The 138,410-nt window shown below is 45.7% G+C and overlaps 9 protein-coding genes across 22 annotated transcripts in view; 4 read left to right on the top strand and 5 right to left on the bottom strand.

Annotated features, from left to right (window-relative positions):
• MAP3K3 (mitogen-activated protein kinase kinase kinase 3) overlaps positions 1–13,158 on the top strand; it is a 64,568-nt gene extending 51,410 nt beyond the window's left edge. For all 3 annotated transcript variants that reach the window (XM_035026309.1, XM_035026310.1, XM_035026311.1), the window contains 10 exons: positions 191–324; positions 3,554–3,627; positions 5,500–5,567; positions 5,779–5,871; positions 6,476–6,667; positions 7,223–7,371; positions 8,020–8,151; positions 8,580–8,709; positions 9,052–9,229; positions 10,341–13,158. In XM_035026309.1, coding sequence (XP_034882200.1) covers positions 191–324; positions 3,554–3,627; positions 5,500–5,567; positions 5,779–5,871; positions 6,476–6,667; positions 7,223–7,371; positions 8,020–8,151; positions 8,580–8,709; positions 9,052–9,229; positions 10,341–10,569 — 1,379 coding nt within the window. In that variant the 3' untranslated portion in view covers positions 10,570–13,158. The remainder of the gene's footprint in view (positions 1–190; positions 325–3,553; positions 3,628–5,499; positions 5,568–5,778; positions 5,872–6,475; positions 6,668–7,222; positions 7,372–8,019; positions 8,152–8,579; positions 8,710–9,051; positions 9,230–10,340) is intronic.
• A 1,525-nt stretch (positions 13,159–14,683) lies between these two features.
• LIMD2 (LIM domain containing 2) lies at positions 14,684–17,087 on the bottom strand. Of its 2 annotated transcripts, none has more exons than XM_035026313.1 (5): positions 16,987–17,087; positions 16,121–16,262; positions 15,881–15,925; positions 15,661–15,800; positions 14,684–15,585 (listed from the first exon to the last, which is right to left on the bottom strand). In XM_035026313.1, the coding sequence occupies exons 2-5, from the start codon at positions 16,160–16,162 to the stop codon at positions 15,426–15,428; spliced, it is 387 nt and encodes a 128-aa protein (XP_034882204.1). In that variant the 5' UTR covers positions 16,163–16,262; positions 16,987–17,087; the 3' UTR covers positions 14,684–15,425. The 2 variants fall into 2 exon arrangements, with proteins under 2 accessions (XP_034882204.1, XP_034882203.1); XM_035026312.1 differs by having other exon boundaries at positions 16,121–16,215.
• Positions 17,088–19,659: 2,572 nt separating this feature from the next.
• Positions 19,660–45,764, bottom strand: STRADA (STE20 related adaptor alpha). Of its 6 annotated transcripts, none has more exons than XM_035026304.1 (14): positions 45,652–45,764; positions 42,543–42,764; positions 37,532–37,611; positions 35,777–35,834; positions 33,454–33,482; positions 28,198–28,300; positions 27,662–27,783; positions 26,173–26,281; positions 25,931–26,054; positions 24,165–24,336; positions 23,531–23,635; positions 21,345–21,586; positions 20,997–21,039; positions 19,660–20,737 (listed from the first exon to the last, which is right to left on the bottom strand). In XM_035026304.1, the coding sequence occupies exons 3-14, from the start codon at positions 37,565–37,567 to the stop codon at positions 20,585–20,587; spliced, it is 1,296 nt and encodes a 431-aa protein (XP_034882195.1). In that variant the 5' UTR covers positions 37,568–37,611; positions 42,543–42,764; positions 45,652–45,764; the 3' UTR covers positions 19,660–20,584. The 6 variants fall into 6 exon arrangements, with proteins under 6 accessions (XP_034882195.1, XP_034882197.1, XP_034882196.1 ...); XM_035026306.1 differs by having other exon boundaries at positions 37,556–37,611; XM_035026305.1 differs by lacking the exon at positions 42,543–42,764 and having other exon boundaries at positions 37,556–37,611.
• A 133-nt stretch (positions 45,765–45,897) lies between these two features.
• Positions 45,898–102,428, top strand: DDX42 (DEAD-box helicase 42). Of its 2 annotated transcripts, XM_035026293.1 has the most exons (19): positions 45,898–47,156; positions 54,649–54,736; positions 76,364–76,600; positions 78,357–78,507; positions 82,988–83,049; positions 84,425–84,461; positions 85,305–85,454; positions 88,842–88,946; positions 90,803–90,922; positions 91,775–91,951; positions 92,541–92,669; positions 93,288–93,387; positions 93,978–94,025; positions 94,543–94,640; positions 95,476–95,752; positions 96,984–97,210; positions 98,914–99,024; positions 100,118–100,219; positions 100,860–101,549. In XM_035026293.1, exons 3-19 carry the CDS (start codon positions 76,380–76,382, stop codon positions 101,547–101,549), a joined length of 2,805 nt encoding a protein of 934 aa, XP_034882184.1. In that variant the 5' UTR covers positions 45,898–47,156; positions 54,649–54,736; positions 76,364–76,379. The 2 variants fall into 2 exon arrangements, with proteins under 2 accessions (XP_034882184.1, XP_034882183.1); XM_035026292.1 differs by lacking the exons at positions 45,898–47,156; positions 54,649–54,736 and adding an exon at positions 67,635–67,811 and having other exon boundaries at positions 100,860–102,428.
• Positions 49,518–67,057, bottom strand: CCDC47 (coiled-coil domain containing 47). Its single transcript, XM_035026299.1, has 13 exons — positions 66,863–67,057; positions 60,805–61,073; positions 60,282–60,389; positions 59,630–59,804; positions 57,964–58,085; positions 57,667–57,732; positions 54,918–55,019; positions 54,604–54,714; positions 53,777–53,862; positions 52,408–52,466; positions 51,952–52,061; positions 51,347–51,514; positions 49,518–50,138 (listed from the first exon to the last, which is right to left on the bottom strand). Exons 2-13 carry the CDS (start codon positions 61,066–61,068, stop codon positions 50,058–50,060), a joined length of 1,452 nt encoding a protein of 483 aa, XP_034882190.1. The 5' UTR covers positions 61,069–61,073; positions 66,863–67,057; the 3' UTR covers positions 49,518–50,057.
• On the bottom strand, positions 97,166–110,116 carry FTSJ3 (FtsJ RNA 2'-O-methyltransferase 3). Of its 4 annotated transcripts, none has more exons than XM_035026297.1 (21): positions 109,844–110,116; positions 109,568–109,673; positions 109,228–109,274; positions 109,021–109,100; positions 108,485–108,584; positions 108,199–108,393; positions 108,004–108,119; positions 107,785–107,889; positions 107,603–107,703; positions 107,296–107,376; positions 107,060–107,206; positions 106,782–106,917; positions 104,726–104,910; positions 104,471–104,588; positions 104,132–104,391; positions 103,820–103,902; positions 103,636–103,735; positions 103,374–103,557; positions 103,183–103,277; positions 102,860–103,097; positions 97,166–97,252 (listed from the first exon to the last, which is right to left on the bottom strand). In XM_035026297.1, exons 1-20 carry the CDS (start codon positions 109,908–109,910, stop codon positions 102,905–102,907), a joined length of 2,499 nt encoding a protein of 832 aa, XP_034882188.1. In that variant the 5' UTR covers positions 109,911–110,116; the 3' UTR covers positions 97,166–97,252; positions 102,860–102,904. The 4 variants fall into 4 exon arrangements, with proteins under 4 accessions (XP_034882188.1, XP_034882187.1, XP_034882185.1 ...); XM_035026296.1 differs by lacking the exon at positions 97,166–97,252 and adding an exon at positions 102,108–102,193; XM_035026294.1 differs by lacking the exon at positions 97,166–97,252 and having other exon boundaries at positions 102,249–103,097; positions 109,844–109,933; positions 110,016–110,060.
• Positions 110,117–110,361: 245 nt separating this feature from the next.
• On the top strand, positions 110,362–114,903 carry PSMC5 (proteasome 26S subunit, ATPase 5). Of its 2 annotated transcripts, none has more exons than XM_035026300.1 (12): positions 110,362–110,472; positions 111,261–111,332; positions 112,371–112,440; positions 112,758–112,855; positions 113,027–113,083; positions 113,160–113,390; positions 113,711–113,837; positions 113,939–114,129; positions 114,220–114,318; positions 114,404–114,514; positions 114,607–114,693; positions 114,794–114,903. In XM_035026300.1, exons 1-12 carry the CDS (start codon positions 110,449–110,451, stop codon positions 114,845–114,847), a joined length of 1,221 nt encoding a protein of 406 aa, XP_034882191.1. In that variant the 5' UTR covers positions 110,362–110,448; the 3' UTR covers positions 114,848–114,903. The 2 variants fall into 2 exon arrangements, with proteins under 2 accessions (XP_034882191.1, XP_034882192.1); XM_035026301.1 differs by lacking the exon at positions 110,362–110,472 and adding an exon at positions 110,741–110,873.
• A 51-nt stretch (positions 114,904–114,954) lies between these two features.
• SMARCD2 (SWI/SNF related, matrix associated, actin dependent regulator of chromatin, subfamily d, member 2) lies at positions 114,955–124,722 on the bottom strand. Its single transcript, XM_035026298.1, has 13 exons — positions 124,233–124,722; positions 119,785–119,969; positions 119,545–119,587; positions 119,280–119,402; positions 118,141–118,296; positions 117,602–117,697; positions 117,359–117,460; positions 117,073–117,234; positions 116,804–116,901; positions 116,485–116,620; positions 116,182–116,304; positions 115,959–116,060; positions 114,955–115,877 (listed from the first exon to the last, which is right to left on the bottom strand). Exons 1-13 carry the CDS (start codon positions 124,446–124,448, stop codon positions 115,824–115,826), a joined length of 1,596 nt encoding a protein of 531 aa, XP_034882189.1. The 5' UTR covers positions 124,449–124,722; the 3' UTR covers positions 114,955–115,823.
• An 11,078-nt stretch (positions 124,723–135,800) lies between these two features.
• The window catches only part of LOC118024459 (intercellular adhesion molecule 5), an 11,221-nt gene continuing 8,611 nt past the window's right edge, over positions 135,801–138,410 (top strand). The window contains exon 1 of the mRNA XM_035026406.1: positions 135,801–135,897. The gene's annotated coding sequence lies outside the window, so the exon portion shown is untranslated. The remainder of the gene's footprint in view (positions 135,898–138,410) is intronic.

The following is a 138,410-nucleotide window of genomic DNA, read 5'->3' as shown; positions in this document are numbered from 1 at the left end:
GGTAGAATGGATCTTGAGTCTAACCCATTGTATCTGCCACATAGGGTGAAGGAAACAAAGGGAGTTCTGCTGAGTTCCTACCTGGTACCAGCCTCTGCAGCAGATGTTTGGTCTGACCTGGTCCCCTGTCTGCTGCTCTCAGCCACACATTCTGGGCTCTGTTGTAAAAGGTCTTGTTTCTGTGTTCTAGGCTCCCAGAACCCTGGCCGAAGCTCACCTCCCCCTGGCTACGTGCCTGAGCGGCAGCAACGCATTGCCCGGCAGGGGTCCTACACCAGCATCAACAGCGAGGGGGAGTTCATCCCAGAGACCAGTGAGCAGTGTGTGAGTACAGGCTTGGGGTGTGCCTCGGAGTGTGTCAGACCAAGGTTATAATGGGGCTTCTCAGGGGGCGTGGTGCAGAGCTGAAGGATTTGAACCCCATCCACTAGCTTCTTGTAAGCCAGGCCTGCCCCAATATGGATTATTCCTTTTTAGGGGCCAAATATTAATTCCTGCCATGAACAGTGTGTAAACTACCCAGGCTCCTTGGTGTTGGATGAGCATTTGACACATTTTTCCTCTGCTGTGCTCCTCTCACGGGTCTCCCTGCAGAACACCACTCTGCTATTTGAATGCTTCCCTACAGCCTCCTGTGGTATCAGCGGAATTTAACATATGACCAATCCTGAACTGACAGATTTTGTTTTTCATCAGCCATATTTTAGTTTTGCTGTTTCTTGATGAAAGGTAGGGGGTGTACCATATCCAAATTACACTGTAGAAATGGTTACTTTGTGTGAGCTATATTAGTTATCTGTTGCTACACAACAAATTACCACAAACTTAGCCGTTTAAAAACAGCATACATTTATTATTTTACAATTTCCCTGGGTAAGGAACCTAGGCATGATTTAACAGGGCCCTCCATTCGGGGTTACACAAGGCTACAGTCGAGTGTCAGCCAGGCTGCATTCCTTTCTGGAACTTGGGGTTCCCCTCTGAGTTTATGTGGTTGTTGGCAGTGATTATAGCACTGTGGTCCCTGTTTTCTTGCTGTCTGTTGGCCAGGGGCCACTCTGAGCTCCTAGAAGCCACATGGCTTTCAGCTTCTTGCCACATGGCTCTCTCACAACATGGCAGCTTCTTCAAGGCCAGAGGAGAATCTCTTGCTTCAGTCTGTAAAGATGGAGTCGTAAAATGTAGCATCATCATGGGGATGAATGTGCCACCTTCTTTGCCGTAGTCTGTTGACTAGAAACAAGTTACAAGTTCTACCCATACTTTAGGGGAGGGGTTTATACAAAACTGTGACTCATTGTGGGGGCCACCTTAGAGTATGCCCACCACAATGGCTCACCCATTTTAATAGGTAACTTTTTTAACTAGTGACTCACTTGATGAGAATGGCATTTTGGCTTAGTGAACTCAGCAAGAGTGAGATCTCTGGCTTCATTCTGAAGTCTTTTCAGTGAGCTTGCTTTGATTACATAAGAGAAAGATCCGCTCTTAGAAATTTTTAGGATTTGGTCTGGGAAGGGGAAGTTTCTTAAGAGCAAAGCATCCATTAGAAGGGCCAGTACCACCACATGAGGGATTTTACAGAAAACTGATCCTTGTAACTTTTCTTTCTCCTAAAACTGATTCTTAAAACTTTTCTTTCCTGGTGATAGCTAATCTGTATAAAGCATTATCCAAACTACATAGACTGTGAGAAGGCCTCTACACTGCTTCTCATTTCTGTAACTCCTGCTTTCCAGATAAATTTATGTTTAGAACAATGACCTGGGGTGATTTTAGTTAAGGATTCCCTTCTTGGGTATTTTACTGACCATCCTTTCTGTTTCCTCTAACCAGAGCACTTCTGGCCATCAGCTGTGTTAGAGGTGACTTGGATGTAAAATCTCAGAGATCGCAAATGAGTTCATTGCCTTTGGTCTCTGTCCTTCCCCATGGCCTTATGTCCTGGTCCTTTTACATCTTTGCTTTACCTGCCTACCCCTGGAAGGTATGGGAGTACTGGATTCCTAGTGAGGACAGACTTTTAGAAAGAGGCCAAAGAAGGAATGCCTAAGTCCTTCCCCTTAGCTGAAGTGAATTGTTCCTGGTAACCAGCCATTCAAGATAAATCCACTGTTAACAGAGACCAAAACAGTGTACTATATATAGTGAAAGAATATTCAACTGGGACTTTCTTGAAAAGTGAAACTAAGATAGGTTTATTTGTTTTTTCTTTCATCAGATTAAGGTAATAGTAGCATCTGTTTGCTAATTTTTAGAATGAACAAAAGTATGATTCATGTTAATTTTTTTGGCTTAATTTTTCTTTTTTTTTTTTTAAAGATTTTATTTATTTATTTGACAGAGCGAGAGAGAGCGAGAGAGGGAACACAAGCAGGGGGAGTGGGAGAAGGAGAAGCAGGCTTCCCGCTGAGCAGGGAGCCCGATGCGGGGCTCGATCCCCGGACCCTGGGATCATGACCTGAGCCGAAGGCAGATGCTTAACGACTGAGCCACCCAGGCGCCCCTTGGCTTAATTTTTCTAACAAAAATTTTGCTGACACAATGTAACCTCCTTTACTTCCCCTTTGACGGGTGCGACACTCTTATAAAGAGGGCCCTTTTTTACAGAGGGCTTCCCGAGATTCAGTGGATTTTCCAGAGGCCTCTCTTGAACCTTTGGTGTTCTTCCTCCTTCATCATGCCTGTCGTGTTATTTTATTTGTCCTTTCTTCTTCTGTTAACTGGTCTCGCTTTAAAATTATGGGCAAGATGGACCCTAGTATTAAGTAGGAAGGGATAATTTGAGTTGGAAACTAATTTTATGAAAGTTGTTAGTGAGTTTTCATAATTCTGGTTCCTGCTTCCCTCTGTAGTGTTTAACTTTGGATCTTAGACAATGAATACTCTGATAGGGGCTAACCTCCATAGGCAAAATGAAGGGAGATTAGTTGGAAAAAAAGCTAATCTGAAGGCTCTTTGTTACTGCATTTGACTAAGGGCTAGAGAAACATTTTAACTTACGTAGATACTTATGCCTCCATATGAGAACCAGGAATTAGGACATTTTTCATCTGTATCAGCTGCATAATACTAGTTTCATGACTTGAAACAATTCTCCTAACCTTCTTAGACCTGCTGTGGTTTATCTGTGGAACAAGAGCAATACTTGTCTCCGTAAGTTTTAAATTATGGAGTGTAAACAGAAGCATACAGTCCCACCCGTGCCATGCAAGCCTCCACAGGGTAGTACCAGCTTCAGTGCCAGGCCCCCAGCGTTCGTGAGCCAATTAAAATGCCAACAAGAGAAGCAGCGTCTCTGCTCTGCTGTCCTGGCAGAGCTCCTTGGCATGCCAGCCAGGTGTTTTTCTCCCTCCTGGAACGCTGCCTTTCAAACTACGGGGGAAAACGGTACCTTCCTAACCATTCTTCCCACTGCACAAGCAGAGAAAGGGCACTTTCATATTTTGACAAAAAGGACCATTTGCTGGCCTTGGCTGGGCCATAAAGCCCTGAGTCAGCTGGCTGGGGTTGGGACTGGGGCTGGGGTTTTATTGTATGACTTGCCTTGCAGATGTTGGATCCCCTGAGCAGTGCTGAAAATTCCTTGTCAGGAAGCTGCCAATCCTTGGACAGGTCAGCAGACAGGTATGGGACTGTGGCTGCTTTGGGGCCTAGTGTGTAGGCATGTTTGGGACTGATGGGCTGAGGAAACAGAATTAGCTAGTATGTCTCTGATCTAGACGGTGGTCTACAGGCCCAAGGTTAAAACATCATGCTTCTGGGAAAGAAACCTCTTTCTGGGATTCTTATTAGCCCTCTCCTTAATTTTTCAAATACCATGAGAATTTTATGTTTGTATAGTTAGGTGAATGTAATAGTAGTTCATAATAGCAAGTCACATGTGTTAAATGCTTGCTCTGTTATCCCAAGCACTTTACATGTTTTGAGTTTCCATATAATACACGCTGCTCTTGTGCTCTTGGCCTTACTGCTGTGATCTGGCCTGAGAAGTAGTGAACCCTCAGTGTTTTGGGGAAAAAATTGAATTATTACTTGTGGGTTTACTTTCTTTTTTTTCTCCCAAGTGTTTCTGATGGAGTAAGAAACTGGGATAGAAAAACCAGAAAACAAAATATCCAGACCGCCTAGCTTACCACACTGTCTGCTTCATGTGTAATCTTGTTCTCACACTTTGGGAGGGAAGAAGGCTGTCTTTTACATACAGAATGGTTCTGTGCAGCTGGTTCTCCTGTCAGCAGGGGTATGTTTGGAGTTGGCTTACGGCTGTGGTCAGAGGCTATGGAGCAGGTTTGGGGATTTTTTTTTTTTTTCCCTTTGTGTAACTGATTAATTGTTCACACGGGTACTGGCCAAATTTGTACTACATCTTTCCTAACAGACCTGAAAACTGATGAGCACTGTCTTCCCTCTAGAAGTCATAGAATACAGTCATAGTTACTTTTGGTGCCTAATTCATAGCATCGCTTGGGGCTTAGCTCTTCAACCAGGGGCGCAAGAAGGCCCAGGTAAAAGTGCCAGGACTTGCTGCCACAAACTGAAGGCTCTGCCAGGACAGGGACCGACTCTGGCTTTGGACCATCTCCTAAGCTTTGTGGCCAAGCAGGGGTGGGGAGTGGGGTGGGCAGTAGGACAAGACCACAGAAGATCTAGTAGTTGTGAAGTAGGGGGCAGCCCCCGTGTCATTGCCTTCACCGTTTCTGACCCATGGCCCTCTCAAAAGGCACTCACATGTAAGGTCGAGGACCATTCCGGTGAACTCTAGGAAAGATTGCTGAGCATACCCACTTGATCCTTGGGTTCTGCCTCGGTCCCTCCAATGCCTTGTTTTCATTTCCTTGGGAGTAAAACCCGGTGACCTGCATTTACTCCCTTTACTCCCAGTGACCGGCCTACCTTGAGCACAGGGCTGTCCCCTCCTCCTTAAGGGATTTGGAGCCCAGCTCCATCAAACAGAAGTCAAGTAGCTTCCCTCAATCTCTCCGCTCCTCAGTTCCCCTAGCTCTAAAATGGGATGGTGGCGCTTAGTCCGAAAGGAAGATGCTTGGTGTTGCTGCTGTTTTTATTACTGCCCTGGGCAAGGGATGTTTTGCAACTCCTCCCCTGTTACCAGGGTGGGAGGAAAGGGCAAGAAGGGAAAGTGATGTGCCAAACTCCAAGGTGGAGCTTGCGAGGGCTGGAGGGTTCATTCTTCCAGGTCCTGTCAGATTTGGGCCTCAGACTACTAAAGAGAAAGTAGGAGGCCGAACTCAGAAGAGGGCTGTTTCTCTCAAACCCTGCTTCCCTCCCAAACTGTGAGGAAAGATTACACACCAAGCAGGCATTGTGGTAAGCTAGGCAGTCTGGGTATTTTGGTTTCTGGTTTTTCTATCCTATATAATGATGCGGGAGGGAGTTAGAAAAGAGAATCCATCTGGATATCCTTGCCTTCTGCCGTGGTGTGCAGCTTTTCGAAGTAGGCTGATGTCTACATTGTGATTTCGTTTTGTTTTTTTCCAGCCCATCCTTCCGGAAATCGAGAATGTCCCGAGCCCAGAGCTTCCCAGACAACAGACAGGAGTTCTCGGGTAAGTTCCCCAGAGCCTGGAAGAGCACTGCAGGGTGCCCGTATGGGACTGCAGGCATTCTGCTCTTGCTAGCCGAGGTGGGAAGCCAGGACTGTATTTTAATTCTCCTCAGCCTGCTGCTCTGAGGTCTCGGGTGACATAGGGGCTTAAATAGCTCACTCACATTGACCTACCCCGAAACCAGTGATTCCTCTATCTCTATCTTACCCAGATCGGGAAACTCAGCTGTATGACAAAGGGGTCAAAGGTGGAACCTACCCCCGGCGCTACCACGTGTCTGTGCACCACAAGGACTACAATGAGGGTGAGTGCACCTCTACCCTGCCCCCTGCTGGCTGCCTCAGAATGGACATGGGTAGAGCTTTGCCACCCAAAAGCCACTGCCAGGGGGTGGACCCAGGCCCGCCAGACCGCATGTTTTCTTTATTCCTGAGGAGCTGTGCCCAGACTGGAGGCACTAGAGACCGAGGGGAGATGGGCAGAAGGACGGTGTCTGGAAACCAAGATGCTGCCACTGGGAAGGGAACACTGTCCTTGGTCTGAGTCCCTAGCGTGCCCCATGGTGCCAGCTCTTCAGCGCCCTCTTCTGCCCCATGGCAGCAGACAGAAGGGAGCTTCCACAAAGGTTTAGGATTAGGATGCCAGGGAAGACAGACTTCAGCAGTGGATTGGCCTTGTGAGTGATGTGGTGCACGAGGGTTAGCCCTATGCCTTCCCTGTGGCCAGGGCTTCCTGAACAATCTGTGGCTGCTTTGTAATTCCTGCTTTTGTCCTGATTCTAGGGTGCTTGGGACATTAGCCATTCTGGCATGGATTAGGTAAAAGGGCAGATGGGATGATGGGTTTGCACATTTAACCTCGTGGTCAGGGGGCTGACTTGCTCTGTTCTGTCTCCTGCATCCCTTCAGGCAGAAGAACGTTTCCACGAATACGGCGTCATCAAGGCAACCTCTTTACCCTGGTGCCGTCTAGCCGCTCCCTGAGCACAAATGGCGAGAACATGGGTCTGGCAGTACAATACCTGGACCCGAGAGGGCGCCTGCGGAGTGCGGACAGCGAGAATGCCCTCTCTGTGCAGGAGAGGAATGTGCCGACCAAGTGTGAGGAGTGGGCCCTGGCCAGGAGACTGCCCGGGGGTGCTCAGACAGTCAGCAGGGCAGGAGGCCAGAGGTCCCCTGGGGCTGTTCAGCTCAGCGGTAGGCTGCTCTGGCCCATCCTCACTACACTGGAAGAAGCTGTGGGTCAGCAGCAGATCCCCTGGATCTTAGGCCTCGCTCCACTGTTGTGTAGCAAGCCACTTCCCCTCTCTGGCCTTTAGTCTCTCTGTGTTTAAACAGAAGAGCAGTCTCCTCAGTCCTTGCCATATTCAGATGTTTGGGGACTTAGGAAGTAAAGGTATTTGATCAATTCAGAGGAGTGTTTAACCATGACGGTAGCCAGTCATCTGCCTCTCAGGACTTGGACCTAACGGTCCCACTGATCAGGGCACTGAGCCTGCTCCAGAAGGGGGTGGAGATGCTGGGCTGAGAGATAGGACTATGCTGGGTGAGGGGTTCTTGAGCCAGAGGTCCCATCACAGAGCCTCTGGAGACCAAGGCAAGATCTCCGTAAATAATGTGCCCAAGCTAATGCTCTTTCCTTCTGTTCTCCTGTAGCTCCTAGTGCCCCCATCAATTGGCGCCGTGGGAAGCTTCTGGGCCAGGGTGCCTTCGGCAGGGTCTATCTGTGCTATGACGTGGACACAGGACGTGAACTTGCTTCCAAGCAAGTCCAATTTGACCCAGACAGCCCTGAGACAAGCAAGGTACTGCCTTCCCCGTGGTCTGGCCTCCAGTGTCCCCCTTAGCAGAAATTCCTGTCTTACTGCATAGATAAACTGCTCAAGAAGCTACAGATTGCTCCCCCCATCATTCTTCCTCCTATGCTCCCTTGCTTTCCACCCTGGCCATGGCCATGGGGTAAAGGGACTGTGGTCCAAAGAGCATCAGACCCCCTGGGGGAGGGATTGGGTATGAGGAACTGAGTTGATGCCAAAGTACCAAACCACCCGAACTGAGAGGCCAGCGCCACAAAGAACAGTACCTGCCCACTCTCACCAAACAGTTGCCTCTCAGCCCTTGGTCCAGGAAGGAGCTTATCTTTGGAATTCAACTTTGGGTGTGGCCTACACTCCAATCTGAGCTGACAAATGCAGCAGTTACCTTAACTAAGCATCTACACCCCTTCTCCCACCCCACTGTCTGCCTTCTTCCAGCATGGGAGTGCCACTGTCCCATGGGTCACCCAGCATTGTGTCCAAGGGCCAGACAGTTAAGAGAGCCCCCCTTTGCTCCAGTTCCCTAGGCAGACAGACCTCCCCCCTGAGGTCACTTATTAGGGCAAACTGAGCTGATCCCAGGTGGGCAGAAGCGGGGCCCTGCAAGCCAAGGTGACCACTGGGCCCCTCCCCTAGGAGGTGAGTGCCCTGGAGTGTGAGATCCAGTTGCTGAAGAATTTGCAGCATGAGCGCATAGTGCAGTACTACGGCTGTCTGCGGGACCGTGCAGAGAAGACTCTGACCATCTTCATGGAGTACATGCCGGGGGTATGTGCTCCCCAGAGGGCCAGACCTGGGCTGTGGGCTCTGGAGGAGGTGTCCCTTGGACATGCTTCTGATCACTTGAGATGCCAGAGGTGATGCTTAAAGTCAGGAGGGCCCTGCATCTGGCCGTGGTGATGGTGTGGGACGTGAAGCGTCCCAGGCCACCCTGACCCGAGGCTTACAGGGTGGTTGCACTGTCCAGTAAGGACCGCCTATACCTGGAGCAGAGGGGCCTCCCTTCTGGATTTAGATCATACGTTGCTTAAGGAAACTGTTCTCCAAGCTGCCCGGTAGCCCCCAGCAAAGCCAGGGGCACCGCTCACTGGGGTTGGCTGAATCACTCCATTGTTGCCATGCTGGGGGCTGGAAATAACCTTGCCCCCCTCCCTCCCCTTCCCTGAGCTGACTCCCTCTGACTCCTGTGGCTGTAGGGTTCAGTGAAAGACCAGTTGAAGGCTTATGGAGCTCTGACAGAGAGTGTGACCCGCAAATACACCCGGCAGATCCTGGAGGGCATGTCCTACCTGCACAGCAACATGATCGTTCACCGAGACATCAAGGGTGAGCAGGCACAGGCTGTGGGGTCCCCAAGACCTGGTCACTTAACCATTCTGAATTTTCTGGAAAGTGAGACCCTAATTGCTTCCTTGGGGGATTGGTGTAGATTGGTTGAGCAATTTGGGAAACTACCTGTACGGTGCTGTGCAGCCAGATGTTGGCCATGGTGATGCTCATTTCATGCTGTAGGGCGGGGCCAGTAGCACTCTGTGCACGTCATGTCTCATTCGTGGTAGTCTCCGTCCTCCCCAGCAGCCCCGTGACCTGGGAGGGAGGGGAAGAGGGTGGATGGTAGAAAATGCCCCAAGGGCCCAGGGTGGCAGCCTCTGCCCTTTCATGCCTTAGGAGCCAACATCCTCCGAGACTCTGCCGGGAATGTGAAGCTGGGGGACTTTGGGGCCAGCAAGCGCCTGCAGACCATCTGCATGTCCGGCACAGGCATGCGCTCGGTCACTGGCACGCCCTACTGGATGAGTCCTGAGGTGATCAGCGGCGAGGGCTACGGGAGGAAGGCAGATGTGTGGTGAGTGCTGGGGACATGCTGGGATGGCATCTCCATGTCTGGGCTGTCGTGACTCTAACTTAGAAATGAGCTGTGGGGGCTTTGCGGTGTGGTCGGAGGAAGAGGAGACTCAGCTCTTGGCAGCCAGGCCAGGAGCCAGGCTGGGACGTCGGTACCCGCCCCAGCACATACGCAGGTGCATTGCGTTTTAACCCCAACAGCACCTATCTGCTGTTGATGAGAACTCGGGGCATGGAAAACATCCCTAGTGTTTGCTAACTTCTTGACAGAAGTAGCACCAGTCTGAAGGCCTGGGTCAGTCTCTAAATCGTAGCAGGCTTCTTCCTCTCCTAGCATTCAGATGGCTTGTGTTTGCTCTACCTTCCTTCTTGTGCATCCTCTGATGCACCCCTCTGAAAGGGCCTGGAAGTTGTGAGAGCATCTCTTCCCCTCAGAACGGTATTGTGGTGGGCGAGTAATGGTTCCCCAAAGATGCCCACATACTAACCCCATGCCCTGTTAATGTTTCCTTACGTGGCAGCAGGGCCTTTGCAGATATGCTTAATTTAAGGATTTTGAGATGGGGAGCTTATCCTGGATCATCCAGGTGGGCTCAGTATAATTGCAAGGGTCCTTACAAAAGGCAGATACAGCAGGTGAGAGTGGGTAGCAAGAGATGGGACAGTAGAAGCAAGAGACTGGAGTGGTGTAAGGAGGGGCCGTGAACCAAGGAGTGCTGGCAGCCTCTAGAAGCAGAGCCTCCAGAAGGAACCATCCCTGCTGACCCATTGACTTTAGCCCATTGAGACTAGTTCTAGACTTCTGACCTCCAGAATAAATTTTTGTTAGTCTTATGCTCATGGTAATTTGTTACAGTGGAAATAGGAAACTAACACAGTTATCTCCGAGTTCTTTCTGTCCATGCTAAGGGATCTCTTCCCCAATCTTAAGACTCACCCTAGTGGGTGTAGGTTGATGAAGCCCTCGCAGATGAGGCCTTGGGGACCCTCTACAGAGGTGTCAACCCTCAGCTTGCCCCGTCCTGCCTCAGGGTATTCTGAGAAAGGCACCTCCTTCCATGATGGTGGGCAGGTCAGGGAGCCTGGGGTGACATGGGATTCTGTCTCTCCAGGAGCCTGGGCTGTACCGTGGTAGAGATGCTGACAGAGAAACCACCTTGGGCAGAGTATGAAGCCATGGCTGCCATTTTCAAGATTGCCACCCAGCCCACCAATCCTCAGCTGCCCTCCCACATCTCTGAGCACGGCCGGGACTTCCTGAGGCGCATTTTTGTGGAGGCCCGCCAGAGACCTTCGGCCGAGGAGCTGCTCACACACCACTTTGCACAGCTCGCGTACTGAGCTCCCTAGGCTCGCTGCCGCCAGCCTCCCCTGCTGCACGGGCAAGGGGCTGCCGTGCGGCTCCGCAAAGTTGCTGCTTCTCCTGGGCAACGCTGTGGACCACGGAGCTGCAGTCCAGCCAGCGTTCGTCTGTGCCCCGTCCACCACTGGGGCTCAGAGCCAGGGCGGGGTGGCTGCAGCCTCAAGGACTGGGAGCCCCCAGCCTGCCAGACCCGAGAGCTCCAGCATCCTAAGCTCCTCATGGAGGGGAAGGGGCTAGGAACAGTATGCAAAGCGCTGAGGGCCTTACCCTCAGGGCTGTGTCCTGACACTGCAGTCAGCACCAAAGCCCCACGGGTGTGGGGGCACAGGACTGACACGAGGGTCTGCTTAGTGTTACTTTCATTCAGAGTGTTATTTTGTTTCTCCTCCCATGTCTGGAGACCACCAGGGCATCTCTGGGCTGGATGAGCCCCCCAAGCCTGAGGTAAAGCCCAGCATCCCACAGCCAATGGAAGGCAGAGGCTGGGGCTGCGCTCTCCCCGGAGCCCCCAGGTCAGCTTTGCCAGTCCCTGTCCTTTACCAAAGATGAATGAAGCAAATGTTATGCTGCCTTATTCAGGGAAGGAGGAGCCCATCCTGCCTGCCCCCGTGACCCTGCACCCCCCACCCCCCAGCAGGGGCCTGAGATGTGGAACTTCCACCACTTGGGGCAGGGGAGACCCAGTTTTGTCAATGCAATTGTCTCTGTTTTACAAGTTGGAGTCACTCTTATGCTGTACCCAGTGTCTAAACTGGAGACTGTGTGCCCTTGGGCTCTGAGTATCCCTGTTGTGGGCTTGGGCCTTGGGCTGGATTGGAAAGAGCTGAAGGTAATGGCCTTTGTGTTCCTGACCTGGCACCTTTTCCCCCACTGGAGCAGAAAGGAAGATGGACATCGTGGTGAGGGCATCTGACCCAGCTGGCTGCCCAGATGCCTGGGCAGGCTCTTCTGGATAGCCAGGGAAGTTGGATCAGGCTGTCTGTGAGTCGTGACCCTGCTAGGCCAGAACCCTCTCCATCTGGTAGAAGGGAGAGCCCATGTGATGTCACCAACTGTGTCCCAAACTACCATCTCTGTTCCTTCTTGGCCAGCCTTGCCCATCCCCATGAAGTCTCAGCCTCTTTCCCTTCTTCGAGGAGGAATGGTAGCAGGGGTCGCGGAGCCAGTGTCTCCAAGCAGCTTAGAGTTGGCCTTATTTACCTCAGCTTGGGCGCTGGTCCTTTCTTCCGGCCCCTCCCCTCCAAAGTGTGCCTATTGCTAGAGCTCCTCCCGCCCAACACCCAGTTTCCTTGGGAGTTGTCATTAAAGGAACAACAACAACAACAACAACAACAACAAAGCCAGTGCCCAGGGATGGGCCTCTCCGGGGAGCTGGGGATCAGCGCCAGGCAGCTGCTCATTGCCAGCCATGCCCACTTCCCCACGGGCACCAGAACAAGCCAAAGCCTTCGTTGTATGTTGACGATGCACTTTTATGAATGTAGTTTCTATCGCTGTTTTTAGCCTTTTCACATCATGTAATGTGAGGCCTTGTACTTGTTAATTTATATCTCAGATCATATTTGATGGTTTTTATATATATCAATTCTAGATTGTTACAGGTGATGGACGCCTCAAGAGAGAGAAGAGAAAATGAAAGCAGCTGGTTTTGCAGGAATGTGTGTTGCACGGTGCCAGTTGGGCCTGGGCCCCTCTGTTTCCATCCTTTCCCCCCAGGGGCCTCTGTCAGGCACCCCCCGCTCAGCCCTCTGAAGGCAGTGAGCACGAGCTCCTGTCTCCACCTTGTCCCTAGCCCAGGGTGGGGACTGGCCCCTCAACTTGACCAAAGCCGCCACGTGGCAGCTCGGCCTCTCCACACCCCCATCCTGATGGTGGTAGTACTCTTTGTGGGCCCACAGCCCCGTCCCCAGTCCCTGGTCCCCAGGAGGAAACAGAGCAGGGTGCCAGTGCCAAGACGACTCTGTGTGTCCCGGCTTCAGGCTCTCGCAGAGCCCCACCTCCTGGGGTCTTACCTCACAGGGAATGGGTTCTAAAAGTGAATTTGCAAACAGGCCAACAAACGCTGCACTCCAAAAAAATAAAAGACCCTGTTTTTTTGTTTTGTTTGTTTTTTTGTTTTTTGTTTTTTTGTGTGCCAAAAACTGTGGACATGCTGGCTCAGCATCCTCAGGACCAAGCTGTTGCTTAATTTTAATTTATTGTCTTTATATTAAATAACCCAGATGACAAGTTGTGGGCCTAGGACAGCCTGGGCCCGAAGATTCTGAAAGCAGTCCCCTGGAAGCCCCAGGCTTGCTGTGGGAAGGGCCATGCTGCCATTTGCTCACCATTCCGTGGGCTATGTCGGCCTCGGCCAAACCTACATGGAGAGGCCAGGACTGGGGACAGTCCACACTCCATCGCCCTCCTGCCCCTCCTTTCCACCTCAGCTCTGTGTCTGTGTCTGAATTGTGGATCGTGCAGAAGAACCTGCAGCCATAGTTATTTGACTATATCTCGACCGAGGGCTTGCAGTGCAAAGCCAGGCCAGTGTCGCGCATTACTTACAATAAAAGGGATCATTTATACCCAAGGGGTCCTGTGGCAATGCTTTTGGTTGGGGAGTGGAGAGAGCAGGTGTTCGCTCGGGAGGAGCCAGGTATGGTGCCTGGTAACCAGCTTGGGTCCCTCAGCAGAGAACTTGAAATGACTCCAAGAGGGGTCCTAGGATGGGCTGACTTGGTTGTTGCCACTGCAGGCTCAGAGCTGGCTCCCCTCCCTCCCCACTTCCGGGAGCTCTGCTGAGGGTGCTTCTATCAGGGCTGATTATCAAGGTGGTACTGTCAGCCCCCGTGACCCAAGTGTCACCAGTGGCTGGGGTCCCAGAACTTCATGGCATCTAGTAGTCTTCCAGGTGCAGGCAAGTATCCCCTTGAGCCATATTCTGCTGTTATCTCCCTGCTGGTCTGTCTGCTGGTGGTGCTTAGCTCAGAGTCCTTGTCCCCATCTGAGGCCTCCAGTGCAGAATTTGGGCCTTCTTTGAATGAGGCTCTCGGCTCTCCTCGTGCTGAGATGACCCAGTGCCATCTCTGCTGAGTGTTAGCTCTGCTGCTTCAGGGGGCAGTGTCTACCTCAACACAGCACAGTGGCCCATCTGCCACCAGAGTTTGAGCACCTGCTCCCTACCCTGTCCTGTGGGCATGGCGTCACTTAGGAACTTAAGGTATTGTATGGGGTGCAGTGGTAGCAAACCCCCAGGAGTTGGCCCTCTTGCTCCACCAGGTCATATAGTCCACGGGCAGTTTGGGGGAGATCAGGACAGTTGGGTCTGGGACAGACATCCCAGACTTCCTGCCAGTAATCTGCTGGGCATGGGGAGGTATCTCAGGTCACCCAAGTTGGCCATGTTTGCCCTGCTATAAACTTGTCCCTCAGAGGAGCAGATAAGCTGTTTCTCCTTGGAATACCTGGGATGGTGACCATGGCTGCCCCACTCCCCAGAGCTTGAAAAAGCAAGGGGAAGATGACAGATGGGGAAGGACATGGCGAACTAGAGAACCTTCAACAGCACTTGCTGAATCTGCTGGTTTCCACCACCCTTTGCTGATTTCCAGGGCAAAGGGGGTCCAGACAAGGACTCGGCAGAAGGGTTCTGCTTTGCAGTATACCGAAGTGCAGTGAGGCCAGGCTCCATCACCTACTGATGGCCTGATCCTCTCTCTCTTTTTTTTTTTTCTAAAGTAGGTTCCACACTCAATGTGGGGTTTGAACCCACAACCCTGAGATCAAGAGTTGCATCCTCTACTGACTGAGCCAGCCATCCTGACCCTTTCTTAACCGACACAAGGCTGAGAAGCAAAGTGGAATTTCAGTTCTAAAACCACTCTGGGTATGACAGCATGGAGGCCTGGCTGTTGAAAAGGGAGCATCCCCTCTTTTTCGCAGGCTGGTGTCATTTCCCTGGCACCTATCACCAGCCCCATCCCCCATCCCAATCAAGGCCAGGAATGCTCTGGGTTGACCATGTCCCCTGTCACCTCTGCATGAGAAGTCTGCATCCTTCCTGCCACAAAGAACACCCCGCCCAGCCCCATCAGGCCACATAATACAGAGTCAGAATCTGTTAAAACATGTTTAAAACAGGGTTGATCACAACAGTCAGAACCGGCAGCAACAGGGGAGAAGAGGAGAGGAGCGTGGCCCACACCAGCCCCCAGCCAGTCTCTGTGGCTCTCAGCCTGGCGGGTGCTTGAGCTTCCGCTTCTTGACTCCGGTGGTGCAAGATGGGTCCCAAGCCCCACTGGGCTTGCCCTGCCTCGCCTTTCAGGGGAGGACAGGGCTAATCCACTCCCCCCGCCCAGGGCCTTGGTGGGCATTCTGTGAGGCCCAGCGAGGGCACGCTGGCTCTCCTTCCTCCGGTCTCCATGGCTCAGGACCAGGCTAAGGGCAGAGGTAGATGGAGAGAAAAGGGGTCCCCAGAGGGCCCCAGGTGGCAGTGAGGGAGCTTGGGACCCTGAGGGGGCATGGTGACTCCTTGCTGGAGAAAAGGCACCTAGATAGGGAAGCTGGGCTTGGGGGCCTCCCAGGGGGCCGGGGGGTGAGGTGGGGTAGGCTGAAAGAAGTAGGAAGCAGGGTGGTGAGCAAACCCCAATCCTGGTTCCCAAACCACCCCCCCCCCCCCAGGGAGAATGAAGGAATCCTGGAGCAGAGCCCTGCCCCCCTAATCCTCTGCCTGAGCAAGATGGCCTTATCCCTGTCCCACCCTGCCCCCCAACCAGGTCCAATCTCTTTCCCACCCTTCCCACTGCCCCTCTCCAGGCCGCCTTCTACAGAGACAGTGGACGGCAGGGGGGCCTCAGGCAGTCTTCGTGCCGGAGTCCACCTCCTTGTGGGCCCAGAGCTCCTTATGCTGCTTCCGGCCGAAGCCCTCATCGTAGTTGCCTTTGCTCTTAAACAGCTGCTGAAAGTGGGGTTTGCAGTAAAATTCCCCGTGCAGTGCCGCGTAGCTGCCCAGGCTGCAGAAGCAGAACAACTGTGGTCAGGTCAGGTCAGGGCTAGCAGGCGAGGGCAGGGGCAGGGCAAAGGCGCACCTCAGCTTGGTGTGACAGTGCTTGCAACAGAAGCAAGAGTTGTGGAAAATGAGCTTGTCGGCCACCAGCCGCTCCATGGGGTACACGGTCTTCTGGCAGGCGGCACAGCTCTCCTTCACCTGGGCCCGAAGGCTGAAGGACTGTGCCGGGAGAGAGTCAGCCAGGGGCTTGGCCCATGCCCGTCCCTTCTCCCCCCAACACTCCACTCTCGGGGCCCTACCTTGGAGCGCTGGACAGTGCTGCTGCCACCGCTGCCCTTGGCTTCCTAAGGGAGAGGGCCAGTCAGGGCCGGGTCAGAGGGATGCCCCCAGACCATTGCTGCGGTCACCAGCCCAGATCCCAGGGGCGGGGGGGGGGGGGGGGGGGGGGGGAAGGGTGGCAAATCTGCCGCCCCTCACCCCTTCACCCCCAGGCCCGATGCCTGCGGGAGAGGAGCCCTCCCGCCCCGCTGATCACCTACATGAGAGGGGGTGGCCTGGGCGGCTTCTGCAGCCTGGAACATGGCTCGGTGGGGGTGATGGAGGCCCCAGGTGGACACGCGGCACCCGCTGGGTTCTGCAAGGGGAAGTCGGTCGGTCGGGCCCCACAAGCGCTTCCCCAGCCTGCAGGGTGGGGTGGGAGTGTTTACAGGCAGGGGGCTAGGGGGCTGCGGTTGGGACTTTCCCTAAGTCATTTCCTGTTGCTCCCGGTCTTGCCACTTCCGCCCCTCCCCCTTCGCCCGCCCGCCCCCCTCGCTGCTCCCCAAGGGACAGGGGTCCCTGAGTGGAACCATGTGTCGGGGAAAGGACAGAGTTAGCCGGGAGCGGCCGGGGGAGGGGGCGCCGCGCAGCCGCCGTGAGCGCCCCGCGGCCCGGGACCCCGCCTGGATGAGGGGAGGTCAGGGGCGGGCCGGGCGGGGCCTCGGTGAGAATCCGCTGGCCCCGCCTGACCCCGGCCCGACGCTGCCGAGGCCGCGGGAGCCCACCCCCCACCCCGCCCCCAGCTCGGCCGGCCCAGTCCCTGGACAGCGCTCCCGGGCTGCGCCGCCCGCCCCGCTCGGCCGAGCCACCGCCCGCACGCCCCGCTTCTCCGCCCCGGGGCCCGCGAGGACGGGACCCCAGACCCGCGACCCCCGCCGACACAGCCAGGGGGATTCGGCTCCGTCCCCGCTGGGAGGCCCGCCCGGGAGGGCGGCCGCTGGCCTCGGGGCCCCTGGCGAGAGCGACGGGCGGAGGCGCTGAGCGTCGGGACCCCGCGGGCGGCGGCCCTCGCGCCCGCACCCCCACCTGGCGCCCGGGTGTGTGAGACGGATGCAGGCCCCCTCCCCGGCCCGCCCGCGGGTCTCACCGGGGCCCCGGCCTGGGCCGCGGGGCGGGGGGTCGTTCTCCGGGGGGACGCCTCGGGTGCGAGGAGGGCGCGGGCGCGAGCTGCCGCCGCTGCCAGTGGTCCCCGAGCGGCCGCCGCCGCCACCGCCTTATCGCGGCGCCGCCCCCGCCGGCCCCCGCCCCGCGCCCGCCCATTGGCTCCGCCGCGCCCGGAGCCGCCTCCGGGGCCCCGGCGCCGCCGCCGACCCCCTCTGCGCTTTGTCTTTCCCTCGCTCTCCGTCACTTGCCTTTGTCTGCCCCCCGCCCCGACCCCGCGCTCCGGGCACTCGCACCATCCCCGCGGGCCCCGCGCTCGCCGGCCTCGGGAAGCCGGCAGCCCTGTCGGCCCGCTCGGGACCGAGGCAGGGACCGGAGCGGGAGGGTACCGCACGCCTCAGGGCGAGGACGAGTTCAGGTTGAGACCCCTAGGGTCCCGGGACAGATGGCGCTCCCGGCGACGCCCCTGCGGCGGGAAAGGATCAGCGGGGTGCTCCTGGGCCTTTCGCTGCCTCAGTTTCCCTCGGTTGGCCCTCGTGCCCGCCCGGCGCTCCGTGGGCCCTGCGGTTTGACAGACCCCGCGGGGGCGGCCCCGTCCGGGATCCCACGCCCCCTCCGGCCGCGGAGTCCTCCCGCCGCCAGAGGCCGCCCCCGCTCGGCCGCCGGAGGAAGGAGGCAGCGGCGGCCGGCACGCGGTCTCGCCACGCGAGGCTGCGAGGCACGGCGTCCCCGTGTTCTGTCCCTTCGGGCCGCCGGCTCACCGCGCGCGGGTCTGCAAGAGGGCTCCGGCGGGACCACCACCCCTCGGCGCCTTCTCCTGCGACCCCATAGACAAGGGTCCCGGGAGGCTCCGAAGCCCGCCGTCCTAAAGCGCTTCTGTGGCCGGTCTTCGTGGCCTTAGTCACCCCCCCGCCCCCGATTCCTGCGGGCGGGCACTGCTGCCTTTGAGAAATTGAGGGTACTCCCTTCGGGGGAAGAGATTGCCATCCTTCAAACAAGCACATCTCGGCGCACCCTAACCCAGCTTAACACAGGGAGACAGGCCTGAAGAGCCGAAGCGCCTGGTTCCAAAGAACAAAGCTAGAGCAGCAGGGCTGGCGCCAGAAGCCGAGAAGCCCCCTGCCCCCGGCTCCTTCCTCCCGGCCCCTCTGGGCCAGCGGCTGCCCTGGCCCCAGCACAGCGCACGACAGGTGGACAGTGGGAGGCGCACGGGACGCAGGTGACCGGCACCCACTGGCGGGGGTAGAGCCCCAGCTGCGCTGCGCACGTGGGGCGGCGGCTTCCCGGCGGCGCCTCCGCTGGGGGCCCGGGCCTCGTCAGCCGCAGGGACTGCTGGGCTCTGCCTGACGTCTGGCTGCAAGCCGGGCCGCCAAACGCAGCCCTGGACAGAGCGGGCTCCCACACTGGGGCAGGACTAGAACCAGTGGCTGCAGAGCACGGCCCACACACGTGTCAGGGAGCAGAACAAGCCCGCGTGCCTGGCGGCGGAGGGAGGCAGCGAGGCGGCCGGCTGCCTGGGCCCCGGCTGTGTGCCCTCGGCTCCGGAGGGCGCGCACGCTGCGCTATGCTTTTTCTCTCCGCAGCCTCCTGCCCCTCTCCAGAGGAAGATCTATGTTTGGGTGGGGGTGCAGGCCCAGGACTCCCTCTGCGGGGGGTGTGGGGGTGGGGGTGTGGTGTGTGTATGTGTGTCACTTCTGAAACTGTCCCTGTGCATCTTTCCTGGCAGTGTGCACAGCCGTCACCAGATTCTGCAAGGCGGCTGCAGTGATGCAAGAAGGTGTGGCCCTCCCCCACCCGAGGAACAGCCTGCAGGACGGCTGTCTGGCCCCCTGCGCCCAGAGGCCCCCTCCCCTGCCCAGGATGGCCCTGCGGGGGCAACTACGGGCAGCACCCCCAGCAGCAGCAGCTTGGGCACAGAGGATGAATGGACAGCAAGGTGACGAAAGCAGTTCAGAAGGAAAGAAAACAGGCTGACCATGGTGTTGAGAAAAGGGATCTTGAGGTTTAAAGAAAAGATGAGCTGGGCAGGGGTAAGGAGGGGGGTTGGAAACAAAGGTGACCTGGCCTCCCCACTCCGCCCCGTAGGGGGTGTCCATTCCCTTCACCTCATCCCCTGTGACTGCCCAAAGGAAGAGGGTTTTTATTTTTCATTTTTAAACTGGTGTTAAAATTTCAGAGGGAAGGGAAAGTGAGAGCCTTTGAGGGTTCAGAGCAGCTTCAGGGAAGAGGGAGGGGCACTTCCTTAATCTGACACGTTTAGTGCCTGAGCGAGAGAAGGAGGGCCTCCCCGCTGAGGGACCGGCAGGGGGGACGGTGCCAGGCTGGTGCCCATGCAGGCTGGGAAGCACCATGGAGACCCAAGTCAGAGTCACCCCCTTGCCCAGCCTTGCTGGCCGCCAGCCCGGATGACAGAGAGGGGACAGGTCTGGTTCTTAGGTTACCTGATCTTTGGGTGTCAGTTCCAGGGGTAAGGAGATACCGCAAGTCATGTTACAGAAGAAAAGCCTCCACCTCCTTTCCTGCCAAAGATGAGCCTCTTCTCCCCGGACTCCTGGTGGCCTGGAAGTTGTCCTGCCGAAGGGCTAGTCTTCAGCACCTAGACCTTTCCAGCCCCAAAGTGGTTTGATTGATGGCCACAGGCTAAAATGAATAGTCTCACGTTTTTGGATGGTGAGGAGACAGATCTATTATGTGTGTTGTGGGGCTCTCTAACAAAAGCGGTCATGGCCAGGCTTCCGCATGCACTCGGGATGGCAGAACGTGGGGCTGGGTGACTCTTGTCTGAGCCTGGATGGCAGCACATAGTAATGACACTCTCCAATGGATTCTCCAAAAATTTTAATTTGTTCTGGCAATGAAACTAAAGCGGCATAAGGACTTAAGTCCTCAGGCTAGGCAAGACATTGTGGCCTTGGAGAAAGCCTCAAGGTGGCCGGCAGGAGGCAGTAAGATAGATTCTTGGTGGGAAAGGGATGAACCACACAGATGAACTATGGGAAGGTTCTAGGTGTTGCGGTCCAAGCAATGAGAGGGATAAGGAGGGACTGCCCCAGCCTTAACCTGGTGCTTAACAAAAAAATGCCCTTCCCTTCAATTATTAGGGCGAGGTCTGGGGACTAGGGTGGGGGGCAGGTTGCTTATTGCTTGCCCCTCCATGGACCTGTAGGATCTGAGAGCAGAGGAAGAGAATGGAACAGCCTGGTAGGACAGCAAGAGTGAAAAGAGGAAGTCACACAGTCCCCTGGGTTGAAGAGTCAAACCCTGGGCTTGGCCTTCAGCCCTCCAGGGCCAGAACAGCATCTCTTCCTTCTGAAGAGGTCGCCTGAGCTCCCAGGATGGAATGTCAGCTTCCTGGCCTCTGATCACTGGTTGCTGGGATTCCCTTGTGTCTCGAAGTCCTGGAGCAGTAAAGAAGGTTTCTCTCCAGGAATTTCTCTCCCAGTGAGTAAGCGGCCAACTCTCGTGGCAGAAATGTCCTTTCTACCCAATCTGCACCCAGGAGGGTGGGAATGTGGCCAGCCCTCAGGAAGGGCCCCCGGGGTTCACGTGTCCCGGGACAGAGAACGTGCACATCCTTCAGAGGCTCAGAACTCCCAGTCGTCCACCTCTAGCTCCTCCAGGTTTGCTACCAGGCCGAAGATTCCACTGGGATCCTGAGGCTGGCTGCCCTCAAAATTGGTGATGGGGGTGACAGGGCGAAGTAACTCAGGCAAAGCCTCTGAGGCGCGTCGCTTGATCTGAGGGAGGAGAGACAGTTGGGGGTGGAGCCCGTTGCTCTGGGTCACCGTGGGGCAAGTGGCCGCCTGACAGCTGGCCTGTTAGAGCCAAAAACCTTTATGAGAGGAAGGAGCAGCGCCTTTAAGGGGCTTCAGAAACATGGCCGTTTCTCGGATTCAAAGGGAAGAGGACCCTGCGGCTAAGGAGGTGCAGGGTAGTTAGAAGCACAGGCAAGAAAAACCAACCAACCCAGGGAGCCTCAGGAAAGTGCTGTGTTACCTGCTTGAAGAAAGAATGGTTCAGAAGGGTGCTGGCACTTGGTCTGTAGAGAAAGGGGAAGAGAGACCACCATCACCCCTGTGCCCCAGACTTTCCAAAGCCTGCGGCTTATACCTTATCCTCAAGCATCCTCTACTTCTTCCCTCAGCAGCCCCCAAAAATGACAGCCAGAGCTACCCAGGCTGGCTTCTTAGCAAACCCTTGTGCTGATCCCTCTGGCCACAGGGGCTCGGGACTCCTCCAGGAACCCAGCCCTTTACAGGACAGATGCATCCTCTCAAACTCGGCCTTCGGCCCCCCAGCCCCCCACGCTCCCCTGAAAGCCCGCTCCCAGCCCAGAGGAAATACCTGACGTCTGGGTTCCGCTGAAGGCACTGCTCCACAAAGTGGTGGAAGTGAGGGGAAAAGGTGCGGTAATAGGGGTGGGATGGCGAGTCGCCATTGGAGGTCCTGGGGGTGCTGGTGGCCAGGCTCTCACTCAGGCCAGGGTTGGCTGCTGAGCGCGAGGTGCTCATGGTCAGCTCCTCGGCAGGGATGGTGCTGGTGTCCAGCAGGCAGGGCACCGTGCCGTTCAGCTTCTCCAGCAGCATCTGGGGAGGACAGAGCCGGGACCTGCGCTGGAGGGGGGCCCACTGGGAGGTCTATAGAGTTTCTTTACAAATACACTTTTCCCAAAATACAAAAGTAGTTTGGGGGGAGTAGAGAAAAGAGAAGTGGGATAGGTCTAATTTTTCAAAGCAGCGCGGGCCACTGGCTCGGCAGCGATACCCTAGCTAGGCCAACATGCAGAGGAGAGGGCCTGCGAAAATGCACCCCAACCATGGCCACCAAGGAAGGGGCTCCCCGTCTCCTCTCCCGTTTATAAGACATCATCACATCCTTTTAACCATAGAGCCCTCTCCCTAGGGTGAAGGCGGCCATCGGGTCACTTTCTTTGGAGCCCGGCCCCAGTTTGTGGTGCCCAGGTGGGTCCAAAGGGGCGCGGCATGTGGCGCCCGCCCCGCCTGGCCCTGGGCTCTTGCTGTGGCAGGTCGTACGGCAGCAACGTGCCCGGGGGCAGGCTCAGCTCGGCGGCTGGGCCGAAGTCCTCGGACTCCACGTGTGCCAAACTAGCCCCACCTTGGGGATTGCTGTCCTTACGGCTGTCCTCGTGGGCTTCCAAGCCAGAAACCTGGAAGGCTCTCTAGCGCTGTGCTGCCTAATACGGCAGCCCCCAATCCCGTGTAGCTGTTTATACTTAAGGGAATTTAAATTTGGCTTACAATGCAGTTTCTCGGTCTCACTGGCCACACTGTAAGTGCTCAACAACCGCAGGTGGCCAGTGGCCACCATACTGGGCAGCACAGAAAAGGAATTCCCACGATCCCAGAAAGTGCTACTGGACCGTGCTGTTTCTGGATCCGTACCTCTCGTTCACCTCACGTAGCCTTTCACTTTTCCTGAGCTCCTTTCTGTGACGGCCTTAGATTTTTCTAGATGCCTTACGTAGGTTTCCATACCCTCCTACCTAGTCTGTTAGGTCTATTCCAGCTGCTGTAGTGATCTTTCTACAATAATGTGTCTGAGGCTGTCGCTCCTGGGCTCAAAAGCCATCAGCAGTTCTCCACATGCTTTGGGCCACGAACCAAATGCCCTGGTGTGGCACACAAAGTCCTTCGGATCTGCCCTGGCTTCCTTCTCCAGCCACATCACCCAGCAGCCCCCTGGAAGCGCCTGTACTTCAGCTATTTGTAACTATCGCCATTCCCCAGATCTTACCCTTTCTTGACTCTGGGTCTTTGCACATGCTGTTCCCTCTGCCTGAGAGTTTCCTTCTACTTCCCATTCTTCACATAGTTAATTCCTATTTGCCTTCGAGGCTCAAATGCCACCTCCTCCCAGAAGACTCCCTGGCCCCTCTGCTCTACAGAGCTCCCCTCTGGCCATTCTCTACCCTCCCCTCTTCCTGTAGGGCAATCTGTAGGTTCAAGGGAGAGGCTCGCTCAGAGCCTGCCCCAACCCCCTCCCAGTTCTAGATCATGCTCCAGGTACTTAGGACTCAGGTAATCCTTGACCAAATATCCCAAGTCTGCTCCCTGGACTTGATAAGGCCTGGATAAGCCTCTCCCCTGGTCTGTCTCCCAAAGGCACACTATGCCACTGGCTGTGTGTGCCAAGGAGTGGCCAAAGGGCAGTTGTTGTAAGGGGCATGAAAAGAACTGGAACTTATAGACAGAGGTTCCAAAGGTATCGGCCAGAATGTGGTAGCACAGAACCTGAGAAGTCTGAGAACTATAAATTAGAAATGGGCCTTCCAGGTATATTTATCAAGGTAGGAGGATAGAATATATTTTACAAATTTATAAAAATGTGTTAACTTGATTTATACGTCTAAACAGACACACGGCATGTGGGCCTCCATTTGCACTCCTGCTTCAGGCCCTACAGCGGTGAGCAGTGGGCCTGCTCCTGGGCTCTCCTCCCCTGGGATCCCCTCCCACAGCAGGGAAGGCATGCGGGGGGCAGGCAAGAAGGAAACCAGGCTGCAGGCTCACCTGGGTGGCAGGCATATCCTTAAAGGGGACATGGCCATTGGCCAGCTCACAGGCTGTGATGCCCACACTGTAGATGTCAGACTTTGCATCGTAACCCTGAAGATTCTAAGTCAGGAGAAAAAAAGCCACAGATCACTCCATTTGTAGTCTTGGTTGTTCTTAGAAGAGAAGGTCACGGGGCGATATCCAGGGAGAGAACAGAATGCCTGTCTCCAATCCGGCCCACTTTCCTTGCCTGTACTACCGAAGAGTAGCTGGTATTTTAAAGGAAGGAATGTTTGATGCTGTGTAACAAGCAGGAAGAAGGGTGGGGCCCCACGCTCCTGCTTAGTGGAGGGATGTGGAAAGCACCAAATATTTCCAGAATGCTCACTCTTCCTATAAGATGGGAAGGTCTCTGAAGGGAACTGAAATAGCATTAGGTCCAGTTTGGGACCCCAGAGAGGGGAACAACACCATCTGCAATGGGCCCCTAACACCCACGCTGAGAGGCCCCCCAGGCCCACCTGCCAACAGGTGGAACCCCTTACTCCACTCAGAAGCGAAACACCCCCATCCCAGGAAATTCCCAAAGGCTCCCTTGGGAAACTGAGTTGGTGAGGGATGGGGGCTCCTCGGGACTCAGTCCACCGACCTGCTGCAGGACCTCCGGGCTGAGCCAAGGCAGAACCTTGACACTGTACTTGGGAAAGTCGTGGACCACACGCTGCCGCTGCCCGTGGCTGATCATGCTGAGGTTGCTGCGTAAACCAGACAGGTAGACCTTGCCATCAGAGGAGATCAGAATGTGGCTGGCTTTGACACTCCTGGGAGGGGGTGGGGGGCGGAGAGAGGGTGTCATGGGGCAGCAGGAGCCCCTCATGCCACAAACCTTGGTCGTCACATACTAGCTCCAGTCAGCTCTCTCCCTGGCAGCGTCTGGATGTGTGTTTTACACATGTGTATGTTCATGCCATTTATACAAAACACACATTTTTATACCTATAACACACGTATGAGAAAAGAGAAAACAGCATGACCCAATTTACTTATCAACAGATTTTAAAGCTTACTTACATTTTGTTAAAGTTCTCTTTTATGCTCACAGACCACTGCTCCCCCTACCATCTATGCTTTTAATCTGTACTTTTTGTTTGTAGGTATTCTTGTAACGTGTAGCATGGTTTTGTATGCATATATTTTCAGTTTACCTGACGGTGCTGTGTTATGCCTCCCATTCTTGCTTCACCTCTCGGTGCTCTTTCTAAGATCCATCTGTGTTGCCACCTGCATACAAGCAACCTTTGCTCCTAACTGCCACCTGTACGCTGGGGTGGGCTCTACCACTTTTACTCATCCACTCTCCCACGAACACTGCCTCTAACCCCCATGAATGTGAACGATGACTCCCCCATATACCCCCGGAGGGGTCTGTGTGAGGGCTTCTTTGGGGTGTCCAGCCAGAGCGGCAGTGATGGTCCCAGTCCCGAGTGACCCTGGCCATGTCAGGCCATCTTCCGCTGTGCGGACAGGAGACCCCACCTCCTCACCACACTGGGCCTCATCCAGCCTCCACATTACACCCGTCTCAGGTATACAGGGTTACATCCTCCTGTTTTAATTTGCTTTTCTGATTATTGTTAACTTTGAGCTTCTGTTCATACAACAGTTAGTCCTTTGTGTTTCCTCTTTTATAAACTTCAAACCCTTTGCTCTTTTTTCTATTGCTTTGCTGTCCTTTTCTTGTTGATTCGCAGGATTTCCTTGTTACAAATCTCCTCTGTGTTTTAGACAAAGCTTACATCTCGCACGCTGTCACCCATTTCTTAATTTTGTTCATGGTGTCCTTCATTGGAGAAAGATCTTTAATCTTGATATAGTCAGATCCATCAATTTTTTTGTCTTATGTTTTGGGCTTCTAAAATATCTAGACAGTCTTTGATGCCTCAGGTCACAGAAACATTTCCTTCTATCTAAGTCTGTAGTTTTATATCGGACATTGAGGCCATCTGAAGGGCTCCTTTGTTTGTGGAGTTAGGTAGGGGTCCGGTTTCATTATCTTCCCTACTGTGAGCTGCTTTTCCTGATACCATCTACTCAGCAACCTGCCTTCCCCCAGCCCCTCGGCATAGGGCAGATTTTGGGGCACATACACCAGTTTGGGTGCTCTAAGGAAGGAGGGGGCTGTGCAGAGGTCCATGTTAGAGGTTCTTCTCACACAGTATTCAGGACCAAGCCGCTCAGTAAAGAGAAAGTCAGCACTGGCAGACTAAATGCTCTTTCTACCAAGTCAGAGGCAAGGACAGAATCCCGAGCCTTGGGTTAAACTCTGACTTCGCTAACTTCCGTCAACTGTTTCCTCGAGGGCTCATGGGCCCAGATCCCTGCTCTTGGAAAGGGCGATTATGCCTAAGAATGCACCTGTGTACATATCCCATGTGGTGGATGTAGTCCAGGGCCTTGAGCACCCCCTGCAGGATGTAAGCAATCGCCAGCTCATTCATGCCATCCATGAAGTGCGTGCAGATGAGATCCTTGGCAGAACCTGAAGAAAACGGTTGTGGGGGCAAGGGGAAGGGTAACAGAGAAGGGAAACCGTACGTGAGCCGGCTGACAACAGCGCTCTCAGAACACGTCTCTGCCAGGACCCCTATCCCACTCACCATACGCCATGAATGATGTGACAACCCACAGCTCATTGTCTGCAATAAAGGTGGCTCGGTATGGCAGGATGTTGGGATGGCTGAAGAGTTTAGAGACATGAAGCTCCCCCTGAAAGCAATGGTAAGTGGAAGTCAGAATCAAGGGCGTGGGACGCCATGAGTAACATGGGGACCTAGTACTTCCAGAAGCTCTTCTCAAGTCCTGGGAGCAGCCTACGCCGGTGGCCAGCCAGAGGAGAGAAGCCAGGCTCTGCGGTCTCCACAGGGAGGCCAGCACTGCTCTGCCAGCTTCCGCCTGAGTCTGGCTCCGCCAGCCGATCTTAAAGAGCCTCAAGAAAAATTCCCCACCCACGGGGAAACCGCCAACAATACACTAGAGGGTCCCAGCTCGCCACCTCGGAAACGATGAGAACCAACTGCTGACTGAAGACTTAGGAAGTAATACGCTTAGAGCTGAGCTCCACTTCAAGGGCCAAGGCACAGAACTCCTCTTTAAGATAAGAAAACAAAAAATGTTTTCCTATTATAAAGGAAAGTGTTGTATTCGATAGAACAAGGAAACAAAGCACCAGAGAGCAAACGATAACTACGAGATATCCGAAGGGACTTCTCCAGCAACCTGGGATCGAGAGAGCAGCTACGGAAAGTGTCAGACCTATGGGATTTTAAAGTAAATTTGGACAAAAGAACTACAGAAACTCCGGAGTCCTGGCCTCTGGGACATGAGCTAAGGCCAAAGAAGCAATACCTTCTACCTGTCCACCGCTCCAAAGAATTTAAAAAAGAATCCTGAAGTCCAACATGCTCTAGAATAAACTCAGATATCTTTCTTCCCAAATACCTAAGCCAGGACTGACTCTCGGTTCCATCCTCAGACTCTGACCACATGAATGGGTGGGCATTAGAGCACCATCAGATGAGCATGAATTCGGAGACACGTTATGAATGAAGCAGGGGGGAGAGACTGCATGTCTGCCACTGTAAATACCCTGACCCAGGCCCTGAATCGGGTTCCCAGTGCAAGCCTGCGTCAGTGACGGAGAGTCTGGTCCCCGGCCAGCTACTAGATCTGTGGTCTCTCCCTGTTTAACAGGAGGACAGCTACTTGCCTCTCCAACAGAAGGGAACCTTGGGCCAACAGGACCTTTTGCAGCAGAGCAGGCTGCCCTGAATCTGGAACAAGACTGCCTGTGTTTGAATCCCGTGTGTGACCAAGGGCAAGTTACTTAGCCTCTCAGAATAATAAAGGAATGAATGAGCCACAAAGCAGTCTTTGGAGAAGAGGGGACTATAAATTGGCCTGAGCAGCTTTATAGAGTCCTTACTGCCAGATGCCCACGACTTTTCATGATGAGCTTCTGTAACGTCTTGGTTTGGTCCACCTTCGTTTTCTGCCAGCTGCTTTCAGAAGACGGATGTAAGAGACGCCTGGTGATTACTACTGCAACTAAGAGCCCACCCTTCCAGTGCCCCATTCACAGTTCATTACCTGCAAGAACGTCACCATCTCATTGGAACAAGCTTCCATGTTAATCCTTCGTACCGTCACATACTCTCCTGTTGGTTTGTACCTTGCTAGATTCACGGTCATCAGGTCCACAAATCCTTTGCCTAAAAGAAAAGGGGAATGCCATAAACAAGGACAACAGCAACAAAGGCTGCCTTGAAGAGACTTGATCTAAAAAGAAGATTCAAGTTAAAACTGTCACTACCGTTACCCTTGTGGCTGACGTTTCTTGATTTGTCTCCTACCAGTTCCTTCTCGGCCAACCATTTGAACTGACTGGCCCAGGGCATCAGAATCGTACAAGCCAAAAAGAAAAAATTGCAAAAGAGCTGCTCTCCTGGTAACACGATCTCTTTTCCCACACTTGGAAGACGAGAGCAAAGGAGACCCACCAAAGGCTGTTTTGTCACCGTGGCTCCTGCTAACTAGCTGACAGCCTCTGGCACACATGCATTGGGGGTGCGGAGGATGCCGTGGCGGTGCCCTGGAGCCCAAGAATGGCAGTCCCTGGACTTTACCTATGACGGTGAGTAGCTCATAGCGCTCTCCCTCCGGCAGGAAGCTACTCATGATCTCCTGTTTAGAGAGGGATGCTATCGACTCTGAGCTCGCCTCATTGGTCTAAAGAAAAAGAAAAATAGGTTAATAAGAGAATACTGGGTGTGGGATGGGAGTGGGAGGTGGTAATTCAGACCCATGAGGAGACTGGCATCTAAACATACAAATTCTGACTCTGGGTCAAAGAAATTGTTCCAGCACTATTCGATGAGAAATGTGAAACACCAGATGGTCAATGTAGTCACCAGCTCTAATATCAGAGCCAGTAAGTGTGAGCACCATCTAGGAATGGGGGTGGGGGACAGGCCCAGTTTCAGTCGACTGTTGATTTGCTTGTCCTTCCCAACAACTGGCTCATTTGCTAAAAACCATGAAATTCTTATCTGGGGAAAGGATGTCTGAAGAAAGCCATGTTTAGAAAAGAGAAAGGGGATGGAGAAGTGGGGGGGGGTGTCCTATTTTAAGGTCCTGACCATAAGATTTCAAAGGTCACATGCTGAATCTTGCTATGGGGAAAATGTGGCCATAAGAAGTCCTCTCTTTAGCAAACCAAGAGCCCAGACCAATTATTCTCTGATATTTCCAAATGAAGCAAAAACAAAAACCCCAGCCAACACATAGGCAAGGAACGGAGCCGTTGGGTCTCATCCCAGGCGGTGGAAGTGACCTGTTTCCTCCTTCCTGCCGCAAATGAAGCTGGACTCCAGCTAGTTAGGATGTGGGCATCACACCTCTGGCCTTTGAGGTCCGGAAGAAGAGTGCCCAGCAAAATCGATGGCAGACGAACAGCTCTTCCTTCAGCTCAAAAGGCTCTGTTTCCTTCTTCCAGACCTAAATGTATTTGCATGATTTGGGGGCCAGGTTTTTCTTTCTTTGGGATCCTCTTTCTTCAGATGTGTGTCCTACTGAAATGGAGAACCTTAGGCCAGCTCAAATTTCATATGCTATATTCCTAAAGCTGAGCGCTAGTTAGGAAAAGGTCTCTGTGAACACATGAGCGGCCCCTGCCTCGGCACTAGCCAGAAGAGAGTGAGTTGAGAATGTTCTGACACAGTGGTATTGCCTTGCTGGGGGTCCCTGACGTTTCAAGCACATCTGGTTTCAAGAGTTCATGCTGCCAATGGGGAAAGAAACCATGTAGGGTTCTTCCTCTTGCACTACTTACTATGACAGTAAGAGGAATCTCGTCAAGCAAAAGAGAGCCCTGTCAGCAAATTTCTAATTCAATCAGTTTTTCTGAGATTCATCCATACTGTTGTATTTAGCCATGCTATACACCCATGTTGTGTAAGTCATCTCGTGACTATATCTCAGTTTATCTATTCCAGTGTTGATGGGCTTTTTGGGTTGTTTTCGGTTCTGCTATTATGAACTGTGCTATTAGAAACCCATTTGGATATCTCCTGATGTGTATATGCAAGAGCTGTTCTAAAGCTTATGCCCAGAAATTGAATTGCTAGGTTACAGAGTAAATGAACAATCAACTTAACAAACTAATGCAAAATTGTTTTCCAAAATGGTTATACCCATCTCCACTCCCTCCAGCATCGTATGTATGTTCTCATTGATCCATTTTCCTCTATCACTTAATCAGACTTAATTTTTGCCAATGTCATTGTGGGTTTGATTTACATTTCCTTGATTACTAATGAAGTTGAACATTTTTTTTTTTTAAAGATTTTATTTATTTATTTGAGACAGAGAGAATGAGATAGAGAGAGCATGAGAGGGAGGAGGGTCAGAGGGAGAAGCAGACTCCCTGCTGAGCAGGGAGCCCGATGCAGGACTCGATCCCGGGACTCCAGGATCATGACCTGAGCCGAAGGCAGTCGCTTAACCGACTGAGCCACCCAGGTGCCCGAAGTTGAACATCTTTTCATGTATTTATCGGCCGTGTGGGTTTCTCCTAGGTGAAACTGCCTCTTTGTGTCTCTTGTCCATTTTTCTACTGGGTTGTTCTAATGCAAGATTTCCCCAAAGTAGGCTCCCTGGAACACTGATCTTGGCAGTTAACACATAGAAACAGTTTACACGTTCAATTAAATGAGAAAATGCAACATTTTCTTTCTCATGGAGAATCATAAGACGTGCTCGCATATAAAAGCTTTGGCAAGTTTTATAGTAAGGAAACTTGTTTAACTTAGTTTAACCTAGTATTTCCCAAACCACTCATCCCGAGAACCTTTTGTTAAATTTTGGAAAAGATAATTTGGGAAAGGCTATTTTAAGTAAGACAAATGGTATAATACAAAGACTATAGGCTGAAGGACCAGAACTTGAACTCTGGTCTATCACTTGCTCTGTGACCCTGGGCAAAGTCACTCTAAACTCTTAGGATCTCTGTTATCTCATTAGTGGAATAATTTCTAGTTCATAGGGTTGTTGTGGCGATTAAATGAGATGAAGTATGTAAAGAGCTTAGTGCTACCTGGTGTCTCATATGTATTCAATTAATATGAATTCTATTCTTCTCCTCCCTCTTTGCTGCCTATTGTTCGGTCACTCTCCTTCAACACATAAGATGGAACAGAGAAAACGAAGAAAACAGAATCCTAAGAAGAGCTCGATAAATAGTTAAGGTTGGTTTGATTTTGGTTTTTACAGTTATCTGTGTTTTCAAATGCTCTGAAAACAAACTCTAGGATCACTGATAGCCATTATAGCTTCTTGACACTGTCTGGTCTTCAGAATAATCCTAAGATACTGGCTACTACATCCCAAACACCTCAGACAGGTGAGAGATACACAACCAAGGGAAAAATGTGAGCAAAAAGCCCAAACCAGGAGCTCTGAAATGGCAACTCACCATGTGTTTAGAACTGACAACCTGCAAGCTAAGTTAGTCTTGAGTCCCATCTTCTTAACTTCCTACCTCTCACCATCTGCACCTATTCTTGTTCTTCTGTGGATCCTGTTTTCTCAAGTATTAATCTACTCCTCAGTAAAATCGGTGTCATGAGTTAACACAAAACCCAGGGAGTGGCTTGCAGACCCTAAGTCCCTACTTTGGCCTGTGAGGATCCACGTGATTCAGCCCCTGCCTACTTCTAATGACTTCATCCCTTCCCACATCCCCAACTTGCTATACTTAACCCATGCGAACAGGTTTGCATGGGTCCAGTTTAAACTGAGGTCTCCTGCTCATGAGCTTGTCATTGCCTTGAGCTGAAGAGGAGAGTAGGGGACATGTACCAGCCAGTTCCACCAGAGACAGAGTTCAACATATTGATCTAGACTGGAAACACCTGCCCTCATGCGACACACTCACTAGATCCCTTGTTACTAGGGGCACTTTATAGATCAGAATCTGGTACCTGCCTGTGAGAAAGTACTGCATTTTTTAGCAGGTAGCAATATAGTCCCAATGAGAACAAATCTAAAACTACTATATATTTGAAGGTCTTCTCTCCTTTGATTTCCAGGCAAACTCCTTAATATTTCTCTATTTGAAAAAGAGACTATGAAGGACAGCTGGAGTTGTGAGATGAAAGTACTTATTAAATGCATTTTAAATAACTCCCTTGGGAAAAACTACTGATAGATACTTTTTTAAGACCTATATCCCTTTTCCTTGCTACAAGTGCATGGAAGACATACTGCCTAGTAGGCTATACACTAAAGACACACTCTTGTTGAGCCTGGGTAGGAAATGATGTAGTAAACTACTGGTATGATTAGTTAGTAACTTGGCAAATATTTCTACTATCTTTGTTGACTATAGAAAATGACTCAAAAGTGTTAGTTTTAGGAAATAAAATTCTTTAGGTAATTGGGAATGTGAGTTCTTGGCAATCGGGAATTGCATGAGATGAACTAGTCTAGTGGTTGCTGTCCCCATCTCACTGGCAATGATCCTAAAATGGGCAAGTTCTAGTTTGTGGATGTTCTGTAGGTCTGAACTCAGAGAGAAACCAACCTTTATTTAGGAAAACAAACAAAGACGGTATTTTGAAAGGAAGAGTTCGGGTCTGAAATTGCCACAAGAGAGGTGGGTTAGTTCAGTATACTGTTTCAGAGTTAGAAAAGGCCAAAATTCAGATGAAAAGGATGAAATGCTTAGTCCATTCTCTTTAAACACAGCATGGCACAGTTGTATTAGTGTGATGTATAATCTCAAATTGTCTAGAGAAACTAATTCTAGCAAAGCTTCTTAGTTTCCCCTATCAGGAAAAGCATTTGGAAAATACATAAGCTACTGATAGCCAGAAATGACCATTAAATAACTTTGTTTAAAGAGTTTAAGACCAAGTACAGTAGAGCACACAGAGACAATATTTGTGAAATGCTATATTCACCCCCCCAACCAGGTTTCACACAGGATAACTCTTGGCATAACACCGGCAGCTGTAAAAATATAAAAATTATATATAACAGGCATTCTATTCGGGAGAAATATCTAACTGATGGTACAGGGAATGTTTTTTAGTCTCCTGACTGGAACATATTTCGATCTGCCAGAGCTTCACTCAGAGAGAAATTCCTAGTCAACATCACCCTCCTTCAACTGTGGGGCTGCCTGCAAAAGGCGCAGATGCCTATCATCGGAAAAGACTAAGAAGTCTATTGAGAAAAGGGTTCTTATCCCCTCTCTTTATAAGACACTGATTCACATTATCAAAAATAGCTTGGTACACTGTGCACATCTGGTGTTACTTACTTTGGTAAAATTAACTATAAGACTGGAAGGCAGGGCAGGAGTCTTTCAACTTTTGCCAATAAAAAAAAAATGCATCTCTGTTTTGTACCTTTTAATGTGGGGTTTTGTTTTTAAGGTAGGAGATTTGAGGCACTGCCTATAATCTAGGTAGAGCTCTGTATGATCTCTGTGGGCTGAAATTGACTAGCAATAGACCAAGGAAGGAAAATGTAGTACCACTAGCCACTAAAAGATAACCACACCTTAGATTGTTGAAACTTTCTTTCTTTTTTTTTTTTTGGAGAGGGTGGTGGGGGACTGGTAGGGTCAAGACGAGGAGGAGACCTTAATCCTCAAGAGAGAGACAAAAAGTGCCTTAGACTTTTTCAGCTTCCAAAGTACACATTAAAATCTTTCCAGGGTGAAACCTGAATTTCCACAAATGAAAGAATTACACTACAAATAAAACTCATTGAGATAAGCAGAAACATAAAATGATAAGCCAACCAAAACCACGAATTTCCACAAGAAGTCATCCCCATGCAACAGCCATAGTGCTAGAGCCTAGAAAGTCACTTACTTTTCTCCGAGTGTCACCCGGAGGCTGCTCTGGAGTAGAGAAATTGATTGTTGGCATTTTGTTTTTTAGCAGAAGACACATCCACATTCACAACAGCAATTATTGCACTTAGGACTACATTTCTTTATGGAAACCACTTAAGAGTCATTATGGTAAAAGTGCCCGCAGGGTTACATATGAACACACACACGTACACACACACACACATAGAAACCCATAGTCAAAACACTATACATAGATGGGGTTTTAAACATGAATCTCTGGCTCTTCAAAACATGGCAAGGCTACTATTCTCTGGGCATTCTCTGGCAACTATAACTCAACTGCTATAATTCTAGTCTTATATTTACTTTCCATCAGCACACAGTATTACTTTCAATAGGCTGGTTTCAGAGTCTTATACTGTGAACAAAACATTCATTATAAAGTTATAGAGATGGTTGGCTATTTCCCAGAAAGTGCAGGGACTTGAAAATAGGCTTTCAAAAAAAAGGGCAAAGAAGGTTTTAATACAGCAACATGTATATGTGGGACCATTACCCAGTTAGATTCTCCAGTCACATGCACTCTATTCTGAATACAAATAAAGCAAGGGTTTTTTGGCCCTCTGCTACTCTAGGTGAAAACAAATAAAGCAAAGGACAACTGATACAACTTTCTTCCCTTAAATCAGACAAATTCTGTATCTGTACTTTTTATTTTCATCATTCTATGAAAGTGAGAAAAATCATCAAAGTCGATTTTTAACTGGAAAGTATTGGAATGATCACACATTTCCAAGTATCTTAAATTAGAAATCAGAGCATCCAACTGTATTGTTAGAGGAGACTGGCTGCAGAGTAAATTAGCCTCAATTTGTCAAAACAAGATTTTTTTTTTGCCTTGGACATTAGTTTTCTGGTACACAAATGGCAGGTGCATTTGCTTAAGACAGTCTGTTAAAGGTAAGAAGCCAAGTTGAATAGATAAAAGGAAATCAAGTCCAATCTTGTAGAGCAGAAGCCAAATTCCAAGTTGTATAAAACTTGATAATATATACTTCATCAAGCTGTAAACAATATACAGAACAATCCCTTCACTCTCCTCAGATCAGAGACTAGGAAATTGTCAAAAGACTTCCAGAGATCCTGCACTCAAGATGCTGAAACCAAAATCCTCAATTCAATTCACATATACTGGAATATTTTTAACTAATTAATTGTAAACTGGACTCTTCAACTCAATTTTTATCAATGCCAATGTTTACTTTTAAACCATGGTATTCCCATTAATGATGAGAAGAAAATGAGAACAGGACCAGAATATAGTATCTTTTTTTCCATTAGCTTTTCCTTTACTCTGCAGCTAATTTTTATTCTTTAGAACTAAAACAAAAATAACTCATCATTTTTCTAAACTCTCATTTGTCTAAAACATAACAGATAATATTCCTCTGGAAGGTCTTTAAGTGGCATTAAGGAAAATAAATATAACAGGTATCACCTAGTAACTAACAAGTCTCAGTTCTCAATGACTTAAGTCTATCTGAGGGTATTTTGTTTGGATCAGTCAACCAACGCACTCAATCTGATAACTTTTTTCTTTAGCTAAAGAGAGTGTCTTGGTATTCAGACACAAAGAATGGGGCTCTACTATTATTATTTGTATAGAAAAGAATTTTCTTTGCCTTAAATTAAGATCGCAGTTCTCAAAAAGGCTCAATTCGGAAAGAATCAAAGGCAAATGACAGGCCCTGTTAAATCTCAAAATTGCAAGGTTACGACTTCCAAAATCAGCATGTGGATTTTACAACAGGAAGTCAGTATTTTTGTCCTGACAGATTTTTTTTTCCTTAGTTCTCTTAAGTCTCATAATTTCTACCATGAAAAGATGAGTCAACTAGATTGATCAGTAAACCAGAACTTTTATATCATTGCTACCTTAGTTCTTTTTTTTTTTTATTCTTATGTTAATCCCCGTACATTACATCTGCTACCTTAGTTCTGACTAATCATTGTATTTTTAAAAATTTCAAGGTTAGAGCTTTTCAACACTTAGTTTTTTTTTCCTTTAAGAATATGTCTTTCAACTGGACGAATACTTAGAAGAAATAAATATGCCTTTAAGTAAATACTGACTTTCTAACAATCAAGACAGGCCAAGGTCAACTGCCAGATAAGTCCTCAAATCTTTGGGAAACCATGGGTTCAAAATGGAGCCAAACAAATAGAACAACTCTTGTTTACACTTGTCCTTACAATTGCTAATTGCTAGAAATTGATTTAGTCAACAAGAGTAGTGACATTTACCCTGAAGTGATGGCTAAATGCCATACTGTACTTACCTCCAAATAGCTCCAAATCTCTTAAGCCCTCAACAATGAACTTTTCCGAGACCCACCGCTAAAAAGAAAACCCCAAAGAGAATTAGTATTTCTTCCAAGCCACAAAAAATTAGCTATCAGTCATTAGACAAATAAACTACAAAAACAGAATCATGCAGTACGGTTAAGATGCATTTTTATGGAACAATTTTAAAAAGAATCCTGGATTTAAATCAACTGAAAACAATAGGTTAATTCCTTTCTCTATTCTTTTTTGCCTAATTTGTTAAACAATTCTTAAATTTGACAGACACATGAGAAACATAGTACTGGCCCTAATAATGAAGAAGGTTTTTTTGTCTTTCCTACACATAAAACTACCTTCTGGTTCCATCTGACTCACTCAATCAATGGCTGTCTATTACAGATGCTTTGGATCATGAATGCCAATGTGAAAAATGCTACTGGAATTCATAATACGGAAAATAGAGATGAAACAGTTTTTCACAAGCCTCTGTTTGTAAAAGAAAATAGCTGCATATTCTTTCATCCACTAGGATTCCTAAGACATCACCACTTATATTTTCTACCAGGTTTACAAGAACTACACTAACTTCACCAATCATGGTTCACTTTACTATCCTATTTCAAATGAGTATTGGATTTCCTTAATACTGATCAGTGGTCTGGTTTCACGTGAATCAGGCGAGGTTGACACAGAAAAGAAGCTCGTATGTAAAAGTAATGGAATCAAGATCGAATTTCACTTAAGGACTAGTGTGCGAGTTTGGCTTGGGGGCATTCTTTCCACCAGGCAGAGTTCAGGCTAAGGAGAGAGTCTGTTTTTCCTCTTACTTAACAGTGAAGTCTACTCTTTCCAGTATAAATTATTCTTATGTACACAAACACAAGAAAAAAGAGTATTAAGTAATATTCAGAAATAAGTTGCATAATATTGGTTATGAATTGGAACTATAACATCATTTTCTGTCTTCTATCAATTTTTTTCTAAATTAAAAAAAAAGAACACCCAAAATAAATTAAAAAAAAAGAACACCCAAAATAAAAAACTTGGTATAAAAAAATAATATGTGCTGTATCACAAAATATAACATATGCTTTAATATTTAAAGAAAGTGGTATGTTCATGTGTCATATAGCACTTCTTCCTTGTTACAGAATTTTCAAATAATTACTACTGCATTTAGAAATAAATACTTGGTAATAAATAAAATACAGTGCTCTTTTAAGAAGTCATGGAAGCTTATAAAGAAGCTAAATCCAGCATTTGTTCTTGAGGTCACTTTAGCTGGTAAAGTTTTCAGGTGTAATAACATTATTCATGTTCAAAAAGTCTTTAATTAAAACCTATGATTATACTTAGAAAAAGTGTTCCAATAATGACAATTTGATACTGATTTTTAAAACACACAAACTCATTGAAAATACATTGGAAATAGGCAGCTTATTAGCAATTACATATCTGTAGTGAAAAGGGACATCGATTCATTTAATTTTGCATGAGTGATATTCATAAAACAAGCGACCGTTTCTTCTCTACCAGTCAAGCTGGTGGGTGTATTTGGTGTCTCTGGTCAGCCTCTGCCTGCAAGCTCTTTTCTCAGGAGTGGAGGTTGCCATATCTGCTTTACTTCCTACATGCCTCACTTACACAGGATTCTGAACATCACATTAAAAAACTACCTACAGTATCTGTCAAAACACATTATTTTACAGAAAATAAAAATAGTAAAGCCGAAGAATAGAAACACTCACCCTAATTCGCTCTGGTTTACTTACAAGAAAAGACATGAGTTCCTAATGTGTAGACCTACTTCAATTTCAAAAATTTAAACCTAAAAGGAAAATAGAAACAGGTTAGTCAAATCTCCTTTTATAGAAATGCCTTTTGATTAACAAAAACTTGCTATGAGTCTACCAGTCGAAGCACTGTAGCAGACCTATAAATTTCTAGATTCTAAAGACTGGTTTAGAGAACCTTTCACTGACAATAAAACTGGCCAAGTACATTTGGAAATACTGCAATCTCTATAAGAAAAGACAGATTTGTTATTAATATGGTTTTCATCTTTAATTTTTAAATTTCTCTTGACCCAATTCCCCACTGATCTTTCCCAGAAGCAATTAACCTTCAATTCTTTTGGCTGTTTATCTTGCTTTTTATTATCATTCTTAAATAATGTTTATATGGCCATGACTTATCCATTTTAGACATTTATCTACTAACTTTCTACTATGGTAGATGAAGACTAAGCTCTCCTACATCACCTTCCTGCACCCTACTTTCCTGCCTTCATTCTCCCAACACAATTCTGGCATAATGTTTAATTAAATCAATAGTCCACATTTACATTGTTATGACTGTGGAAACATGGTTCAGAGCTGAGGCAAACAAAGATGACCACGTCTGTTTTCTTGTACGCCATTTGTTTTCCTAGAGTTGATAATGGACTCAAACTTTTTTTACTTGTTTGGTTTCCCACATAGCTATTACCAACTTTTTCCAAGTTTCCATCTTTGCTATTTGTCTTATCAGTCAATATCTTTTACCATACATTCAAACTCATTCATTCTGATTTTTTCCTAGAGATTGCCTTTCCAAGGCCTTCCATCCCCTGCTGCAATCCGGACTAGTTGCTTTCTAGGCCAGTTGCACTTAGCCTTTTTTTTTTTTTTAAGATTTTTTTTTTTTTATGTAATCTCTACACCCAACGTGGGGCTCAAACTCACGACCCTGAGATCAAGAGTTGCATATTCTACCGACTGAGCCAGCCAGGCTCCCCTACCTTAGCCTTTTTAGTGTGGAAATTTGGATCTTCCAATTCTGGGAAATATTCTTGTATTATTTCCTTGATAATTTTGTCTCCTCCACTTTTTCTGTTTTCATGTTATAAAATTCCTAATAAAGACATACTTCTAGAATTATCTAGAATTAATTTGTACTTGTTTCACTCCTATTTTACAACTCTCCAAGAGATTTCTTCAATTTTATTTTCTAACCCTTCTACTAATTTTTCAATTTTGGTTACACACTTCCAAGAGCTTTTGCCATTTCTCAAATGTATCTTTTTTCATATCATCCTGATTTTGTTTTATGTTTGCTTAATTTATAGTTAAAAATTATATCTAGATGGGCACCTGGGTGGCTCAGTCAGTTGGGCATCTACTTTTAGCTCAGGTCATGATTTCAGGGTCCTGGGATCGAGCCCCACAAGCTCTCTGCTTGGCGGCGGGCCTGCTTCTCCCTCTCCCTCTGCCTCTGCCTCTGTGATCTCTCTCTCTCAAATAGATAAATAAAATCTTTAAAAAAAATTTATATCTAGAATGGCTAAAAGCATAATGCATCATGACCAAGTGGGGTTTATCTCAGGAACTAAAGACTGTTTTAACACTAAAAAATGAATCAACGTATACCATACTGTTTTTGTCCAAAGTTGTTTGCAAATAAAAAACAACCAATTTTAAGGAGTTAAAAAAACAGTGGTGTGGGCAGAAAAAAAAATGAACTCAGTAGGTAGAGCATGTGACTTTTGATCTCACGGTCATGAGTTCCAGCTCCATGCTGGGCATTAGAACTTACTTAAAAAAAAAAAAAAAAGAATCGGGGCGCCTGGGTGACTCAGTTGGTTAAGGAACTGCCTTCAGCTCAGGTCATGAGCCCAGGGTCCTGGGATGGAGCCCCACGTTGGGCTCCCTGCTCAGCGGGAAGGCTGCTTCTCCCTCTCCCTCTGCCTGCTGCTCCCCCTGCTTGTGCTCACTCACTCTCTCTGTCAAATAAATAAAATCTAAAAAAAAAAAAAAAAAAAAAAAAAGTAATTTTACCAGAGTAACTGAGTGAACAAGAAAAAAAAATACAATCATCTCAATAGACAGAGAAAAGGCATCTGAAAAAATTCAATATCAATTCATGATTTTAAAAAACCTCTCAGTCAAATAGGAATAGAATAGAAATAGAATTTACCAAGTCAACTTGGTAAAAGATATGTATGAAGGGGGTGCCTGGGTGGCTCAGTCAGTTGGGCATCAGACTCTTGATTTTGGCTCAGGGTTGATCAAGTCCCGTGTCAGGCTCTGCACTCACTGCTTATCCCTCTCCCTCTGCTCCTCCCCCCACTCACACTCTCTCTCTCAAATAATAAAAAAATAAAATCTTTAAAAATAACAATAAAATAAAAAAAGATATTATGAAAAATGTATAGCTAACATCATACTTAGTAACAAAAGGAATTAGTGAGTTTCCTATAAGAATAGAAGCAAAACAAGAATGTCTGCTCTTATCACTTCTGTTCGTCATTGTACTAGTGGTCTTGGCCAATGCAAAAAGGGAAAAAAGGAACAAAAGGCATACAGATTGGAAAAGAAGGTGTAAAACTCTTTATTCATAGACAACATGATTGTGTATGTAGGAAATTCTAAGTATTCTACAAAAAAAATCATTAGACCTAAAAAAATGAATTTAGAAAGAAGGTCAATTACAAAATCCAATTGTATTTCTATGTACTAGCAATGAATAATTAGAAAATGAAATTGAAAAAAATGAAACTATCTACCATACCAACAAAAACATAAAATAATTAGGAATAATTTTTTTAAAATTGTATGTTTTTTAAAACTGTATGTTTAAAATTATAAAACATTGCTAAGAGGTATTAAAGATAAGCTAAATAAGAGACATGCTATGTTCATAGATTGGAAGACTCACTGAAGTGAAGATGTCAACTCCCTCCAAATTGATCTATAGATTCAGTGCAATCCCAATCAAAATCCCAGCGGACTTTTAAAAAGAAATTGATAAGCTGATTTTAAAATTTATATGGAAATACAAGGGACCTGAAATAGCCAAAATGATTTTGAGAAAGAACAAAGTTAGAAGACTTACATTACTTGATTTCCAGACTTACTTTAATGTTACAGTAATCAAAACAGTATACTTTGCTCTAGGATAGACAAATGGATCAATGAAATGGAATAGAGAATCCAGAAATAGATCCATGTATGTATGGTCAATTAATTTTCAAGAGAGGGGCCAGAGTAATTCCATGGGGGTGTATCTGTAATCTAGATACAAATTAGTATCTATTTAGAAAAAATGAACTTTCACCCTTACCTTACATGATACACAAAAATTAACTTGAAATGGATCATAGAACTAAAGAAAAAGTTAAAACTACTAAATAAAACAGAGGAGAAAATCTTCATGATGTTGGGATAAGTAAAAATTAAAAAAGAATGTCAAGAGCATGAAATAAAAAAGAAAAATATGATAAATTAAGCTTTATGAAAATTAAAAACTTCTGCCTTCGAAAGACACCACTAAGAAAATAAACAAGTTGGGAGAGTGTGTGTGTGTGTGTGTGTGTGTGTGTATGAAACATTTTATATATATATATAAATTATATCTCAACAAAATGACTTTAAAAGTAAAACAAATAATCAGAAACACTTTTGAAGAATCTAGAAAAAATGCCTGCCACATTTCCTTTGAGGGATTGTGGTAGTATATAGTATAGCAATGGGAGTGGGAACTTAATCAGATACATGGAGTTCTTGGAATCCTTAGAACTGCTTCAGAGAAATCAAAGCAATGGTTTTCAATCCAGGGGAGAGAGGAGGCCCTTCAAAATCATCTATAGATTTTTATCAAATTGCATTTATCCTCACCCCTATCCTAATCTTATTTATTTATTTATTTATTTTTAAAGATTTTATTTATTCATTTGACAGAGATACATACAGCGAGAGAGAGAACACAAGCAGGGGGAATGGGAGAGGGAGAAGCAGGCCCTCCGCGGAGCGGGGAGCCCAATGTGGGACTTGATCCCAGGACCCCGGGATCACGACCCAAGCCGAAGGCAGACGCCCAACGACTGAGCCACCCAGGCGCCCCCTATCCTAATCTTCTTATAGAAGACCTTATAGAAGATCATCACCATGTTGAGAATCATTTATCCTGGCATGAAATAGTAAAAATATTATCTGAATTTTTTTTAAAAAAAGATTATTAGAGTGCACATTATTTAATAACATTAAACACAAAGCATCGTGCAAAAGAAATTTAAGAGGAAGCAGCGTCCATATCCATATGTAGTCTACAACAGAAAATAGAATATTAATGTAGATTAAAAGATGATTTTTATCTGCAGAAGGAACTGTCTACGCTCTGGAAAAATACTGGAAATAGAAAATAAAGTCAATCCCCAAACACCATATAAATTAATATAACAAACCTAAGAACTGGTCCCAGGCTACCACACTAACAGCTTCATTAATTATCTGAACATGGGTTCCCAAACCAGGATGGGTTTCAAATTAACTCATGTAGGGTGCCTGGGTGGCTCAGTTGGTTAAGCGACTGCCTTCGGCTCAGGTCGTGATCCCGGAATCCTGGGATCGAGCCCCACATCAGGCTCCCGGCTCAGCGGGGAGCCTGCTTCTCCCTCTGTCCCTCTCCCCTCTCATGCTGTTTCTCTCTGTCTCTCAAATAAATAAATAATAAAATCTTTAAAAAAAATTAACTCACGTAGTTATAAAAACCTATGGATGCTCAAACTCCCACCTTCAAAAATTTTTAATTCAGCAGGTCTGGGGAATGCACAAGTAGAAACGGGCAAGTCAGCGGGTGTTCAGCAAAGGGAAAGACAATTACTATAAGCTGGGACAGATCTGGATAGTTTTATTGAAGGGGCGGGGCCTCAGTGTCAAATAGGACTTGAAAATGGGAATTCCAAGCATGAAATGGTATTAGCTGCTCATTTTTAGCACTTACTTTGTTTTGTCCACACACGTATCTTCCAGTTTCTAGAATAGTGCCTATCACATAGCAGGCACTCAATAATGTTGACTGACTGACTGACCAAATATACCGAGGAGTACGTTAGCATTTTGCATAACCAGTTATAGAAGCACAGCTCCAGATAGATGAGAACAATGAAGAGGCCTCATGTGCATGCTAGAGTATGGATTCTCCTCACCAGGCAGTGGGACGCCACTGTAGGTTTTAAACAGAAAGGTGACAAACACAAAACAGTGGTCTTAAGATCGTGTCTCTCAAACTTTATTGTGCATTCAAATAATCTGAGGATCTTGTTAAAAGTGCAGATTTTGATTTAGAAGATCTGGAGTGGGGCCTGGTACTTCTAACGAACTCCCACATGACGGTCATGCTGCTGATCTGTGGCCCGTCGTACTGACTAATGTTTGAGAAGCCTTGTTCTAAGAAACATTCTAAGGAATATTAATCTGCAAATGGATGGGAGAATGGGAGGTGAAAAATCCCCAGAGAAAGGAATGTTAGTTAGAACACAACTATAGTGGACCATATTTGGGGTGATAAGAGCTTGTAGCAAAAGGAATGCTAAGAAATAGATGGATAGGGGATGAAGAAAAAATAAATTATATTTAGTTAGTAAGGACACCATAAGTCATCTAGCCCATCCTCCACCCTTCGGAGGAACAGCTTTTACAAACTCCTGGATGTAAGGTTATTTAGCCTCTGCTTGAAAACTTCCCTGGCCAGAGACTCACTACCTTATCACGGAACCCATTCTACTCATGGACAACTCTGATGACTCTGATTTTTTTTTGTGCCCAAGTAACTGGGAAAGAGTAGTGTCAGCAACAAAACAGGAAACTCAGAGGTGGAAGTGGTTCTGGTGGGAAGATGAGTTCGAGTTTTTAAATCATGTTGAGGTTGAGAAAATAGTTTATCTATCTATCTATCTGTCTATCTATCTATCTATAGTGAGAAGACAGAGCAGTCAGTTAGAAAAGTAAGACTGGGGGCACCTGGGTGGCTCAGTCAGTTAAGTGGCTGCCTTCAGCTCAGGTCATGACCCAGGGTCCTGGGATCGAGCCCCGCATCGGGCTTCCTGCTCAGCGGAGAGCCTGCTTCTCCCTCTCCCTCTCTCTCTGCCTACTTGTACTCTCTATCTCTCTGTCAAATAAATAAATAAAATCTTTTAAAAAAATTAAAAAAAAAAAAAAAGAAAGAAAAGTAAGAGAGACGTTAGAGATGGCTATGTAGACCTGGGAGTTAGCAGCCAAAGCTCTACAAGTGACAAATGCACTGAAGGAGAAAATGGGGAGAAAAAAGCAGAAGGCTGGGAAGCAAGCCTTGGGATAGGTCCATATTTAGGACATCATGCTTGAAGGCAGGTAGGAAATGAAGTCTAAAGGAAAAACTTTAAAGATTCTGCTTCCCCTCCTGGACCACTTTCATTCCCCCAACCTGGTTAACTTTGACCTGTCGTTCCTTACTACTTACTCATCTCAGGTACCCTGTGCTACAGAAGTCCTCCCTGATTACCATTCCCTCCCCCGTCAGGTGTTCAGCCTCTGTATTCAACCCTTACACATACCACAATGTTCATTGCCAGCGCATCTTATTCACTATTGCATTCCCAGGGGCTGCTGTGCCCAACACATAAAATGGGCACTCCCGTATCTGTTAAATTGTTAATAGCAAAAATAATAAAAGCAGCAAGCACTTATGGTGAACTTACTATGTGCAAGGATCTGTGCTAAATGCTTCACAGAGCTCAGCTCACTATGAGTACTATCTTCCTCATTTTACAGATCAGGAACTTAAAGCTCAGAGAGGTTAAATGCCCTGAATGACACAGGCAACTGGTAGAGGACCAGTCAGATCTGTTCCAAAGCCTGTGCTCTAGAAACCTGTGATTATAGATAAGTCCAGGGAGAAGTGTCAAGACTGTGTTTGCAAAGATACAATGATGACTGACGGAGAAGACATCGCCTGATTTGACAATGCTGCTGACCAGATGCCAAATAGAATAGGAAAGAATTCGTTTACCTTGCTTTATTATTATTTTTTTTTTCCTTTTTCCCTGTTCTTGTCACTGTTTTTCTAAACTTCTTCCATGTCTGGGGTTACAACTACAAACACTGCATTTGAGTCACGATATTCTCAGAAACCTGGTTGAAAGGTGGGGGAACAGAGTTAACAAGTTCAGCACTGTAACTAATAGCTGAACAGGTTCCTGGCCTAAGGCAGGTAACCAGATGAGACTCGGTTTCTTCAATTCTCAGAAACAAGAAACAGTCTTGGGTGTCTTTAGACAGTATGAATCAGTCAACGAAGGACTGTCCTAATGCCTCAAATACATACTGGAATACGGTTCTACTTCAACAGGTATTACACAGTAAGAAAAGGACCAGTTCGAACGGCTTTTCCTCTTCGGAGAAAGTCGAGTTAGAATATGCTAGGTTATCTTAACAGAAGGCTGGGCAGAAAAATTAGTCCCCCATTTCCTGGAAATTTGAACAATTTTATTTAACCACGCCCCTTCTCTCGCGCTCACTTCCCTACCCCCACCGCCCATCTCCACCCCAAATCTACTGTGGGCACTGAAACATTCTTGAAAAACAACAAGACAATTAGAAGCTCTTTGTTTTTGCTGATTCAGGGAGTCACCTAAATCTCTCTCCTTAAGAAGGTTTGATTCGCTGCCTGTCCAGCCTGGGATAGATGGGAATTGGGGTTGTGGGATGGGAGGAGGGGGGTCAGCACAGGATCGGCCGCCTCTTTGGGCAGGGCAAACTGACACCTGGGCCCCAGGTTCCCCACCTAGGAGTCAGGGGGAAAGATGGATACGGAAAGCAGGCGGTCGCCTCTCTCGCCCGGCAACTCCGCTCTGGCGTCTCCCGGGCAGGCCCAAGCCTATTCTGCTCTCAGGCTGCAGCCCCTCACTACGGGAATCGAGGAGGACGGGGTGAAAAGGGGCCCGTGCAGGGCGGGGAGGGGGGGGCGGGATGGCCGATCTGACGAAGGCCCGCCCCTGAGGAGATGGAATCGGCATCAGGGCGAGAAGGGACTGGTCCCTGGAGCGCACCAGGCGGCTCCGCCAGCCCGGTACCTGGTCCTGGAGTTAGCAAGCAGTTCCGACCCCGTCTCAGCTCCGCCTCCTTAGTTTAGGGCCGCGCCGCCAGGCCGGTTGCTGGGGGTTGGGGGAGGTACGCAACGTGCCATGCGCAGTAGCGGGACCGGGGTAAGGCTGGTGGAGAGCTCCGCCCCGCCCCGGCTCCTCCGCGGAGCGGGTGAGGAAGCTCCGCCCCCTGCCCCCCGTCCCTCAGCTCCGAGCGGGTGGGGCCGCTCCCCAGCGCGTCCTGCGTCGCGTCGGGCGCGCCAGGCCCCAGCTGCAGACCCCCGGCGCCCGCCGCGCGGAGAGCGCCCCTTCGGTTCCAAGTTAGCTCGGTCGGCGCAGCGCGTTCCTGAGGGAGGGCATGCGGTCTCTAACAGAAGGGGTCCTTCTCCTCAAGTGTGTGGAAGCCGAAGGCGTAGCTTGGCGTCGGTGAGGCCTGGGGGTCCGACAAGGGCTCCCTGGAGCCTCCCCGCCCCTGCAGCAGGAAGGAAGTAGGATGATTTCAATAATGAAGAGTCAGGGGGGACGAGAGGAAGGCAAACAAACACAGTGATGACTTGGCTACTTGAAAAAAAGAGATTTATTTTTTTCATTTCGTGTGGTAGGACTGCAATGGAAAAAGCGGTCTCGCACTTTTCTTTGAAGACATCCCAAACGCCCCTCCAGCACCAGACTGACCAGCTGCAAAGAGAAAACCCACTCTTTCTCTGTGCCTCAGGTTCCTTATCCCGTCAAGTATCGAACACTGGCTCTGACCCATGACACAGACTTATACTGGCCCAGCTGCCAAGATGGGAGCGAAGTTCAGCTACATCCAAACTGACGGAAATATGCGAATGTGAACGTAAACTTTGCCAGTGACTCAGGACCTCATTCAGTTTCATGTACATCACTTTGATCTTACCTAGTGCTTTAACTTTCTAAAGCAGGACCCACAGTTTTCTCTCATTTTCAAAATAAGAGGCCTCTCTCCGCAGCAAACGGTAAACTGACAAAAGCAAGATGTAAAAATTGAAGTAAAATTCTTGGCGATGTTCTTTAGAAAAGACCTTCTTCACATGTGGTCTTTGGAATTGAGGGTGCCGAAAAGGTCGGTGCCTGAAAAGATGCCCAATGAGGCAGCCATCGCTATGGGGAATTTAAACATGGAGGCTCTTCCCAGCCCATTGGCCCAGCAGCCATGTCATTGTCTAACTGGATGTTAAGGTCTCACCATCTTCGTGACTGCCCATAAAAGCTAGTGGGAGAAACTTCTGGCCCAGCTTCTGTTGTGACTGTTTCAAGGAGCAAATTTACATTCACTTTAGTTTTTCTTGCAAATGGACCTCCTAAATCCAGATAACTTAGAAAGCCAGTGTAAAGAAAAGTCAACTTTCACAGTTTACAAAGACTCCTGCTTTGCTTTTGACTTGTGATGAGCAAGTTTTGCATTGAACTCCAAGCATCCAGTTTAAACTAAATGCACTGGCCTCCAAGATACCATATAAATTGTCAGAAAGGTAAGGTAAAACTAATTGCCTTGAATACTCAAGTGAGGGAAATGCTTATGACCTTTGGTTTAGTAAATTGAGCAGGATTATTTAATTTGTAGAACGTTTTATATGTCAAAGAGCGTTACACATGTTGTCTGTGTAACTGTTTTCTTCCCTACCTCACAGGTAGGTCAACACCAAGAGATATGTGTGAAGTTCTCTCATAAACTACAGTACTTTAAAAATGTGAGGTATCATCCTATTGGGTATAACTGCCTCCTCCCTTTTACATCCTTTCAGATTATTTCATCCTTTCAAATCATTCAAAATGAGTAGAAACAGGAATAATAAGGAAAGAATCTGGGATGATAAAGTTCAGTATTTCACCCATCCCACCAAAACCAACAGATCCTTTGTATAACACTGCTCTAAGTAAGTTTCATGTCCTATTGGACGGGGGAAAGAGAATACCAATCAATGTTTTTCTTTGGTCTAAGTCTCATCTAAAGAAGAGTTTCAACTTCTAGTGCATCACAGGAAAAAGTTCTATTACTAAGGAAACAGAAAGGTATTACTGTCGCCCCAACCCCCATTCCAAAATACCCTGTCACATTTTGCAGATAAAGTTAGAGAACTCTGAAAGGATCTGCTTGGTTTCCATTGGGAGAAAGGAAAGCAAAAGAGAATAAAGCAAAAATGTACCACTTGGAGAACAGTCCTAGATGATACCTCACATTTTTAAAGTACTGTAGTTTATGAGAGAACTTCACACGTATCTCTTGGTGTTGACCTACCTGTGAGGTAGGGAAGAAAATAGTTACTATCCTTACTTTGTAGGAAGAAGAACGGAACAGAGACTCAAAGAGGTTACTGACTTGCCCAAAGTCAAGTGCTTAGTATTGACTTTGCTGGCTCTATAGCCAGGTCGTTATCTTCCAGTTCGGTGCCCGTTTTGTCCTTGCTAAGTGCCCATGCAATGCACAAAAGGAGGGCTTAGTGGTTTTCCAATGTGTGGCAGTCAACAGTATTCTCCTTTCATTCATGGGAGAGATAATGGTATCTTAACTAAAGAGGTAGACTTTGGGGAGGAGCCCATTAATAATATATATGCCTCTAAAAATATAAAACATTCTAAAAATAACAGTAACAAACTAAGGGATTATTATCAAAGTCAACTCCTTTGAAGGGAAAGCATTTCAGCACTGACTTCCGTTGAACAGAAAGAAGAACATTCCTATGGGCTTATACTCTTGAAGGGCAACCCCAGAAAAGTAAAGGCGGCACTCTGAGATTTTTGTCAATTAGTTTAATATATGTCCATAGGTAGTTCATATGAATGCTTAAATTACAAAATTAGCTGCCATGGTCCAAATGTGTGGGACTTTAAGAAAGCTTTTATTAATCAAAAGATAGCTAAGCATATCAACTTTGATTTCTAAAATGTATTTTTAAACTTTGTAAAACAAGGCTAATTCTAGAATTATATAGCATTAAAGTAATTAAATCTTAGGTTATTTTTGTTATTTTAATAACTTAATTTCATGAACTGTTAAAAAAAATATTACATTTGCATCTCCCAGTTTACACATTTCTGCATTAACTTAGAAAAAAATCCATGTGAAAAGTTCCCATGCAGTTACAAAGGCAGCAGCACATACTGCTTTCACAGCAACTTGTTATTGCCTCAGAACACACCTGCACATAAAGCATCAACAAAAAAATATCCACCCACCCCTCTCCCACCAAAAAACCCAACCTTTTCCCATCCCCAGCAAAAATTACCTGGTACAAGCAGTGACTTAAAAAATGCTTTCTTTAGGAAGCATTTATAAAATGCAGAGATCTGAACAAGCTAAATGCTCGTGCAGATAGATGGGCCTCTCCCCCAAGAGTTCCCTCCTCAAGAGGCAGAAAGAACTCTCAATAGTTTAGGAAAGCTCATTTTTAAAAGTATATTTATGCATATTCATGGCTATTTCTTTGAAAGAATATACCCAGCCTCAACTGTGGAAGAAATAAAAGCAGAAGGAAAAGCAAAGGGACACAGCCATAACACAGAGAATAGAGCTTCTCTATGAACATCCAATAGTTTGCAACAAACAAGAAGGAAAAACATGTGTAACTTCACATAGACCACTGATCGGATCTAGGTGAAGCAGTTAATTTTTCATGCATTTGTTACTCAAGGAAAACGTACAACCACTTAAATACAGCATTCACATTGTCATTAGCTTGTGGTATCAGCTCAGGAAAAAACTGTGCTCCTGTACTACCTATCCTTAGAATTTTCCATGTACACGTAAGTATCCTAAACCCTATAGATACAACACTGTCATCAGCACCTCCCAGCTACAAAACATACACTGAACTACATTATGTTTTGAGTCCCTGAAATTTCAATACCACATAGTGTTCTAAATTTTACTTTTTTACAAGGTTAATGTACACACAGAAGAAAACACCAAGCAATGTTTATTGTGCAATTCCAATAGTTATTTGTGGAATCTTGGTTTAGGGTCAGTCTTTATAGCCTTTGCAACTACCCAGTTTAAACAAAAAGCAACAATCTAATTATGTATCTATAAATTTCATGATATTTCTTCAAACATCAAAGCACTAAAAGCACTGATGATTCATGTTATCATTTTAAAAATATTTTAAAACTACACAGATCTCATATATCATTCCTTTTATAAAGTAATCAAAATAATTTGGTTATCTGGAAGAGAATTACTGAAACAGAGCCCTTCCATTCCATCTATAACCTCTGTAAAACTCCGAACCAAAAACAGAACAGATGATGAAATAAGGATTTCTTAGTCACTTTGGGAGTGTTTGAACTTTAAGATGAGAAATGGACTGGTATTTTTTGTTTCCAGTGAATTCAGAGTTACAGGTGGCATCAGGACTCCGGTCTCTGAGATGATTTTACATGGCTTTCACTTTGATTTGTTTCATTTTCATTTGCTTCTTCTCTAATTTCTTTTGCTCACGCCTCAAGGCAGCTTCCTAGAGAAAGAAAGGGAATCCAAACTAAGCTCTAAGCACACACAAAAAACCAAAACTAAAATACTGCCTATATTACTATTCAAAAACCTAGTCTGGTACCATAAATAACTTTCCAAAAGACAGTTATAAAAATTGCTAATATCTATGTTGGTTAATGAAAATTAGCTTAAAATGAAGTAAAGGTAACTAAAATCTCAAGTTAGAAAGAAACTAAACACTACATTTAAGCAACTTTGTTATTCTGATTTTTCCTATACCCAGGAAACAGTAACCCAACTTTCATCATAACATTTATGTGTATCTGCCAAGGATTTGTACTGTCTGTTCCTTGGCAGCAGGTCTCCTCCACTTCTAAGGATTTTCTTCAGTTCTCAAGATTATTCTTGTTAGAACTCACATCTCCCAGAAGTTTGTTCTCTTCTTTTTTTGACCAGCATTTACAAGGTTTAAAATTGTAGAGCTGGGCAGTGGCATCTTATTTCACAAAAATGTGAGAACATGCTGATGTTTCACACATAACATACTACAACCTAAAAAGCTCTTGAGTTTGAGATTCTGGTTATGTACAAAATAGAAAACAAAAATACAAACAAAAAATATTAGGATTCTCTAATTCTCTAATCAAATTAAATATTTTATAAAACAAGATGCATTGGACCATAGGGCACATGTGCTGACTTCTATTAAAATTCCTAATTTCCTTCTACTTCAGTTAAGTGTTTGGCTTGAAAGATGATAGTGGAACTTTCAAAATGGGATTGTGCTGGGGAAAGGATAATTTATATCATTCTCCAGGATCACAGACTCAAGCTAACCTGGTTTGAAAAGGATGGATTATGGGCGCCTGGGTGGCTCAGTTGGTTAAGCGACTGCCTTTGGCTCAGGTCATGATCCTGGAGTCCCGGGATCAAGTCCCGCATTAGGCTCCCTGCTCGGCGGGGAGTCTGCTTCTCCCTCTGACCCTTCCCCCTCTCATGTGCTCTCTCTCTCTCAAATAAATAAATATTTAAAAAAAAAAAGATGGATTATTTATTCTTCTTAATAGTGCTATCAGCTAAGTAATAATGTCCCAACTGCAGAGAAAATGCTAAACTTTTATGTCTGTGTACATTCCTACACAGAATTACCTTTATGGTCAATATGGCATAATAGGTGCCCTTCTAAATCCTAGTTTTACCACGAAGCAGGGTAAGAAAAGTCTGTCTTACCTCCAGCCTGCGCTGTTTCTCAGGATCTTCCTCGTTCATGATTCGCTCCTTCTCTGCTCTTTTCTTCTCCTCGCGCCGAGACTGTGCAGCTTCCTGTCTTTGCACATGTGTCAGCTTCAAGAAGTTTTCTTCTACTCGAGCTCGGTTTTTATCTGCTTTCTGTTTGCCCTTTTCCCCAAGAAACAAGGCGTTTCATAAGAAATCCATTTTAATCCAACAGAACCAAGTCCCATTTAGTATTCTTTTATAAAACTATTCCCATTTAGGGGCGCCTGGGTGGCTCAGTCGTTAAGCGTCTGCCTTCGGCTCAGGTCATGGTCCCAGGGTCCTGGGATCGAGCCCCGCATCAGGCTCCCTGCTCGGTGGGAAGCCTGCTTCTCCCTCTCCCACTCCCCCTGCTTGTGTTCCCTCTCTCGCTGTGTCTCTCTCTGTCAAATAAATAAATAAAATCTTTAAAAAAAAAAAAAACAATTCCCATTTAGCACTTTCAGGTCAACTAGCAAACTAGCAAAAATAAAATCGCTGAAATCATTGCTCTCTGACTCCCCCGAGGAGGAAAACAACAATAAAAGGTGCCAACTTATAATAAAGGTTGTGGGTCTTACTTCTCTGTTGAGTCGGAACTTTTTGGCTTTATCAATAGAATAAATCACCATGTTCATCAGGGGCAGCAAAGCCTCCATATCCTTTGGGTAAGTGTTACCTGAGCCAGGCACTGGAAAACAAAGCCATTTTCCTATTGAGTTAATGGCAGCATTAATGCTTCTGGGTCACCCAACTCTTTTATTTATTACTTATTTATTTATTTATTTAATCCCCCCTCTCCTTTTTTATTAATAGACTCCTTTCTCCAAGTGTCTTAGGCAGCTAAAATGCAGCAGAAAATAGAAATTAAAATAAATAAAAGGATCTCTTATTGAAGAAACCCCAAAACCAATAAGCAGGCAGACATGGGGTTGGTTTTAATGTAGTTTTTTATGGCTATCATTTAGGAGGGGATACTCTCCTTAAGATCCTCTCACAGAAAATGAAGAACCCAGGCAAGACCAGAGAACACTTACCATTAAATGTAAACAATAGTGTCCTCTTAGTGTCAGGCAGCTTTAAAGGCTGACCTTCCCTGCCATAAAAGAAAGGCTATTTAGAAAGAACACAAGAAAGATACTTTCCATTCACGTATGTCACCCAATTCACTTAGAGGAACAGATTCCTGCAGATAATCAGCACAGTATTTGGCTTGGCATCCCCAAGTTAAATATAATCTCAGAGCCTGAAGGAGCTTTACAGGTCCCCTGGTCCACTTGTCTTATCTGATGGATACATTCCCAAGTGATCTTTATCCTATACTTGAACACCTCCAGGCAGGATATATTTCTCTCACCTGGGGAGCCAGAAATGAGCCTATTTAAGTATTAGGCCTGTATTTTAATAATATTTTTGCTTATTTTGATGCATTTTTGTTTTATTTCCAACTCCTACTCTATCTTCCTATAATGAAGCATCTTTATTTTTGAGTCAGGCTCAGAATAAATTTAGAAATGATCTACTATAGCATATATAATTTAGTTCTGACTCATCAAAGATTCCTTCGTAATCTTTAACTATCAACCCTCTCTCCTCCCCTCACACATAAAAGGCTCCATGAATGTCACAATGTGATACTCTGCCCACAGTGTTGTTATTGAGTTGAGCAAGGCAAGGATGATGCAACACGATCCACAGGTGTAAGGACCTGAATAATTCTGACCTACAACTAAAATCCAGATTGGCTTTTAACTGTACTTAACTCCACAGATTATGAGAGAGAAGCCCTTAACCAAAAATTTAGGTCAGAACTAATTATACACCAACGGTAAACTTAAATAAGTATGCGCTCCTGAGATAGGATGTGATTTCAAACAACAAATTTAAGCTGTGAATATCAACATCCAAAAAGCCAGAAACTCTGCATATTGAGAGCATCTGATAATACACTAGGAAAGAATATAATCACCCAACTATTCAAAGAAGAAAGTCAGAAAAGGCCATGAAATAAAATGCAGAGATCTGCAATCAAACATAAATCAAAATCAGATTCGTATCATAAATTAAAAAGGGAGGAAAAAAAACTTCCGACTACAAAGGACAAAGAGATTAGCAATTTGCATTTTCTTAGTATCTGCCATCCTGTAAGAGTCTCATCTACCTCACTGAATGGCTGGTGCATACATGCGGTGACCCATTGCAAACTCGGGGGCTTATTTGTTTGTCTCCCATAGGATTTCAATTACCTTCATGACACATGCAGTCAAAGCAAAGGAAAACTTAGAATGCCTGTCATCAACTTCCCTCACTCATTTGGTAAGAAAAATTGCAAAAGCACCTTGCAGGTGTTTCAACACAGAAAGCTAGTGGGGACGGTTAATTTCAGTATTTTTATCTCATACGTACTCTTGCATAATTTTTGGACCAGAGAACTGGTCTGAAAAATGAACGGATTCAATCTTGTCAGCATAGTGTGTAAGAAAGTGAACCATCTGAAATAAAGAAAAAAAAATTTTTTTTAAAGTAGGGTTTGATGCATTTCCCTTTTTTCATAAAGATATTCACTCCTTAGTCCTCCTTGATTTTTCACAACAGCATTACAGTTAAAGCTTTTAAAAAATGAAGTTTAAATGAGGGATCTCTCTACAATGAAACTAGCACCTTTCTTTAGTCAAACCAATAATCAAATTTCTTCTTATTGAGCAGCTGAAAATATATCTCAAAATAATGTTCTGAACAAGAATGAATGCACGAAGATAAAATCTAAAATAATTTCAGGGGATTCTCCATAAACACATCACCTTGAACTTACATTAGAACTGTCTTTGAGCTACTCTGTATTTTTATGATGCTAAGATGTGCTTGCTGTTACCATTCCATAACCAATAGAAAAAAATGGTTCTCTATACATTTCTCTTCTACACTAACTGAAGCTAGGAAAAAATGGACTAAATGACATGGTGATAAGGATTAATGCTGTAGTCCTTTTACAAAAACTTGAAAGCCATTAGCAATCCTAGGAATAATTTGCTCTTGATTCAGAGAGAATTATTTGACTAATCAAACTGTCTCTTTTGACAAGTTAATCTATTGCTTAAAGAAGGTATTTTAATGTTTGTGTGGGAAAGGAATAGAGCAGTGTCATAAAATGAAGAACTTGTGCAGTGTGACTTTTAGGGGGAGTGCCCTGTAATCACTACAGTCTGCAAATGTATGTCTTCTTTTGCATTTACCTTTGTATCCATCATTCCCTCTGTGACTTCTCCCATCTCTGACAGGATGGCCAAGGAGTCTGGCAGTCCATACTTCGCTCCAGACTTAGGTTTGTCACTACAAAACTCACTCTAAAGGAAGAAGTAATTAAAGGTAAGACATGATATTTTATTATGCACAAACTTTTTTTTCCTCAAGAGAATATGTTCTGACCTATTTCAAAGTGGTGCTTAATAATTCAAGTGATATAATTAACTACCCTATGCTCTAAAGTTGAATGCCTGTGTAATAAAGAGAACAGTTCTACATGTATTTGAGTTGGAATGAGACATACCAGATCCTGCATCTCTTTCTGGAGTCGAACCAAGGCTTTCCGAGTGCCAACAGCAAACACATAGGTATCCATGTCTTCATCATTCATGGTTACTTTTATTTGCTTTAAAAACAACAACAACAAAACTCACCTGTTAGGTTCTGTGATAGGCAGAGTTCTATGATGGCCCCCGAGAGTCCCACCCCCCGGTGTCTACATCCTCCCCGTGAACATGAGGAACCTGTGAGTATAATGGTTATCACTCCCGTGATTATGTTGTGTCATGTGGCAGAAGGCTGCTGATCAGATGACACTGAGTCAAAAGGGACTTTATCTTGGAATGCCTTAATCAAGTGAGCCCTCAAAAGGGACTGGGCCCTGGTTGAAGAAAAGAGTTGAATTGAGAAAGGGCTTATGGGGGGGGAAGGGGACCATGTGGCAAAGACCTCAGAATGGCCTCTAGGAGCTGAATGGTTTCCAGATGGCAACAGTAAGAAAATGGGGACTTAAAACTTAAAAACAGTAAGAAAATGGGGACCTGACTTGTCAACAACCTAAATGACCTTGAAAAGAGGACCCCAAGCTCTCGAAATTCAAGTTGCTTGAACATTTGGACTTGCTGGGAAGACAATGTAGCCAGAGAGGGCCTGGAAGCCCTCTGCATACCACCCCCACTCCCATACCTTGCCTCTCTTCCATTTGGCTATTCCTGAATTGTATCCTTTATAATAAACCAGTAAATGTAAGTAAAATGTTCTGTGAGCCATTCTAGCAAATTACTGAACCCGAAAGAAGGGCCATGGGAACTCTTCATTTATAGCCAAATAGTCTCAAAAGTACAAGACTTGCCTGGGACTTGCAAGTGGCATCTGAAGTGTGAGTAGTCTTATGGAACTGAGACCTTTAACTTGTGGAGTCTGGCACTAACTCCAAGTCAGATGTGAACTGAACTGAATTACTGGACACAAAGCTAGTATCTGGATAACCAGAGAACTGGCTGTTCATATTGGGAAACGCCACAGATAAACAGTTTTTAATACACTGCATTGGACCAGGGAGATAAAGTTATAAACCTCGAGTCTGGTATGATAAAACATAGCACTATTTGTCACATTAACTATATCTTAAAATATCTGGGTCAAAAATTATCAGTATTGGGGCGCCTGGGTGGCTCAGTCGTTAAGCATCTGCCTTCGGCTCAGGTCATGATCCCAGGGTCCTGGGATCGAGTCCCACATCGGGCTCCCTGCTCGGCAGGAAGCCTGCTTCTCCCTCTCCCACTCCCCCTGCTTGTGTTCCTGCTTTCGCTATCTCTCTCTGTCAAATAAATAAATAAAATCTTAAAAAAAAAAAAAATTATCAGTATGTAGAGGGAAGTGTTAAAGTAGGGAAATATAGCAAAAACCTGGCAAGATGGCAGCTCTAAAAGGAAAGGCTTTCTGCTCTTCCATCATTGAGCAGAAATTATACAAAACAACTTAAACAAAACCCAGAAAAAGGGCTAAAAAATACACAGAATCGTGTTTGTTGAGGCTGTTTGTCTTTGCAGAAAAAATGAGAGATAAAACGATGGCTGACTCAGGAAAAGATACTAAATCTACCTCAAGAAAGAACAGAAAATGATTAAAACAACACTCTAAAGAATAATTTCCACAAAAGGATAGCTAAAGATGCATCAAAATTTCCTCCTTTCTACCTAATAAGATGGTATCTAGTAAGAGAAAGAATGACAGGACTCTTAACTGATGAGGCTTTAAAAATTAGTGGATTAGGGGCGCCTGGGTGGCTCAGTTGTTAAGCGTCTGCCTTCAGCTCAGGTCATGATCCCAGAGTCCTGGGATCGAGCCCCGCATCTGGCTCCCTGCTCAGCGGGAAGCCTGCTTCTCCCTCTCCCACTCCCCTTGCTTGTGTTCCCTCTCTCGCTCTCTCTCTCTCTCTGTCAAATAAACAAAATCTTTAAAAATAAATAAATAAATAAATATTAGTGGATTAAACCATTAGTGGCCATATGAGAAAAATTAAAATGAATAAAAGATATAGATTTGCAACTAAAAATGAGACCTTTAAAATAATAACAATGAGTTTCAATCCAAAGACATTTCAAAGTATCTAATCATATTACTAATACAGTACTTATTAACCAAATACTACTTTGTATTTTGACATATATGCAGACATCTCTTGTTCTTCTAGTTTATATAAAAGAGACTGTATATTTTTGTATATTTTGGTTTCTTGCAGCAGTGGGAGCCAGCACAATTATTTGTTGAATAAATTAAGGGGGGGGGGATTTGGCATTTCTGACAAAGGATACAATTTGCAGATCAACATGTTGATTTAAATAAAGGGAAGAAGGTATACCAAACAATAAGGTCCCCAGATCATGATTTGAACTTCAAGATGTATTCTTTGAAACAAACAATATTTAAGAAACCCACCTTACTGTCAAAGATAAAAGCATTCACAAGGCACAGAGTAAGATGTGAGAGCAAACTGTGACAACTATTTTTCCCTCCATCACCCAGGTTGATTCAGCGAATTTACCTAGTGAGAGAATATTATCTCCTTCCCTACAAAAAGCACACGTTCCCCACTCTCCATGGTTGGTACACTAAGTAGAAGACAATCCATCAAAATAGAAAAGAGTCCATTTTTGACAAGGGACACAAGTTGCTTGAAATTCAAACAGAATCCAGGCAAGGAATGAAATAAACTCTAAGAAGTTAAGAATTCAGTCTGTACAGAGAAAACCAGCAGGAAGAATACATACCACTTGATCACTCACTGGTCTCATCATCCGGGCCAGGACATTCAGTAAGTCTTGTCTCTTGAGGAACTGAAAAAAACAAGAGAATAGTTGCAACTTTTATTACTATAAAGAAAAGACCTTGAAGGGGGAATCGAATGTTTCAAGAAATATACTCTACATTTGCCAAATAGTCAAAAGATGATTTTTACATCATTTTTTTAGCCAAAAAACAAAGGATAAGACCATGAACTTGAATTTGGAATCACAGTGGAAAACAATTAAAGAGGATATACATCGTACCAGAAATTCCATACTTACCCTCAGCTGGATAAGCATCCCTTCACAGCACACTCGGCCAGAACACCACAGGTTGTAGATATGCTCATTCTCCTGGTTCAGCTTTCCTGTGCTTGTGGCTTCTTTGTTAGTTCCATCATCCCCTAGGGGTAAAACCACTTAATGTGATTTGCTGAAAATGCTGGGGCCTAAACACCACACTTCCTCCACTCTGACACCCAAATGATCATCGTTTTGGGGAAGCAATACTTTACGATCTTACAGAACTCTCCTTTGGACATACATTAGAACAGATGGTCATCATTCCTTTTAATACTCTTTATTGTCTCCATCAAAAAATTATGGATTCTAGGGGTGCCTGGCTAGTTTAGTTGGTAGAGCATGCGACTCTTGATCTCTGGGTTGTGAGTTCAAGCCCCATTTTGGGTGTAGAGATTAATTAAAAATGTAATCTTAAAAAAAAATAATCATGGACTCTAGTGTTACTTGTTAATGATGATTAGCTTGGAATATAAATTTCTCAAAAGTAGATACAAAATGGAGCAAAGTCAGTTTAAATGTCTCTGTCAAAGGTTAAAAACAAAAACTCCTATGCAGTGAATAAAAAATACCATTAATACAAACTATTCACCACTCCCTTCTGTGTCACCTATGGATTAACTTTAACCAAGTTTGGTTTTCCAACAGCAACATGGTAATAGTGCCATTAAGAGTTCAATTTTAGATCTAGAAAGAGCTCAAATTCCAATCATTTCCTCTCTTCATTTAATTCATTAAGTGTACAAAAGAAATTGTTCAACGTCACAAGGTAAAGCAGACCAACACACCAAAAGAAAACACATTAAGGGGAAGTGGAAGGCGTTAAAGGCTGTTTATTTTTTTCCTAATTTCCAAGTCAAAAAGTACTCTGAAATACTACGGTACAGTGGAGAGAGGGAGCATGGACATTGAAAGCAGGTAGACCAAGTTCTAATATCATGGTTGCAATTTAATAACTTAGACAAATTTTAACATTTCTGGACTTTAGTTCCTCCTTAAGAAAACAGAAACTATATATCCAACTGACAGTATTGTTACAAACATTAAATAAGCAACAATGTATGCAAAGTACCTAGCATAACATATAAACAGTCTGCTAAAGAGCTGAGCAGATGGGTACTTGCTTACTAAAAGGAAAAAAAGTGTGAAAGGCCAAAGTGAGGTGAAGGTGGGGTGAGTTCGCCTTACTCCCTCCACTACACAAGTACAGGGCTTCCTCTAAGGTATACCTTTTCAGTGGATCCGAAACTAAAGTTCCCAGAACTTGAGGAAATTCTAAGGGATTTCTAATTTCTCAAAGATGAAATGAAAGCATTTATCAAGCTACCTAAAATGTCAAAATTCCTTGTTTTCAGCCAAACTTCTATCAACTTGTTTTAATAGCACTATCTCATGCTAATCAGAAGAGACTAATCAATAATTGCTAACCCTAACTAGCAATTATTGATTAATGAAAAATTAGAAAATTACTTTATAAATGCAATTAATTCAGTACATAAGGCCTAATAAAAATGGGATCCTTCTTGATCCTTCTTGCATCCTCTTCAGCAGTCCATGAAAGCAGTCAGATGCTTATACTGAGGGGAATAAACAGTTTTTACTAGGTGGTGTTCAAGCATACAGCTGGACTTGTATTAGCCTAACTTACCTACTAAGGTAAAGTTGCTCTCCAAAAGCTCTCTATGAGTGTTAAACCAGGCTTGAGCAAGGCGGCTGTTTTTATTCTTCCCAATGATATAATTCATGATGTAGGCGAGCAGACCAGTCACCATCAAAATTTCTAGATAATAACTCTCCCAACTGTTCTGGAGGTGTGCAGGAACCTGAAGATGAACAATCATTCCATTTAATCTTGGCTGAGGTTGAAGGATGGAGTCTAACTCATGGGATAAAGGAGCATGAGAGAAGTTGATAATTTAGATAACTGTCACTGAATACGGTCATACTTTGAAAAATATGCTCATTTTGGTTTTCTAGGTCAGCTTTTGAAAAGATTCTTTAAGGAAATGGGAGGACAAATGGAATAAAATGCTGGAAGGACCTTTGTATTAAACTTGATTCTGAGTCTACCCCCAAATAAACCCAGTTTCTAGTCTCCTCATCATTCCTTGATAAATAAAACTAGGAGGGCTAGAATGATAGGGGTTGCTTCTCTAGGTGTGGAGTTTTATCAGAAGAATTGATGTCAAATTCTCGCTATTACATCAACACTAGCTATATGTCACCAATTATATTTCTGGGATTAGTAACAGCCAGATATTTTGTTGGTTAGTTTGGAATTCAGAATCCTGTATACCTACATCAACAATTGTTATTGGGTCTTTATTTTTGCTAGAAGAAGTATCTGGTTTGTCTTCATAACCTTCAAATTCTTCATCATCATATGGCTCACTCTCTGTATCTCCCTCCTACAAAAACGAGGAACAATCTGTTTTCCCCTACAAATGTGGCCAGCAATTGCATCTCATTTTTGTAGGCCATATTTGTAGAGGAAAACAGACCATGTAAGCAGCAGCACAGAACACAGAAATATTCCATGTTTGTAACAAATGGTAACTCTCCATGCATTTGAACTCTGATACAATTCCCACCCACACATGGTATCTATTCTCCACCCCTTCCAGCCAGGCTCTCTATAGAGAAGAAAAGATGGAACATACCACAAAACATCTAGAAGAGCTCCGCCTACTGAACAAAAATTAAGATAGCAGAGAATAAAGATCTCCTTAGAGCTGGGTGTTACTTTTAATGTCTGGGCAAAGTACCAGTTACAAATCTTCCCACCCTTCCACTTTCCCAAGAAATCAAGAAAAAGAACCTCACCTGGGTATCTGCATCTTCAAAATCTCCTTCTTGGTTTTCATCCTGCCCTTCTAACTCCACAGTGGTCTCGTCTTCATCATCTTCAGTTGTTATCACCCGTTGAGGAGATTCAGTAACAGAATCTTCTGTGACATCCTCAAATTCAGCAAAGTCATTATCATCGTATTCTACTATGTCTTCCTCATCCTCAAAATCATCAAACTTGGCTTCAGAGACACTCCCGAACACCAAAAGGACAATACAGAAAGCAAGGAAGGCTTTCATTGCATCTAAAAATGAGTTAATTAATAAATAAATAAATAAATAAATAAATAAATAAACAAACAAACAAACAAACCAAAACCCTAAATGGACAGCCATTCTTCTATACATACCAATCAAATTTTATAAATAGTTAAAAAATAAATCTGTGACTCTCTCCTACTTTTTAAAAATTTAATACAATTCATTTCAGGTAGCGTTATGCAAAGAGCGATGAGGTGAGGGTCAAGAGGTCTGGGTTCTAGTCTGGATTCTGTCACTAGTTATCTGTGAAATCTTGGACAAGTCATTTAATTTCTTTAGGTGGTTTCTTTTTTTTTGTTTTAAAGATTTTATTTGTCAGAGAGAGACAGGGAGAGAGAGCACAAGCCGGGGGAGTGGCAGGCAGAGGGAGAGGGAGAAGCAGGCTCCCCGCTGAGCAGGGAGCCCGATGTGGGACTCGATCCCAGGACCCCGGGATCATGACCTGAGCCGAAGGCAGACACGTAACCGATTGAGCCACCCAGGTGTCCCTTTAGGTTGGTTTCCATTAACACCATGTATTCAATAAGCATTTAGGAACTGGGAGGAAGTATAATGAAATAAGAATGAAATGCAACTATTTACCTGTTAGCAGTAATACGTGAATAGAAAAGCCATTCGTCCTTAGATCAACTTTATGTGTGGATATGTGGACATCATCATCATCAAAGCAAATATTTAAGATACAAAAGTTCTAGGCCCTGTCCTAAAGGCTTTACAAAAAACCACTAACTTAATCCTCATAACAACCCTTGAAGAAAAGTAACATTTACATCTCTGTTTCACAGATAAGTAAAATGAAGCACGGGGATGCTAAGTAATACAAATACCAAGTGGCATAGAGCTATGATTTGATGCCAGTTATGCCTCCAGAATCCCTACTATGAACCACTTCTCAAAGCTGCTTCTCAAATGTAGGCCAGTGGCTGTGATTTCACATCACTTGCTTAAAGTAGTAATTTTTTCTAACAAAATTGTTCCTAGTGTACATGATGGAATTAAATACATCAGCATTACACAGCTTTCTGAAAAGAACACTAGGTATTCCACCATCTAAAAAAGTTTCTGAACCAACAAATATAATGAAATCAGATTTGTGACAAAAATGTGCCAAATGATATGAAAACACAGAGGACAATGAAATCATCTTACCAAACCAGTAAGGCTTTACCAAAAAAGGAGAACATATGATCTAGAGTTTGAAGAGTAGTTAGATTTAAACTATCAAATCTATTTAGGCTGTATTTCTAGCCCTCCCTTCTCATCTAAACGCCAGCCCTATAGCAGGTGTAACAGTCATGTTACATGACATGTTGTGCAACAGACATGTCCATTTTCATGCCCTACACACTTTTTCTGTATAGGGTCAAATAATAAATATTTTAAGTTTTGTGTACAACATACTGTTCTCCATTACACATTCTTCTTTTTTAAAACAACCCTCTAAAAATATGTAAAAACCATTTTTAGTTCATAAGCTATACAAAGACAGTCTGTCTCTCAGGCTACAGTCTGCTGACCACTGCCCTACAATCATCTCAAAATCAACAGGTACCTGGGGTGCCTGGGTGGCTCAGTCAGTTGAGTGGCTGCCTTGGGCTCAGGTCATGATCCCGGGGTCCTGGGGTCAAGCCCCACATCGGGCTCCCTGCTCAGCAGGGAGCCTGCTTCTCTCTCTCTCCCTCTGCCTGCCTCTTTGCCTACTTGTGCTCTCTATCAAAAAAATAAATAAAATCTTTAAAAAAAAATCAACAGGTACCTGAATCTCTCTCTCTCTATGTTAATATCAATCCTATTTTTCCAGTCTTACTTGTTGAAAAGAGCAAGATATTTAATTTCTCATTTTCTTTTCCCTTTGATATCTAATCAGACATCAAATCCTGATGTTTCCTTCTTTGGTTCCCAAAGCCACCATGATAATCCAAGTTATCATCACCTGCTGAAGAATCACAGTGTTATCCTAAATGGTCTCCCCATCTCAACTCTCTCCCTACTTCCTACTTCTCTTCCAAAAAAACCACATTGTCTTCCTAAAACACAACTTATATTACATAAAAATTCAATAACCATGAAAGGCTAACCAATTCCTACAGAATACTATAAACTCTTCTGGCTCTCACTGCTTTCCATTAGATGATCCTACCATATCTAATCAAATGTACCCTCACTGAACATATCACCACATCAAATACTATGCCCAGAGAAGGAAAACATCATAAATTTGCATGATACTTTAGCTTCAAGGATATGTGTTACTAACAGTATTACTTGTGATAGTAAAAAATTTGAAACTGTTGGGTTAAACTGTGGGTACATACAAAAAACAAATTTATTTTTTGTCCATTAAAAATTGTTACAAATGAAGTAAGAACCCCTCTTGTTTTAGAAGCAAATACACAGGGGTGCCTGGGTGGCTCAGTCGTTAAGCGTCTGCCTTTGGCTCAGGTCATGAACCCAGGGTTCTGGGATCGAGCCCCGCATCGGGCTCCCTGCTCGGCGGGAAGCCTGCTTCTCCCTCTCCCACTCCCACTCCCCCTGCTTGTGTTCCCTAGCTGGCTCTCTCTCTGTCAAATAAATAAATAAAATATTTTTTTAAAAATATTAAAAAAAAAAGCAAATACACAAAAACGAAAAGGTTTAGAAGGGCGTATATCTATATATAAGTAGTTATTTTGTATGGTAAGATAATGGGCATTTTGCCTTTACTTTTTAATTTACCTATAATGTGATTTTGTAATAAGTTCTTTAAAAAAAATAAAGTAAGGGACACCTGGGTGACTCTGTTAAGCATCTGCCTTCGGCTCAGGTCATGATCCCAGCCCACATTTGGCTCCTTGCTCAGCTGGGAGCTCACTTCCCCCTCTGCCTGGCGCTTCCCCTGCTTGTGTGCACACACATGTGCACGCACTCTCTCTCTGACAAATAAATTAAATCTTAAAAAAATAAATAAAATAAAAGCCTGGTTCCTGTCCTCAAGAAGAGGTGCTGCAGTCTATGGGAGAGCTATACCACAAAGCCCTGAAATAACATTTTTTAGAAGTTTGGTATAATGGAGCACTGGGTTCGTAGACCCAAGTCAGGGAAATTAGGCTAGGAAGGCCAGCAGGAGCCAGATCATGATGATCCTTATTTAAATACCACACTAAGAAGTTTGGATATTTAGAATCAACTGAAGGGTTTAGGTAGGAGAGTGGCACTATCAGATTTGCAATTTAACCCAGATAGCTCATACATAGGGTGTACTGGGCTTCAGGTGGAATAGGGTACCTGAGGCAGGAAAAATAAAAGTGGCTGAGATAGATAAGAGATAAAACAAGACTGAACTGGCAGTACTATTGAGGATGAACAGGAAAACAATTTGACAGATACTAAGAATTATACTCGTCAGCATAAAATGACTGGATATAGGAATATGGGAAAGGAAGATCCAGATGATTCCAAGTTTTGGCTTGATTCAGAGCTAAACAAAGTCATCCTTGAGATAAAGAATAAAGGAGGAAAAACTGGGTGGGGGGAGGCAATAAATTAAATTTAGTACCTGTTGAAAAGCTTGGAGTGTTTTCAGGTAGTATGTTAGATGATTAACATTTATCTCTTGATTTTCACAAAATCCCTATAAAAAGGATTACCAATTTTATAGAGGGAGAAAAGAAAGTAGTTTGAAATATGTCTGGAGTTCTTAGGACAGAAGCCTAAGATGGAAATAGAGATGGTGCTGGAATAGATGAAATCCCCAGGGAGTATTAAGAATTAGGTTAAAAAACAAACACCAAAACTCTTGAAACAAATCATAACAGCTAAGAGATGGGCATAATAGGAAGAAGCAGAATGGGAAACTAAGAAGGAATGGTTAGAAAAAAAGAAGAGGGGCTCCTGGGTGGCTCAGTTAAGCATCTGCCTTTGGCTTGGGTCATGATCCCAGGGTCCTGGGTCTGGTCCTGAGCTCTCTGCTCAGTGGGGAGCCTGCTTCTCCCTCTCCCTCTGCCTGCTGCTCTGCCTGCTTGTATTCTCTCTCTGTCAAATAAATAAATAAAATGTTTTTAAAAATTTTTTTAAAAGAGTAGATGTTAAAAAGTTCTCATCACAAGAAAAAAATTTTAAAAAAAGAAAGAAGAAGGGACTCTGGTCAAAGTGGTATCATAGAAGTAAAAGGAGAAGCATATTTCTAAGAAGGGAACAGAGCTGTCTCTTTTTTTTTAAGATTTTATTTATTTGAGAGAGAGAGAGATAGTGAGAGCAGGAACACAAGCAGGGGGAGCAGAAGAGGGAGAAGCAAGCTTCCCGCCAGCAGAGAGCCTGACTTGGGGCTCGATCCCAGGACCCTGGGATCATGACCTGAGCTGAAGGCAGACGCTTAACGACTGAGCCACCCAGGCACCCCAGCACCAGGGGACATTTTATGGAAAAACATAGCTGCCTTCTCAACGCTAACCTTAAAGAGGTTTGTGATATGTCTCCAAACATCTCTAGTTCCTTTAATAATCTTTTATTATACTCAAAAGTGGAAGAAATATGAAAAAGTGCACAAACTTTGGTGGAGTTACATTTGGTTTAAAACATTAGCTCTACCATTTACAAGCCATATGATCTTGGACTAATTACTTAAAATTCCCTGTTCCTCACATATAAAAAAGGGACACCTATTCAGTATTTGTCTCATAAGGCTGTAGTTGGTATTACAGGAGATATGTGCCTGGCATATAGAAGGCATTCAATAAATATTAGTTCTCATTACTTCCTTCAAGCCCTGTGCCTATGAACACCCTTTAAGATTTAAAAAACTTTTAGTGCTCCCCTTTCCAGATCTCAGTTTTATACCTTTTCAAATAGAAGCAAATAAAGATGAACATTGGCACAGACAACTTGATTAACTGCCAAAAAGTCTGATCATTTCAAATTGAACTTCCACTTAGAATGTTCACACATAGAAACATTTCTAAGATAACTCAGCATTGTAACACGGCCTCTTCAAGGTTATTTAAGTTAAAATTATCCAAGCCACTTATATCTTGGCCTTCCTTCTGAGAAGTTTCTCTGCTGCACCTGTCATCTCATTTTTCAAAGGCACAGCTCCCTGCCAGGCCACCCAGTCCTGAGAGTCCTGGGGCAGGGAACACAAGCACTGACAAGTCTGGTTTGATTATCTCCCTAACTCACTCGGTAGTCTCTGAGTAACTGGGTCTGGACTTAAAAACCTGAAGAGGAGTAAGTGGGGAAATCATTCCTTGTTGTCATTTTAGATTAGGCCTTTCTGACAACTGCCAGACTACCAGACTTCTGGAAAACATGTAGACATTCTCCAGTCTCCTTACACCCGTTGGATAAAAACCGTCTTATGTCAGAAAACCTGAGAAGACTGACCACAGAGGTTGTTGCTTCTGTTAATAACAGCCACTGGGGTCTATCTAGTCTTTCCCACCACGGAGAGTCAATTCATCCTAACGGTTATACTCCATTCTTCCTGTTGCACACTGTAAGCTTCCTGTAACTTTGCCCTTCTAGTTGGCATATGCCCATGGCTCTGCGAGCAAGTTCTCAAAAACCGTTAAAATCACCCCAACCCCGAAGACCAAGAGAAAATGGGCCTTGGGGTGGACGAAGTTTGTTTTCTGTTTTTAAGAAGGTCAGGAAAGGTGAGAAGGCGCGATCCATGTCACCCCGGGCCTGACTCAGGGGGGCTGGGTGGGAAACGGGACCCGGCTAGGCCACGCAACTTAAAGTCACCGCTCGGCCTGGCCCGGCCCCACCGACTAACGCGTCATGGCCCGTCTCGTACCTGTACTGCGGCTAGAACCCGGCCCAGCGCTCCTGCGGCCGCCGCTTCTCGGCCCGACTGCCACCTGAGCGATCACCGCGATTTTACTGCCCCCGATCCCTCTAGGACACAGCCGGATCAGGTAGATCAATCACGCTGAGCCACTCTTCACGTAGTCTCCGCCATCCGTTACGTAGAATGCGTGCGGACTGTCCGCGCCTGCGCGCGGCTGGCGGGGGGGAACCGGGAGCGGAATGCGGCCCCAGGAACCGCGCGAGACCTCCTCCTCCCCCGCCCAGCGGAGGCAAGGTGGGGCTGCTGGGAAAATTACATAATCCCGGCCTCCTGGCCGGAACTGTCCACGCCGATCCCAGCCTTCTCCACTAGGGTTCAGTCAAGTTGTCATCACTCTAAACTGGTGCTCCGGAAGCTAAAGGTGGCCATGCTCTATGAGACCACGTGGCCAGAGGCATGCGGAAAAATGTTGCCTAGGTCGTATTTGCAAAGGATCAGAGTTTAGGGAGTCCACAATTTTATGTATATGTGGTTTCCGCCCAAGCCCTTTTTTGGGGGGATTTCTAGACGGCTGTCATCGCTACGCTTTCTTCACCCCTAGGCCCACCTCCTGGGCTACCAGCATCCCCCCAAGCAGCTGTGTCTGGTGAGTGAGAAGTCTGTGAGGCGTTCTGGAGCTTTAAGGTCCGGAGCCCAGGGCGCCTTCCGGGAGCCGTAGTCCCCCAGGCCCCGCCCATCGGCCCGCGCTCTCTGCACTGCGCATGTCAGCTTTGCGTTCCCCTCCCCCCGGTCAGCAACGGGCCGAGAAGCGGCGGCGGCGGCGGCGGCGAAGGGGGCGGAGAGGAAGGAGCGCGGTGGACGCGGCCTGGACCGCGCGTACTCTGGCGGTGGGATTCTCTCCGCGTTGGCGGTAGTATCAGGTGCCGCTGCAGCCAGAGCGGCAGGTCTGTGCGAGGTGGGTATGGTCTCGGGGTCGCTACCTTTGGGGCCACTGGAGACAGCTGTGGGGCCTAGCAGGGACCAGGGAACCGCGGCCTCGCTTAACAAAAGAGTCTGCGGAGCTTCGGGGCACCGGAGGCCCAGGGGTCCGGGAGGGGTGGGAGTGCGAGGCAGAGGCCTCCAGGGGTCCTTCCCAACCTCGTCGCCCTCCCACGACTCCCGCTTCTTCCATAACTCTCATTGTGGCCCAGTTGGCGGCTTTCCGGAGGCGGCACCCTCCCGCCCGCCCCGCTAAGAAAGGGATTTGCAGGGTGCCGAGCTCCGGTTAGGGATAGCCACAAGGAGGGTTCTGACCGAAGTCGGCAGCAGTTGGCAGATGCAAGCCTCCAAATCAGGGGGATCCAATAGGTAAAAGTTGCCAAATCGGAAGACAGTAAAAACGTAGTCAGTGATCTTTGTGCAGCCTTGAGTACATCACTATTGTCGCACAAACTTTTTTGCGGCCTATTTAAGAGCCTATTTGATGCGGGTAAATAATTTATATGGAGTTGCAAGCATACGCACCAATAATATAAGGAGGAATTATCTTGCTAGTTGAGAGTTTGGGGGAATTACAGCTTTCCTCATCACTTCAGTGAAGCATTCCCCCTTTGCTCCTCACTCCTTTAGGTAGACATTCAATTTCCTTTGGTTGTATATTGTGTTTTGTAAGTGATGTTTCTGTGTCTATTCTCCATATGCCCACCCCAGAGCTCCTAAAGGTCAGAGATTATTTCTTAATCCACTCTAACTTTCCAGAGCCAAGCCCAGTTCTGGCACATAGGAGGTGAGCAATATGTATTTCATACAAAAATTAACTTAGATTTTCAGCGGTGGAAAAAAAAAGTAGGTTGTATTTTCTTTTACCTAGAAGGGGCATTATATGGTCTGATTTGCAATTCATTCAAGGAGTATTTTTATTGACGTCTGCTCTGTGCCTGACCACTGCCCTCCTGAAACTTACTTTCTAGTTGGGGAAAGAGAGATAATAAATTATACTATATGTTAGAAGACGATTACTGACTTAGGTTAAAAAAAAAAAGGCTAGAGAGAGGGATGGGGAGGTATTGCATTTTGAAATAGGGCAAGCAGGGAGATATTTACCGATCAGCTGATATTTAAGCAGCCTAGAAGGAGGTGAGGGAGTGAGCCCAGCAAGTGTCTGGGGAAGGGAACATTCCAGGCAGAGGGAACAGCAAATGTAGAAGACCTTGAAGAGGACAATGCTGGCCTGTTAAGAGGAATAGTTAGAAGACCAGTGTGCTCTAAGAGCATTGTGAGCAAAGGAGGAGTAGTAGGAGATAAGGCCAGGGAAGACCTGGGGGAGGGAGCACCAGAACAACCAGGAACTTTCAGGCTATTAGGAGGATTTCACTTTATCTCTGCCTGAGATGAAAATCATCTGAGGCTTTTGAGCAGAGAAATGGTAAGATCTGACTTAAGTTGTAATGATTTAGTGTAATTCATGGAGGAGTGCATTTTTTCTTATTTTAGTTTTATCAAATTCATATTCATATAATCATCTTAGTTTCTTTAAGCTAACAGAGAGGAAAGAGATGCTTCCAAAATAAGTGTAACCAGAATTTACTTGTACTTGGCTTTAGGAGAAAATGAAGAAATTCTCAGGTTTTGTACAGATTCTCATTAAAGAATTGCCCAGTTTATAGTGTGTGAGATGCTCTCAAGGCAGATTATTAGATAGAGTAGATGCTAATCAACTGTCACCAGAACTTTCTCCTATTCCAGAAACACAAGTGATAAAGTAACAAGGTTTTATAATCAGTTGTTTTGTAGTCCACTATTTTTAAAGGCATTTAGATCATCTTATTTTCCACCATTGCCCAAAACATAAACTCTAGACAAATTATTTTCCTTATGTTCCACTCTTATTCTGCCTTTGCTTATTCTTCCTAGCCTTTGCTGTTTCTAGCTCTCTCTCTTAAAATGTCTTCTTCCTGGGTGCCTGGGTGGCTCAGTTGGTTAAGCGACTGCCTTCGGCTCAGGTCATGATCCTGGAGTCCCGGGATCGAGTCCCGCATCGGGCTCCCTGCTCGGCAGGGAGCCTGCTTCTCCCTCTGACCCTCCCGCCTCTCAGTGTGCTCTCTGTCTCTCTCATTCTCTCTGTCTCAAATAAATAAATAAAACCTTCAAAAAAAAAAAAGTCTTCTTCCTTCATACTTCTCTAATCAGCTTGCATCTTCTGTGCCTAGCCTGGGGTTCTAGCTTTCTTATAAAGCCATCTGCACTTTGTCAGCTCTTCGTGATCTCTGACATCTTCAGTGTCATGTGGCATGTATGTGTGGGATCCCTGAGTTGAAAGAGATAAGAGAAGTCTAGCTTGATACTCCCCATTTATTAGTGGAGAAATTGATTTCTGGAGAAATAATGCTAAATATGACGGCAATACGTATTGTGCACTTGTATGTGCCATGCTTTGTTCTAAGTGTAATTTTGTGTATGAACTCAATTTTTCACACTGACCCTGTCAAGTAGGTGATATTCTCAGCATCTTACAGGCCCAGAGAAACCAAATAACTCCCTTGAGGTTCACATCAAGTTAGTGGCAAAGCTAGGGTTTGAACATAGCCTGGCTCCATAGTCTGTTATATTTTACTATGCTGTTATGATTTTCTACTAAATCATAGCATTTTAGTACCTAGAACCATACCAAGTGGGACTTTATGCTGTATCCTTGGCCAAGTTATAAATCTCCTTGGGACTCTTGCATATTGAATAAACAGTGAGTACACACTGTGGAAAACAGAAGAGATTAAAAAAAGCAAAAAAGTCTGGTTCTTCACCTGTGAAACCTGTAACAGAGTTGGAGAGAGAAAATTAGAGCACAAATAGTTATGATTAAATGTTGGGTATTTTAAGACTTGAAAGGGATTGAGGAATGAGCTACCACTTTTCTGGGAGAGTCATTCATGTCATAGCTCTAGGAGTTGGGCTTTGAAGGATAAGACTTTGGTAGATAGGTATAGTGAGAGATTTGGTGGGGAAGGAATTCAGGTAAAGGGAAGAGCATTTACCAATGTACTTGGTTTTCTTGGAAAACCAGTGCATGTGGGGAAACCCTGGGAGATATGAATGGTGAGGTGTGTAGTTTGTTGCCACAGTGGAGAGTTTCATTCCAGCTTGATTGCCTAACTGGAGAGCTACTGAATTGAAGGGAATGACCGAATGAGAAATGTGCAGCGGGAAGGTTTGGGGCCAGGATCTGAAAGAACCTGGAAGAAGGTTGTTGCTGAGCATATGAATGCTCACCGCCCTTGGGTGTGACTTTCCCTAGTTGCACAGTATTAACAAACCAAAGGAGGTCGAAATTCATTTTCTCCTTTGCTACTTATGTCTGGCTCCCTATTACTTCATTATTTTATACTTTACCACAAAGAGTCACTTCTCATAGATGATGAAATATTTGCTAGTTGTAGATGCAGCCTCTAGAAGTACATCACCATGACTTTTCCAATAAAACAGACATTCTTAGGGGCGCCTGGGTGGCTCAGTCATTTAAGTGTCTGCCTTCTGCTCAGGTCATGATCTCAGGGTCTTGGGATTGAGCCCTGCGTTGCCTCCTGCTCAGTGGGGAGTCTGCTTCTCCCTCTGCCCCCCCACTCATGCTCGTGCATTTTCTCTCTCAAATAAATAAAATCTTTTTTTTTAAAGATTTTACTTGAGAGAGGAGCAGAGGGAGAAGTAGACTCCCCACTGAGCAGGGAGCCCAATCCCCGGGACTCTGGGATCATGACCTGAGCCAAAGGCAGACGCTTAACGGACTGACCCACCCAGATGCCCCAATAAATAAAATCTTAAAACAAACAAACAAAAAAAGGCATTCTAAAAACGGTAGAGTTGAGGGGGTGGAGGATTACTTGTCAAATGTCAAATATCAAATACCAGTCACCTCAGAGAGGCCTTACCTGATTTCTTTTCTCTCTGTAATAGCTTACCTCTTCTTGCTTGCCTTTTTCCTATTTTGTTTTGGTAGCACTTTTGGTACCTGAAATTATGATTTGGTTTTTCTTTCTCCTGGACCAGACTGAACTCCCTGAGGGCTGGGGCTGTGTCTGATTGTGTTACTTTATCCAAAGCACCTAGAACAGTGCCTAGCAAAATAGGCACTCAATACATTTTGAATTATGTCACTCTGGTAATGGTATAACGGCTGGATAACGGACTTGTTAGGAAATATTGCTATAGTGGAGATGGAAGTGGGAAGGAGAGGTGTCCCTCATAGAATTGACACATAAAGTAGTTGGCGGTCAGTATAAAACAATGTTAGTTATTACTAAGACCAAACTTAGGTTGTTCTCTTTAAAGCAAGGCTCATGAAATTTTGTTTATGCTTCTTTTACACAGCTAATTGTTTTCAAATTAGAAATTTTTAAAATGCAAGCTTTTCAAGAAAAAAGGTAGTTGAATTTCCACAAACATGTTTGCATCTCAGAGTAGAGACTGAGGTCTAGATAGCATCATCCCTCCCTCATAAACTGGTTAAAATAGCAATGTAAAAAGACATATGCAAATGGAATTCTAATCCTTTAATTTTCATTATTTTTTTTGTTTTTAAAATACACGTTAAAAAATCTTAGCCATTTTAAGTGTATGGTTCAGTGACATTATGTCCACATTGTTGTGCCGCCATAACCACCATAGTGTTCACAGAACTCTTTTTATCTTGTAAAACTGAAACTGTGTACCCATTAAACAATAACTCCCCATTCCTCCGTACCCCCAGGCCTTGGCAACCCATTCTTTCTGTCTCTGAGTTTGACTGTTCTACCTCCATAAGTGGAATCATACGCTATTTGTCCTTTTTGACTGGCTTATTTCCTTAACATGATGCCCTTAAGTTTCATTTATGTTGTAGCATGTGTCAGAATTTCCTTTCTTTTTAAGGCTAAATAATATTGTTGATATGTGTGTGTATGTGTATACATACGTGTAGATATATCTCATAGTTTATCTGCTCATCCATCAGTGGACACTTAGGTTGCTTCCATCTTTTCGCTTTCGTGAATAGTACTGCTCAGATCATGGATCAGATATCCCGGCTTTCAATTCTTTTGGGTGTATACCCAAATGGAGAATTGCTGGATCATATGGTTAATTTTTTGAAGAACCACCATACTATACTGTTTTCCACAGTGACTGAACCATTTTATATTCCCACCAGCATTATACAGGGTTCCAGGTTCTCCACATCCTTGGCAACACTTGTTATTTTCTGTTGTGTTGTTTTTTTGTTTTGGGGGTTTTTTTTAGTAGTCATCCTAATGAGTGAGGAGGTATGGTTTTCATTTACATTTCCCTAATGATTTGTGAGGTTGAGCATCTTTTATATGCTTATTGGCCATTTATATATCTTTGGAGAAATGTCTGTTCAGGTACTTTGCCTATTTTTAAATTGGATTGTTTGAGATTTTTTGGTTGGTGGTGGTTTTTCAGGAAGTCTATGAACTTCACCTGGGTGTGGAAGCCATGCGGTGATTTTACATGCAGTGAAGCTAGTGGATGTTTTCACCTTTTCTTGTCAATGTGAGAAGTGTTTATGGAGGCAGGGGTGAAGTTTCAGAGCTGTCTGAAAGGAGTTTGCCAGCTTGGTAGGAAGGGTGTAGCAGGCATATTATTATCTGAGAGAAGGCCTGGAAGTGCATGCGTATGTGTTAAGACCAAATAAAGGGAGCTTTGAGAAGACCCACAAATAGCAGGAATATAGTTAATTTTAAAATATTCTCACTGTATTTATTTCTTAACTGTTTACTAGATGTCTCTTCTCCAAAAAATGTTTGTTTAGAGAATGCAAGTTAATTTTAATATCCTAAACGGGGGGGCGGGGTCATCCTTTTTTTTTTTTTTTTTAACATAGAGATTAGGTTGGCTGTCTTGCTTGTTATACGTCAGTATATCAATCCCTCAAACCTCTGTGATGGTCAAGGGTCTGTAGCCATACACCTATATAGTATAGCCTACATAGTCTAATAGGAAGGATTATTGTCAAGAGTAAGGAATTAATGGTGCATTGAGGATGATTGGCTTAGATATTTCATCAGGAAGGCTGGATGGCAAGGTTTGTAATAATGGAAGATGATGGTTTTCACAAATACGGGGGTGAATTTTGAAGAACCTGAATGCATGATATTTATTCATCCAACAAAAAATTTTTGAGTACTACACACATACTAGGCTCTAAGGATGGATGCAATGCTGGACAGAACACACAGAGTCCTTGCCCTCATGGAGTTAACATTCTAGTCAGTGCGATATTACAGAAAGTGCAATTGTTTGGCTTTGCTAGAGGCAGTAAATTAGGGAAAATGGGCAGTGTGTTCTAGATGAGCTAGTAAAAGGCTTGAGGGTTCTGAAGTGTTCAATCTTTTGGTTGACCCATTTCTCAGAAGAGTAAAGAAAAAGATATTGCATATTTTGCATCTTGTTTGGTCTGAAAGCCATTGACTCTTACCTGCTAAAATCACACCACCTGCCTATTTGTAGCAGAAGTTGAACTTGTAACACCAAGTATATGATTTGCTGCTTTTGTAATTTGAGCCCTTTGATTTTAGTAGGACTAATTTATGTGTGTGCCCATCCTTTTCGCCTATCCAGTATCTTGTTTCTTCAGTCTCCTCCTCAGGACTTTGTTCTTAGGATTTTCCTTTCATCCTACATCTTCAGTTTTTATATCTCTGTTGGCTTTTCCTCTTTAGCACAAAGATTCAGCTATATTTCACAACATTATAAAACAGTAGTGGAGAGGGGTGCCTGGACGGCTCAGTTGGTTGAGCGTCCGACTTTGGAGTTTGGCTCAGGTCATGATCTCAGGGTCCTGAGATCAAGCCCCGTGTAGGGTTCCGTTGAGCACGGAGTCTGCTTGAGATGCTCTCTCTCTCCCTCTCCCCCTGCCCCTCCTCCCCACTCATGTTCTTTCTGGCTCTCTCAAATCTTTTTTTAAAAACCCTTTAAAAAATAAAAATAGTAGTGGAGAAATGTATTTATTGACATTTAAAGATGTTCATAGTGTATCATTAGGTGAAGAAATTGGTAACTAAAACAATACATACAGTATGGTTTCTTTGTTTTTAAATTTTGTGTGTGTATATACATATAGAGAAAATAGCAAAAGATAACAAAATTATATACCTAGGAGAGGAAATTTCAAGTAGTTTTAAATTTTGTTCCTTTTTGCTTTCTGGTCTTTCTGCTTTTCTATAAAAACTTAGGTAGCTGTGTCATTAAAAAAGGTTTTTTGGAGCCAAGACTAGTAAGATAATACAGTATTGTTTTTAAACTGATTTGATCAATGCTCAGGAAATTTCTTTGCAATTCTTAACCATAGTCTGAGTACTTCAGGCAACTACTATCAGTGAATCATTTTTTCTTCCTGGCCAGTGTTCTAGTGGGCATTGCCCAATAAGCGCATTGTTCATGAGTACCCTTCAGAGACAATTACATAGATACTTTCTACAAGTAACTGATTTATCTTTCAAGTGTTGATTCTTTCATTCCTCCAGATATCATTACCAAAGGATAATCTTTCATTTTGGGACAGTTTTGCTGATAGCACCTCAGCCTCTGTGACAGCAAGCCCTACATTATATTGTAATTGCAGGTTGTTTTGTTTTCTATTTTTTGGGGTGGGGGGGTTCATCATTTGTTTTTCTGGTAGGCTATAATATAAACTTGGGAATAAATATTATGAGATTAAGTCTTTTCATCTTGGTATCTTTAATTGCCTAACACAAGCCTAGCACAAATCAGATCCTCAAAAATTTTGTTGTCTTGTGAGTATTTTTGGCAGCTTAAAGATGCTAAATTAGCAGTCTTATTCTTTTTTTTTTTTTAAGGTTTTTTAAATTTATTTGACAGAGAGATAGCATGAGCAGGAACACAAGCAGGGGGAGTGGGAGAGGGAGAAGCAGGCTTCCTGCTAAGCAGGGAGCCGGATGCCGGGCTCGATCCCAGGGCACTGGGATCATGACCTGAGCCGAAGGCAGATGCTCAACGACTGAGCCACCCAGGTGCCACAGCAGTCATATCCTTTTGAGGGGGATAATGTTAAATACCACACTCCTGTTTAGACTGTGATCCCAAAAAATGAATAGCACTTTCTTTAGTGTTTTTAGAAAATGTGACTGTTCTGTTGGGGTTGACATATCACATAGCTGAAGTACAAAGTTAAGTCGTTTTTGGTTTTTGGTTTTTGTGGGGGTTTTTAAGATTTATTATTTTAGAGAGCGAGCGCGTGCGAGCGTGGGGAGGGCAGAGGAAAAAGGAGAGAGAATCTTCAAGCAGACCCTGCACTGAGTGCAGAGCCTGATGCAGAGTTCAATCCCAGGACCCTGAGATACAAACTAAGAGACGGACGCTCAACTGCCTGAGCCACCCAGGCGCCCCCAAAGTTAAATAGTTTTAATTTAGAGGCAAAAGTTGAAAATGAAGTGTAGGCAGAAGTTGGGGAAGAGACATAAAAATCAGTGGGCTATTTATAAGGTTAAATTTATTATTAGTGTATTTTTTTCCTTACAGATCAGTCATTGACACCATGAACTGGAATAAAGGTGGCCCTGGCACCAAGAGGGGATTTGGCTTTGGAGGTTTTGCTATTAGTGCTGGAAAGAAGGAGGAGCCCAAACTCCCACAACAGTCCCACAGTGCCTTTGGGGCAACCAGCTCTTCTTCTGGATTTGGAAAGTCAGCTCCACCACAGCTCCCTTCTTTCTACAAAATTGGATCTAAACGGGCCAACTTTGATGAAGAAAATGCGTAAGTGGTAATCCTGGTAGTTTAGCCAAGGTTGGGCTTTGAGATATTCATTCTATCAACAGATGTTGAGGTAAAGAAACCATTTGTTTCCCCGAATAATAATATGACTTCTTTAATTGCTTATCACTGAATTGTATTGTTCCTAATAAGTTAAATTGGTGAGTTTACTCATTTGTGAGGAACATAATGCTTGTGTGCTTACTTTTATCTTTCCGTGTTCCAAAAAAGATTTGAGGCTATTGAAACCTAAATATGGCTGAAGAATTTTAAATAATTCATGTGGTTTTGATGGCCTTTGTTGAAGTCTTTTATTGACCCCATGTAAGTTGTTTTGTGACACAAGCAGCAGTCAAAACTGGTAGAGACACAGTTTGTCTCAACACCCAGGTCTTAAAACGATTATGTTGTAACATCTTATAGTGGGAGAAAAAGCTACTCAGATTTTTGCCAAAGTTCTCAGGAAACATACTTAACAATTACTTTTTTAACTTGATTATCTGATAGAGTGGTTGTTATAAAAAGCTAGGGTTTGAGGGTTTGAACTCTAATTCCTATAGATGATAATTTCTTTGCTGAAAGTGAAGAAATCTCTTACTGCTATTATTTCCAACCCAGATGGGGAAAGTTGAGTTGTTTTTTATTTGTTTGTTTTAAGAGCTCAAGATGGGACACTCACCGGCATTTTTAAAGGTTTGTATGTTGCAGGGATGAAATACAGAAGTAGATGTTTAAGATTTAGCAAAGTCAAGGATCAGTATTCTAGAGAGCAGTTTACCAGTTCAGGGATACTTTTTCATTAGTTAAATGAAACCTGTATAAATCAGTATGCATGTGTATGTAGCACATTACAGTTGTCAGAGCTTTTAAATAATTCCCATGAAGACCTGAAATGCTTTAAAATTTTAAGCTGCAGTCATTATTTATTTAATATTCATTGTATTACTGTTTTATTTAATTTTGAGATAAGGTCCAAACAGTGTTTCTGTTTTTAGTTTATAAAGAGCTATGAAGTTGTCTTTTCTGAATATTTAAGAAGTATGGGGAATGATTTTGGATTGAGCATTTATTATTAATCTTTGAAGTTTTCTGTCAGTCCTCAGAAAGTAGTCCAGAACTTCTGAAGAAAGTCCCTAGCCTTATGAATATATTGCTAAAATTTTTTTAAGGATTATAAAGAAAAAAGTAGGTTTTTAATACTTATATACAAAAGTAATTTTTTCATAGCATACATTCTTTAATATTTGCTGTATCTGTTCAACAGTGATATACTAAATTTTTACTGAAAATTCATCCCTTTTAACAGAACTGGAAATGTGATTTGAATAGACACTATTGAAATGAGAGAATCTGCTGTGACTGTTTTTTTGCAGTATTAGAATTTTGCATGTATTAAACAATAATAGGGGCGCCTGGATGGCTCATTTGGTTAAGCGTCTGCCTTCGGCTCAGGTCATGATCCCAGAGCTCTGGGATCGAGCCCCGCGTCGGGGAGCCCCTGCTCAGTGGGAGTCTGCCTCTCCTCCTTGCTCTTGCTCTCTCTCTCAAATAAATAAATAAAATTTAAAAAAGAAAAGAGTAGGTCATTTGCCAAAGCCTGGAGGTCTCTAACAAGTATAGTTCAGATCTCTTAATAGTAACATACATATACCATAATAAAAATTTCTGTTAAATGAAGGATTCACCGACCCCAAATTAAACATTCACTTTATCAATCATGCATCTTAATTTTCAGATGTATGTATTTTTTAATTTCCAGATATTTTGAAGATGAGGAAGAAGACTCTAGCAATGTTGATTTACCTTACATTCCTGCTGAAAACTCACCTACCCGTCAGCAGTTCCATTCCAAGCCAGCGGATTCTGACAGCGATGACGATCCCTTGGAGGCATTCATGGCCGAAGTGGAGGCAAGTATCAAGGCTGTTTTGTTAAGTTACAGCAATTAGAAATAGATCAGATTGACCTAGTTCTTCTTTCTGGCCCTCTCTTGGGAGAATTTTGCTCTCATATGCTATAGTTTCTTTTTTTTTAAGATTTTATTTATTTGACAGAGAGAGGGTGAGAGGCAGAGGGAGAGGGAGAAGCGGGCTCCCTGATGTGGACTCCATCCCAGGACCCTGGGATCATGACCTGAGCCGAAGGCAGACACTTAACAACTGAGCCACCCAGGTGCCTCTCGTACTCTGTAGTTTCTTAAACATATGTCCACACACCCTGTAGCATTTTCAGGAAGTTTGAACTGTGACCCTTAAACAAGGGCAGTTCAAAATTTGTATTGTGTGTTTTAATATTTCTTTGTCTATTCTTAAATGGAATGATTATTACCTCCTTCAGTCTAGCATTAAAGGCAATTAAACTTCTAAGGAACTTGCTAAAAGTATGAATTCTGTATTCTGTACTTTCAATTTTTATTTCTTATTATCAACATTACCAGCATCCTGACCTCCCTGTAGAAATTGAAACTTGTAACCACTTTGTTCTTAAAACTCTTCTCACTAGGCTTTTGTGATTTTGTATTTTGTCCTTTTTCTCCCATCTCTCTAACTTTTCTTTTGTATTTATTTACCTTTTATTATGAAAAATTTCAGATACATACAAAAGTAGAATAGTAAAATGAGCTCCCATGTACCCTTCACCCTGCTTTATCAATTAACAACTTTTAGACAGTCTTGTGTTATCTAACCCCTCTTCCCTCTTTTAAATTATTTTAAAGTAAATCCCAGGCATATCATTTCATCCATTAGTATTTCTGTATCTCTGTAACATTTAAAAAACATAACTACCATATCATTGTACCAAAAAAAATTCATTACATATTCATCTTAACTATATGATCCCCTACCAATTTCTAAAAAATGTTGATTCCTGTAGTTCTCTATATTGATTTGCTATGTTCACTCTTTATACATCCCTAATGACCTCGTCCACTTTGAAAACTTAACTTCTATGTGAATAATTCATGTCGTTAGTCTCACAGTCTCTCTTCGGTTTCAGCTCTGCTTTTCTAAATCACATTGACCATTTTTACATGGATGGCATCCCCCTGGAGTCTTATTCCTCAACCAGGTCTTTCTTTTGTCATATATACCTCTTAATGCCAGAAGATCAAACACGTTCATGAGTTACTTCATTTAATCCTCAGAATAACAATGGGGAATGGACAGGAAAAAAAATACAATTTTTTTTTAACTAATAAGAAAACTGAGCCCTGTGGTAATTCAAATCCCTTGCCCCAAATCCCATTGGTACCCTGTGGCAGAGCTGGGACCCAGATTTTTCTGGCTTAGTAGTCCTGAGAACCTAGCTCTTTCTAGTACATCATGCTACCTTTCCTCTTATTTGGCAAGTTCTCTCAATCTTTATAGTATCTTTTGCATCTGTTTCCACTATAGTCAGCCTGCTTTACACTCTCATTAACTTTTTTTTTTTTTAATATTTTATTTATTTATTTGACAGAGCGCAAGAGAGGGGACACAAACAGGGGGAGTGGAAGAGGGAGAAGCAGGTGTCCCGTTGAGCAGGGAGCCCGATGCGGGGCTCGATCCCAGGACCCTGGGATCATGACCTGAGCCGAAGGCAGACGCTTAACGACTGAGCCACCCAGGCACCCCTCATTAACTCTTTTCTGGTGTAAATTTTCTCCCTGCCTTCAGTTCTCTGCTCTCACATTTATGTGGTATACAGAAACAGAGTAATTAGACTAACGCATGTTGTTTGTCATGTTATTCCTCTTGCTCAAAAACTGTCACTTCATTGTTTATGAAATAAAGTCCTTCCAGATTCCTCAGGTACTTGTAACCTAAAGTCTTCAGACACATCTCATCTCTAAGAAAGGAGGGAAAGAAGGAATCCAATATAGATGTTTTTCTTTGGTCTGGGTACTGCTTTTTAAACATGTGGGCCGGAATTGGGGGGGGGGGGCAAAATTTTTAAGATTAGAAGATTTTATCTAAAAGTTCAGACTCTTGAAAAGTGGACACTGGCAAAACTAAGCCTGCATTCTATTCTTGCAATACAAAAATAGTTTTGTGCTGAGCAAATGGCTGCCTGCTTTAGATAGATAGGGCTTGCTTGTTCTAGTTCACCTTACTGTCAGTCCCTTTTATCTTCTTGACATTGAGGCTACCATTTACAACTATTTATCATCACACTTGTGTTTAGTTTTCTTACAGTGGGGAAATATTTTTCTGTCTTATCAAATACAGAAAATAAAAGACTCAGGATCATGTGATACAGGAAAAATTGCAGCATGCTTCTTTGGAATATTCCTACTTATTAAAGTGTAAGCAAAGCACATCTGTATCAAAATAACTTCTTATCCTGGTTTACTTCCTTCATTGCCAGATTGGTACCCATTACTGTTTCCCATCTTTGATTTAGAATAACTCAGATTATTTGCCTCTTAAAGAGTATGCACTTTATAGGTAGCAAAGCCAGAGTTCAACTCCAAATCCCATTTTCTTTCTGCTATGTCATTCCATATCTAAGTTCTTGTAGCACTGTATTTTTGGGATAACACCAAGTTTCACGTGCTTTGCAACGTGGTAGCAATTTAGTTAAGTATGTTAAATGATTCTCTCTGCAAGTAAAGGCAATAAATGTTATGTCATGTTTGAGGTGTCTTATATGGATCTTTTTTCCCTCTGAGATACAGACATTTCCCAAAGGGCTGTTTTTCATTGTATCTTACAATCCCTAGTGATGAATAAGAAGAATCATTTCTTGATTTTTCTTGGTTTAAATTCAGATTTAATTTTTAGTAATGCAACTTGGTGTAACCCTTTTTGAGTGGGAGTATCCAAGAATGGCCCAGATTTTCCTGCTTGGCATTTCAAGTAGTTGAAGCTGTAGGAGGGTAAGTCTCTTTGATACAGTATCATTCTTCAGGGTGGTTTTTGGTATAATATTCAAGGGGGTTTCACTCATTTTAGGACAGAGATTGGATATTGTCTGATCTTGGACAGAGTGGTGTTGTCACAATATTGCATTAATCCTTGATCTCAGGTATATTCTTTACTAGAAAATGTAAACTTCTCTAGTGTTTGAACTTAAGATGAAGACTTATTTTTAGCCATTTTTTCAAAAAAAGATTTATGTAGGCTTAAAAAATATGTTCTATAAATGTTAGCGACCCATTCCTTATATTATGTTGCTTTTAGTTGTAGTCTTGAGTATATTGTATATTTGGCTGAATTTCTTAAAAAGTGAATTTGTTTATATGTAAAATTGGGTTTTAAAATAACTCCTCTTTATCAGGAACATTCGATTAGCTAGAACACCTGACCATGCCAGGTTATAGTTAGTGACATTTTTTTGAATCAAGGAAACCAGAAAAACTCATGTTGCTTTATAATAAGAAATGATAGTGCAGGATGTGTTTTACCTTGGAAAAATTACTTAATTCTTCTGACCTTGATTTTCACATGTATAAAACAAAGAGATCAGTGATTATTAATTCGCTGTGTATAATAATTACCTTTGGAAAATGGAAAATACATGCATTTAACTCCACCCCCAAGAATTCTGATTTGGTAGATTTAGAGCAGTGCTTTCCAACCTCAGGACTTTTGACATTTGGGGTTTGATAATTTGCTGTGGGGGCTGACTGTGCGTTGTAGGATGTTTAGCAGCATCTGTGGCCTTTACACACTAGATACTGGTAACAACCGCCCCCCCACCCTCACTCCCCAAAAGCAACCAGAAACATCTCCAGACATTGCCAAATGTTCACTGGGGACAAAATCACCCCAGGTTGAGAACAGTCTTTCCAAAGTCAGATCCAGAAATTTGCCATTTTTTTTTTACTAGCTCCATTGGTAGTTTGATGTTAATGGTCTTAAGCTATGCTTTGAGAAAGGCTAGTTTGCCAGAATTTAAGGCCTTTTACAGCTGTAATTTTTTTTTAAAAGTGACTAAGCATTTTTTGTAGCTTTTCCATATGTGGTAAATACTGTAGCTAAAAATCATGCAATCCACATGTAGCCAAGTTTTTAGAACATTAAGTATTTCTCTTGAAAAAATAAGTGTCAAAATACAATTTGATTACTTCAAGATGTAGTTGTTGAAATGCATAGCTAAAAGTGTGATGGTACTTGTTTGAATCTAAAAGTTTTGTTTTTTTTTTTTTTAAGATTTTATTTATTTGAGAGAGAGAGAATGAGAGAGAGCACATGAGAAGGGGGAGGGTCAGAGGGAGAAGCAGACTCCCCGGCGAGCAGGGAGCCCGATGCGGGACTCGATCCAGGGACTCCAGGATCATGACCTGAGCCGAAGGCAGTCGCTTAACCAACTGAGCCACCCAGGCACCCACTAAAAGTTCTTTGTAAAGAAATTCCCCTTTTAATGTGTTTAGTGGATATGATTCCATATGGCCTTTTGTTTCATTAGGATCAGGCGGCTAGAGACATGAAAAGGCTTGAAGAAAAGGACAAGGAAAGAAAAAACGTAAAGTAAGTTGTTTTCTTCTCCCTCACAAAGGTTACATGAAAAATGCTGAAGTATTGCAAAGCTTATTCCCCCAAAGTTTATAGAGAAAAATTAAAATATACAAATGTCTTAACTTGGAGTTACCCCTGTATCTTATTACAGAGATGACAAAAGTCTTTGCATTTGCAATAATTAAAAAACATTCTTTTTGGCAGAGTAGTATTTAGTGTTTCATTATAAATAGTTTTTTAGTAGACGTAAGAGTGAGTTACAGTGGGAGTTAAAAGAGCATAATTACTAACGTTTGGGCTCATTGTTCTGAGTTTTGTCCCATAATTAATACAAAATAAGTTAATGCCTATGTAATTGATTATGAGGAATAATTAATGGTGATTATATCATAAAGTATGTTATTAATAAATAATGCAACCTGGTTTATTCAAGGAGTGATATGCTTTAGCAACAGATCAGAACTTTGAAATACCTTATTTTCTGGGAAAGCGAATTCTTCTCTTTCCCTTGCTGAATACACTCCTCTTAAGGCTTTTGCTTACCAGGCACAGGTAGGCATGGTTGGACTTCCCCTCTACTTGTCAGTCAGTGCTTCAGGCCCTCCCCAAGGTTCCTGCGCCATATGGAGGTTCAGCCCTCTCTTTGGTGCTTACTGTGTGCTGTATCCTCTTCCAGCTGCCCTACACTGGTGACTTTGCTTGCCTTGAGAACAGCAAGTGTTCTAGGTTAGGCAGAAAGTCTGTTTAGAAACAGATGGTTGTGGGAACTACGCAGCCGTACTTTCTGTAGCTCCTGAGAGATGCTGCAAGTCACGATGGCCCCCTTCTCCACAAGAACTGCTTAGGAGTTTTAGTATCAAACTTACAAAAGAGTTGAGGTAGTTTTTCTCTGTCCCCAAGGATTTTGGCTGAATCCAGTTACTCTAGAGCTAGAAACTCTGGGGGACATTAAGAAAATTGTGACATTCTTTTTAGCATATACCAAATAGAGGGTTTATTGGTTTGTTTGTTTTTTTTAATATATATAAAATGCAGTTTCTTTTTAAAATGCCTTTCACAACGGCATGGTGTTTGTCTTATGGGGTTGTCAAAGCTAGGATCCTTGGGTATCTATCTGCAAAGGTTTTTACTCCTTATATCCTCTTTAGTAATTGATGTTTCTAGGGTACCATATCATCCCATTCAAAAGAGTGCAAACTGCAGCTTACAGAGTGAAGTCACACATATATGATGGATGGATAGTGTACAGTTTGCTTATTGCTGCTTTGTTATTGTTAGTGTTGAGAGTTCCTGTGCTGTATGGAATTCAACACTAATCTGCTATAAGTATGGAGCTGGGTATGTGGAACATTTGCAGGGAAGTTTGTTTCTCCGCTTGTTTTTCCAGGGGTATTCGAGATGACATTGAAGAGGAAGATGACCAAGTGAGTTCCTATGCAGTATTTCTATCTTTTATTTTTACCCCACAAAGTCTGTACTGGGGACAAGCTAGAGCTTGCCTTCACTGAAATGGCCATTCCTGACAGTCACCAGGGAATGTCATGTGACTTCCTCCTTTTCTACATGTATGACTGATTGGTAATAGAAAAATTCACATAGCTTTCCCCCATGTTGAAGATGGAACTTTTCATCAACTATGACATCAAAAACAAATATGACCTTTATTCAGCTTGATTTTTTTTTTTTTCAAAATTACTGTTTATGCTTCTAAATCAAGAAGTAGTGTGGGATCTCCTGATGGCCTCTAGCAACATCTAACCTCTACCTCTTTCTAAGGGTTCTGTTTGTGATTCTTGTATCTCAAGATGGCACATTAATTTAATGACTGTCCTTCAGTATTTTTGTTCCCATTGTTCAGTTGTGGGATGGTGAGAAGGGAACCAGAGTGAACAGTAGCCCTTTCCAGGTTTGTGACCCTTCTAATCAGTGTCAACTTCCAAACTTGGATTGGTCAGTCCACAGCATGTTCCACAGCTCTGGGCAGGGTAGGTAGACACCCCACCCCAGGAAGGCTGTGGGCTAGACAGCTTTGTAAGTCTTGTTAAACAAGTGAAATCATTGTGTAGTACTAATTGTCTCATTCGTTTCTTTTGATTGTCCCTCTGAATACTGCTATTGTTAAAGGAATCATTGCTAGTATAAGTCTTGCCTTACTTGGTAGGTATTTAAACTGTGCAGTCATCTGGTATACTCTGTGCACTAATTACAGGAGCAGAGATGTTCTTAGTTGTATTTGGGTATGATTATGTTCTTGTGCTTTCCTGCAGGAAGCTTATTTTCGGTACATGGCAGAGAACCCAACTGCTGGTGTGGTTCAGGAGGAGGAAGAAGATAATTTGGAATATGATAGTGATGGAAATCCAATTGCACCTTCCAAAAAAATCATTGATCCTCTTCCTCCCATTGATCATTCAGAGGTATGGTGTTTCTTGCTGAATTTGATTCTTATTTCAAAAGCTGATAGTTCTCTTCAGTTTTAATATTTAGGTTTTCTCAATATCTGAGTAATCCTGATTCATACTCCTTATGTCATGAAAATATTTGTTCTTTGGGATCTTCTCATCTCTGCTAAGTGGTTGAGTCAGGAAGTGAAGCTTTAATAGCTTATGTTACTCAAGCCACAGCTGAATCGCTCGCTCCCATTAGATTTTAGGCTAAGAATATTTTTTAAGCAATTGCACTTGTTTTCCAGACCATCGTTTACCTTTCAAAATGAGCCCTTGGGCCTGCATTTGTTTTTTAATTGCTGTAAATCTTTATTGTTTCTCTCAGATCTGGGGCAGGTGAGAGGCTATTCCTTCAAAGTGGAGCCAGGAATTATAGTTTCCTTAAGTCAGGAAAAAGAGAATGAGGATATCAGTATACCCACTTGAAGGAAAAAAAAAAAAGTGTTCCATTCAGGTTAAATATCAGACTAGATTTGGCATGCCTTAGTCTAGATCTAGGATAGTGGTTCTCAAAGTGTGGTCCAAGGACTCCTACAAGGATCTTTTCAGGGAGTCTGCAGAGTCAAAAGAATTTTCATAATCCAGCATAATTTGCCTTTTCCAATACATCAGCATCTGCATTGATAGCTAAAAGCACGGGTAGGTCGCACTGCTGAAACCTTAGCACGAATGAATCAAGCCAGTGTTACCACTCTTCTAATAGTGGTTATGTTCTTCCCTGTCACACTATCACAGTTTAAAAAAAAAAAAAAAAACCAGCTTCACTTAAGAATATCCTTGATGAAACTAAAAATTATGATTTATTAAATCTTGACCCTTGTGTTAGGTTCTTTTTATTCCATGTGACAAAACGAGAAGTACGAATAAAGCATTTCTGTTGCATGCCAGAACAGGATAGTTGTCTCTAGGAAAAGCACATAGGTATTTGAGTTGTAAGCTGACCTAACTTGCTTTTTTTCATGGAACACCATTTTCATTTGAGAAAATGAATGACTTTCCAAAGGAAACAATTGAAAATGTTTATTGCCAATGATAGGAATTCAAACTTTCAAGTGAAAATTAGAATTTGGGAAACTTCTATTCACTAGACAGAGTTTAACAGCTTTCCAATCTTAAAGTCTGTTGTAATGAAATTAATGGTGATAAACAAGTATTTTTTTTTTTATTGTATTGTGAAATGTTTCACCATGTGGATGATCTGTGTACTACCTCCATGAACCAATATTTTCAAATAGTCAATGCATAATTTTATGAAATCGTGTGTGAGTAAAGTCTTCATTCAAAGTGCGTGATAGACCCATGGATTATAATATAACAATGTGGAAAGATTATTTATGTGGTGTCAGATTATACAATGAAAATACCTTTTAAGAAGTGACCACTTTTTAAGGCGCAGTATACTATCAAAGGAGTAAAAATCCACAAGAATTTGGAAAGACTATTAAAAATAAATACTCTCTTCCCTTTCTAATTACATACCTTTGTGAGGCCAGATTTTCTTCGTAGGCTTCAGTCAAAGCAATATATCACAAGAATTTGAATATAGTAGGGACCATTTTCTTTTAAGTCAGACATTAAAGAGATTTGTAAAAATGTAAAGCAAGGTTATGACTTTTTTAAAATTAAAGCTTTTATAGTTAAAATGTAATGGTGTTTTATTATTTTTAAATGAATAAATCTTAAAGAATTTTCTCAATTTTAATTTTAATATGGTAACCATCAGTGGATAAAACCCACACAAGCAAAAGCTTGTTGTGTTTTTGTGAAGTGTAAAGGGCACCTGAGACTAACACATTTTGAGAGCTACCGGTCTAGACTGGAGTATGGGTTATACTCAATTTTTTAAATGTTTCCTTTTGCACAGATGCTACCAAATAATGCCTTGGTATTTTACATGTGGCAAATGAAACTAAATCTGTGAAACTGATGTGGGAGGAAGCATCCATGATAAAGGATGAAAATCTAATAAGGGAAAACACACAAGTACTTGAAATAATCATCTAATAAGATGTTTGAGATACTTGACGAAGCTCTCAAACCTCATCATCCTGCTGGGGGAGCCCACAGTTGTCCTCAGGTAGTGTGGGCAGTCTGCCAGGAGAGACCAGAAGTAAGGAAAGGATAGCCCTTCTGCCTCTAAGTAGCTTTCTTCACATTCATTTCATGTATTTATTCATATATTTATTTATTTATCCATTTCATACATATGTATAACAAAAAAATTACATATTTGTACATACAGTTCGTGAACAAAGACACTTCTGCCCTCATGGAGCTTCCGTTCTGAAAAAGAGAAGAGAACTGAGGAAAATACTGTTCTAGCTTAGTGCAGGTGTGGTGGGGAACGTAACAAAAGGTTCTGCCTATTCGTGGTGCTAAAGGAGAACTTCTAAAACTTCCATTTCTTTTTTGTTGATAATACCATAGAAAGATAATTTTAGGCTATAGCCAGAATTAATGTAATTTATTGTAGACCACTTGTGTGGTTAAAGAGAATCATTTAGCCAAATTCATAAGTGGTGATAGGCTTATTTTTATAGTCTCAGTAGAGTAAGTTATGAAAAGAGTAACAGGAATGACTTCTTTGGAATTGGAAATACTTAGCCATACATTTTTTTTAAAGTTACATAAAGAGTTTCATGTTTTTAAAAAGAATAGAACTCCCTCTAAAGGCAGAGCTCTTCTCAAAGGAACTATTAGAAATGTTTTTAAATGCTAGAGCTAGGTGAAGAGCATATTCCAAAATATATTTAAGTGTTATAAGCTGGAATGTCTTTGAAACACTTATCCTCTAAAGTAAAACAAGACAGAATCAGAGAGGGAGACAAACCACAAGAGACTCTCAACCATAGCAAACAAACTGAGGGTTGCTGGAGGGGAAGGGGGTAGAGGGATGGGGTAACTGGGTGATGGGCATTAAGGAGGGCATGTGATGTAATGTGCACTGGGTATTATATAAGAATGATGAATCACTGAATTCTGCCTCTGAAACTAATAATACACTATATGTAAATTGAATTTAAATTTAAAAATAAATAAAACAAAAAAAATACTTGTCTTCTGAGGCCTTTGGCTTTATAGAGATTCCTTAGTCTGCATCACAGTGGTTCAAATCTGAGGTGTCCTTGAGTCTCTTTAGGAAGTAGGTTGGTGTGTGTTTATATTGAAAATGGAAATAGAAAAAGATACTGGCTGTACATTTGGGATGTGTATCATGAATAAGTGAATTCCTTTGTCTTCTCTTGCTGGTTAAGGCTTTACTTATGTAATATGTGTAAAAGGTTATTTTGCATTAAAATATAACTTACAGGATTGACTCTTGAATTCTAGACTAACTTTGAATAATTGGACCTGCAGATTGACTATCCACCATTTGAAAAAAATTTTTACAATGAGCATGAAGAGATAACCAACCTCACCCCTCAGCAGCTAATAGATCTCCGTCATAAGCTCAATCTTCGGGTAAGTCAATCATTAAGCCGATTTTTTTTTTTTTTTTAAGATTTTATTTATTAATTTGAGAGAGTGAGTGAGAGAGCACAAGCAGGGGGAGCTGCAGAGGGAGAGGGAGAAGCAAACTCCCCTGCTGAGCGGGGAGCCCGATGTGGGGCTCGATCCTGGGACCCTGGGATCATGACCTGAGCCGAAGGCAGACGCTTAACTGACTGAGCCACTCAGGCGTCCCTAAGCCATATATTCTTTTTTTTTTTTTTTTTTTTTTTTAGATTTTTTTTTTTAATTTATTTATTTGAGACAGAGAGAATGAGAGAGAGAGAGCACATGAGAGGGGGGAGGGTCAGAGGCAGAAGCAGGCTCCCTGCCGAGCAGGGAGCCCAATGCGGGACTCGATCCCAGGACTCCAGGATCATGACCTGAGCCGAAGGCAGTCGCTTAACCAACTGAGCCACCCAGGCGCCCCCTAAGCCATATATTCTTATATTAATGTTAGTTAGTCCAGGGTTAGTATTGTTGCTTATCCAAACTAAAATAACCTTCTTTTCTAATGGTTCTTGGACTATCTTTGATAGAGTAATAACTGTATCCTATAGGCCCCTATGTCTTGATCTTATTGTTTTAGTCTTCCAGCTATTTTAGGATAGGATTGTTTTTTCTCTAATGCAACACATGTGACTGCTGTACGTGTTCAGTCAATTTTGTATCTTGTGTTGGAGTAAGAAGTCATTGTGACCTTAAAATTAATCAGCAAGTGTTACTGCAATGAGTACTGTGTGCTAGGAACTGTGTTGGGTGGGCTGGAAATGAAGGGTAAGAGTCCCCATCATCAGAAGAGGAGACAGGATTAATAGATGTAAACAGTATGTGAAGTCTTAGAATATTTTAAAATTAAGACATACTTCTCAAATTATGTAGCACACTTTTTTAAAATATTAGAAGAAATTAACACCTTCTTAAAATATGCACTGATTTCAGAATAATAGTTTTTAATTGTCTGCCAAAAAGTTTTGGGTTGCCCATTAGCTACATTGTTTAGGATACTGCTAGATGTTAAGTGAAACACATATAATACAGTAATATCTACTCTAGTGCAGACAGCTTTCTGGCCTCTGTCTGCCTTGCCAATTTCTGTGTGATGTTTGAACCTGTTTTCTGAGAAAGGATGTGTGCATATGCATGTAGTGTCTATTTTCCAAGGGTAATCCCCCCCCCCCCGCCAAAAAAAAACCTTTTAAGTGAAATCCTGATTAGACATAATCAGTATTAGAAGCATTGCAGGGTTACTACTGTTGAAGTCAACATGGAGATTATAAGCCCTGTTCTTCACCTGGGTACAGTTTGAACAATGTTTGATGGTGGCTGGCCCATCATTAAGTGGGACACTAACTCTTTAGGCAGAATTGAAAATGGAGACAGTAGATTGTAACCAGTGGGTATAGACATGTCTTGTTTGGAGTTCATTTTATTTCAAGAGTATATTTTGTTTTTTTCTACCATCTGGTTAATAGTTATGCAAAATGGCAAAAAAAAAAAGTATTCATGACTTCTTCCAATCCATTGAGCAATATTTTTATTTCTTATAAGAAAATTCTGATCTAAGAGATTTCTAGGCACTTAATCATTTTAAATCATATGACAGTTATCTCAGGAATATTATATCATGGAGTTTTTTTATGTAATGCTTTAGATCCATTATCACTCAAGTTCTACCTTTTCAAACAGTGTGCACTTTTGACCACAGACTTCCTATTTTCCCTTCTGTATACTCAAATGAAGTACAAGCTACAGGTAAACACTCTTGAACTTCTGATGCTGCTCATTTTGAAGTACGAGTCACTCCTGGGGGTTGTCTTTATTTCTAGGTCTCTGGTGCTGCGCCTCCTAGACCAGGAAGTAGTTTTGCTCACTTTGGGTTTGATGAACAACTTATGCACCAGATTCGGAAATCTGAGTACACACAGCCCACTCCAATACAGTGCCAGGTAAGTAAAACATAGTGAAAGAAAAACAAAGTAGGATGATACTCAGTAACCATATTTATTTTACAAACAAGTCAAAGCAGTAAAACAGCGTATAGCCCAAAATTATATTGGCATAGATAGAAGGTATCTAAATATTTCCTCTCTGGCTTAGTCTCCAACTTTTGCTTTAAGGGGGAAAAGAGAACATAGATGAAATCCAAGAGTATTTTTGAAACCTTTAAAAATCAAAGAGCAAAAAAAAAAATGAATTATTGACCATTCTAAGATGTCGCTACAGGGGCTGGGAAATATTCTTTTGTATCTGCTAAATATCTTGAAAATATGACCTGAAGAAAGCAGTTTGTTAGGCCTAAACTTAAAAAATATTTGCGTGTAGACAACACACTGTCAGTGATTAGGATTCCTTTGTGACCTGAAAATTCTCACTTATAACTGGAAGTCATAACTTCTGTTTTCCACTTATATATGGGATTTATTGATTCCTACACAGAATATAAGAATTTCCTGTATGTGGATGAGTGACCTAGTCTTTACCTTCTCAAGGGGAAAATTTTTTTATTTTAGCAACCCACTTACAGTATACATTGCAGTTTTTCATTTCTGTATCTCAGGCATATGGAGTCATTCATATTTTGTAAATAGTGGATGATCCACATGTAGAGAATGATAATATTATTTCCTATAAAGAAGTTTATGGAAATGCCAGGTATTCCTTTTTATTTTATAGCCAGCATAACCCATCAGGATATTTGTGTTTCATTGGAAATGAATGTCATTGATTTCCCCAGGATTTCTTTCAGTACATCTTTAAAATTGAAAGTTTAGAATGGATATACTTTATTTTTCATCTAGGGTGTGCCTGTGGCATTAAGTGGTAGAGACATGATTGGTATTGCCAAAACCGGCAGTGGAAAAACTGCAGCCTTTATCTGGCCCATGTTGATTCATATAATGGACCAGAAGGAATTGGAACCAGGTGATGGGCCAATTGCAGTGATAGTGTGTCCTACTAGGGAGCTTTGCCAGCAGGTATGTACTTTGTGTAGAATGCCCCCTTTTGTATGTGAACTAGCAAGGGACTAGTCAGTCAAGAGGGTAGAATTAACTGGGAAACTTTTTAAAAATGTGAAATTTTTAAAATAATTAATTTAATAATTTTTTTAAGTATATGGTTCTGCAGCATGAAGAACATTCACGTTGTTGTGCTACCAGGAAACTTTTGGAAAATATTATGTTATATATTTTCTATATAACCAAACACATATTTTTCCCTAGAACTGTGTTAAGAGAAAAAATATATGGGAATTACTTGTATTTTAAGTTCCCAGTGTTTTCCTCCTGGGTTAATTCATTTTGCTTGGGTAAAAAGGCAATGACAAGGTCAGGAAGTAAAGTTTAAAAGAAAAAAAGAGTAATCAAGACAAGGTCGCAGATAGCCTGTTGGGATGTGACAGTGGTGCTCTGTTCATTTACTTTATGAATAAAAATGTGATTATAAAGCATTATTTCTAGCTTTTGATTTTCTAGGACATCACATTCTCTGGGTTTTTTTAGAACTCCCTTTTGGGTATTGGTCAGTGTTCTGGTTTGTTATGTCATTATGTCAACAACTTTGCAGATCCATGCAGAATGTAAGCGGTTTGGGAAAGCATATAATCTTCGATCAGTCGCTGTATACGGAGGAGGGAGCATGTGGGAGCAGGCCAAGGCCCTTCAGGAAGGGGCAGAGATTGTTGTGTGTACCCCAGTAAGTATGTCTTGGGTTCAAATGGCTTCTTAGCCACTCTTGGTATGGAAAAAGGGTTAGTTATTGAATGGAATGCTCCCCAAAATGTGGGGTAAAGCAGGGTCAAGAATACTCTGATAAATGACAGCCTGTGGCATTGGTTTAATTTTGATTGGTTGACTAGAATAGCAATCCATTAAGATTCTCTGACATGTATGTTAGTAGCTATAGATTCCCCTCTACTTCAGATTTTTTTTTTAATGCTTTCCTAGAAAATGGATCTATGGTTACTTGAGAGCATTGAGAATCAAAAAAGAAGACGGTCTTTGGACCATACAATTTGGAGTTTGGTCATAGTTCCTAAAAGAGTGTAGTCTAAACATTAAAACCCATCAATAAGGTTTTAAATTAGGTCATTTTAGAATGCCCCACAAAATAGTTCTGGCCATGTTCCCAAAACTAAGTTTTCAAATTTTCTGTTCTTTTATGCTCTGTAGTGCATAAAGTCTGAGTCTGTCAGACCCAGTGTCTGTTACAGTTGACAACTGGAGTATTAGCACTTTTGCCAGGGGTACAATTGAGAAAGTTCTTGTAAATGCCTTTAATTATACTTAACTGTTCATTTTCTGGATCTCATAGGGTCGACTAATTGATCATGTGAAGAAGAAAGCTACCAATCTTCAAAGAGTCTCTTACCTTGTGTTTGATGAAGCAGATCGCATGTTTGACATGGGATTTGGTATGCTTTAATACCAGTTTCTTCTGTCCCCATCCTCATGATACTTGGTTTGTTCTTGTCTTTCTAGACTTAGCATTTTTTTTCTATGAGAGATGCTAAAAATACTCCTGTTGTATAGGATTAGACCGTAGAGATATAGCTAAGCCATTAACTATTTTTAGGTGTTCTCTCAGGAAGTATGTTAGGCTTGACTGGGTTACAGACATTTTGAAAGTGCCTTTGTATATAGGGGGAATATTTTCTCTATGCTTTATTTTTATTCATATGCCTTTGATTGTGGAGGTCAAGGTCTATGTTCTTAGTAGTAGATGTCATATCATTCAAGGCTCTTTGCTTCTCTGTCCTCCCAACTGTGTGGAAATTCTGAATAACCCATCTTTATTGATTAAAATACCACTGGGCCTAGCTTAGCCGGGTGGAAGGGAAAGAATTTCTGGGTTTCATACTGAATGATAGGCCTAGGAGTTTCACATTTTCCTTAATAGTTACAACTTCTCATATGAAGAGTTTTAGTAAAAGGACTTTTTCCCAGGCATCCCAACCCATCGTATAGAGTTATAATGTTAATTTTACTGCTTTACTTCTTCCAGAGTACCAGGTGCGATCCATAGCAAGTCATGTCCGTCCTGACAGACAGAGTATGTATGAAGCAGTTTTATTAAGTCACATTTGTGTTCAGATTAAACACCTATGTATTTTATAAGCACTCACAGTATGGCAGCAGAAATGATCATGTGTGTACTGGTGAGAACCATGAGGAGGAGATAAAAAGTTTGAGCTGCACAGAACCTTAGAGATCATCAGATATAACTCACTTGTTTTTGTAGATGATAATCCAAGCCTGAGAATGAAATGACCTGTCCCAAGTTACATGGTTTTATCAGCACATGGGGTTAAAGCACAGTGCAGGGCTGCTGATAGGAAGTCAGGAGCCTTTTCGAACCATGCTGACAGTCCCTGTCTTAACTGAAAATGTATAAAAATAGAAAAAGGAAAATGCTTTTTTCCTTAGTGAATCAATTTTGAAACTAAATTGAAAGTTCAGGTGGGTTTATTTTGTAAAACTGAATAATTCTGAGTATCAGTAGGAGGCTTAGTGGGTATTCAAAAACGAAGTCACACTGTTTCTTTAACAGAATTTACTTTACCTTTTAGCTCTTTTATTCAGTGCAACTTTTCGGAAAAAAATTGAAAAACTGGCCAGAGACATCCTGATCGACCCTATTCGTGTGGTGCAGGGAGACATTGGAGAGGTAACCCTAAAAAGCAAGGCTAGATGGGACCCCAACAGGTTATTTTTCATATTTTGGAGACATGGAATTAGTTTCTCACTATTGAGAGGGAAAACATGTTACTATGTTATACATCAGATTTGTTTTAAAAAACACAAGGTTAGGAGGATAGATAAGACAACTACATTCTCAAAATATGGATATTGTTGAAGCTGGGTGATGGGTACATAGGAGGTGATTATGTTCATTTTTTTGGAATGTTTAAAATTTTACATAATAAAAATTTAAAAAAAACTTTGCTGCGGGGTGAAGCAGGCTTTGCCTGGAAGACAGGATGGAACGGACATTTTAAATGATTGGAGGAGGAGTGAGGTGACTTGAAAGGCCTGGTGAAAATGAGTTCATGGTATTTACCTTTGCATATGTCCTATGTGGAAAATTTGGCTCCCTTGAGAATTCCTGAAGTTGCTTACCATGTTTATTTTTAAAGTTCTGTGCAGTTAGTTGGTGTTCTGACATTGTCTGCTTTTCATTCTTGAGTGCCTTCTATGTGTGTATGAATAGTACTAGGAGCAGTGAGTGGGAAGGACAGAAAAGGAGCTAAATTTATTAGTAATAAATAATCTGAATATGCCTCTAACAATGTATTGCAGAGTATTGGGGCTTATGAATAGTTAGGTAGAGCCCAGTGATTTGAGAAGGGATGTAGGTTTCGAGCTGCGCTTGACTTGCTCAAAGAAGGCCCGAGGAGAAGAGGGACTATTTAAGGTTCTTCTCTATGGGGGTGGAAAATGATGTCTGGTCCTTGTTCAGGTGCCTTTTGGTACAAATGTCACAGTCATCTGTTTCTTTTCAGGCGAATGAAGATGTGACACAGATTGTAGAAATTCTCCATTCTGGGCCTAGTAAATGGAACTGGCTTACCCGGCGTCTGGTGGAATTTACCTCTTCAGGAAGTGTCCTCCTGTTTGTTACTAAAAAAGCCAATGCTGAAGAGCTAGCCAATAACCTTAAGCAGGAGGGTCATAATCTTGGGCTGCTTCATGGGGACATGGATCAGAGTGAAAGAAACAAGGTCATTTCAGACTTTAAGAAAAAGGACATCCCAGTCCTGGTGGCCACAGATGTTGCAGGTAGAGTATGACCTTCCCCGGTGACCTCACGGCCCTGCGCAGTAAGGATGTTTTGTGTTGCCATGTAAGAGCTAGAGCACTGAGGGCGCCTGGGGGGGCTCAGTCCATTGAGCATCTGCCTTCGGCTCAGGTCATGATCCCAGGGTCCTAGGATTGAGTCCGGCTCCTTGCTCAGCAGGGAGCCTGCTTCTCCCTCTTGCTTGTACTGTCTCTCTCTCACAAATAAACAAATAAAAATCTTAAAAAAAAAAAAAAGAGCTAGAGCACTGAGCAGTCTGACTGGAGGCACTTTACTGGCCTGGCTGGCCACCCCACCCTGAATGGAGCTCAGACCATTGACCACAACCTGGAGCTCTGGGTACTACTTGCACTTAATGTTTCTCTTTGAAGAAAGAATCCCTGCAGTTAAAAGATACTCGGAGGAAAAAAATTGTTGAGCCAGTGTCATATTGATCGGGCATACTTCACTCAAGATCAAAAAGTTTTTTGTGGGCGCCTGGGTGGCTCAGATGGTTAAGCGTCTGCCTTCGGCTCAGGTCATGATCCCAGGGTCCTGGGATCAAGTCCCACATCGGGCTCCCGGCTCAGTGGGGAGCCTGCTTCTCCCTCTGACCCTCACCCCTCTCATGCTGTTTCTCTCTCGCTCGCTCTCTAAAAAATAAATAAAATCTTTTAAAAAAAAAAAAAAAGTTTTTTGAAGTATGACTTTTGGCTTTATTCTGTTTTAATAGCTACCCTTAAAACTGGTATTTTTTCCCCAAAAAGGAGATAATTTTTCAGCTTCAAGCCAATTTGATGCTGGCTTTCATTATTTTACACATTCCTAGAGCAAGAGAGAGGCCATGGCAGGTTATTGATGGCAGAAGGCCTGTGTCCCTGATGCTAGACAGCCTAGCATCATAGAAGGGCAACTTAAATGCTTGGATCTTTTTTTTTTTTTAAGATTTTATTTATTTATTCATGAGAGACAGAGAGGCAGAGGCAGAGGGAGAAGCAGGCTCCCCGTGGAGCGGCGAGCCCGATGTGGGACTTGATCCCAGGGCCCTGGGATCATGATCCGAGCCGAAGGCAGATGCTTAACTGACTGAGCCACCCAGGCGTCCCATAAATGCTTGGATCTTATTAGCTCACCAAACCAAGAGGAATGTGCGTTCTTAGAGGGCTAGCATTTTGGGTTACTTTGGTGTTTTGACTCCTGCTGAAGGATAAAAGAATTTGGTATTTATTTCAGCCCGTGGTCTGGACATTCCTTCAATTAAGACTGTTATTAACTATGACGTGGCACGAGACATTGATACTCACACTCATAGGATTGGCCGCACAGGACGAGCGGGTGAGAAAGGCGTGGCTTATACCTTACTGACCCCCAAGGACAGCAATTTTGCTGGTGACCTTGTCCGGAACTTGGAAGGAGCCAATCAGCATGTTTCCAAGGAACTCCTAGATCTGGCAATGCAGGTGAGGGGCTGAGTACACTTAGGATGGCTCGAGGTTCTAAAACTAGTAAAAAAAAAAACAACAACTCAGCAAGCCTGAGGAGCTAACATAGACACATGACAGAAAAGTTACGGCCGTGGGTGGGGGCACTGCTTAGGAGGAACAGATTGGTACTGTAGGACATTAAAATTCATCTGGTCTGTCTTACCTCTTTTTCCAGCAACATTGATTTGAAAAGCTTATTCCTTTCTTTGTGCTAAAATCTGTCCCTCTGAAATTTCTGCCTGTTTGCCCCATAGCACACTTGTAAGTTTAATCTCAAAGATAGCTATTTTCCCCTTATTGCCCTTTCTCCCAGTCTTTTTGAGGGGCTAAAAATGTGTGACATCTTAAGAAAATACGATGTATTTAACTATTTCTCATTGATTTAGGTCTCAGACCTTAAACCACTTGATTACCAATCTAAAACTAAGCTAGACATTCTACTGAAGTAAATACTGAGTCATCTTAATATATGGAGTCCCCAAATTACAAATGGGTTCAGTATACACATTCTGATAGTAGAAATTTATGTCTTTTTTATTTTTATTTTTTATTTTTTTTAAAGATTTTATTTATTTATTTGACAGATAGCGAGAGCAGGAACACAAGCAGGGGGAGTGGGAGAGGGAGAAGCAGGCCTCCCGCCAAACAGGGAGCCCGATGTGGGACTCGATCCCAGGACCCTGGGATCATGACCTGAGCCGAAGGCAGACGCTTAACGACTGAGCCACCCAGGCGCCCTAAATTTATGTCTTTTTTAGATTCATAAGTCAGCGCATAGAATGGTTAATCCGTTCTGCACTTACAGTATGGTATTACTGCCCATACTCTGGGTTCTGGGAGTAGAGGACTTGCATGGCAGGAAGGAGTAAAATAATGTTTCCTTCCATTTCCTGGGTACAGAGAGCCCATCGTAAACTGCATTTTTGAACAGGATGTATCTTGTCTTTGGCTTTTTCTATGTCTCTTTTGTGCCTTAGGCTTCCTGTGCTCTCTCACACTGTGTGATCAGCTTCCCTGGTCAGTGCCTTTCTGAAGCCAGCCCTACCTCTCAAGTACTTCACTTAGATTGTAATGTGTGATTGTTAGATAAAGGGCTACCTCTCCCACTGGTATTTGCATTCTGTGAAAAGAACATAAATTGATTCATAGGGTGCTGGCAGCGATCAAGTTCAAGGGACGCTTCAGGCTATGGGTACATAAAACTTTCAGTTACGTTGCTAGTGGTCCTGGACATCTGCCCCTAGAGCCAGTTCTGGTGAACCTCACTTCACATGGTCTTTTTCTTTCACTTCTGAGCCCTCTTTTAAGCTCCAAACGTGTATATCCAGTAGTATGTCTAGATTAAGAAAAGGTTCCTCTAGGAAGTTAGAAGTGGCCAGAGTAAGTGCTCTCCATCTGAGGCTTACCTACTCACTTCCCTTCCTGGAGGCCCTGAGAAACAGCAGTAATGGAAGCCTCAGATAAGGAGCTGGGCCTCCTGACAAATTTGGTAGACTAAACTCCCAAAAGAAGTTCGTCTGTGGTTCCTGTGAACAGTTGCCATAAATACACTGGCTACAGATGAACCAGTACGTTCTTCCCTCCCACTTCATTTCTGATGATGTCCTCCTCTGGCTGCCTCTTCCTTCTCTGGCTGCCTCTTCCTCCCATGGCCTAACCTTGAATTGTGTTCAATGCAGAATGCCTGGTTTCGGAAATCCCGCTTTAAAGGAGGAAAAGGCAAAAAGCTGAACATTGGTGGAGGCGGCCTAGGCTACAGGGAGCGGCCTGGCCTAGGCTCAGAGAACACGGTGAGTCCAGACTGCAGCAGTGCCCTTTGGGCTGCTCCCAAGTCCTGGAGGATGTTATGACCGTCCTCCTCTACCTGAGAAAGCCTCAGTGAGTTTAGAACTCCGTCTACAAGGAATGTTGTGACTTTGTCTTAGAGAAGCACCTTTGTGTACTTGGTGACTAGATATGCTCAGGAAATCAGTCTAGATTAACATCAGTTTGCAAATTGTGGTCCCTGGACCAGCAGTAAATGCAAATTTGTGCCCCACCCCAGACCTGGTGAATCAAAAACTTGACAAGCCCTCCAGCACTGGCCTAGAGTCTGCTGCTGGGAACCCTGACTCCAGAATGCTTCCTACACTCTGTGGGAAATTGCATCAGAAATGAGAGCTAGCTTTTCTCACAAAACAGGTAATGAAAGCGCCCCCTTACTGGCTTTCTTAACTGCCTGTTTCCTGTCACTTTGATTCCTAAACCAAAGAAGAAAGCTGCCAGTCTTTTTATTTGTGGAGCATTATTGTTTACTTGGTGTCTCTGATAAAGAATCTGCTCACACCTCTCAGTAACGATGCACAGGACACCGTTGGTAGTGATAGCTAATGTTGAGCCATGGCAAGCAGTCATGCATGTTAACTCAGTCTTCACAACCACCCAGTGAGCACAGGTGTACTGATCATGAAACAGAGGCACCCAGGTTATACTGCAGTAAGTGTTGAAACTGAGACTCAGGCTTTTAGGAGTGAATTCAGAGCTTGAGCCATGTATAGGCTATATGCATATGCTATATATTGCCTTGTGGCCTCTTCATCCTGAGCATGTAAAGCTTTACAGAATTATAGAAACATTGTATTTGTGTGTGTAAATAAAACCATATGATCAGCATTGGGCATAATCTGACTTCGGGGTTAGGGTTAATTCCTAAAAACAGAATTACTGGGTTAAAAGGCATAAGCATTTTTAAGTATTTATTACTGTACCTTTTCCCACAAAATATATCCTGTTCCCATTGCAGTGCCCACTTTGTTTCCAGGATATGAGGCCCAGTCTGGCAGTGAGCTTTCCTGCTCATTCTGTCCTCATGGGTGTGTTTTTTTGTTTTGTTTTTTTTTAAAGGACCGAGGAAACAACAATAATGTGATGAGCAATTATGAGGCCTACAAGCCCTCCACAGGAGCCATGGGAGATCGGCTGACAGCAATGAAAGCAGCTTTCCAGGTCTGAAATTAAGGAGTTAGCTAAAAGAGCTTTGCACAGTGATGAGGGGCCTAGTCTTTCAGAGAGGGTAGCTGAGCTTGTAGGCTTGATGCTAGACTTAAGGGCTTCTCACTGCTTTCAGTTTTGAATGTCAACTTCATAATAGCTTACATAGAGCTGCAGGTGTAGAAGCTAGGAAATCTGGTCAGGGACATCCGTCATCCCAGAGCTTGGGACTGTTGGTACTGTAGCAGGGCTGGCGGTCCTGCCCTGCCTCAACAGCCGACAGCATTGCCCACCTCTAAGGCTCTTGGAAGCTGGTTGAGAATAATTACCTTTTTTTTTTTTTAGCTAAGACAAGTTTGGTTCTGGAGCTCTTAACTTTGAACCCATGTATACTTATCCTTCCACCCCTCCAGTTAGCAAGCTAACCAGCTGAACCTTAATTTATGCATTTTATCTGCCTTCAGACTGATGTTTCAGCTAGGTCCCTAGATTTCTTCTCATTAATAGAGGAACATAGAAACCACAGGGTTGTGGGGCCATCGGGATGCTCATAGTGCCAGGATAGCATAGAATTTGTGTACTTTCTCATTACCAAGCTTCACATATCCCAAGTTTCTTGAACCCACTGTCTTAGCTCTTGTTGTCTCTCTTTCAGTCACAGTACAAGAGTCACTTTGTTGCTGCCAGCTTAAGCAACCAGAAGGCGGGAAGCTCTGCTGCTGGCGCAAGTGGATGGACTAGTGCAGGGAGCTTGAATTCCGTCCCAACTAATTCAGCCCAGCAGGGCCATAACAGTCCAGACAGCCCCCTTGGCAGTGCCACCAAGGGCATCCCAGGCTTTGGCAATACTGGGAACCTCAGCGGTGCTCCAGTGACCTACCCTTCTGCTGGAGCCCAGGGAGTCAACAATACAGCTTCAGGGAGTAACAGCCGAGAAGGGCCTGGGGGAGGCAATGGGAAGAGAGAGAGATACACGGAGAACCGGGGTGGCAGCCGTCATGGTCATGGAGAGAGTGGCAATCGGCATGGCGACAGTCCACGTCATGGAGAGGGTGGTCGCCATGGAGATGGATACCGCTACCCCGAAAGCAGCAGCCGTCATGCTGACGGCCACCGTCATGGGGAGAGTAGGCACGGAGGAGGTGGCAGCCGACATGGAGAGAGCCGAGGTGCAAACGATGGTCGGAATGGTGAAAGCAGGAAAGAGGGTTGTAATCGTGAGAGCAAGGTGGACCCCAAGGTGGACAGCAAGATGGACAAGGTGGACAGCAAGACAGATAAGACAGCCGATGGTTTCGCTGTCCCCGAGCCACCCAAGCGCAAGAAAAGTCGATGGGACAGTTAGAGGGTATGTGCTACAGCGTGAAATCAATTGTCTTTAATTTTATTTTTAGAAAGATTTTTGGTAACTAGGCGTCTCAGGGCTGGGTTGGGGCCCAAGGTGTAAGGACCCCCTGCCCCTAGTGGATTAGCTGGAGCTTGGAGACATTACCCTTTCATCTGGATTAGTTTTCGGATGTCTTCTTGGGAAGCTGCTTTGGTCCTTGAAAGCAGTGAGAGCTGGGAACCTCCTATTGGGCTCTAGGTGAGTTGTGAAGGTCAGTTGAGAATACCTTGAAAGAAAGGGCCTTCTAGGGCACAAAACTCACTCTAGGATTTTATTATATGTAGTGTTATATTTTTTACTAAAATGTCACCTTATAAACATCTACAAGTAAAATTTCTTTTCTTAGCTGTGTGGCCAGGCAGTTCCCTCTTTAGGAGTTGGCTTTCTGCAAACCCAACCTACTGAAGCATTTGTTGGAGATTTGGGGAAGGATTTTGGTGCTTCTAGACTTTGCAGGGAAGAGCAATGTGTAAGTGAGAGTCCGTGCTCAGGTTCCCCAGCCAGGTTTGTGTCCAGTCCTGAGACAGGAAGCAGCAGCCCGCCAGACCCAGAGAGCCCCTACCTTCAAAGAGAAACAAGACTGCTCCAGGTCTGAAGTATTGCTAAATTGAAAAAAACAAAAACGACAGCTTTTAAAGTGTCTTCTATTTCATTGTATTTTTTTTTTTTAACTTGCCACAATGGTAGAAAATCTTTTGCTGAAATGATTTTGATGATTTTTGTTCTATCTTGTTTATAAAAGGAAATATACATACTTCGAATTTTGTGACTTTGTGAAGGTTTCTTTAAGATGTGCATTCCTTTCTGCTTGCTCTAGTAAATGTTTTACTACTGGGACCTGTGGATTGTTTGTCATTTCTACTTCACAGTGAGTACATACTATGATTTATAACTGTGCAGTACATGGTGTGAACACCCAGATGTTTGAGTTAGCACTTAGTGGGAACTAAATGTCAGAAAAGATAATACCCTGGTTTTATTCAGATAATAGAAGAGGATGGGGGAAGACCTGAGAGGCTGGCTTGCCCAGAAATAGAGTGAATGCCACTCGGACACTGACCTTCCCCCTAGGAGACTGTTCGTCTAGTACTCCACATTCCTAACAGAGGAGCTAGGGGCTCTGCTACAGCACCAACAGGACATGTCAGAGACCTTCCTTCAACACTCAGGACCACCCCGTGAGAGTTCTAGGCACCCCACCTGTCTTTCCAGCAGACTACAATGCAAGCCAGCCTGCAGCTGGTATGGGGTGGGGGCTGGAATCACACCTCCATGTCCTCACACTGTCTTCTCAGAGGACCCCATGGCTCTGCTCACTTCCGTCTGTGTTTTTTCTTCTGCTCTTTCCTTTGCTGTGCCCTTTGGTCCTTCTTCATCCTTGAGTCCACCACCTTGAAATGGCCTCTGACTCCAGCTGGCCGGTGGACTTTGCGGCCCACACCTTTTTTGGCTACCACATAGGTGACTTGGCGTTTCTCCTTGCCAAGCCCAGCCTTCTTGTAGAGACTGTAAATGGAAGGAAGACATTAGAGGCTTCCAGCCATCCTTTTTAACCCCATGTACCTTTGTGGGTGACCTCTCTCTCCTTTACCTCCGAAGCTGAGCCACTTTCTCACGTTCTGAGATGTCCACGGTGTTCACCACAGCCTCTGCCTTCTTCTTGGTTTGCTCCAACTTCTTCAGCATCTGCCGGGGGCGGGGGGGTGCACGGTGGCTCTGTCAGGCGGACCTCTTCCCCACTCCCACCCCTGCACACAGATAACAGGCGGCCCCACTCTTTACCCTCCGTTTCTTTCTGGCCTTCGCCTCGGCTACTTTCTTGATGGGACGTGCATTGATTTCCCGCCAGCGTCGGCGGTAGTGTTCTACCTCCTTCTTGTCAATAGGCAGCTGCCGGATCCTGTGCTGCTTTTCCTCTTGCACAAACCACTCTGGAAGCTCCCCCTCCTCCTCATTAAATGTATACCTAGAGAGAGGACAGCAGCCAAAATCATCCCCCGTCCCCCTCCCAGGGCCACATCTCATGATTTCCTGGCCCCCTTACCGGCTGAAGGAGTCATCTATGAGATCTCTCTTAGCCTTTTTGGAAGAGGCAATGATAGCACCTAGGGCAAGGCCTTCAGGATCTAGTATCTGATGTTTCACTAGAGAGAAAAGGGAAAAGTCAAAGCTCCGTATCGACCCAAACTTCCATTGTCGCCTCCCATTTCACAAGGTACCAAGCTCACCTGGGTCCTCGATGGGCACGATCTCAAACCCGTCATCGGACTTAAGCCCACGGCTTCGCTTCTTCCCGTGCTTTGGTTCCCAACTGCAGAAGGGGGATGACCGTTGTCAGTTCCACCAGTCCCCAGACCCACTCCTGCCTCACCTCAACCCCGCTTCCTATTGAAAACTTGGCCTGAAAGGCCCCCCGAGCTATACCACAGACTACTTGATTCACTTCAGAATCATCACTTTTTTTTTTTAAGTCGCTATCTACAGCCAAGGGTGAAAACCCCAAACGGGGACAAGTGGTCAGAACAGCTGCAGCCACTCACCTCTCTTCGCTGCTGCTGCTGTCGCTGTCCGAGCTGCCCTCTCCTTCCTCATCAGGCCCAGGGGCACTCTTGGCCTCTGCTGGAGCCTCTGGCCGCTTAGGGCCCGCCTCTTGGTGCTGGGGAGGTTTCTTCTCATTCTTTAAACCGGAAGGTGGGGATGGCAGCTGCTGTTGCCCCCTCCGACGCCTCTCATACAACAGCTGGGCCTGACCGAGCTCCAGGGCCTCATCAGCATCCTCCTCAATCCCTCTGAAGCCATCCTGTGACGGGGGGAAGTTTCAGCCACCCGTCTCCCAGGGGATACTAAGTCCCTGGCTGGCTGGGCCCCCAACCTCTTACCTTAGAGAACCACAGACGGGCTTGTTCTTCCTGCAGTATCATCTTTTCCTCCAATGGTACCAGCAGTGGATTCCCTTCTTCTCCTCCTTTTTCATCTTCTACTTCAGCAAATTGTACACTGTAGAGAAATGGGTGGGGGCTGGGGAGATGTGCTTTCCGACTCCCACTTGCGACCCCTGCGCCCAGCTCTGCTTCCGTACTCACAGAGAGGGTCAATGCCCCTGCGTGCATGAACCCCCCCCCCCCCCCCCTTACCGCTTCTGGTCCTTTAGACACGGAGATCCTCCAACCTCTGCCAGCTCCTCTGGATCCAGGTCACTCTCCAGAGATGCATCGTCATCGTCTTCCTCAACATCTGATACGTAGAGGTCGTCTCTTGGCAGATCAGACAGAAATGTGTCTGCAGCGCTCATATCCCCTTGTGTGACCTCCTCTAACAACTGGAGTTTGACAGAGAAACAAAAAAGAGGTCAAGGATTCTTATGAGGCACATAACGCTTTTTTCCCCCCGTATCTGTTACCTTAGCAACATTTGAAAACACTCTGTAGTTTAAGAAACTATGAGTATGAGAGGCTCCCGGGTGGCTCAGTTGTTAAGCTCTGCCTTTGGCTCACGTCATGATCCCAGGGTGCTGGGATCGAGCCCCGCGTCGGGCTCCCTGCTCCGCGGGAAGCCTGCTTCTCCCTCTCCCACTTCCCCTGCTTGTGTTCCCTCTCTCGCTATGTCTTTCTCTGTCAAATCTTAAAAAAATAAAATACACTGTGGCAAATACAGACAAGGAAATGATGGGGCTAAGTGTTTAAAACATCCGTTCGGGACACCTGGGTGGCTCAGTTGGTTAAGCGTCTGCCTTCGGCTCAGGTCATGATCCGGGGGTCCTGGGATCAAGTCCCGTATTGGGCTCCTTGCTCAGCGGGGAGCCTGCTTCGCCCTCTCCCTCTGCCTGTAGCTCCCCCTGCTTATGCGCTGACAAAATCTTTAAAAAAAAAAAAAAAAAGGGAGGCTCAGTTGGCTGGGCGTCCAACTCTTGGTTTTAGCTCAGGTCATGATCTCGGCAATCATGAGATGGGGCCCCACATCCAGCTCCTTGCTCAGAGGGAGTTGGCTTGAGATTCTCTCTACCCCTCCCCCCAGGTCCCAGAGCACATGTGCACTCTCTAAAAAAAAATTTTTTTTTTTTTTTAAAGATTTGACAGACTGAGCGCACACAAGCACAAGCAGGGGGAGCGACAGGCTCCCGCAGAGCAGGGACCCCAATACAGAGCTCAAACCCAGGACCCTGGGATCATGACCTAAGCTGAAGGCAGATGCTTAACTGAGCCATCCAGGCACCCCTAAAATAAGAAATCTTAAAAAAAAAAAAAAATCCCATTCTAAGTCAGGTCACTGTTCTATCCCACTTGTCTGTCTGAAGTGGTAGCAGAAAAACACCCCAAGCCTATATAACATCCAATCTTAAAATACTCTAAAACATTTTTTCTTACAAAATTACTCCCAGAAAGCACATTAAAAAAAAAAAAAAAAGCACATCACCTGAGAATAACAACCTACGGATTTTGTTTCCACTGAATAGAGGAACCCAGGCAACACACATCTAACAACTATTATTTCACTTAAAAACTGTCAACCTCAAGATTTATTTTCCTCATAACAAAGCTAGCTGTTAGTGCTTGAGAGTTTACGTTATCAGGGATTACACCTAAACCCTCTTTAAAAATTCCTCCCCAAAACCCTAGCTGGTAGGTTCTATCATTCCCTCCTACAGATGAGAAAACCAAGGCAAAGAACCACTACGCTCTCTCTGCTGTTCTCGTAACAAAGAGGACCTGGGTTTCCATTCCCGCGGGAACCACAGAAGTTCATTTCACTTGTCGATGCTGCTTTAATCAGGAAATGCAGCCTATGGCAGCAAGGTGCCAACCTGGTCTCTGTGACCCGAAGAACACTGCCCTCCTCTGAGGAAAACCCTCCTCCACACACCCTGGCATCCCAGGTACCCTGGCGGCTGCATCTACTAGAACCTATGCTTCTTGCATAGAGTGCTTCTTAGTTCTAATGTTCTAGCTCTACCATAATCAATCCATAGCACACTCATAAACGTTCCTAATCTCATTGTTTTAGATACATTGTTTCTTCCTGGCCTTTCAGGCACAAAACTCGGTTTTTCCAACAGTATCCTCTCACTGAAAGAGTCACCTTTCAGCTTACAGGGGAACACGGCAACTATGAGCCATAAGCATTCAGCACACTTAAAAAAAGGCCTCTACTACAATACCCCCCATGTCCAAATCTGCCCTAACCCCACCTCACCTGGTGACCCCGGATGGTGCGCAGGGAGAACATGCCAGTCTCCCCCTCATCTGCAATAGAAACCCCGGGAAGATCCATCTTCAGCTCCACACGCTCCCGCTGTTTTCTCTGCTCACGCAGCAGCTTCTTTTTCTTCCTGAGTGGACAATTTGAGGAATTCACCCCGCCCCAGCTCGAAAGACTCCCCATCCGAGCCTTCATCCTCTCCCCCATCTTCACACACTGAGGAACTCTGTGGTGGGACTCCCGCTCCCGGAGCTCCTCCCCACTCCTCTTACCTCTTTAATTCTGCCACCTCCTGGGCCTTCATCTCTGCCAGGCTCTGGTTTAATCGTTCCTCCTCTTCATCCTCAGAGGGCTGCTGCCCAGTCCCAACCTTAGACTCCTCACCCCCTTCGTCGTCCTCTTCCTCTCCTGAACTGAGGCTGACAAAACAGTGCAAGAAGTTTGCTTCTTTTCTCATACACCCCGCCGACCCCAGCCAACACCTACCCTGGTTTGATTCCCGCCTCACCTGATGTCCAGTGCCTTTGCTTGCTCTTTCAGCTTCTTGGCCACGTATCGCCGGAGCTTTGTTCTCCAGTTCAGGAGGGACCTGCCCCAGAAATACCATGACTGACCCTGACGTTTCCCTCTTTGTCCCTGTCCCCTTTTTAGGCCCCCCTCCCAAATCTCTAGCACAGCAGCATCCTGTCCCCCAAGATCCAACGCTAGGTGAATTCCTCAAATTGTCCCCTCAGGAAAAACAATGCTGCTGCGTCTTCAAAGGCCTTTCCCTGCCTTGGGGACTCCTGGTACCTGTGCCCGCCCCCACTGCATACCTAAGTTCCTTGCGCCCCAGCACTTTGATATCCTGACAGCACGCCCGGATGTCCTCAGTGGTAGCTGGATGCTGTGCCAACTCTTCATCATCTAGTGAAATCTGGGAGAAAAGAAGCGAGTCGGGAGATTCTGGGGACGTGTTTCTGGAGCTTCCTTGCACCCCTCAAAACTGAGAACTCACTTCACTGGCTTTGGAGAGGAAGTCAACGGGGTTGGCAGCTCGGAGGAAGTCAGTGACTGAAGTACGGTGATAGAGCGTGAGGTCACCCTCAGCATAGCCTTCAGCCTTAGGGAGGAAAAGGAAGGGTGAGAAGTCCTTTCTAAGGCGTGTGCAGGACCCACCAGGCCCAAGTTCCCTCGAGCTCTAGGACCTGAGAGTGGCCCCATTCCCCAAACACACCTTTGGCTTCTTCTTAGTTACCAATTCAGTAACAGTCTTGGCCTGAACTTCGATCTCCTTGAAGGCAAACTTGGGGTCAAAGAATTTACTGTCAACCTTGTCAGGAGCCAGGAATCCTACGACGATAGGATATATAAGAAAGCATGCTTTGATAGCTAAGAAACCGACTCATGAGAAAGAAAAAGCAACGCCCACCCTGGCAGACGACAAAGATCTCTGCAGATTCATGGCGAGAAGCTTGGGGCTTAGTGGCCTGGACACGGCGGAAGAGCTGCTGGAAGATCCAGAGTAGGGGCTGATAGTCTCGGGAACGAAAAACCTTCGTGATGAAGCAGCCTCCACGGGCCAGAAAATCACAAGCCAGACGCAGAGCCATCAGTGTCAAATGGGCTGTGGGAGAAAACAATTAGCTGAGGACCTCTGCAGCCTGAGCGGGCAAGGCCACCTCCACCCTCATCTCCATGCCCCCCGCTCCCAGCACCTTGTGAGTAAGCATCATGGACCCAGCTAGCCCCAACGTTGGGGGCCCCATCATTGAGCACAACATCAACCTTCCAGGTCTTCAGTTCCTTTCTCAGGGCCTATACAAAAGAAAAGCAATCATAGCAGCAGAAACACAAATATGGCTATAAAAGCAATCCCTCATTCGGCCATTTGTCCACCCAGTCACTTGCTGAATACCCACAATGGGCCAAATCCTGTGCCAGGCACGGAATACAACAATTAAAAAACAACAACACACGTCTATCTTCACGGAGCTTACAGTCTACTAGTGAGCCCACTGGAAAAGATTTCAACAATATCTCTGCGCTTCTTCCAATTCCAAACACCTCATTCCTGATTAAATAAAGCCTGGAGTAGAGACTAAGGGCGTCATGGGCCTTGTCATACAGACTATGGCAGGCACTGCTCAAGGCGTGTTAAACTGAGAAAGCTTGCCTCTGGAGGATTTGGGTGGTGAGATGGAGACGTGTGTGTCTGCATATAAAGGAGACCAAAAAAAAAGATTCCTATTACCTGCCTACACCGTTCTGTTGTGATGTCCTCCTGGAGTGTCACCACATTGGGAAGAGGCTTGATTGGAACCAGGTCCACTCCTGGAAGAAATCAGGTCAGAGAGTTCCGAAAGATCGCCTCAAGCAAGGAGAAAGGAAATGTAGAACACAATTAGTACCTCACTCTCCCATCCTTTTAACATTCAGGGGCGGCCCACCTGTTACTCACCTACAATAAGGCTGGATACAGGCATAAACTTAGCAGCCACCTGCAGCCTATAAGAGAGTAATACCGATTAAGATAACCCAGGACCGTTCTTTCCCCTCCGTTGGCAATAGGCTCTCTCACCATGCGTGTTAAGAGCCGCTACCAAGTGCAGTGGCCGGAACATGTAACGTACACGTTTCCAACCTTTTTTCTGCGATCTATGTCTAGGGAGAATTTTGAGACCGGTATTACTGTATCTCTCCCTCCCCCCCTCCCTCCCTCCCCCCAACGCAACTCTCAGTCATCCGAGGCGAACCCAGAAAGCAGCCATTAAGAGCCAGAGGTGCCGGGTGTTACCCACCATCCCCCTGGGGCAGCACACAGGTCCAGCAAGGCTCGCGCTTTCTGCAGGAACTGAAAGCGGCGATTCAACTGGATCAGCTTGAAAGCAGAGCGGGAGCGGTAACCTGGGGGCACCGACAAAATGTTAAACTCGGCGGGGCGCTTTCCCATGGGGATTTGTGCGGCTTCACAAACCACCACCCCTTCTGGGGAACAGGAACTCAATATTCGGAAAGGTGGGAGCAAATCGAAAAGGCCATTCGTTCGCTCGCAGACGGCGCGTACCCTGACTCACCGGTCTCCTTCGCCAGGTGATAGAACTTGTCTCGCCGGCTCTTCCCGACTTTGCCCTTCTTGCCCATGGTGAAACGGGGGGAGTGTCAATCTGCGGACAGAGTAAAAACTGGAACGTCTCTTCCCAGATCACTAAACTCCGCTTTCCGTTCCCTACCTGCTTCTGCAATTACCCGTAACCAGCGCCTTTTTCACCACTCTAGGAGAAGCACGTGTGGGCAGCATACGTACTTCCGCTTCCGCTTGCGTCGCTTGCGTCCCCGGCTCCAAGTGTCCGCCATTTTGAGCGTGGCCGCAAATTCTTCTCTATGTTCTCAAGTATTATAAGTTAGAAGTTGGGGCCAGGTGAGCCGATTACCGGAACTAAAACCGAGTTTCTAGAGAGTAACATGTAGGCGTTCTGTGGTCTCTTCATCCCTTTCCAAGCTCCTGACCTCGCGCAGCCACCTTCCTATCATGGCCTCTGTTTTTGTAATTGTCTCGACGCACACCCCGCCCATTGACCCGGAATTCTTCTCTGCTAGTGTCGCTGGACCCTAAGCCCTTGCTTTTGCGCCTGCGCGCCAAGGCGGCTCGGATGCCGGCGGTCTCCGTGAGAGAAGGAAGATGGCGCTTGACGGGCCGGAGCAGGTATGGCGCCTGCGGCGGCCGGGCGGGAACGGGGGCTCGATGACAAGCAGGCGTGATCTGAGGTGGGCCGCTGGCCGGGGCAAGAGGGTCGGGTGGGTTGGGTGGGTCGGGGGTGGGTGGGCCAATCCAGACTGGGCCCTGCCTGGGACCGGATCTGCTGTGTCAGCGCCGCCCCCGGCGGGTCAGAGCAGGGCCGAGGGGGGAAGACACCGTGGAAGCGGAGAGAGTGAGGGGAACGATGGGAGCGGGAACCGGCCCGTCCGCGAGTCGCAGGAGGTAGGGCCCGGTCCCTAATGGTGGCTCCGCCTCGAGTAATGATACCTCGGGTTTTTACATCGCTTGACTCGCGACAAAGCGCTCCCGTGTATATTGTCTCTTGATTCTCCTGAAAGTCTTAGGAGGTAGGCGGCATTCTCATTCTGCTTTTATTTTTATTTTTTTTTTAAGATTTTATTTATTTATTTGAGAGAGAGAGAATGAGAGAGAGCACATGAGAGGGAGGAGGGTCAGAGGGAGAAGCAGACTCCCTGCCGAGCAGGGAGCCCGACGCGGGACTCGATCCCGGGACTCCAGGATCATGACCTGAGCCGAAGGCAGTCCTTTAACCAACTGAACCACCCAGGCGCCTCTCATTCTGCTTTTAGTTTAGTCACGGGGAAGCGGAGGGTTCTAAAGAGATGGACTGGGGCATTCGAACCCAAATCTTATTCCTCCAAAGTCCAAGCTGGAAGTGGGTATTTCCCTTGCGGTTTTTTTTGGCCTGTTTAATAATTACACTGTGTTTTCAGATGGAGCTGGAAGAGGGGAAGGCAGGCAGTGGACTCCGCCAGTATTATCTGTCCAAGATTGAAGAACTCCAGGTGAGGACGGACTCCAGAGGTCCAGAGGCAGCTAGAAGAGGGATGAAGGATTGAATGAGTATGTTTCTATAAATCCACATTATTCCATTGGGGGTGCAGTAGAAGTAACCGGTCACCCATAGGAAGTATGTGAAGTTAAGTCTCTTGTTTCTCTCAACTCCTACTGCTTTGAAGGTAATCAGTATTCAGAGTTTATTACCCATTCTGAAGAGTCAAATTTTAACCTAAAAGGTACTCTTAGCCAAATGCCATTCGTCTAGAAGTCTGAATGTGAGGGTTTGTTTTATAAGGGAACACGAAGGTTCAGATGAGATTTAGCACACTGGGGCTGGGGCAGGGTGAGAGTGGGAGGGCAGACAGAATTGCCGGGTCTGCACAATGATTCCATGGGACTGAATGAAAAGGAATTGGGCAATCCAGTCCTCTAGCCTAAAGAGGGAGCAGGGACCCCAGCAATAAGGAAAATATGTAAATCGGATGAAGGAAAGTCACAAGAGTGATTTCTAAACTCCTGGTACATTTGTAGCTATCATATTAGGTTTATCATCTTTGAAGTGCTCTTATAAGTGATGTCATTTGTTCTTCACAAGAGTCCAGAAAAGAGGCAGGGTAGGTGACGCTGTATCTACTTATGGTTTGGTAAGAGATCTTGACCTTTTAAAGGCGTTCCTTAGTTTCACCTACCTGTTAATTGGCAGCAGTGGGGTTAGAACTTAGGCTTTTGACTCAGTGATCTTCCCACTCTACCGTGTCATTGTCTCGAAAGAAATTGACTATGTGAGGCAGCGGTAACTTTTCTCCATTAGGGCTTGTTATTTCTGGACCAGTGTGTTAGGACAACTAGCCTTTTTTGATGGCTGCCCTAGGCCCCAGAGGGACTCTTAGAAGAAAGGACAGGGTCTTTAGAATCCTATTGCACAATCTGGAACATGCAGGTGCCCTCTGCTCTTCTGTCACTCAGCTCATACCAGCCTGTGAGGATCTTGGCCAAGAGCTTAACCTCCTAGTGTTTTCTGCTCTGTTTCTTGTCCTCCATAGCTGATTGTAAATGATAAGAGCCAAAATCTCCGGAGGCTGCAGGCACAGAGGAATGAGCTTAATGCAAAAGGTGAGGAGGGAAAGATGGGAAGGCTGCATTTGGGCAGTCTGTCCGAGGTCTGACTGTTCGAATCTCCCTAAATTGAGACTTCATGTTTGGTGCTTATTTCTCAGAGTCTAAGGTTATGCTTTGCACTGTTACATGGTTGTTCACATGCATGCCTCTCCCGAGCTGCATTGTTATCCCTTTAGAGACCTAAATTCTGACTTTATTTTTGTGGTCTTCTAAAACTTCAGAATGGTGCTTCATTCATGCCTATTGAATTGAGTCGTAGGAGAGGGGACACCAAAGAAGCTGGGTGACCGTTTTGTCTCTTTCCCATCCAGTTCGCCTACTGCGGGAAGAGCTACAGCTGCTGCAGGAGCAGGGCTCCTATGTGGGGGAAGTAGTCCGGGCCATGGATAAGAAAAAAGTGTTGGTTAAGGTAAAGGCACCATGACCCCCAGGGAGCAGCCTAATGCCTGGTGCGTTCCCATGCATCTGTGTGTAGTCTTGCCGGGACACTGTTCTGTTATTTTAGGGCTCATGGGTCTTTCTGGGCGAGGTGGGTGGTTCAGTGGCTGTCAGGAAAGGTAATGAGCCCTCGTTTCTTTAGGTGCATCCTGAAGGCAAGTTTGTCGTAGATGTGGACAAGAACATCGACATCAACGACGTGAGTGCAGCAGGTGAGGTGGGAGGTTGGGCTTAGCTCTCACCACACCACTTCCTGAAACTCTCCCCTCGGCCAGGTGACACCCAACTGCCGGGTGGCTCTAAGAAACGACAGCTACACTCTGCACAAGATCTTGCCCAACAAGGTAGACCCACTAGTGTCACTGATGATGGTGGAGAAGGTGCCAGATTCAACCTATGAGATGATCGGTGGACTGGACAAGCAGATTAAGGAGATCAAAGAAGTGATCGAGCTGCCTGTCAAGCATCCTGAGCTCTTTGAAGCGCTGGGCATTGCGCAGCCCAAGGTGAGAAGCAAGATTTCTGTGTAAGGGTCATGCTGTTACTGGCACATTCTGCCCCAGCCCAAGTGAGTACGGGGCTCAGGGGAGGGGTCAGGACATTCTAGACGCCACTTACACTGGCCCTCCCCACGGAAGAGGGGCCGGGGGTAGTGCTGCCAGGGCACGGAGGTGGCTCTGAGAAAAGCGTTAGGAAGGACCTCGACGTTCGTTACTTATACCCCAGCATCTAGCACAGGGCCTAGCCCAAAGCGAGCACTTGGTAAATGTTCCCTAGTGTAAGGTGGGGACTGGTTTCTGCCCTGAGTCCTGCTGTTTCTTTCTAGGGGGTGCTGCTATATGGACCCCCAGGCACTGGGAAGACACTGTTGGCCCGGGCTGTGGCTCATCACACAGACTGCACCTTTATTCGTGTCTCCGGCTCTGAATTGGTACAGAAATTCATTGGGGAAGGTAACTCTGGCTAGAAACCTGAAAACCAAGCAGAAGTGAGGGGGTGGAGGTGAGGGTACGGAGCTCATTGCCCCCTTAACGCCAGCTTGGCCTCTGCACAGGGGCAAGAATGGTGAGGGAGCTGTTTGTCATGGCACGAGAACACGCTCCATCTATCATCTTCATGGATGAAATTGACTCCATTGGCTCCTCACGGCTGGAGGGGGGTTCTGGGGGGGACAGTGAGGTGCAGCGGACAATGCTGGAGCTGCTCAACCAGCTGGATGGCTTTGAGGCCACCAAGAATATCAAGGTGAGGTGGCATCCAAGGGAAGGCCCTGGGCGAGGTGCAGCCCAAGGAAGGGCTTGGCTGATGCCGCCACCACCCCCTTTCTCCACTCAGGTTATCATGGCTACTAATAGGATTGACATCCTGGACTCTGCGCTGCTTCGCCCCGGGCGCATCGACAGAAAAATTGAATTCCCACCCCCCAATGAGGAGGTTTGTGAGGGGCCAAGCTGCGGATGACTCTGGCTGTGGAGGTAGGCCACAGGGCTCAAGCTTTTCCTCTCTGTCCCCTCTCTAGGCCCGGCTAGATATTTTGAAGATTCATTCTCGGAAAATGAACCTGACCCGGGGGATCAACCTGCGGAAAATTGCTGAGCTCATGCCTGGGGCATCAGGTGCCGAAGTGAAGGTAATCGGAGGGCCCAAGGAGAAGGGGGCCACGGCAGAAAGCTGTGGGTTCCAGGACACAGCAACAGTGCCTGGCTTCCTTTCTCTGCCCAGGGGGTGTGCACTGAAGCCGGCATGTACGCCCTGCGGGAGCGGCGTGTCCACGTCACCCAGGAGGACTTCGAGATGGCGGTAGCCAAGGTAGAGGCTTGTCTTTCTGCCCTTGCTGACGGACTCTCGACTGGGGGGGTAGAGTGTGTGTTCGTTGTTCCGTTTGTAACTTAATGCTTTCTCTCTCCAGGTCATGCAGAAGGATAGTGAGAAAAATATGTCTATCAAGAAGCTTTGGAAGTGAGGTGCTTGTCTTTTGGGTGGATCCCTCAAATAAAGCTCTGCGGGACGAGCCCTGAAGGACTTTAGTGTGTTACTGCGTGGCCACACTGTTGAATGACCAGATCCAGGTACCACCAATAAACAAGGATTTATTTGGAAATTTCCAAACCTGCCAGAAGTGGCCCTTGCCAAGCCCTGGGGTCCACCCTCCTCCAAGCTCCAAAGGGCAATAACGGTCCTCCCCACCACTCCCCCTCCCATCCCCCCGCCCTCCACCAAGCACGCACACCCGTACCTCAGGCCCTGCTAGAGAACTGGAGTCCCCTCCAAGGAGGCTCTCCCACCCTGGGCTCAAGAGCTGGGGTGCAGCCCCCTGGTGTCCAAGGAGATGGCGGCCAGAGCCGCTTGCATAGATTGAGGAAAGAAAAAAACAGAAGGAGGCACCAAACAGGGCTCCCTGAAAACCCCAACTTACCCCTGTACAAAAAAAGTGGTTCCCGCATAGAAAAACCTGCTTCCCACATAGTGCAAATACCCAAAGAAAAGGAAAAACCAGCAGCAAGGCTGGGCTGGTAGGAATGGCCAAGAACTTTGGTTTAGAAAGGCTAGGAAGAGCCTGAGCTGTGCTCCTCTTCCTGACCCAGCGCCCCAGAGCCAGGTCGGACACTGGCCCCAAGGGAGTCTGTAAACAAGCCAAGCCAGCGGGCCCGGTTCTGAAAGGTCTCCGTGACAATGTCAAAGAACAGCCTCCGGCGGACCGACTTGGGCCTGCAGGGAGCAGAGGAGGCATCTCTTGTGAACCCAGTTAAAGCCGAAGTAGAAAATAAGTATAAGGCTTTGGGGGGACCAAGCAACAAGGAATCCTATCGCTACATTTATGAAACTATAGCTGGGGAGCAGAGGGTGACAGGAGACACCCCTCACCCCATCCTTAGCCTGTGTGTCTCTGGCCCCAGAGGGTGGTCCCCTTCCAGGCAGAGGAGGGGGTCCCTGAGCAGTTAGGTCAAGCGGATTCCCAGCACCTGTTCCAGTTCTTGCCTTCGCTGCTGCACCTGGAGAGAGAGAGTGAGGAGAGACTAGTGACTCAGGCCTCTGCTCACAAGCTCAAGAGAGCACACAGGGCAGAGCCTCACCTTGGCAAAAATGTGCCTCCCCACTGCTTCCTGGGCCCAGGGCTGGTGGTAGAAAGCAGCTCGTCTCTCCTCCTCGGGATTCCCAATCACATCAGTGATGATCTGCAGAGAGCCAGGAGGAGAGCTGTATGCAGCGCAAGGGGCCCCAGGAAGTGGACGTAGTGACGGGGGTAAAAATCCCCTAGGGCCTAGGATGGGATCAACCTCAGGATGAGGACCACACCTTGAGGTCTCGGCGCTGGGAACGGAGCCATTCCTGGATGAAGTCCTGAGGGTCAGTGCTAAAGCTGAGCATGAAATCCCTCTGGGTCTTCAGCTGGTTGATGGACTCAATGGTCTCATGGATCTGGAGAAGGGAGTCCATGTTGTCAGACTGGACCCCACTCTTAGGGAGCCCTATTTCCAGGCCTAACCCCAAAGGACTCACAGATCCCATCCCAAGGTGTTACACGTACAGAAATGCCCAACAGAGCCTGTCCACCCCCACCTTGGGTCCCAGAGAAGGTTGCAGAGGCAGAGGGCCCACCTTGACATCAAGGGAGGCAATCTCCTGCTGATTGGTGGTAGAGGCCAAAAAATTGCTCATCTGGGCCTTGAGTGGGTCGTCTACCTCCACATCAATGTCGTAACATGCCGTCTTCTTCTGATCGTTAGGGTCTACGCTATAGGCAGGACACAGGAGGAGAAGGGTAAGCACACAGCTACTTTCATCCCACCCACCTGGGCCGAACCTGCACACGCTCAGGGAGCAAGAAACCAAACTGGCTACTTCTCTTTGGCTTTTAGATCAAGCCAAAGGTAAATGGCTCTGAAATGGAAAGGGGGGGCACGGCAGGCTCTTTTACCTAATGACGTGGTTGATGACAATGGGGTCTGGATGCTGCAGCAACCCAGCCAGCTTCATGGGAATCTCGGAGAAACGAAGTCGGCCGCAACTGAAGATCTAGAGAGTACCAAAGGCTTGGTGATGCCTTTGAGGGCACAGAGGGAAGTGGACCACCCCAGGGTCAGTGTGGAGAACGTGGCCAGGAACCTGCCCCGCGAGGCTGTAGAGCAGAGGGTAGGGCCCGGGTGGCGAGGCGTGGGGAGGACGTGGGGAGGACGGCCAGCTCACCTGGCGGAAGTACCGGTTGCAGTTGATGTACTCGCGCTCGTGCCCGTCCTGCAGTTGGTTGTGTTTGATGTAAAGCCACAGGGCCTGCATGATGGCCGCCCTGGTCTGTGTGTGCACCCCCAGCAGCCTTGCCAGTCGGGGGTCCAACTTGTACTGGGGAGGCTGGAAATTGACGGGGGGGTTGGGGGTGGGGTTGTGTTCATGTGAGAAACCAAAGTGGAAGGACGGGGCAGGACAGGGAGGGTTTACAACAGGAACCTGCCCCCCTCCCCCAGACACATGTCACCTGATGATCCAGCATGAGCAGGAGGGTGCACTTGACGTTGAGGTCTCCGGGCCGTTTCACCTGGAAGCCATCAGTCTCCTGGGTGGTGGGCATCCGGTGCCACTGGCAGGGAGGCGGGGAGCAGACCTCGTCACCAAGGGAGCGGGCAGGGGTGTACACACTGGGCCCTCCAAGGGACCAAGGCCCCTCCTCTGTCCCCCCCAGCGTGTCAGCCTGCACTCCCTGTGCCCCGGGGCCTCTCACCTCCACCAGGTGGTTGTCAGGCCCGTACAGTTCCTTGTCCAGCTCAATGACGAGGCTCTTGAAGAACGAAGAAAACTTCCTCTTCTGTTTGCTAGGCTGGGGAACAGTCATGGCTGTGAGCTGGGGGTGCTGCTGGGCTCTCAAACCTAACCCAGGCTAAGCCCCCGACAAGAGGGCTATTTCAACTCTGAAGCTCGGGGTACTGAAGACGGGGGCCCTGAAGGAAGCAATGAGACTGGGCAGGGAGAGACTGGGGGCCAGGAAAGGGCTCTGGGTGCAACCCCGCTGGTAGCCAATAGGACTGAATTAGAAAGGGGTACCCCCTTCCTTCCTCAAGATGCTTCACGGCCACCTTCAGGATAACTATGGTGACAAGCAAACAAATCTTCAACCTCCAACCTCTAACTGGCTTGGAGCTGTGAGCCTGAGCAGAGCCCTCTCCCTCAGGCAGGACTTCTCCAGAAGTGCCCCCGTGTCTGACCCCAGTCTCAACCCCACACAGGCCACCTCCCCTCCAGACACCACCTTTCCCAACTCACATCATCCAGCAGTTTTCCCTCCACTCGGAGTTCCCAGGAAGCCACCTTGTCCCCTGTGGGGGTTCCCCCGGGGGGCCCTGTGGTCCCCGCAGTATCGCCTTCTGCCTTGCTGGGACTGAACGTATTGGAAATATAGATCCGCAGCTTTCGTTTTTGCTGAAGAGCGAGAAAGACAGCCAGCTAGAGGTGGGCCGACAAGTTGGAAGACAATGCTACCCAATCTTCCCACATCAATACTGAGGGTAGACAAGGGGCCAGGCACCTTGTCAGGCACGGGAAATCAGGAGTCAGAAATCCCGGTCCCAGACTCTGAGGAACTCACAGTTCTGGGGGAGACACATGGACTACCGACAATTCCAACACAGTGGGATTGGTGGTGTGACAGGGACATGGAGGGTGCTGTCGGGCAAATCAGAAGTCTCCAGCTCACACTTTAAACGCAACTCAGACACCCATCGTGGCCCCAAAGTATCCTTGTCTCTGGAAGCTTTCATCATTCAGGGGACTGTTCTGGATTATTATTTTTAAAAAGGTGTGGGGGGAGATAGGAACTACCCCTATCTATCCTCTAGTCTTGCCCTGCAAACTTCTGACCGTGATCTATAACGATCTATAACGTTTACATTTTAAATCACAACCCACGATCCACATACATATATAAACATCTGAAACAAAATGTCATTAAATGATACCTCTATGGTAAGTACTACCCTACTGTGAAGTATTATAATTTCTATTTTATATTTTGTTAAAAACATGCTGGCCCCAGGGGCGCCTGGGTGGCTCAGTCGTTAAGCGCCTGCCTTCGGCTCAGGTCATGATCTCAGGGTCCTGGGATCAAGTCCCACATCAGGCTCTCTGCTCAGCGGGAAGCCTGCTTCTCCCTCTCCCACTCCCCCTGCTTCTGTTCCCTCTCTCGCTGTGTCTCTCTGTGTCAAATAAATAAATAAAATCTTAAAAAAAAAAAAACCATGCTGGCCCCACCACCCCACCACATTGAATTGAGTTCATGCTCCACTAATGGGCTGCATCCTGCAGTGTGAGAAATCGCAGCCCCATGCTTGGCCTCCAGAAAACAAGGCCAAGGAGAGGCAGAGAAGTCTGGGAAGGCCCAGGGCTGGCCAGGGCTGCACACACACCGTCAGAGGCTTTTTGATGGCCTCTTGGATCTCCATCCGCTTTCGGGCAATGGTCTGGTCCAGCTTCCGCTCAAAAGCCAAGAGATCCATGTACGCCTGAGACTCTGGGACAAGCTCCCGAATCTGGAGGAAGGGAGGAATTCGGCTTGTTTCTGCTGCAGCTCAGGCTCCCTGCTCCCCCATCCCAGGACTGGGGGAGCCTGACTGCACCCACAGTCCACCAGCCACTGGGCAGGCCTCCTAGGCCCCTGCCCAACATACTCACTCGCTGAGGTAGAACCTTATCTGCCATCTTCCTCCTCTTTAACCTAGGGAGGATGAAAACTCACTTAAGATGTCAGTGGTCCAAACATACCACCCCCCACCCACCCCTCCAGCCCCTAGGACCCGCCCCCAGAAGAACCAGGAGTGCCCCTCAATCATCAGAGCTCTTAGGACAGAAGGAACTGCTCTGTTACCACTACAGCTGGGCTGGGTGGAGGGAGGAGAAACAGGACGGTCTTACCCCCGGCGCTGGGTGGGCATTGGGGGCTGGGCCTGGGGCACAAGCAGGCGTTTGCGGAATGGGTCCATCATGGTGGGTGGCATGCCAGGTCGCAGGGGAGCAGCTGTGCCGAACGGGGAGCCGGCGGGGGGCCCCACCTGCAAGCCAGCCATGGGCATCCGGCTCCCTGGTGACATACCAGGCCGCTGGGGGAGGCAAGGCAATGGGGGTGCACAAGTCAGCGGCAGGGCCCCACGGGGCCCATAGCCCATTCTCTCCATCCTTCTCCTGGGCCAGGTCGGCCCGAAGAAGCACACCGCAGAGGCCAGGTCGGAGGGCCGGGAACAAAGGGGCGCAGATGCCTGAGAGCAGAAATGCAAACCACACCTGCCCTGCCCCCTTCACCCGCCCTGGCATCGGGGCCAGCAAATGAGGCCTGCCGGAATCCCGGGGGTGGGAGGAGAGGCCTGCCGCGAGGGAACGGCCTGCGGGAGTGTCTCGGCGCCCCACACCGCCTTCCAGCCCCCGCACGCCATGCCCCGCTCCCTGGGGCCAGCCGGCTACGAGGCACTCCAGACGGCCTCCCGTGGCCCCACCAAGCTCTCCCACCCAGTGAGAGAGAAAAGCACGGCACGGGGGCAGGGTCACAGCCGGGTGGACGGAGGCAGGGTGACAGGAGTAGGCAAAACGCCAACATCCATCTCTGGGCACCAGCCCAGCGGTGTGACCGAGGGGAGGAAGACGGGCCGAGGGGCTGGCATGCCCGTCAGGCAGCGGGCCCGCAGGTGAGCAAGCCCCAGCAGGAGCATGTCCCGACTGGTGGCGGTGGCCTCAGGCAGAGTCCAGAGACCATCTGGTCACCATATGGCCCCTACTTACAACCCAGACCTGGACCCTTCTCTCTACCTCCCTACTGCCCTGCTCCCCAGCCCGATGCCAGAAGACCCCAAGAGGAAAGCTGTGGCCCCTGGGTGGCCTCTGTCTGTGGTCCGCACACCACCTGGCCGCTGGGGCCGCCTGGGCCTTCACTGAGCCCGCACAGTCCCAAACTGGAGAACGGAGGTAAGATGATCCTGCGATACAAGGTCAGTCATAGGGTCACCAGGAATCTGGGTGACAGAAACAGCTTCTCTAGAAGGATTTTCCACCGAGGTCCAGCTCCCCAACATTTCTGGGAGCCCCCCCGGCCCTGTGCCCCCCTCCCCTCAGCAAAGCCTGTCGGGCAGCTCTGCGACGCACACGCTGTCCCTGGCAGCTCCACGGGGCTGGCCCCAGGGCCCAGATTATGCAACCCACACAACTACCCGACCAAGCCAGGCTGGGTGGGGACTTGCACCAAATCAGAGGACCCCCCCCCCCCCCCCCCGGGCCCAGTATCGTGGAGATGAGATGCTTCCCCTACTTTTTCATCTGGCACTGAACTCATGGTCTCAGCACAGGGGGCCAGACTCCTGACCAGAGGCAGAGATGGAGAAAAATGACCCAGAGATGTAGGCAAGGGCAAAGGAGGAAGAGGTGGTAGAAGCATCTGGGAGAATGGAGTTAAAGGCAGGGGGCTCCGGGGCCTCAGGAGCCCTGCTGCAATTTCTCCTCACCAGGAAAAGATTCATCTGAGCTGTTGAAAGGTGGAAGCCTGTTCCTCAGCCTTAATGAGCCATGGCCAAATTACAGAAAAAAAACTCAGTGTGGCCACAGCCTCAAGTCCAGGCCCCAGACATCCCGGACCGATTTTCCCCCCCCGAGCCTGAGCCTGAGTGGAGGAACAACTGAAGCAGGGGGATGTGCAGAGAGCAAGCTAGGTTCCTGTGGTCCCCGGGAAGCTACTCACTAGGGCGGTCCCCAAAACCTCCTGGTCGCCACCCACCCCTCGCAGGCAGGTGCTCCGGCAGCAGGAAGCCCAAGTCAACGCGGTACAGGCAGGGCCTGGAACGGGCTCCTCCCAGACATCTGCTCCCGCTTCCCAGGCACAGAGCCCCCGGCTCGCCCAGGCCCCAGGCCCCCCCCCAAGAGAGAGAAGGGGCCCAGGGGAAGGTTGGTTACAGCTCACGAAGTCCCAGCTTGGTCCTGCCAAGCTCCACACCTGCTCTTTGAAGCACCAGTAACTCCACTTCAAAATAAAAAACCCAAGAGGGGGGAAAAAAAACCAAACAAACCCAGGTCGGGTCTTCCCAGGCTCTGAGTTCCTGCCCGCAGAACTAGGTAGGCCTGGCTCAGCGCCCTGAACCTCGGAAGTGTGCGAGGGCGCCCTCCCCCCAGCCCGGCACCAGCCCACGTCCTACGTGGGCCTCTACCTCCCACCCAGGACAGCAGGGGCATGTGGCCGGGCCTGAGGCCACCACCTCCAGAGAGCACGCGGCGCCCCGCCTCCGAGCCGCTGGCCCGGCCTGAGCGAAGAGAACATACCCCACCGCGAGCAGAACCTGTTTTGAACTCTGGAGTGAACCCAACAATTTCTGTGTTTCTTTGGGTTCTGTTTTTTTCATTTCTTGTTTTCCTTAAGCTCCTCTGTTGTAGGATCCACGGCTAGAAGCATGGTGTGGCGGGAGGTGGGTCATCACTTCCCTTCTTTCCAGGGGCTCCCCTACTTACCCAGCTTGGGCCCCGAAACCCTCGCTCTTCTAGCTCACCTCATGTGCCCTAACGGACAGGAACCCCTTTGCCCCTCAGATCTCAAGTCCCATCTCCTGGAAGTCACACAAATGGACTTGCAGAGGCCAAGCAGGATCTTCCTTGAACTCGACCAGAGTGAACTGGGTCCTCCCTCTCCCCTTCGACCTCCACCGCCCCCCTCCCTGGAAGAGCAGGAGGAGGTGATGTAAAGCTGGTGGGACAGGAAGCCTGCGGCAGCAGAGGCTCAGTGCCTTCCCTTTGGTCCCCAACCCTAGCAGCTGGGGGCTACCCAGCCGGTCAGCTGGACCTTGCCACCGGCCCTAGAGCACTCCCTACACAGGGCTGTGGAACCTGGTCTCTCCGGGGGCTTTCCCCAGGCCACACTGCCCACGGGTTTCGAGCAGAGGACACTGGAGAGGCTCCTATCTCTTCCTTAGATCCTTCTCAGGCCAAAGGCCCACAGGGAGACTCCAAGGCCAGTCCTCAGCTAGCCGGCCCAGGGGCTAGCATCACTTTGGACCCATGAATCCCCAAGGGGGGAAGCAAGATGGGAAAGATGGAGCCCTTGGGACCAGGTCTATCTCTGTCAATACTCAAACACTTTTTTTTTTTTTACAGGGAGGAGGGAGAATGAGGAGTAAGAGGAAAAAAATCACTGTCCCCAGTTAAGCATCTGTTTAGAAAGTGAGGGACCAGAACTGGGGTGGGGGACAGATATGCATACCCTATTCTATGAGGATCTTAGTGGAGACATGAAGTTCAGGGAACAGAGTAAGGCCCAGCTTCCCTGGGAGATGAGCAAAGAAGCCAGTGCGCCAAATGCTGGGTCACATGGGTTGGGTGGGATATGGCATTGTTAGAAAGAACCTAAAGGCTAAATAAAAGTGGAGAGGGAGTGGGAAAAAGGATGGGGACCATTCCCAATCATTCTGGGGCAACCAGAAATAATGGACGGGGCGGGGGGGGGGGGGGCTCTCAATGGCCTTTGAAGCTGCAACCTGAGCTCTCTCTCCGAAGCCAAACTCCAAAGGGGTCAGGACAGAACTCTTCGAAGCAACTCTCGCAGGCTCCTCCAGCCCCAGACCAGCAGGGCTCGGTGGAGCCTCTCCGCTCTGCAGACTAATCAACTCCTGGGCACTAGGACACCAGGCCAAGCGCCAAAAAGAGAGTCTGCCCAGAGTGGGCTGGGCTTTCCGCCTCCCTCAGGCCTGGCCATCACCACCTCTGGTCGAACCCAGAGCCACCCCATGCGAGGGCTCCTGGGCCTGGCCTGGAGTAGACCCTGCCCGGCACAGGCTGGGATCCCCTTGCTCTATGCTCGACCTCCCATGCCGTGGGAAGCCAGGCCCTTCTTCCTCCTCAGCAGCTGGGAGCCATCTCAGACAGCTAGAGCTCTGCCAGTTCCCAACTAGAAAAAAAAAAAACCAAAACCCAGCGCAGACCAAGAGTGGGACCAAGGCCAATGCAGGGTAACCCTGGTTTCTCAGTGAGGGCCTTTTGCAAAACTTTCTCAGTGCTTCCCTGAACCCCCTACCCTGAGATCTACACCAGACTTCTCAACCCACTCGCTCACAACTCACTAGCTCCGATTCCTCCATCTCTCAGTTACTCAGAATCCCGGTTCCAAGAAAGCCTCCGACCCTCCCAACCGCTTCAAACCCTCCACCCGAGTCGCTGGTACCCTCTCCCCCAACTGCCCCACCACCCGGCCTTGCCCTCCACCGTGTCCCGCGCACCCCGCACGCAGGGCCCCTGTGCCCTGTGTCCAGGTGGCTGCCCCGGGGCCCTCACTCGAGGCCCCCCATCGCCCCCAGCCCCGGGCGTGCTCGCGGCGCCGCCCGCCCATCCGCGCCGCTCACCTGGTACTGCGCGGCGGGGCCCGCGGGGCCCATGGGGCGGAAGGCGGCGGCCCCGGGGCCCCCCACGCCTCCAGCCGGCCCCGGCCCCCTGAGCGCCGGTCCGGGCAGCATGCCGGGTCCCGCTGGCGGAGGCGGCGCTCCCAGGGCCGCGGCAACGGCGCCGCCACCAGGACTCAGCGGAGGCAGCGGGAACCCGCCCGCGCCACGGCCCGACATCGCTCCCTCCCGTCCGGCGCTGTCGCGATCCGGGCTCCGGACTCCGTGTAGAGTCCGCTCCGCGATCCGTGCTCCGGGATTTTCCGATCTAAATTCCGGGTTCTAGGGTTTGTTGATCCGGGTTCCGGGATTTCCCAATCCAAGTTCTCGCCTTCCTCGCAGCCTCGGTTTGGGGCAGGGCCGATCCTGATTCCGGTCCTGAGCGGGGAATTCCGGATCCGGGATCTGCTGCAGGCTCGCCTGCCGCCCGCGGCCTCCGGAGGTTTGGCCGCCGGAGTCCAGTTACCGGGAGGCGGCAACTAACTCCCTGCCCCGCCCAAACAAGCCCAGCGCTAAGCCCCGCCTAGAACCAGCAGCCCAATGCCAGGATGCCTACTCAAATCCCGCCCCTCGCGAGACCCGCCCCTAACAGGCAGCACCCCTAACCGCCAGCCCCCAGAGCCACGCCCACACACCTTGGACCAGCCCTTGGCCGGAGGGGCGGGGGCGGAAAGCTGCGCAGGAAGCGCTGTGCAAGGCGCGGGGTCAGAGGTTGAAGGTCACTTAGGGCTTCAACAGGGAATGGGTGGTTGCTGATCTCTCCCTATTGTAGCCAACTCCCCGAGTCTCCCAGGTACGCTCCCTGAAAGTAGTTTTCTTAAGTCTCCTTTCTACATTTTCAGCATTAAAGACTCAACAGAGAGCTGTTCCCTGAGGCAGAAAAGCCGCCAACTTGACTTTGTTTAAAAGCGCATCCTGGTGGCTGAGAGCTGCCAAGGGACATCAGCTGCCCCAGACCCCTGACTTGGCCAAGCGCCGAGTTCTTATCGCATATTTTTAAAGTGGCTTTGCCTCACTTTAAGGAAGCCCAGTACTTTACTCCACAGGAAATGATTCTAGGGGGAGGAATTTTGCATTATGAGAAAACTCCCTGCAGTTAAATAAGGTCTTTCTCCAGGATTTATAGTACTTAATTGAAAAAAAACTCAATACCTTTTCAGAAACCACTGTCCTGTATCATAAGGAATTCAAAATAAAATGCTTCAGCTGTTTCACAAAGCCTACATTCTGGTCATCTGGGGTTTTCTCCCCATCATACAGACCAGTGCTTCTTAAACTTTAATGAGCATAAGAAACATCTGGGGCTCTTATTTAAAATGCAGATTATGGGGGCGCCTGGGTAGCTCAGTTGGTTAAGCGACTGCCTTCGGCTCAGGTCATGATCCTGGAGTCCCGGGATCGAGTCCCGCATCGGGCTCCCTGCTCGGCGGGGAGTCTGCTTCTCTCTCTGACCCTCCCCCCTCTCATGCTCTCTCTCTCTCATTCTCTCTCTCAAATAAATAAATAAAATCTTTAAAAAAAAATAAAAATAAAAAATAAAATGCAGATTATGATTCAGTAGGCCTGGGGTCTGGGGCAGGGCTCAAGCTTCTGCATTTCTTTTATTTATTTATTTATTTAAAATTAAAGTTAGTTAACATATAGTGTATTATTAGGTTCAGGGTAGAGTTTAGTGATTCATCAGTTGCATAGAACACCCAGTGCTCATTTTATCAAGTGCCCTCCTTAATGCCCATCACCCGGTTACCCCATCCTCCCACCCACCTCCCCTCCAGCAACCCTAGTTTGTTCCCTAGAGTTAAGAGTCTCTTATGGTTTGCCTCCCTCTCAGTTTTCATCTTATTTTTCTTTCCCTCCCCCTGTGTTCATCTGTTTTGTTTCTTAAATTTAACATGAGTGAAATCATATGGTATTTTTCTTTCTCTGACTTATTTCACTTAGCATAATACACTCTAGTTCCATCCACATTGTTGCAGATGGCAAGATTTCATTCTTTTTGATGGCTGAGTAATATTCCATTTGAGATATATATCATATAACATCTTCTTTATCCAGTCATCCCTCGATGGACATCTGGGCTCTTTCCATATTTTGGCAGTTATGGACATTGCTACTATAAACACTGGGGTGCATGTGGCCCTTCCAGCCACTCTTTTTGTATCTTTTTTTTTTTTTTTAAAGATTTTATTTATTCATGAGAAAGAGAGAGAGAGGCAGAGGGAGAAGCAGCCTCCCAAGGAGCAGGGAGCCCGATGCGGGACTCGATCCCAGGACTCTGGGATCATGACCTGAGCCGAAGGCAGATGCTTAACCATCTGAGCCACCCAGGTGCCCCACTCTTTTGTATCCTTTGGATAAACACCTAGTAGTGCAATTGCTTCTAGAGCTCCAAAGCAATGCTGTTGCTACTCAGACAACAATTTTGAGTAGCCTAGATTGATTTTCACTATATAACTTCCCTGCTTTGTTTTCATCCCTAACCTAGTCTTGCACCGTAGCACCCCAGATCCTGTTTATAGTTCAGTCCTCCAACCCTTTTTGGAAATCAGTTCTGCTCACCTGTACTTCCTGGTATTTTTCCTCCAGTGATGAACCCTGCTCTGCTGTTGCTTTCCTGCCTTAGTCTTCACAGAGCTCACTCTCCTCTTTCTGCCTAAAAGTGCGTTACCTGCCAGTCTGAGAGTAGGCCACTGGAATTGTTACAGTCATTGAACCAGGGACCCTTCCCACCCCTGAAAAGTGGGTAAAGAATTCATGATAATGCAATTAATGTCTATTTCAAGCCTTTCAAGCTCCTAGAGCAACTCTAGAGTTCTAGAGGAAGTAGTAGGGGCAAATCCCCTGGGGAGCTATTTCAAAATATCCCTGCCAGCCAATCCCCTACACAACACACACACACAGACACACACACAAATACAATGGCTTCCAGTGTTATATTTTAATAAGCCTCCCAGTATTTTACACCTGAAACTAATATAACACTGTATGTTAATTATACTAGAATTAAAATTTAAAAACATAACAGAATAAGCCCCCCAGGGAATTCTGATACAACCTGCCTTGTTGAGAACCTTTCCTCTAGAAAACAGACAAGCTAATAAGTGCATTAAAAAAAAAAAAAAAGATAAAAGTTAAATGTAATTCAGGTCTTCTTTATCCCTTGCTTAAATCCCTCCACAGCTTCCCATTGCTCTTAGATTGAATGTCGTACTCCCTCTCATGACATGTAAGTTTCTACAGGACCTGGCTCCTGCTTATCTCCTTGGGCTCATTTTCAGATCACTGCCTTTGGTTCTTTAAGAGTCAGTCCAGAGGTTCTCCTGGCAATTTCTCAAACTGCTAAGCCCCTTCCAACCTCAGAGCCTCTCTACTTCCAGCTCTTTCTTAGCTTTTCCACCCTCTCCCCTTACTTTACTTCCTATCAAGTGATTATCACAATATATAATTGCTTGTTTATATGTGAACTGGGTTACTGTCTGATCTGGCTCCTTTGCTAAAATACAAATTCTATGAAGGCAGGAACTTTCTCTCTTTATTATTTTTTTTTATTGGGGTGAGATTCACATAATGTAAAATTAACCATTTTAAAGCAAACAATTCATTGGCATTTAATACATTCACAGTGTTGTACAACCAACACCTCTACCTAATTTTAAAACATTTTCATCACTCCAAAAGAAAATTCCATACCCATTAAGCAGTTGCTTCCCATTCACTCCTACTTCTATCCCCTGGTAACTACCAGTCTGCATTCTGTCCCTATGGATTTACCTATTCCAATTATTTCATATAAATGGAATCATATAACATGTGACTTCTGTGTCTGGCTTTTTTCAATTAGCATAATGTTTAAAAATTAGCATAATGTTTTCACGGTTTATGCGTGTTATAGCACGTACCAGTATGTCATTTCTTTTTATGGCTGAGTAATATTCCACTGTATGAATATGCCATAATTTGCTTACCCGTTTATCAGTTCATAGACATTTAGGTTGTTTTCATCTCTTAGTTATTGTAAGGAGTGCTGTGCTGTGAATGTGCATGTATGTGTGTTTGAGTACCTGTTTTCAATTATTTAGGATATATTGTGTCACTCAATCATTGTCATAACCTACTTGATAAATGTGTTTAAATAAGTGAATGATCTTTAAGTGTAGTGAGAGAGAATGATAAACAAAGTATCAACAATGAGTTAATTGCTGTGAAAAAATATCCTCAAGATATTAGGGAGGAAATAGAGCTATCTAAGGGATAAAGATTTCCTATACAGAAGGTAGAAAATAGCTAACATTTATTAAGTATTTACGTATGTATTACCTCTTTTATCTCTCACAACGCATATGAAGTAAATACTAATTTTACTTCTATTTTAGAAATCAAGGCAGCGAGATTCAGTTACTTCCCCTACTCTCACTGTGATGGTGCTAGGCTTCAAACCTGGTTCTGACATAGTTTTGGAATCCACAATCCAGACACTTAACTACTATATGTGACTTCTTGTTCATTGCTGTTATTTCTCTGTTATTACCTCTGTCTGTTTTTACTTGGAAAGAAAGCTTTCAAACTGAAAAGCAAGTTCTGTGGGGACTCAGAGAAAAGGAGGTTAATTGGCAGAACCTGATTAATTAGAAAGATTTCCTAGAGGGGCGCCTGGGTGGCTCAGTTGGTTGAGCCTCTGACTCTTGGTTTCTGCTCAGGTCATGATTTCAGGGTTGTGGGGTCGAGCTCTGCATCGGGCTCTGCACTCAGTGGGGAGTCTGCTTGAGATTCTCTCTCTCCCTCTGCCTCTGCCCCTCCCCCCTCTCAAAAATAAAATAAAATAAATCTTAAAAAAAAAAAGGTTTTCTGGAGCATTTTGATTTGAAGGATATACCACTGGTGGTCACACAATAGGCAAATAGGATTTGATATATCACTAGGGGCAATTCAAGACCTTGTAAAAGAGAACACTGAGTTAATGCTCAAGAATTGAAAGAGATGAGGGGAGGGGAGGCCATTCCTACTGCCACCCTCATAGGACCTAATGCTATAGCCAAATACAGGACTTGCAGTCATGGAGGCAGCATTCCCATGCCTTTATTCCCTTGACTTGGAATGCCTTTTTCTCTTCCTCTCTTCTTCCCTTGATATTTACTCACTGACCACTTTTCAGAATTTCATTCTGAAACGTTCTTTGGTCTCAGAAGAGGGACTTTCCTATAACCTCTGACTCTTTTGCATCTACAGACACTCAGAGACTTAATGGAACTAAAGTATTTAATTTATTAAAGTACTTTATTTTATTTTTAAAGGTTTTATTTATTTATTTGACAGAGGGATCGAGAGCATAAGTAGGCAGAGGGGCAGGCAGAGGGACAGCAAGAAGCAGGCTCCCCACTAAGCAGGGAGCCAGATGTGGGGCTCGATCCCAGGACCCTGAGATCATGACCTGAGCCGAAGGCAGCCGCTTAACCGACTGAGTCACCCAGGCGCCCCTATTAAAGTACTTTAAAAGTATTTAATAAACCTGAGCCAAAAAGACAATTCCCAGTGTGGGCTCTATGCTTCCTCACCCAGCTGTGTGGTGGGCAAAACAGCTCCCAAGGAGTTCCTAGGAGAAAGGGCTTCCCCTAGAGCAGGCCAGCAAAGGATCACTTCTCACTATGATGGCCCTCAGAAGGTTGGAATTTCAGAAGAAGCAATGTGGATAGTCAGGTCTTGGTGGGGAAACATTTACCACAATGGCAGCACTGCTGGGGCTGTACCAGGAGCCTGTCCTAGGTGGGACCCCAAGCAGCGACGTATCCGACTTCCAAACGGATGTGGTGGTGAGGTAGGCCTGGGGCACTGCCCAGTCAGAGCAGCGCAAAGCCTGGATGGCAAAGCAGCAGCTGCTGTAGTCTCCATTTGAGAAGCACTTACTGAGCAGCTTCTATGTGCCAGTCTCTGACATCTTCTAGTAAAGATCAATGCAGAAATAGACCATTTCTCCATGCGACAATTGCTAAGGTAAAAGGTATTCATAAGGTACCATGGGGAAACAGAGGAGGGGCCTTTAACAAAGGAAAGGGATTAGTGAAGACTTCTTGGAGGACGGTATGCAAAAAAGGCTACGGACGAGTTAGGCAAAGAAAACAGAATAAGGCTCAAAGGCATGAAACAGTACAGGGTGAAGAGAATCAGCATCGATTTTGCTGGATCATCAAGTGTATGGAAGCTCCTTCTCTATGTGCATAACATAGTCACAGTTCTCAATACACGTATTTTCATAGTCAACACAGTCTAGCAGGTAAACCTTAAGAATAATGTCTTCCAGTAGTGGGAGTAGATACCAGGATTCAAGAGGTGAGCTTCAGGTCTACAGCCCAGGTGACACTCCTGAAATCTATGGAGCCATGGTCTAGGGCATGATTCTACCAGTTGTTCTCTCCCCATGCAAGGTAGAGGGTTATAGCGCATTCAGAGACCTGGGTGGCACTGTGGTCTGAGTCTTCTCCCTGGTCACTTCCCAGACCTTCTCAGAGGTGACCTCCTGGCTCCTGAATTTGGACTCAGATCCACCAGTATAACCGAAAAAAAGACCACTAAGACAGAGGAAAGATAAGGTAAGCGTCTCCACTGGGTCCATAAATGTGCTTGTCCTCTGGGGTTCTATCTTTATTTATTTATTTTTTAAAGATTTTATTTATTTATTTGAGAGAGAGAATGAGAGAGACAGAGAGCACATGAGAGGGGGGAGGGTCAGAGGGAGAAGCAGGCTCCCTGCCGAGCAGGGAGCCCGATGTGGGACTCGATCCTGGGACTCCAGGATCATGACCTGAGCCGAAGGCAGTCGCTTAACCAACTGAGCCACCCAGGCGCCCTCTGGGGTTCTATCTTTAGCTCTTTTCTGTATATGTGACCTACCCAGGCATACTCATCTATTCCCATCCCATCAGTTACTGTCTACTTTCTGATGAGCCTATATCTCTAACTCCAATTACCACCTCTCTCCTAAGGTTCAGATCCATATTTCCAATTCACTGCTGGATGCTCCATAGGTCATTTATACCCATCTGTCCAAAATCAAGGTCTCATTGTCCTCCCTCCCAGTCTTCTCTCCTGTATCTATCCTGACTTAGGGCATGAGGACATGGTGTAGGGCCAACCCTGCCTTGCTGAGACATTTCAAAGCGGTCTTGTTAGCAGATGAAAGCCAAAGATGGAGTGACCCAACCAGATGCCCAGGACACCTGCAATCAAAGAGGTGAACAGAACAGAGAAAGCCTTAAGGACCTCTATTCTGTGATCTTGAAATCATCTTTCACTCCTCTGACTCTTGTTCCCCTTCAGTCTTAGTCTTCAAGTTCTGTTGGTTTTACCTCCTAAATCTTTTTTGGATCTATCCTACCCACCATAGGTCAGGTCGTCAGCATCTCTTCCGTAATCCACCCAACTAGTTTCTCTCCTTATAAGCCGTCCTACCCCATCCTCCCTGGCAATTTTGTCCCAAGGCAGCAAATGTGATCACATCTCTCCATTTTCCTATATTTGCCCTCCATTATGTTCAGCAGTGGGCTTTAAACCCACTGTGGTCCTTTGGGTTTCTCCGAGCTGTTGCGATGACCTGAGAGTGAGAAGGGAGGGAAGCACTGAGAGATCCTCTCCCACCCTCCCCCACCTCTCATCCCTGCTTCAACAAGGAGTTCTGCTTTTATTGTTTTATATATTAAGTGACCTTGCAGGATTCCTTGGTGGAAAGGTTTCCACAGCTCTGACACGTTGAAAAGGCAAGGGCTTGCAGAAGAGTCTGTCTCTAAACTTTTCAGCATGGCGTAAGTGGCTCTTACTCTGTCCTCCTCCTACCTCTCCAGCTTTATTTTCCACCAACATCCCAACTGAACTCACCCTTCCCTGAACATACCAAGCTCTTCCATGCTGTGATTCTTCTGCCTATGACAACACTAGAATGTAAGCTCCTTCAAGGCTGGAGCTTTGTTTGCTGCTGTGTCCCCACTACCTAGAACAATAGTTCTGGCACAAAGTTAAGTACTCAATTCATATTGATTAAAAGAGTAAGTGTTCCTCCCCAGTTCCCTGCTAAGCAAGTGTCTGTTTATTCTTCAAGGCCAACTCAAATGTCACTGCCTCTGGAATTTTCCATGACTTTCTATCCCAACCTTCCAACTGCCATCATCAATTTGTTGGTTTTCTGCTTTCCATAATACTCAGTCTAAATTTCTGTAAGAGTAATCATCATATTGTGCTGTGGCTTTTGTTTAGGGCTCTGCCTCTATTCACACACCCCTCCAGTGTGAACTCTAGGAGGACAAGGACAGTGCAGAAACAATGCCTGCTCAGGAAATAGCTCTGATAAAAGTTACCTCCGCTTCCCCATGCCAGAACTCTGTTCCAAGTCAGTCCTGATTAGGACTTAACCCATCAGGGCAGAAGGTTAAAACCAGCTTAGCTGTAACAGTTAACTTTGGCACCCAAATCTTTCTCAAGCTTTATGCTCTTGCTTTCTTAAACTTTATTGATTTGTGACCTTCCACCTGGATTCTTGGATTTTTCTTTGTTTACTTCTTAGCCCAGATCTTATCCTCACCCTGACTCTAATGGTCTGGCCAAGGTTGATTCACTTAATACTAACTCCTGATTTTATTTATTTATTTATTTATTTATTTATTTATTATTTATCTATTTATTTAAGATTTTATTTATTTGACAGAGAAAGACACAGCGAGAGAGGGAACACAAGCAGGGGGAGTGGGAGAGGGAGAAGCAGGCTTCCAGCTGAGCAGGGAGCCCAATGCGGGGCTTGATCCCAGGACCCCCGGATCATGACCTGAGCCGAAGGCAGACACTTAATGACTGAGCCACCCAGGCGCCCCCTAACTCCTGATTTGAGCCCTTAATTTTCTGTTCTTCTAATTCTGGTGAAGACTGTACTGACCCTAAACAACCATGTAGCTTCTATAAACAATATGCCTATGAGCCAGGCATTGACAGCCCCAGGAATAACAAACAGGTAAGGGAGAAATAATCTTGAGGGATCAGGGAAGCAGCAGATTTGGGGAGCCCAGAAACAAAGTAAAATAGTCAAAAGGGAAATGCCACTTCAGAAGAGGACATTCCTCTAGCTGTGGTTTCCCATTTTTGTCAGGTTCAAACCTACTGCTTCTATAACCCATTCCCACAACCATGACCACCCAGGCCAAAGCAATTATCCATTTGAAGGAATGATTTCTCTGCTTCCCTGGGAAAGTACCTTCACATAAAGAAATGGGTCAATTGGAGCAAGCCCACTTGTCAAAATTCAATTCACTATGGACCAATTTATAAAAGTACTATAATTTTTTAAGAACTATTTTTATACAATACACCTATTTTTATTAGATGGGATTATATTAACAGCCTTAAAATATTAAAATTTAAGATTTTATTTTTTTTTAAAGATTTTATTTATTTACTTGAGACAGAGAGAATGAGAGACAGAGAGCATGAGAGGGAGGAGGGTCAGAGGGAGAAGCAGACTCCCTGCCGAGCAGGGAGCCCGATGCGGGACTCGATCCCGGGACTCCAGGATCATGACCTGAGCCGAAGGCAGTCAGTCGCTTAACCAACTGAGCCACCCAGGCACCCTAAAATTTAAGATTTTAATCAAAGAAATGAAAGTTAAGGTTGATAATGCCATTGAGGAATTGGGGAAAGGACAATAAAAATGTAAGCATACGACAAAATAGAATACAACATTCCAAAGTACCTTATAAAAATAAGCAGCTGAGAAAAATCCTGCTAAGTATAAGGGCAGAGACTGGTTTCTAGCAAGGGGTGATTATGATGTTGATTTGGTAGCACTCTGCAGAAATATTTAACAGAATGAGCAAAACCCACTCAAAGCCATAAAAGAGAAATGAGGGTAGCTTGAAGGGGTGACTATGATAGGTCTTACAAACCAGCCTTGAATAAACCCTGACCGTTTTAGGGTGGGTAGTCAGGAAAGGCCCTTCTGTGATTGCAAACGGAAAACAGACTACCATTTATTGAACACCTATTTAGTGTCAAAAGCAATGGTAGGCACTTTCACATACATAAACCAATTGTCATTCCTTTTGACAGTAGAGGAACTAGAAGTTATGTCATTTCCCCATAGTCCCAAAGCTAGTAAGACATCGAAGAGGAATTCATAGACAGGCTTGTCTGGCCCCAGAGCTTCTATTTCTCGGGACATTCTCCCTCAAACTGTCAGTATGGAAGGAGGCAAAGCGTTGGTACAACTAGGGCACACGAAAGGCGGCTGCCCTTCTTGGACAAGACGCCGCTCACTCATAATACCAAAGAAATAAGCCTTCATCCATAAAATGGAGTTGCTAGTAGTGCCTCCCTCAAAGGAGTTAAGTAAATGAGACAGGGACTGCACGTTGTAATTGGTCCCCGGAAAACAAACTCCCAAATCCTCAAAGTTCACTGCACCAAGGAACTCAGCCCATGGCTCACGATCGGACAAGGACTGCGGGAGAGCCAAGGACACCGCAGGGCGCCCCTGAGAACGGCCCAATTTGGACGCAGGAGAGTGTTCTTGAGAAACGAGCCTCGGAAGACGTCTGACATAAAAGCGGAGGAAAAGGGTCTCGGGTGGAGAGATGCAACAGAGGATTTACTCATCCCCATTTTTACGGCTTATTGATAGTTCCTGGGCGCGGGAGCGAGAGCGCGGGCACGTTTAGTAGGAAGTGAGGAAGGGAATGCTCGTTCACTCAAGAGTGTTATTTGTATTTGGAGAAAGGGGGGGCGGGGCACAAAAAGGTCTTTTCGGATATTGCCAAAAAGTCCCGTGGAACCCATTTCCCAGGTCACCCAGGAAGAACCCGTAGTGACGCCAGATAGATTCTTTTTTTTTTTTTTTAAGATTTTATTTATTTATTTGACAGAGAGAGAGCGAGAGCAGGAACACAAGCAGGGGGAGTGGGAGAGGGATAAACAGGCCTCCTGCCGAGCAGGGAGCCCGATGCAGGACTCGATCCCAGGACCCTGGGATCATGACCTGAGCCGAAGGCAGACGCTTAACGACTGAGCCACCCAGGCGCCCACGCCAGCTAGATCCTCACTCGCCAACCGAGGGAGGCACCGAGATCCGACACCCAAGAAGCTGCGCGACCCCTGCGCGCGCAGCCCTTTCCCGCGCGCGGCGCCTCACGTGTTCAGGCCGTACCACATGACAAACAGGCACAGGGGCGCACCACCCTTTGTTTTTCTTATAGTGCCATTACTTGCTACAATAACCCTTTCTCTTTCTTTTCACTTTGTTTCGCCGGGTAGCTATTATCTTGGGTCAAACATGCGCTCTCTACCAAGCAAGATACAGGCTTCTCTACCCGTATCTTCCCCGCAAACCCCTCCTGTGGTTTTAGCTTCCTGGCCCGCCCCCACCTGTCCCAGCCAACCCTTGCTAAGTTTCTGCGTAGACGTCACGAGTTTCTAGGCAGATCAGGAAATCCTCCCGCCAGGCGCTCCCTCGCGCGCCCCCTCCTGGCGGTGCCTCCCAAACGGTCTGAGCGCGTGCCGGGTTTCTGAGAGCGGCGCGGGCGAGGCAGCGGAGAAGGCGAGGCGGTCGAGCCACCCGAGGAGTGACCGGAGCAGCGAGCAGCGGCCCTCAGTGAGGATTTAGGTCTGGCTTTGTGTGCTTCGGTTCGTGCCGGTGTCTCCGCCCGGCTTTTCCGTCAAGTCTGCGGAGGTCTGACCTCGTGTGGCGGGCTTCGCCTTCTCACGCGGTAGCGGCCCGCAAACCCGCGAGGAGCACTCGCTGAAGTACTTCTTTTCCCCGCGTGTTTTTCATGTTTTCAATATCGTCTGCCGTCAAAGGCCTCCGGGCCTGTCGGGCCGAGAGCGTGGGAGCCACACTGTGTGCACGCGAGACAGGAGGCTCCTTCCGAGCGGGAGCGGGCCTCGCGCGCCGTGTCCGAGCGCCGGGCGCCCGCCCGCCCTCCGACATCTGTAACTACTGTATCCGCCTCGTCCTTCCGTCCCTTGGAGCTGGCGATGCCCTGCCCTCCCGGGGCGAACAGAGCCGGCGGGGGGGGTCGACTAGCAGGCCTGAGAAGGGAGTGAGAGCGGCCTGCGAGACGAGAAAGCGGGAGCGCGGGCTGCGGCCTGGGCACTGGGGGTGGGAGGCAGGGAGGGGGTGCTGGGCCCCCCTCGCCGAGGTATCCTGAACCGGGGCGGGGGGAAAGGGGGTGTCCCCAGAGCAGGAAGCGAATTCCAGGGAATTCGAGGGAAAAGAGCACGGAGGGTGGGGTGGGACTCACATGTGTGTAAGATAGTGCCAGAAACGCTGGAAGAGCCCCAGACTTGGACTGGAAGTCCAGGTTGGCTACAGCGCCAGGGCAGTCCCAGCAGCCGATCAGTGTTTGTGGCCCTCGCCCAACTGCCTGCGCTCTCCCCTGCAACCCTTTAGTGGCTGATTATAGGTCTAGGACTTCAGCCGCTTTAAACCTGGAATTTGGGGATATCATCTACGGAGCAAGTAAGCCAAAGGAATTTAAAAAAGATTTAAAAATCATCTCCCCTTAGGGATGCTGCTTTCTCTCTTAAGAAAAGGAATGAATGTAAAAGTGCACGTTTCAGTACCTGATCATAACATGCCACGTGAAAACAGGGATGAAAGCGTAGAGCTGTGGGTAGAGTTGGGGGGAGGGGCACTGGGGCACTTAACACAGAACAAGGTATGGTCAATGTAGGAGTATTAAAACAAAAAAGTCAACTCTCCCCACCCCATTTTCTTTCATCTGTGTGGCATATGCTAGTGGCAACCACAAGGGAAAACCAACTGGCTTGGCTTGTAGACATCAAAGATGGGAAGCCTTTTAGCTAAGGCTCTAGGAGCAGAATATAATCATGAGATTCATTCACAGCAAGATTAGGCTTGCAGAGAAAGGCAGCAGGAGTAAGCTAAGGAGAGATGACTAAAATAGAAGGAGCTCTTGGATTAACCTCTATGGGGTATTATTTGTGGCACTGTGACCCCATCAAAGCACAGATCATCTAGATGCACTGAATATAAAAAGGCAGTGAAATAGTAAGCACTGCCCTGTAGTCAAGATGTCTGGGTTTGAATCGCGGCTTTACCTCTTAATTAGTTGTGTGACTTGAGGTAAGGTACTTTACCTCTCTTAGCTTCCATCTCTTCATCTATAAAACTAGCAATAATCATAGGATTGTTATGAGATAACTGAAGTAAACCCCTCAGCATAGTTCCATAGCCTGGAACATAGTATATGGTTACTAATGTTAAAAGCTGTTAGACAAGATGTGATTGAGAAAGAGTCATTGAAGTGAGATACAGATCAGTCGTGAGTGCCTACCTTGGAGTGGGTGTTAGGAAGAGAGCAGTTTACCTCAAGAAATACAAGAATAAATGGGAATTCTACAGTGTCCAAGTTAATGTGACTGATATTTTTAAAAAATTATATAGCTGAATGAATGTTATACATGCCCTTCAAACAGTGGGAATGCCATTTTCCTCCGCCTTTTCCATGCCACTTTCAAAATACTAGATATGAATAATTGATATTTTCTAAATATGTGAAAAAATATTTCGAATGCTATTTTTATTGATCTGTAAGATACATTTTAAGTAAATCCAGTATGTGTACTATGTAAACACAACCTCTAGCCTCTATTTCCAACCAGACTGAGACCCCCTGAACGTCATCTGTATAGAAATTTTGCAGCCATCACTGCCTTCAGGTCCTCTCATATCTCCCTTGGATTACTGTAGTAGCCTTCTTCTTTTTTTTAAAGATTTTATTTATTTATTTGAGAGAGAGAGAATGAGAGACAGAGAGCATGAGAGGGAGGAGGGTCAGAGGACGAAGCAGACTCCCTGCCGAGCAGAGAGCCCAATGCGGGACTCGATCCAGGGACTCCAGGACCATGACCTGAGCCGAAGGCAGTCGCTTAACCAACTGAGCCACCCAGGCGCCCTGTAGTAGCCTTCTAACAGATCTCATGGCCACCAATCTTCTCGTCATCTTTCTTTTTTCCACACACTGCCAGTGTTGTCATCTTGAAAAATAAAGCTGATCATCCCACCCCCATGCTTTAAAAACTCTGTAAATTCCTACTTGCCTACTTAATTGTATACCTACTTCTCTTAACTTTACCCAAATTCTTTTCCCTATA

The sequence above is a fragment of the Mirounga leonina genome, unplaced genomic scaffold (assembly GCF_011800145.1).
Source record: "Mirounga leonina isolate KUSES-001 unplaced genomic scaffold, KU_Mleo_1.0 Mir_197, whole genome shotgun sequence".
Taxonomy (NCBI): domain Eukaryota; kingdom Metazoa; phylum Chordata; class Mammalia; order Carnivora; family Phocidae; genus Mirounga; species Mirounga leonina.
Note: the sequence above shows the minus strand (reverse complement) of the source record. Positions and strands in the feature narration are given on the sequence as shown.

Coding starts and splice junctions, on each gene's coding strand:
- LIMD2 (XM_035026313.1), bottom strand. CDS start 16,162: ATGTTCCAGGCTGCAGAAGCCGCCCAGGCCACCCCCTCTCAT. Junction 15,926..16,120: donor CCCAGGCCACCCCCTCTCAT/GTAGGTGATCAG, acceptor CCTCTCCCTTAG/GAAGCCAAGGGCAGCGGTGG. Junction 15,586..15,660: donor CACTGTCACACCAAGCTGAG/GTGCGCCTTTGC, acceptor CTGCTTCTGCAG/CCTGGGCAGCTACGCGGCAC.
- SMARCD2 (XM_035026298.1), bottom strand. CDS start 124,448: ATGTCGGGCCGTGGCGCGGGCGGGTTCCCGCTGCCTCCGCTGAGTCCT. Junction 118,297..119,279: donor CCATCAAAAAGCCTCTGACG/GTGTGTGTGCAG, acceptor CTCGCTCTTCAG/CAAAAACGAAAGCTGCGGAT. Junction 117,698..118,140: donor AGGGAAAACTGCTGGATGAT/GTGAGTTGGGAA, acceptor ACTGTTCCCCAG/CCTAGCAAACAGAAGAGGAA.
- PSMC5 (XM_035026300.1), top strand. CDS start 110,449: ATGGCGCTTGACGGGCCGGAGCAG. Junction 111,333..112,370: donor CCAAGATTGAAGAACTCCAG/GTGAGGACGGAC, acceptor TGTCCTCCATAG/CTGATTGTAAATGATAAGAG. Junction 113,838..113,938: donor ACAGAAATTCATTGGGGAAG/GTAACTCTGGCT, acceptor GCCTCTGCACAG/GGGCAAGAATGGTGAGGGAG.
- CCDC47 (XM_035026299.1), bottom strand. CDS start 61,068: ATGAAAGCCTTCCTTGCTTTCTGTATTGTCCTTTTGGTGTTCGGGAGT. Junction 53,863..54,603: donor AGGGAATGATGGATACAAAG/GTAAATGCAAAA, acceptor TCTTTATTTCAG/ATGGTTCACTTTCTTACACA. Junction 51,515..51,951: donor AGTTCCGACTCAACAGAGAA/GTAAGACCCACA, acceptor CTTGGGGAAAAG/GGCAAACAGAAAGCAGATAA.
- DDX42 (XM_035026292.1), top strand. CDS start 76,380: ATGAACTGGAATAAAGGTGGCCCTGGCACCAAGAGGGGATTTGGCTTT. Junction 91,952..92,540: donor CTAGGGAGCTTTGCCAGCAG/GTATGTACTTTG, acceptor ACAACTTTGCAG/ATCCATGCAGAATGTAAGCG. Junction 100,220..100,859: donor CAATGAAAGCAGCTTTCCAG/GTCTGAAATTAA, acceptor TCTCTCTTTCAG/TCACAGTACAAGAGTCACTT.
- FTSJ3 (XM_035026297.1), bottom strand. CDS start 109,910: ATGGGCAAGAAGGGCAAAGTCGGGAAGAGCCGGCGAGACAAGTTCTAT. Junction 109,101..109,227: donor TGTATCCAGCCTTATTGTAG/GTGAGTAACAGG, acceptor GATTTCTTCCAG/GAGTGGACCTGGTTCCAATC. Junction 104,392..104,470: donor CCCGTCTGTGGTTCTCTAAG/GTAAGAGGTTGG, acceptor CCCCCGTCACAG/GATGGCTTCAGAGGGATTGA.
- STRADA (XM_035026304.1), bottom strand. CDS start 37,567: ATGTCTTTTCTTGTAAGTAAACCAGAGCGAATTAGG. Junction 24,337..25,930: donor CACATGGGATATGTACACAG/GTGCATTCTTAG, acceptor ACCCCCTCCCAG/GAGTGTCAAAGCCAGCCACA. Junction 23,636..24,164: donor GCCCGGAGGTCCTGCAGCAG/GTCGGTGGACTG, acceptor CTCCTGACTTAG/AATCTTCAGGGTTACGATGC.